The sequence below is a fragment of the Bufo gargarizans genome, chromosome 2 (genome assembly GCF_014858855.1).
Source record: "Bufo gargarizans isolate SCDJY-AF-19 chromosome 2, ASM1485885v1, whole genome shotgun sequence".
In the NCBI taxonomy this organism is placed as follows: Eukaryota; Metazoa; Chordata; class Amphibia; order Anura; family Bufonidae; genus Bufo; species Bufo gargarizans.
In genome coordinates, this window is record NC_058081.1 from 709,990,294 (window position 1) to 710,134,472 (window position 144,179).

General features: G+C 45.4%; 3 protein-coding genes across 4 annotated transcripts; 2 read left to right on the forward strand and 1 right to left on the reverse strand.

Moving 5' to 3' along the window:
• The first annotated feature begins 21,878 nt into the window (after window positions 1-21,878).
• Window positions 21,879-45,798, forward strand: FXYD3 (FXYD domain containing ion transport regulator 3). Of its 2 annotated transcripts, none has more exons than XM_044282571.1 (8): window positions 21,879-22,015; window positions 37,210-37,271; window positions 38,142-38,180; window positions 39,041-39,061; window positions 39,496-39,570; window positions 42,885-42,921; window positions 43,989-44,029; window positions 45,624-45,798. In XM_044282571.1, the coding sequence occupies exons 2-8, from the start codon at window positions 37,232-37,234 to the stop codon at window positions 45,641-45,643; spliced, it is 273 nt and encodes a 90-aa protein (XP_044138506.1). In that variant the 5' UTR covers window positions 21,879-22,015; window positions 37,210-37,231; the 3' UTR covers window positions 45,644-45,798. The 2 variants fall into 2 exon arrangements, with proteins under 2 accessions (XP_044138506.1, XP_044138507.1); XM_044282572.1 differs by having other exon boundaries at window positions 21,920-22,015; window positions 37,207-37,271.
• A 15,287-nt stretch (window positions 45,799-61,085) lies between these two features.
• Window positions 61,086-70,646, forward strand: LOC122927076 (sodium/potassium-transporting ATPase subunit gamma-like). The gene is made up of 6 exons (XM_044278648.1): window positions 61,086-61,211; window positions 67,206-67,251; window positions 68,699-68,731; window positions 68,970-69,044; window positions 69,874-69,917; window positions 70,039-70,646. Exons 1-6 carry the CDS (start codon window positions 61,200-61,202, stop codon window positions 70,060-70,062), a joined length of 234 nt encoding a protein of 77 aa, XP_044134583.1. The 5' UTR covers window positions 61,086-61,199; the 3' UTR covers window positions 70,063-70,646.
• A 986-nt stretch (window positions 70,647-71,632) lies between these two features.
• LOC122927077 (leucine-rich glioma-inactivated protein 1-like) lies at window positions 71,633-92,506 on the reverse strand. Its single transcript, XM_044278649.1, has 9 exons — window positions 92,274-92,506; window positions 84,369-84,796; window positions 80,785-80,857; window positions 77,826-77,897; window positions 76,874-76,945; window positions 76,635-76,706; window positions 75,257-75,435; window positions 74,450-74,614; window positions 71,633-72,569 (listed from the first exon to the last, which is right to left on the reverse strand). Exons 2-9 carry the CDS (start codon window positions 84,553-84,555, stop codon window positions 71,716-71,718), a joined length of 1,674 nt encoding a protein of 557 aa, XP_044134584.1. The 5' UTR covers window positions 84,556-84,796; window positions 92,274-92,506; the 3' UTR covers window positions 71,633-71,715.
• Between the last annotated feature and the right edge of the window lie 51,673 nt (window positions 92,507-144,179).

Sequence of the window (144,179 nt, forward strand, 5' to 3'; positions counted from 1 at the left end):
GTAGTATGGAATTTGTTGCCGTTGATTTACTGAAAATTGTGCTGACCAGTTTTTCACCTTGTTTGAAGTAAATTTGAGACCTATGTCGTTGATGTTTAAGACATTTATAAAGTCAGTAAATTCCCTCCTTCTCCCATTCCAGAGCACAAAAATGTCATCGATATATCTCGTCCAGAAGGCCACCTTCTCACTCCACCAAGTGGGCTGACCTGGGAAGACGATATTGTCCTCCCACCAGCCCAGGAAGAGATTGGCGTATGTGGGGACACAAGGGCATCCCATCGCCGTCCTCCTGAGCTGGTGGTAGAACCGCCCACTGAACAGAAAAAAGTTGTGCCTTAGAATGAAATTGAGTAGGGTTAGGATGAAACTATTGTGTTCCTGGAAATGGTTCCCTCTTGTGCCAAGATAGTAAGTGACCGCCAAGAGACCCTTGTCATGCGGTATGCTGCTGTACAAGGACTCAACGTCAATACTGGCTAATAGACAAGAAGGTTCAATCCCCAGAGACTCAGTTTTTTTCAGAAAATCCATGGTGTCCCTTGTATATGATGCAAGGGACACCACAAAATCTTTCAGTACCTGATCAAGATAAAGACCGCAGTTTTGTGTGATGGAATTTACGCCGGATACTATCGGTCGACCCTTTAGAGGGGTCGTCCCCTTATGGACTTTCGGGAGTCCATAAAAGGTTGCAATCTGCAGACACCTTGATAATAAAAAGTGGTATTCTGATTTTCCAATAACCCTCTGCTCCAATCCTGTATCAAGGATTTGTTGGAGTTCTGATAGATACATATCTGTCGGGTCACTGGCTAAAATCCGATAACCACTTTTGTCCCTCAGTAGATCCATACACATTTTCTGATACATATCATGATTCATGATCACCAGATTTCCCCCTTTATCAGAGGGCTTGATGACAATGGAGTTATCTTTTTCCAGTGTCCTCAAGGCCTCAAATTCACCTTTAGTCAGATTTCTGCCATGTGAACGAGGCATTTTTATTGTTTCCAGTTCTTTGGTGACCAATTGTTGGAAGATGTCGATATGTTTGTAATTAAGTGGTGGAGGCATTTTCCCACTTTTAGGGCGAAGTTTAGTAAAGGGACCATCTCCCATTTTTTTGGAACATTCCTCCCATAGATCCATTAGGATTGCAAGATCTGCCAAATCGCAGTCCTGTATCCCTAGTCTATCATGAGATTGTTGATTTGACACGTCAAAGTATTTTCTCCACCTGAGTTTTCTGCAAAATAGGTCAAGGTCTTTTATCCAAGTGAAGATCCTAAACTCAGTCGTTGGGACAAATGAAAGTCCCTTTTTCAATACTATGATCTCCGCGCTATTTAAGTCCCACGAGGACAAATTAATGATCTGTTGATCTTCACTATAAAGAACCATGCTGTCTATTTGGTTCTTTCCCGTAGTTGGTAGGGAGGTTGACCCTGTCCTAAAAAAGGAACCGCTGTAGATGTTGTGGAGACAGCGGGGGGAGGGGGAGGGGGTGCCGAAGCAGTCTCCAAGCCAGATGTCCCATAGGAGGATGATGCTACTGAGGGCAAGGTAGTCTCCCGGTAGCCTCCACCTCTTGGGTTGTTTGTTTCCCTTCCCCATTTTCTCCATTTGTTCCTTTGTTTCTTATTTTGTGATGCTGGTCCCTTTTTATTACCGCCCTTGTCTCCTTTCCCAGTGGACTCGTTCTCTGAGATATCAAAATCAGAGGAGAAGCCCTATTTTCACGAAAGTCGCTTAAATCTTTCACAAACTGTCTGTGTTTGCGTTCCTTGATAAGTTTTTGGAATCGTTCCACAGAGGTTTGAAGTGAAGATTCCCTTCTTTTAAAGTCTGGATCTGATTCAAACTTATGGACAGATTCCTTAAGGTTGCTCAGTTTCTCTGAGGTCCTATCAAAGAGGTCTTTCTCCTCCTCCAGAAGGATCTTCATAAGGTTCAGTGAACTTTTAGTTATTTCCTCTTCCCAGCGTATTTTTATGCTGGCGGAGAGGATACGTTCAGCTGGAGTGATTGTTATGCGCAGGCCCCTGGGGACTATCTTATGTACAGATAGCTTTCCAGGGACCTTATCTCCCACCACGACTTAATATTTTCCTTTAAAGCTGTGTAAAGGTCGTTGAAGGCTAATTTACAGGTAACGGACGATGAAAGGCCCGGAATCTCTCTCTCCGAAAAAATGTCTGCTGCCTCTTTGATTAATGCTTCCGTAAATACAGTCCCATTTAAAAAAAACTGGCCATATCTTATTAAGAAGTATCAAGAAAATTATTGTAGAATTAAATATACAGTTAGTATAAGTGTCCGTATAAGTGAATTTTAACCTGGAAGTGGACCCTTTTTAAAAGATCGCTTTTATTAATTTTAATCTAAAAAGCATAAATGTAAACACCCTTTGATAACCGGGTGTCCAAAATAATAATAGGACAAGATGTTGCCCAGCTACCACCGTGAATTGGTGAAGGAGGATAGATAACACAAGATAATAAAGGTATATATAAATTCCCAGGGCATTGGTAACTGTGTATTGAGGTTGGGAATTGGGTGGAGAGTGAGGCACACCTAACATGACTACAGGGGGACACCTAACATGTAAGTCATCAGCAATTGGAAATGTTTATAAGCAATTCCACTGTATAGTCAAAGTATCAACAGTGGGCTTGTGTATGATATTCTCTTTCCCCTAGGTGACATCCTCCTCTCTATAGGAGAAAACATTTGAACCTTCTGTTTCTCCCATATGACCTGCCCCATCATGGTATCGACCAGGACACAGTAAATATATATAATAAAATCTGGTATATTATCTGTTTTTGTCATCCACAGATCCCCATAACAGTGTCATCCACAGATCCCCCATAACAGTGTGTCATTCACAGATCCCCCATGACAGTGTCATCCACAGATCCCCCATAACAGTGTGTCATCCACAGATCCCCAATAACAGTGTCATCCACGGATCCCCATAACAGTGTCATCCACAGATCCCCCATAACAGTGTCATCCACAGATCCCCCATAACAGTGTCATCCACAGATCCCCATAACAGTGTCATCCACAGATCCTCCATAACAGTGTCATCCACAGATCTCCCATAACAGCGTGTCATCCACTGATCCCCCATAACAGTGTCATCCACAGATCCCCCATAACAATGTCATCCACAGATCCCCAATAACAGTGCCATCCACAGATCCCCATAACAGTGTCATCCACAGATCCCCGATAACAGTGTCATCCACAGATCCACCATAACAGTGCCATCCACAGATCCCCCATAACAGTGTCATCCACAGATCCCCATAACAGTGTGTCATCCACAGATCCCCCATAACATTGTGTCATCCACAGATCCCCCATAACAGTGTGTCATCCACAAATCCCCCATAACAGTGTGTCATCCACAGATCCCCCATAACAGTGTGTCATCCACAGATCCCCCATAACAGTGTGTCATCCACAGATCCTCCATAAGAGTGTCATCCACAGATCCCCCATAACAGTGTGTCATCCACAAATCCCCCATAACAGTGTCATCCACAGATCCCCCATAACAGTGTCATCTACAGATCCCCCATAACAGTGTCATCCACAGATCCCCCATAACAGTGTCATCCACAGATCCCCATAACAGTGTCATCCACAGATCCCCCATAACAGTGTCATCTACAGATCCCCCATAACAGTGTCATCCACAGATCCCCCAAAACAGTGTCATCCACAGATCTCCCATAACAGCGTGTCATCCACTGATCCCCCATAACAGTGTTAGACCTCATGCACACGACCGTTGTTTTATTCCGTGTCCGTTGCGACATTTTTCGTGATTTTCTGCGGACCCATTGATTTTCAATGGGTCCATTCAAAACTCGGCTAATGCACCGTTTGCCATCTGCGTCCGTGATCAGTGGTTCCAGGCCGTCAAAAAAATATAACCTGTCCTAATATTCTTGCGGAAAACGGTTTGTGGACCCATTCAAGTCAATGGGACCGCTAAAAAATGCGGAGGCACACAAGATTGTCACCCGCGTCCACGCGTCTGCGTCCGTCTTTTGCATGGCAAACCTGTCTTAGACTTTTTTTTACATTCCTTAATGTTTGGTGATCCTCCAAAAATAAAGGAAGAGACACGGAAATAAAAATGGAAACGGATCACGGAACAATGGAACCGCATTTTGCGGAACGGAACACAACAATGGTCATGTGCATGAGGCCTAATCCACAGATCCACCACAACAGTGTTTCCTCCACAGATACCCCATAACAGTGTGTCATCCACAGATCTCCCATAACAGTGAGTCATCCACAGATCCACCACAACAGTGTTTCCTCCACAGATCCCCCATAACAGTGTGTCATTCACAGATCCCCCTTAACAGTGTCATCCACAGATCTCCCATAACAGTGTCATCCACGGATCCCCATAACAGTGTCATCCACAGATCCTCATAACAGTATGTCATCCACTGATCCCCCATAACAGTGTGTCATTCACAGATCCCCCATAACAGTGTCATCCACAGATCCCCCATAACAGCGTGTCCTCCACAGATCCCCCACAACAGTGTGTCATCCACAGATCCCCATAACAGCGTGTCCTCCACAGATCCCCATAACAGTGTGTCATCCACAGATCCCCCACAACAGTGTGTCCTCCACAGATCCCCCATAACAGTGTCATACACAGATCCCCCATAACAGTGTGTCCTCCACAGATCCCCATAACAGTATCATCCACATACCCCCCATAACAGTGTTATCCACAGATCCCCCACAACAGTGTGTTCTCCACAGATCCCCCATAACAGTGTCATCCACAGATCTCCCATAACAGTGTGTCCTCCATAGATCCCCATAACAGTGTGTCATCTACAGATCCCCCATAACAGTGTGTCATCCACGGATCCCCATAACAGTGTCATCTACAGATCCCCCATAACAGTGTGTCATCCACAGATCCCTCATAGCAGTGTGTCATCCACAGATCCCCCATAGCAGTGTGTCCTTCACAGATCCCCCATGTCAGTGTCATCCACAGATCCCACATAACAGTGTCATCCACAGATCCCCCATAACAGTGTAATCCACAGATCCTCCATAACAGTGTCATCCACATATCCCCCATAACAGTGTCATCCACAGATCCACCATAACAGTGTCATCCAGAGATCCCCCATAACAGTGTCATCCACAGATCCCCCATAACAGTGTCATCCACAGATCCCCCATAACAGTGCCATCCACAGATCCCCCATAACAGTGCCATCCACAAATTCCCCATAACACTGTCATCCACAGATTTCCCATAACAGTGTCATCCACAGACCCCCCATAACAGTGCCATCCACAAATCGCTCATAACAGTCTCATTCACGGATCCCCCATAACAGGGTGTTATCCACAGATCCTCCATAAAAGTGTGTCATCCACAAATCCCCTATAACAGAGTGTCATCCACAGATCCCCCATAACAGTGCCATCCACAGATCCCCCATAACAGTGCCATCCACAAATTCCCCATATTAGTGTCCTCCACAGATCCCCCATAACAGTGTAATCTACAGATCCCCCATAACAGTGTCATCCACAGATCCCCCATAACAGTGTCATCCACAGATCCCCCATAACAGTGTCATCCACAGATCCCCCATAACAGTGCCATCCACAGATCCCCCATAACAGTGCCATCCACAAATTCCCCATAACAGTGTCATCCACAGATCCCCCATAACAGTGTCATCCACAGATCCCCCATAACAGTGTCATCCACAGATCCCACATAACAGTGTCATCCACAGATCCCCCATAACAGTGCCATCCACAAATCCCCCATAACAGTGTCATCCACAGATCCCCCATAACAGGATGTTATCCACAGATCCTCCATAACAGTGTGTCATCCACAAATCCCCCATAACAGTGTCATTAACAGATCCCCCATAACAGTGTCATCTACAGATCCCCCATAACAGTGTCATCCACAGATCCCCCATAACAGTGCCATCCACAAATCCCCCATAACAGTGTCATCCACAGATCCCCCATAACAGGATGTTATCCACAGATCCTCCATAACAGTGTGTCATCCACAAATCCCCCATAATAGTGTAATCTACAGATCCCCCATAACAGTGTCATCCACAGATCCCCCATAACAGGATGTTATCCACAGATCCTCCATAACAGTGTGTCATCCACAAATCCCCCATAACAGTGTCATTAACAGATCCCCCATAACAGTGCCATCCACAAATCCCCCATAACAGTGTCATCCACAGATCCCCCATAACAGGAAGTTATTCACAGATCCCCCATAACAGTGTGTCATCCACAAATCCCCCATAACAGTGTGTCATCCACAGATCCCCCATAACAGTGTCTTCCACAGATCCCCATAACAGTGTCATCCACAGATCCTCCATAACAGTGTCATCCACAGATCTCCCATAACAGCGTGTCATCCACTGATCCCCATAACAGTGTTAGGCCTCATGCACACGACCGTTGTTTTATTCCGTGTCTGTTGCGCCATTTTTCGCGTTTTTCTGGGGACCCATTGATTTTCAATGGGTCCATTCAAAACTCGGCTAATGCACCGTTTGCCATCTGCGTCCGTGATCAGTGGTTCCAGGCCGTCAAAAAAATATAACCTGTCCTATTATTCTTGCGGAAAACGGTTTGTGGACCCATTCAAGTCAATGGGACTGCTAAAAAATGCGGAGGCACACAAGATTGTCACCCGCGTCCACGCGTCTGCGTCCGTCTTTTGCATGGCAAACCTGTCTTAGACTTTTTTTTACATTCCTTAATGTTTGGTGATCCTTCAAAAATAAAGGAAGAGACACTGAAACAAAAATGGAAACGGATCACGGAACAACGGAACCGCATTTTGCGGAACGGAACACAACAATGGTCATGTGCATGAGGCCTAATCCACAGATCCACCACAGCAGTGTTTCCTCCACAGATACCCCATAACAGTGTGTCATCCACAGATCTCCCATAACAGTGAGTCATCCACAGATCCACCACAACAGTGTTTCCTCCACAGATCCCCCATAACAGTGTGTCATTCACAGATCCCCCTTAACAGTGTCATCCACAGATCTCCCATAACAGTGTCATCCACGGATCCCCATAACAGTGTCATCCACAGATCCTCATAACAGTATGTCATCCACTGATCCCCCATAACAGTGTGTCATTCACAGATCCCCCATAACAGTGTCATCCACAGATCCCCCATAACAGCGTGTCCTCCACAGATCCCCCACAACAGTGTGTCATCCACAGATCCCCATAACAGCGTGTCCTCCACAGATCCCCATAACAGTATCATCCACAGACCCCCCATAACAGTGTTATCCACAGATCCCCCACAACAGTGTGTTCTCCACAGATCCCCCATAACAGTGTCATCCACAGATCTCCCATAACAGTGTGTCCTCCATAGATCCCCATAACAGTGTGTCATCTACAGATCCCCCATAACAGTGTGTCATCCACGGATCCCCATAACAGTGTCATCTACAGATCCCCCATAACAGTGTGTCATCCACTGATCCCCCATAACAGTGTTATCCACAGATCCCCCACAACAGTGTGTCCTCCACAGATCCCCCATAACAGTGTCATACACAGATCCCCCATAACAGTGTGTCCTCCACAGATCCCCATAACAGTATCATCCACAGACCCCCCATAACAGTGTTATCCACAGATCCCCCACAACAGTGTGTTCTCCACAGATCCCCCATAACAGTGTCATCCACAGATCTCCCATAACAGTGTGTCCTCCATAGATCCCCATAACAGTGTGTCATCTACAGATCCCCCATAACAGTGTGTCATCCACGGATCCCCATAACAGTGTCATCTACAGATCCCCCATAACAGTGTGTCATCCACAGATCCCTCATAGCAGTGTGTCATCCACAGATCCCCCATAGCAGTGTGTCCTTCACAGATCCCCCATGTCAGTGTCATCCACAGATCCCACATAACAGCGTGTCCTCCACAGATCCCCCATAACAGTGTCATCCACAGATCCCCCATAACAGTGTCATCCACAGATCCTCCATAACAGTGTCATCCACATATCCACCATAACAGTGTCATCCACAGATCCACCATAACAGTGTCATCCAGAGATCCCCCATAACAGTGTCATCCACAGATCCCCCATAACAGTGTCATCCACAGATCCCCCATAACAGTGCCATCCACAGATCCCCCATAACAGTGCCATCCACAAATTCCCCATAACACTGTCATCCACAGATTTCCCATAACAGTGTCATCCACAGACCCCCCATAACAGTGCCATCCACAAATCGCTCATAACAGTCTCATTCACGGATCCCCCATAACAGGGTGTTATCCACAGATCCTCCATAAAAGTGTGTCATCCACAAATCCCCTATAACAGAGTGTCATCCACAGATCCCCCATAACTGTGCCATCCACAGATCCCCCATAACAGTGCCATCCACAAATTCCCCATATTAGTGTCCTCCACAGATCCCCCATAACAGTGTAATCTACAGATCCCCCATAACAGTGTCATCCACAGATCCCCCATAACAGTGTCATCCACAGATCCCCCATAACAGTGTCATCCACAGATCCCCCATAACAGTGCCATCCACAGATCCCCCATAACAGTGCCATCCACAAATTCCCCATAACAGTGTCATCCACAGATCCCCCATAACAGTGTCATCCACAGATCCCCCATAACAGTGTCATCCACAGATCCCACATAACAGTGTCATCCACAGATCCCCCATAACAGTGCCATCCACAAATCCCCCATAACAGTGTCATCCACAGATCCCCCATAACAGGATGTTATCCACAGATCCTCCATAACAGTGTGTCATCCACAAATCCCCCATAACAGTGTCATTAACAGATCCCCCATAACAGTGTCATCTACAGATCCCCCATAACAGTGTCATCCACAGATCCCCCATAACAGTGCCATCCACAAATCCCCCATAACAGTGTCATCCACAGATCCCCCATAACAGGATGTTATCCACAGATCCTCCATAACAGTGTGTCATCCACAAATCCCCCATAATAGTGTAATCTACAGATCCCCCATAACAGTGTCATCCACAGATCCCCCATAACAGGATGTTATCCACAGATCCTCCATAACAGTGTGTCATCCACAAATCCCCCATAACAGTGTCATTAACAGATCCCCCATAACAGTGCCATCCACAAATCCCCCATAACAGTGTCATCCACAGATCCCCCATAACAGGAAGTTATTCACAGATCCCCCATAACAGTGTGTCATCCACAAATCCCCCATAACAGTGTGTCATCCACAGATCCCCCATAACAGTGTCTTCCACAGATCCCCATAACAGTGTCATCCACAGATCCTCCATAACAGTGTCATCCACAGATCCCCCATAACAGCGTGTCATCCACTGATCCCCATAACAGTGTTAGGCCTCATGCACACGACCGTTGTTTATTCCGTGTCTGTTGCGCCATTTTTCGCGTTTTTCTGGGGACCCATTGATTTTCAATGGGTCCATTCAAAACTCGGCTAATGCACCGTTTGCCATCTGCGTCCGTGATCCGTGGTTCCAGGCCGTCAAAAAAATATAACCTGTCCTATTATTCTTGCGGAAAACGGTTTGTGGACCCATTCAAGTCAATGGGACTGCTAAAAAATGCGGAGGCACACAAGATTGTCACCCGCGTCCACGCGTCTGCGTCCGTCTTTTGCATGGCAAACCTGTCTTAGACTTTTTTTTACATTCCTTAATGTTTGGTGATCCTTCAAAAATAAAGGAAGAGACACTGAAACAAAAATGGAAACGGATCACGGAACAACGGAACCGCATTTTGCGGAACGGAACACAACAATGGTCATGTGCATGAGGCCTAATCCACAGATCCACCACAGCAGTGTTTCCTCCACAGATACCCCATAACAGTGTGTCATCCACAGATCTCCCATAACAGTGAGTCATCCACAGATCCACCACAACAGTGTTTCCTCCACAGATCCCCCATAACAGTGTGTCATTCACAGATCCCCCTTAACAGTGTCATCCACAGATCTCCCATAACAGTGTCATCCACGGATCCCCATAACAGTGTCATCCACAGATCCTCATAACAGTATGTCATCCACTGATCCCCCATAACAGTGTGTCATCCACTGATCCCCCATAACAGTGTGTCATTCACAGATCCCCCATAACAGCGTGTCCTCCACAGATCCCCCACAACAGTGTGTCATCCACAGATCCCCATAACAGCGTGTTCTCCACAGATGCCCATAACAGTGTGTCATCCACTGATCCCCCATAACAGTGTTATCCACAGATCCCCCACAACAGTGTGTCCTCCACAGATCCCCCATAACAGTGTCATCCACAGATCCCCCATAACAGTGTGTCCTCCACAGATCCCCATAACAGTATCATCCACAGATCCCCCATAACAGTGTTATCCACAGATCCCCCACAACAGTGTGTTCTCCACAGATCCCCCATAACAGTGTCATCCACAGATCTCCCATAACAGTGTGTCCTCCACAGATCCCCATAACAGTGTGTCATCTACAGATCCCCCATAACAGTGTGTCATCCACGGATCCCCATAACAGTGTCATCTACAGATCCCCCATAACAGTGTGTCATCCACAGATCCCTCATAGCAGTGTGTCATCCACAGATCCCCCATAGCAGTGTGTTCCTTCACAGATCCCCCATGACAGTGTTATCCACAGATCCCACATAACAGCGTGTCCTCCACAGATCCCCCATAACAGTGTCATCCACAGATCCCCCATAACAGTGTCATCCACAGATCCCCCATAACAGTGTCATCCACATATCCCCCATAACAGTGTCATCCACAGATCCCCCATAACAGTGTCATCCACAGATCCACCATAACAGTGTCATCCACAGACCGCCCATAATAGTGTCATCCACAGATCCCCCATAACAGTGTCATCCACAGACCCCCATAACAGTGCCATCCACAAATCGCTCATAACAGTGTCATCCACGGATCCCCCATAACAGGGTGTTATCCACAGATCCTCCATAAAAGTGTGTCATACACAAATCCCCCATAACAGTGCCATCCACAGATCCCCCATAACAGTGCCATCCACAAATCCCCCATATTAGTGTAATCCACAGATCCCCCATAACAGTGTCATCTACAGATCCCCCATAACAGTGTCATCCACAGATCCCCCATAACAGTGTCATCCACAGATCCCCCATAACAGTGTCATCCACAGATCCCCCATAACAGTGTCATCCACAGATCCCCATAACAGTGCCATCCACAGATCCCCCATAACAGTGTCATCCACAGATCCCCCATTACAGTGTCATCCACAGATCCCCCATAACAGTGTCATCCACAGATCCCCCATAACAGTGTCATCCACAGATCCCACATAACAGTGTCATCCACAGATCCCCCATAACAGTGCCATCCACAAATCCCCCATAACAGTATCATCCACAAATCCCCCATAACAGTGTCATTAACAGATCCCCCATAACAGTGTCATCTACAGATCCCCCATAACAGTGTCATCTACAGATCCCCCATAACAGTGTGTCATCCAAAGAAGTTCTAAATACCAAGAGCCCCTTTGCCCTATTAGAAGAGGGTGATGCACAGGGAAACCTCTTGAAAATGGACCAACTTTCACATTGATGTTCGCCACGTGGATGGTCATATGTCTGTCATGAAATAGATTGGCAATTCATGGAAAGTCCATACCCAGTGTTACCTGTATGTAAGGCTGGTTTCACATTAGCGATAGGGATCCGGCAGGCTACTGCGGCATTGCCAGAAGCTTGAATGTCTCTGTCCAGCCCCATTAACTCTAATGGGGACCGGTAGAGTTCCGGCCGCAATCCGCTAAACATGCGAGCAGTGGTTTTCTTCTGGCTGATTCTCTGCATATTTGCAGGTTGAGGCCGGATCTCCGCCGGTCACTATTGTAATAATGGGGCCAGACGGAGACTTCAAGTTTCCGTCAATACCGGAATACAGGGAGATCCAGCAGGCTGTTCCTTGCCGGAACAGCCTGCCGGATCCCCAGCGCTAATGTGTAACTAGCCTAACATGGGGGGTGCAGCATCCAACGGCAAATGATAAATGGTCATTTGTCATTCATAATATTTTTTAGCAGGACAGAAGGACAGAAAGATGGTTGAGAATGCTGGTGACTATATAGGAACCAAATTATTGTAAAGACCTTTTGTAAAGACCATTCACAAATTACTAAAACTTGGGTTGACTTGCTATATCACCGATCAGCACCCATTTATGGGCAGTTTAACGATGGATGCTGATCGGAGGGTCACCTGAGATTGTTTTCTTTCCTCCTTTAATCTCGTGATTGCCCCCAAACAATAGCAGAAGTTGCTCACAATACTCAGCCAGGGGTTGCATACAATCACCCCCCAGGACCATCAAAGGTAAGTACCCAGGAGGAGAGTAAACAAGACCTGAGTTAATACATGATAATGGCTTAGTTCGCAGAAGATTGCATCTGTTCTAAATGTTTCCATTGTTTGGCCGCTGTACACATTGGAGCAGACAATGCTCTTCAGGTTTCTCCGTTGTTTACCACGTCTCCTGTGAAAAGTGCTTCAGCTAAAGACTTTGTATGGACTGAATGAGGTGATACAAAGAGTTATAATCAGTGATGTAACATCCCCACCCCACCAACATACAAGAAATGGTTGCAGGAGACAGAATAGAGAAGTTATGCCCGTGCAGGTGCCACTCAGCAGTCATTAACAGCAGCATGCCCAGACTAGACTCATAGGGTGTGCCTCCATGTAAACTATATATATATATATATATATATACAGAAGAAGGCAGCTGTGGTGTATATATAATTATTTTTCATCATCAGGATAGTGTGCACAGAACAGTGCCACAGTGCCCCTCAAACAGTGCCAGTCATAGATGTCTATAGACGTTGTCATTCACAGTGCCCTATGAACACTGCCAGCCATACTAGTTTCCTACAAGCAGTGTGCATCATCGTATCCTACAAGTAGCGTGTACCATCGTACCCTACAAGTAGTGTGTACCATAGTACCTTACAAGTAGTGTGTACCTTAGTACCCTACAAGCAATGTCTACCATAGTTCGCTACAAGTAATGTCTACAATAGTACCCTACTACCATTGGTGATGGACGAACATCGGCCGGGACGTTTTGCAAACGCGAACCAAATACTTACTAGAACTGCACAAATAGTCCCACAACTTGGACAGTGACATTCCAGAGGGGGATCATTGGCAAAAATTCCCCCAAAAAATATGTATTATAATCAGGGGCCATTTTTATGCGTCTTAAAGGGAAACTCTCAAAAATGTGCCCTGCTGGAGCCTAGAAAAGTTTTATTTTAGGCCACAGGAGTACAGGCCCCCAAAATTAGGCATTCACCTGACAGAAAAGGTCTTTTATGCCGCTGAATATACATACGACAAGGACCGTTCTTTGTTCTGGGTGGTAGCGGATATGTGTGGGCTGGCATAAGGAAATTCAATTACAAGTGGTCATCACATGTGTAGAATTCCTCCGAGATCAATTTCTCATTCATTTTTAGAAATCTGAGGTAGTCTACACTGTCTTGAGCTAGGCGAGTGCGCTTATCGGTCACGATCCACCCTGCTGCGCTGTTCGTCCTTTCGGACAGGACACTGGACGAGGGGCAAGCCAGGAGTTCCATGGAAAATTGTGCCAGCTCTGGCCACAGGTCAAGCCTGCACACCCAGTAGACCAGGGGTTCCTCACTTCTCAGAACGTCCACATCGTTGTTAACCCAATGTAGTCAGACACCTGTCGGTCTAGGAGTTCCCTGAGGCTGGATGCGGAGGGCGGTTGTCGATGGGTTGGCTGAAAGAATGATCTCATATACGAAGTGACCAACAAATCTTCAAACCGCCCTCTTCTTGCAGGCACAGTAGGATTGGTACCCGCACCTGTTTTGCTGTGGGTGGAAATTCCTCTGCCAGCACCCGCAACAGCAGAATGCAACTCTCACAGCAAGGCCTGGAAATGCTGCATTCTGCCAGCCCTCTGTGATGCTGGTAACATGTCAGTCATTTTGTGTTTGTACCTGGGGTCTAAGTACGTTGCCACCCAGTACTGGTCCTTGCCCTCTATGCTTTTTATACGGGGGTCCCTCTTCAAAAACTGGAGCATAAAGGCCCCCATTTGCACTAAATTGGAAGCGGTGGAGCACCCTGGGACCCCTGGGAATTCATCCAGCATTGCGACTTCCTCATCTTCCAACTTCTGCTCCTCTATGGCTTGATCAATGACACAACGCAATGCACGCTCCAGAAAGAAGGCATAAGGTATGATGTCACTGATGGTGCCCTGGTGGAAGCAGGTATATCACACCCCTCAATAATTAGGAGGATGTCTGGATGTATCTTGGACTCCTATTACCTATGATATACAATAGACAACCACACAAAGGCTATATGCCAAAAGCAGTGTATGTGCAAGCCAACAATCTATCCATGAGACAGATAAAAGCCAGCATACCTTACAATGGCAGCCTTGTGCACTATGAGACCATCCAAACTAGCTCTCATCTGACTGAGAGCCAGTAAGTATCAAAGTTGCTTCATATCTGATGGATGGCTTGGGTCGACCTGCGCACCTAGATCAATATCATTGGGATGACAAATAAAATTCTGATTGTCCTAACATAATATTCAATAACCTTTCTTTACAGTTTTGTCATGTAAACTAATTTGCATAAACATGGCCATATGGGAAAGACATGCAAATGCCATCTATTGGTTTCATAGTCTTATGAAAAGACTATTAGTCTTGTCATAAGACTATGGAACCAATAGATGGCACTGTTCATGAGTATTGTAGATCGCGAATATTCTAATCGCAAATTTTTATCGCAAATTTTCCATGCAAATGGTTTTCCAGCTGGAAATCAAGGTAGATTCTGCTCATTTGCATGTCTTTCCCATATGCCCATGTTTATGCAAATGAGTTTACATGACAAAACTGTATAGAAAGGTTATTGAATATTATGTTAGGACAATTTGAAAACTTTTTGTCACCCTAATTATTTTGATCTAGGTGCGCAGGTCCACCCAAGCCATCCAACAGATATGAAGCAATTTTGAGGCTTATTGGCTCTTAGTCAGATGAGAACTGGTTTAGAATGTCTCATAGTGCACAAGGCTACCATTGTAAGGTATGCTGACTGTATCTGTCTCATGGATAGATTGTTGGCTTGCACATACCTGGCTTTTGGCATATAGCCTTCGTGTGGTTGTCTATTGTGTTTCATAGGTAATGGGAGTGCAAGATGCATTCAGCCATCCTCCTAATGCTGTTTCCAAACCATTTTGATGGGGTTTCCATAAATTTCTAACCTTTTTTGTGAACCAGACACCGTCTCTTCTTCAGAGCTCGGGCCTCCCATTTCATTGTGTTAAATTGTACTCGATCACACGCAGTATTCGGCCAAACACTGCGATGTGCCAAGCATAGCGATGCTCAAGCCAAACAGCAGTTCGGCCGAGCATGCTCACTCAACACTAGTGTCTACCATAGTGCCTTACAAGCAATGTCTATCATAGTATCCTACAAGTAATGTCTACCATAGCGCCCTGCCAGCAGTGTCTACCATGGTACCCTATAAGTAATGTCTACCATAGTGCCCTAAAAGTAATGTCTACCATAGTGCCCTGCAAGCAATTTCCACCTAAGTGTCCTGCAAGCTCTGTCTACCATAGTACTGTGCAAGTAATGTCTACCATAGTGCACTACAGGTGATGTCTAAGTAATGTGTACCATAGTATCCTGCAAGTAATGTCTATCAAGGTGCCCTACAAGTAATGTCTACCATAGTACTCTACAAGCAATATCTACCATAGTACCCTATGAGTAATGTTTACCATAGTGCCCTACAAGCAATACCTATCATATTACCCTACAAGCAGTTCCCAAACAATGTACCCTACAAGCAGTACCTATCATAGTACCCTACACAGAGTGCCCACCATTGTACTGCACAAGCAGTTTCTACCATAGCACTCTACCAGCATTGTCTATCATAGTACACTAAAAGCAATGTCTACCAAAGAACCTAAGTAGTGGTGCCCACCAGAACACCCTAAAGCAGTGCTTACCATGGCATTCTACCAATAGTGCCTATAAGAGTATTCTAGCAAAGCTAACCATAGTACCCTAGAAGTAGTGCCTACCATAGTATCCTACAAGCACTGCCTTCCACAGTACCCTAAGAGAAGTGCCTATCAAGCAGTGCCTGTCCCTTGGTTGGCCCCGTACACTTTTCAAGCTCTCTCGCTGCTTAACCCTCCTCTGTCTAAAGGCCTTATCCACATTTAAGAGCGGTCGGCCATTGCTCCTGACTCCCTCCCCCATACACATACAACCTCGTCACATAGGCCACCCATGTATGTGACTTCTATGGGGAAGTGCAGAGAAACCCGCTGTCAGACACATCTGGAGGTGGCTTATCTTCTAGGAGAACAAAAGTGTCATGCACAAATATTTCATTTTGCCTGATCCTTCTCAGGATCTCCCCACAAACATTAGACTGTCGGCCAAAACTGTTGTTCTCAATAGAATAACGTGTATGAGGGCCTTAAATTACACAGTGGCCAGTATAAGCAGTGGATCATACATGGATCACCTAACCCATGGATGTCAAACTCATGGCCCTCCAGATGTTGCAAAGCTTCAACTCCCAGCATTCCCTGATAGCTGTAGTATGCCCAGGCATGATGGGAGTTGTAGTTTTGCAACAGCTGGAGGGCCACGAGTCTAACCTGATCTTCCTTGAGGTTAGAGCACCCCTTGAAGGTGCCAATGAATGCTGTGATCATGAGACTGAAGAGTCCTGTAAACATTCAGTGGACCATGTATGGACGGTCATGTCAGAGCAGGGGGTCTGAATAGGGACACAATGGTAGTCATCCAGCTTTTCTAGGGTCCTGTACACACCCAGTTATGTCTCATTCACACTTCAGTGTTCGGTCAGTGATTTCCATCAGTGATTGTGAGCCAAAACCAGGATCGGAGCCTCCACAGACATGAGGTATAAGGGAGAGATCTGCACCTGTTCTGTGTTTAGAGCCGCACCTGGTTTTGGCTCAAAATCACTGATGGAGATCTCTGACCGAACACCGCAGTGTGAATGAGGCCTTAGGGTGGGTTCACGTACAGATCTTTGCTGGCGTTTTTCTGCACGCACTTTTATGTTTTTAGTGACTTTTTTGCTCGTATATTTTCGTGTGATTTTTTTGACATAAAATGCCTGCTCCAGACATTAGCCAAATATATGAAACACGTAAAAACGGTGTAGAAAAAAACTGCGAGTGGTTTATATGGTTTATTTTTTTGTAAACTAAAACCAGATAAAATCATGTGTCAGGAGTCATGTGGCGCGAGAATTCCGCGCGGGTGCAATGCGTGATGCGAACGCATTGCGCCCGCACGGAATCCAGACTCATTCATTTAAATGGGTCTGTGTACATGAGCGGTGGTTTTCACGCATCACTTTAGCGTTGTGTGAAAATCGCAGCATGTTCTATATTCTGCCATTTTCACTCAACGCTGCCCCCATAGAAGTGAATAGGGGCTGCGTGAAAATCGCATCGCAAGTGCGGATGCAATGCGATTTTCACGGATGGTTGCTAAGAGATAAGAGATGTTGTTTGTAAACATTCCGTTTTTTTATCACGCGCGTAAAAAACACAGTAAATCGCATTGAACCGCACGAATAAAAAACTGAACCCGATCGCAAGCAAAACTGAATGGCTTTGTATGCGAAATCCCGCAGTTTTCACTGAACACATCCGCAGTGCATCCGGACACGCTCATCTGCAAGGGGCCTAAGGCCACCTGCACATGGGTGCGGGCTGTCTAACCGAAGTTACACATAAATTTCTGCGCCAAAAACTGCATGCGTTATTTGTGGTTTTTGGTGCGGATTAGTTGCAGTTTTGCGTAGATCTCACCCCTCTGTTGAAAATGTCTTAATGTGAATCAGCCCCCAAAAAAAGGAGCGTAGTCCGCAATGTGTGCATGTTGGCCGGGAATATGTCACTGCATTGGTGGGTATTCACCGTTCAGGGCTCTAGAAAAGTTGGGTAATAATAACTAGTATCACATTATTTTTTTTTAAAGGTTTTACTGTTTTTATGTGCTTTTTTTTTGCAGAGTTTTTAGGTAAAAGATGCCAGCCACAGATGTTGCATGGAAGTCTATGGGAGGAACAAGCAGGAGTTTTTTAAGGTGTGAGGTATGCAGAAAAATGGCATTAAAAAAACGCCAGGTGTAAAAACACAGAGGGCACATTTATCAAACTCCCCTGATTTTGGCCATAAATTTAGACGGCCGAGTATTTCGGAAAAGTCGCACAGCAGTTGATAAATCAGATTCTGCATATTTTTATTAGGCTTTCTGCACACAAACGTTTATTTTATTCCGTTTCGTTTTTGAGGATTCCGTTTGCGTTCCGTATGTGGAACCATTCATTTTAATGGTTCTGCAAAAACAACGGAATGTACTCCGTATGCATTCCGTTTCTGTATTTCCATTCAAAGATAGAGCATGTCCCATGATTGCCCGCTCCATTCAAGTCAATCGTTCCGCAAAAAAAAAAAAAACTGAATGAAATGCATCCGTATGTCTTCCGTATCCGTTCCGTTTTTGCGGAACCATCTATTGAAAATTTTATGCCCAGCCCAATTTTTTTATGTACTTACTGTTTAAACATTATTGTATGCTTCTGTTTCCGTTTGTGATCCGCAAGCAACGGATCACAAATGGAAAAACGGAACAGCAAAACAGAAGCGAAACGGAAACACTTCAGAAACAAAAAAACCTGATCCGTTTAAAATAGACCGCAAAACCATACGGTCGTGTGAAAGAGGCTTTAGGCTGGGTTCACACGGGCGTCACTTTTGGCTCCGGACGCGTCCCGGGTGCATTGCGGCAAACCTGCGCGAGTAGGTACGCAATTTCAGTCAGTTTTGACTGCGATTGTGTTCCGTTGTTCAGTTTTTATCGCGTGGGTGCAATGCGTTTTGCATGCGTGTGATAAAAAACTGAATGTGGTTCCCAGACCTGAACTTCTTCACTGAAGTTCAGGTTTGTGCTAGTTGTAGTGTAGATTGTAATATTTCCCCTTTAACATGGTTATAAGGGAAAATAATAGCATTCTGAATACAGAATGCTTAGTAGAATGTCAATTGAGGGTTAAAAAACAAAAAAAATATTAACTCACCTCCAATTGATCGCGTAGCTGCCGGTCTCCTGTTCTTTCTTCAGGACCTGTCAAAGGACCTGTGGTGACGTCACTGAGCTCATCACATAGTCCAATCACATGGTCCATCACCACGGTGATGCACCATGTGAATGGACCATGTGATGTGACATCACCACAGGTCCTTTAGCCGGCAGCTCATGATTAAAGAAGTAAGAAGAGATCGGCAACTATGCGATCAAGAGGAGGTGAGTAAATTTTTTATTTTATTTTTTAACCCTCAATTGACCTTTTACTTTGCATTCTGTATTAAAGAATGCTATTATTTTCCCTTATAACCATGTTATAAGGGAAAATAATACAGTGAATAGACTGTCACCTAGCAACCATGCGTGAAAATCGCACCGCATTCGCACTTGCATGCGATTTTCATGCAGCCCCATTCATTTCTATGGGGCCTGCGTTGCGTGAAAAACGTACAGTATAGAGCATGCTGCGATTTTCACGCAACGCACAAGTGATGCGTGAAAATCATTGCTTATGTGCACAGCCCCATAGAAATGAATGGGTCCGTATTCAGTGCTGGTACAATGCGTTCACCTCACGCATTGCACCCGCGTGGAAAACTCGCCTGTGGGAACCCAGCCTTAGGCCTCATGCACACAACCGTATTTTGTTTCCGTGTCCATTCTAGGTTTTTTTGCGAATAGGATGCGGACCCATTCTTTTTAATGGGTCCGCAAAAAACCCAGACAGCACACCGTGTGCTGTCCGCATCAGTATGTCCGTTCCGTTGCTCCGCAAAAAAAATTGTGCATGTCCTGTTTTTTTCTAGTTTGCGGACAAGGATAGGCATTATTACAATGGATCCGCAAAAAAAACGGATGCCATATGGAACGTCATCTGTTTTTTTTTTGCGGATCCGAAATTTGTGGACCGCAAAACACATACGGTCGTGTGCATGAGGCGTTAGTCTGACCTCTGGTGGTTGTTTTTCAGTTAGACGGGTTCATATTCACTTAGACTGGACTCGTGTATTTGTGCTTGAAAAAAGGCGTATCTTTGCAGAGAAAAGTCGAACGTCTCTAGGAAAGTGCAACTTTTATTGCCCAAAAAAAAAGTCGCACTTCACCACTCAAAACAGAGAAAGAAAAGTGCGCCACCCCTTAGAAATTAGTCGTTTTTTGCGACAAATTCAGTCACAACAAAAAGGCTCACAAACTTAAATAGGTTGGAAAAAAAAACATTGTAAAAGTTAGAAAACCTCTGAATTAGGCCCCTTTCACACGAGCGTGACGGATTAGGTCCGGATGCATTCAGTGAAACTCGCACTATTTTGCAAGCAAGTTCAGTCAGTTTTGTCTGCGATTGCGTTTAGTTGTTCAGTTTTTTCCGCGCGGGTGCAATGCGTTTTGATGCGTTTTACAAACAACATCTCTTAGCAACCATCAGTGAAAAACGCATCGCACCCGCACTTGCCTGCGGATGCAATGCGTTTTTAACGCAGCCCTATTCACTTCTATGGGGCCAGGGCTGCCTCAAAAACGCAGAATATAGAGCATGCTGCGATTTTCACGCAACGCAGAACTGATGCATGAAAAACAACGCTCATGTGCACAGCCCCGTTGAAATGAATGGGTCAGGATTCAGTGCAGGTGCTATGCATTCTCGTCACACATTGCGCTCGCGTGAAAGGGACCTTAGGCTACATGTGTTTTGCAGTCTGCAAATTGCGGATTCGCAAAAAAAAAACGTATGCCATCTTTTTTTATTTTTTTGCGGATCCATTGTAAAAATGACTAAAACGGACAAGAATAGGACATGTTCTATGTTTTTTGCGAGGCTACGAAACGGACATACTGATGCGCACAGCACACGGTGTGCTGTCCTCATTTTTTGCAGACCCATTGAAATGAATGGGTCCTCATCCGATCCGCTAAAAAAAAAAGGCGCCATTTACTCCAAAATGATATCAATGAAAAATAAAATTCATCCCCCAAAAATCAAGCCCTCACACAACTCCATAGAACGAAAAAGAAAAAAAAGTTATGGCTCTTGGGAAGCGGCAATGCAAAAACATTTTTTTCTTTTAAAATAAAATTGGGTTTTATTGCAAAAAAGTATTAAAACGTAAAAAAAAACTATATGGATTTGGTATCGCTGCAATCGTAGTGACCCACAGAACAAAGATATTATATTATTTATACCGTAAAATCGATAACGTAAAAACGCAGTGGCGGTATTGCTGTTTTTTTTTTCTCATCTCCCTCCCAGAAAGAGTTACCGGTAATAAAAGTTAATCAGAAAGTTTGGCACCATTTAAAAACTACAACTTGTCCCGCCAAAAAAAAAAACAAGCTATGTCGACGAAAAAAAATCAAAAAGTTATAGCTCTTGGAACGCGACGATGAAAAAAAGGAAGAAGAAACGCTGGGTCAGTAAGGGGTTAATGCAAAAATTGCGATTGAATGCGGGCTATTCAGGCACCTCCAGAGACCCGGCCTGGCCATGCGAGTGTTAATGCTGCATCCTCACAGTGGGTGGAGGTGTCAGGCAGGGAGGGGGCGGCCTGTGGGGCTTGTTCTCACCTGCACAGGGAGGGACTGCTCTAGACTGGAGCTGGACTGCGCTGCTCTGGGCACTCACTTCTTCTGCCTCCTCCGGACTGAGCTCAGCTCTTCGTTATCCCTAAACTCATCCCAGGTCAGTGACCCTCGCAGGATCTGGCTGCAGCAGGATCTGCTTCGCTTGGTTGTTGCCTTTTGCAACATTTGTTTTCTTACTTTCCCTTCTCGCGCTGAGGAGGATGCTTTGATGTTAGAGCGTCAGCTCTTTTGCCAAAGGGCGATACTGAAAACGTAGTCGCTTTCTGGAGTCGCGAAGTAACGAAGGTGTTTGGCTCAAGGCGCGAGCGTGCTCTGTCCGGGAAACGTGCTCCATGTGTCGGTCGCATCTCCCAGACTAAACGTGGCTCCCGAACCGACTGCATAGCGGTGACTCCGGGGCTATTACAGCGAATGCACGCGATGACGTGAGCACTAGGGATGAGCGGACTTGTGTTTTAAGTTCGGCGTATCCAAGAATTCCATTATGGATTCCACGACCACGGACGGAATTCTTAGATACTCCGAACCTCGAAACACAAGTTCGCTCATCCCTAGTGCTCACAGTACCGTGGACCCGTGACCAGATAGAGACCGACTGTATCATAAACGGCTAGGGAAAGACACGGTCGGCGCGGGAGGTACAGCAAGGCACGGACTGCGTTTCCTGGTCCGATCGTGTGTGTGTGTGAGCCCTATGGGTAGTGTTGAGCGAACGTGTGTTTTAAGTTCGGCGTCTAAAGTTCAGGTTATCGAAGAATCGCGTTATGGATTCTAAATTTCGTTATGGTCCGTAGTAGCGGAATCCATAACGCGATTCTTCGATAACCCGAACTTTAGACGCCGAACTTAAAACACAAGTTCACTCAACACTGGTTATGGGAGGATGAGCTCAGGGGATGAAAGGGTTACACAGCAACTGCTTTTAATGTGTTGTGTTTTTTTTTTTTTTTTTTAGATGAGATTTGTGTCATAAGTAGGGATGAGCGAATCGACTTCGGATGAAACATCCGAAGTCGATTCGCATAAAACGTCGAGCTCCTGCTCCGTACAGTACTAGAATGTATTGGCTCCGATGAGCCGACCTAATTGCTTGGAACCGAACCCGAGTTCGGGATTTTTTTATATTTTTTCCAGTACAAATGAATTTATGAAGTTATTGTGCGAAGTCTCGCAAAGCAATAACTTCGCTCATCAGAGCCAATACATTCTAATACTGTACGGAGCTCCTGCTTTATGCGAATCGTCTTCGGATGTTTCATCTAAAGTCTCATCCTAGTCATAAGGTGCAAAAAAATGTTTTGCATAGATGCACCTGATGGGGTAAAATCTGCTTTGATCTTCTCTTGATATTGGTTATAACTGTGCGGCTCCTTTAAAAAAAATAAAAAAAAAATTAATGCATCTTATTGATGGTTATAGCAGAAATATAGGACAAATGTGACACAGAAGAGAATAGATGCAAAGTATCCAGCCCCGAATAGACCTCAGTTCAGAATAGATACAAAGTTGTGGCTGCAGCTGTTGTCATTTGAGATCTTGGTGTCTTGTAAGCCCCATGGTGTGACCGGCCGGGTCATAGGTTCCCCATAACTCTCCATCCCCGACCCTCCTCGCTCTTCCTTTGTCAGTTCTATACAAAAGTTTTATAGGCTGGTCAGGAAAGCCGGCTCCTTGTGCCTGAGACAATCCCTTTATCATGTAGAGAAGGCTAATACAAGCCACTTACTAATGTATTGTGATTGTCCATATTGCTTCCTTTGCTGGCTGGAGTCATTTTTTTCCTTAAAAATCTAAATAAGCAGCACTACATACCCCACATTAGGGAAAAGTCCAATTGAACTGGTACCAGCAATAATGGTCCAGACTTGGTGCTCGCAGGTCGAGATCCAGGCTAAGGGTCCCTTGGAATAATAATAATACTTGGAAAAATCCGCAGCACTCCTCCGGTTTGGTATCAAAATGGAGGAGTGCTGCGGATTTTTTTTCCATGGATTGATTTTTCCATCACATTATACGCTGTTTGTTTTCATGGTTATGACCACCCTGCAGATCCATCAGTGGTGGTCGTGCTTGCACAATATAGGAGAGAAAATTAAAAAAAAAAGCATCGGCCTCTCTGGTGGCCGGAATCTCAGGCATGCACGACCGCTCCCGTCCCGGCCACCTTGTATGTTCACTGCAGATGCCGTTTGCTGAAGTGAGACGACCCCTTTAAGGAGATTCTCCCAGAATTTGATATTGATGTCCATTGCTCAGGATAGGTCATGGATATAGGATTGGCAGGAATCCAACTCTGATCCCCATCCATCGGCTGTTCCAAGAGGCCGCAGCTCTCCATGAGGGCTTAGGCCAGTGACGTCATGTGGCCTAGTTGCAGCTCTGTCCTATTCAAGTGAGTGGGGCTGAGCTGCAATACCAAGCACAGCCACTACACAATGTAGGGCGCTGTGCTGGGAGACTACAGCCGAGCTCCAGCAAGTGCAGCCGAGCTCCAGCGACTGCAGCCGCCTTTTTATGTTCCATAAAATCCTTCACAGATTTATTTTATTTTTCCTCTGTGAAATCCACCATCAAAACGCCAACATTAGCTTTCCATAGAATTTTAATGGGAAAAAGCCCCCCTGCGCACACTTTTTTTTTTTTTTTTTTTTTTTTTCATCTGATATCGGCTTCTTCTCTCGCCTGCCGGAATGCGCTGGGGCCGGCAGACGTTCCATCCACATGCGGCAGTTAGTATCCGGCCGGATCTTCTCTCGCCTGCCGGAATGCGCTGGAGCCGGCAGACGTTCCATCCTCATGCGGCAGTTAGTATCCGGCCGGATCTTCTCTCGCCTGCCGGAATGCGCTGGAGCCGGCAGACGTTCCGTCCACATGCGGCAGTTAGTATCCGGCCGGATCTTCTCTCGCCTGCCGGAATGCGCTGGAGCCGGCAGACGTTCCGTCCACATGCGGCAGTTAGTATCCGGCCGGATCTTCTCTCGCCTGCCGGAATGCGCTGGGGCCGGTAGACGTTCCGTCCACCTGCGGCAGTTAGTATCCGGCCGGATCTTCTCTCGCCTGCCGGAATGCGCTGGAGCCGGCAGACGTTCCATCCACATGCGGCAGGCTGCTCTCTGACCGTAGAGGTGAAAGTAGCCTTAGCTCTCTGGTTTATTTCCTATTATTTTAGGCTGTCGTGCATTGTATTACTTTTTTTACGCATTTTTTTTCTGTGTGTATAAGAAGTTCTGTCTTGTGACCGTGTACACATCCACGAGCTATACCCGAAGCACATAAGGCCACGTCTTAACATAACCTGGAATAATGCGGAGATGGGACTGAAGGCCTCACGCACACTCACGCACACCGTTGTGTCCGTTTTTCAGTCCACAAATTGCGGAAATGTTTTAAAATTTCTTTGCGTACCCATTGACTTCCTATAGGTCTGCATTTTGCGGACCCGTTCGGCGGTGGTTAGCACATGGATGATCCGCGTGCTTTCCATATCCTTACGCAAAAAGATACGTGCTGGCTAAAGGCAGACCTCGGACCACTTGGAAGTCAAGGGGTCCATAAAAAATGCGGATGCAACACGGACGGGATTTGAAATTTGCAGAACACAGAATACAGGCCGCGGCGTGCGTGCGGTCAGAGTGGCGGTGTCGAGGTGTTACTGGGGAATAGTAATCATTTGGATAGATCGGGTGTTTTTCTATCAGTCCGGCCTCGCCCACACGTCGCCTGATCGTGGCAGTATGGAGACTACGTATATTGGCATGATGTGCGGTGTACAGTTAACCCTTCACAATACGGATCACGTAATATTGTACGATGGCGATGGAAGCGTGTGCCGTCATATATGTATCTGTGATGTTATATGTACGTGCGCCGGTTTGGAGCAGCATCTGGTCTTTGTGTTAGACAATCGTTTAGGTAACAATTCCCTCCGGATTTATCGCAGGATCCCAGTGTTTTACGGTCATGTACAGATCACGAGACGCCATTTATGATACCTCATTGTCCTTTCTTGAGCAATTGTCAGAACGTCCAAGCGCGATTTTTATCTGCTTTTAATAAATGAGTTACGGAAAAAATATGGTGGCGAAACGACTAAACCTAACCTTTGTCTGCTGAGTCACTGTATCTAATCCTATCCTGTGTGATACTGTCTGCTGAGCTGTGTATCTAATCCTATCCTGTGTGATACTGTCTGCTGAGCTGTGTATCTAATCCTATCCTGTGTGATACTGTCTGCTGAGCTGCTGTATCTAAGCCTATCATGTGTGATACTGTCTGCTGACCTGCTGTATCTAATCCTATCATGTGTGATACTGTCTGCTGAGCTGCTGTATCTAAGCCTATCATGTGTGATACTGCCTGCTGAGCTGTGTATCTAATCCTGTCCTGTGTGATACTGCCTGCTGAGCTGTGTATCTAATCCTGTCCTGTGTGATACTGTCTGCTGAGCTGCTGTGTATCTAATCCTATCCTGTGTGATACTGCCTGCTGAGCTGTGTATCTAATCCTGTCCTGTGTGATACTGTCTGCTGAGCTGTGTATCTAATCCTATCCTGTGTGATACTGCCTGCTGAGCTGTGTATCTAATCCTGTCCTGTGTGATACTGTCTGTTCAGCCTCTGCATCAAAGCCTAGGTTGTGGGATACTACCATATCTAAGTTGAACATATGTGACACTGTCTCAGAGCAGTACAACCCCCATCATGTACTGTGGCCCCTAGTGAGCACATCTGCAGGTCCTGGGGTCAGTTTTTTTGGCTCTTTTGATATCCCCTCTGGAGCCGGTTCATGGCTGCAGGACACGGAGGAGCCATCCGGGGTCGCGTCATCCATGAAGTGTCCTCACGCGCCATCTTTTCCTCCTCTGTTACGTTCTCCTGCTTTGGGCTGATAATGACACTATTGCTGATAAGCAGCAGAGATAAGAATGTGATGATCGGGCGCCGCTGATCTGACTGCAGCAGTGACATGGTGGCAATGTGTGTGCCCTGTATCGCTGAAGAATGAGAGAGGCTGCGCTACATGCCACCTGCACCCCGTGTTCCCCAACCTGGCCACAGCAAACCTCTCAAAATGCAAGTTCTTAGTATAAGGACTCATGCACACGGCCGTGTTTCGCGGCCGAGAGCGGACCGTGGAAACCCGGCCGGGATTCCTCCTGACAGAATGAGCGCACGGCGTCATTGGTTGATATGACGCCGTGCGCTTCATGCAGCCACTGCTGTACAGTAACACACAGCTCCGGGGATTGCGCACCCATTCAAGTGATCGGGCCCGCATCCGTGATGCGGGGAGCACATGGCAGCTGCTCGCATATTGTGGGCCTGTTGTATGCAGGACGCAATACTGCAACGGCCGTGTGCATGAGGCCTAACTCCATAATGGGCCTGGATCTGGTGCATCGACCGCGACGGGCCTGGATCTGGTGCATCGCCCGCGACGGGGCCTGGATCTGGCGCCTCGGCATCGCCCGCGACGGGGCCTGGATCTGGCGCCTCGGCATCGCCCGCGACGGGGCCTGGATCTGGCGCCTCGGCATCGCCCGCGACGGGGCCTGGATCTGGCGCCTCGGCATCGCCCGCGACGGGGCCTGGATCTGGCGCCTCGGCATCGCCCGCGACGGGGCCTGGATCTGGCGCCTCGGCATCGCCCGCGACGGGGCCTGGATCTGGCGCCTCGGCATCGCCAGCGACGGGGCCTGGATCTGGCGCCTCGGCATCGCCCGCGACGGGGCCTGGATCTGGCGCCTCGGCATCGCCCGCGACGGGGCCTGGATCTGGCGCCTACTCCTCAACCCTCCCAATGAGTTGAGGCACTCCAGGGTCCCCACACCGGGGGCGCTTCTACCCCTCTGGCTCATGGCTTTGATCTCGAGGTAACGCAGGTGACCACAGCCACCAGTCAACCTGCAGACACCTCGAAGCTTCCGCTCGGTGTGCGTTGTTCTTGCTCCATACCAGTTCGCACAGAGGCACTCCACTTGGCGGCGTTGCGATGCCTCCTCTGGGCACTTGTGACTGTTTCTGGCACAGACAACGCTCTATTCTCCTGTGCATTCCCTGCGGCTGCCGGATTATATTAGCTCATGTTGCGCTGGGTGTGTCCCTCCTGTCCCACCGCTGGAGACGAGTCTGCACATTGTTCTGTCATTTTTATATAGATTTCTTTTTTAACCCATTCAGCAACTGAAGTATAGCAGCTGCTGAATGCAGTGACCCACAATGGACAGGGAATTGCTTAAAAGGAAGATCCCAGATGTTTCCCTCTTACTGACTCCACATGCAGAATGGCTCTGCAGCTTTGGGATAACCCTATTGATGTCTATGGTCCCATAACTGACAAATCTCTAGGGAATGCAGGGTTTACCCCCCCACCCACCCACACGCCGTGTTTTTCCCATATCTTCTGCCTAGAACACTGGCTCCCTGTATCCATCTTGTCTGCACTTGCCGGAGGTGAGGTCTCTATGGCCGCCCATCTCGGGCTCAGGAATGCAAATGTTCCCATTTTGTAAAACTATCTAGGACAAGATATGCAAATGCCAAGTCCTGTGCCAAAATCCTGCCATGAATCTCCATGATGCCGCTCCAGGGTAACGAGCTGCAGAGCTGAACATTTCCAAAGGCACTTGGCATCGGAGAATAGATCTCTCTGTCCCTGGTGAATGGCCCGGCCTGTGTGCACTCCTGCTCCTTCCTTCCTCCAGAAGTGTCCTTAGATCACTTTCTTCTCTGAAGGTGTTTCAAGGGCCCCTCTTAGTGTCCTCATATTAAAGGTCACACTGCTGATCCTGAGTTACATCCTGTATTATACTCCAGAGCTGCACTCACTATTCTGCTGGTGCAGTCATTGTGTACATACATTACATTACTTATCCTGTACTGATCCTGAGTTACATCCTGTATTATACTCCAGAGCTGCACTCACTATTCTGCTGGTGCAGTCACTGTGTACATACATTACTTATCCTCTACTGATTCTGAGTTACATCCTGTATTATACTCCAGAGCTGCACTCACTATTCTGCTGGTGCAGTCACTGTGTGCATACATTACATTACTTATCCTGTACTGATCCTGAGTTACATCCTGTATTATACTCCAGAGCTGCACTCACTATTCTGCTGGTGCAGTCACTGTGTACATACATTACTTATCCTGTACTGATCCTGAGTTCCATCCTGTATTATACTCCAGAGCTGCACTCACTATTCTGCTGGTGGAGTCACTGTGTACATACATTACATTACTTATCCTGTACTGATCCTGAGTTACATCCTGTATTATACTCCAGAGCTGCACTCACTATTCTGCTGGTGCAGTCACTGTGTACATACATTACATTACTTATCCTGTACTGATCCTGAGTTCCATCCTGTATTATACTCCAGAGCTGCACTCACTATTCTGCTGGTGGAGTCACTATGTACATACATTACATTACTTATCCTGTACTGATCCTGAGTTACATCCTGTATTATACTCCAGAGCTGCACTCACTATTCTGTTGGTGCAGTCACTGTGTACATACATTACATTACTTATCCTGTACTGACCCTGAGTTACATCCTGTATTATACTCCAGAGCTGCACTCACTATTCTGCTGGTGGAGTCACTGTGTACATACATTACTTATCCTGTACTGACTGTAACTTCTGTCTTCGCTCTATTGAGAAAATTCTTGGCAAGGAATACAAACCTGTACCATGTTATGTCTGCATCTGTATGTCCCATCCGCAAATTATACAATGTGTCCTATATTTGGACTCCTGCACATGAACGTGGTCGCCCCGTGGCCATGCTGCAGCCCGCAAATTGCGACCGTGGGGCAGCCGCAGCAGATCGCGGACCCATTCACTACAATAGGTCCGCAATCCGCCCGTTCCGCAAAAAGATAGGACATGTTCTATCTTTTTGCGGAACGGAAGTACGGGACAAAACCCCACGGAAGCACTCCGTTGTGCTTTTGTGGGTTTCCGTTCCTTCCTTCCATTCCTCATCTCCAGATTTGCGGACCCGTTGAAGTGAATGGGTCCTCATCCCTAATGCAGAATGCCCACAGAACGGCGCCCGTGTATTGCGGATCCGCAAATGCAGTTCTCAATATGGCAACGGGCAGCACACATTTGTGTGCAGGAGACCTTTGGCTGCAAATTACGGATCTATTGAAGTCAATGGGAGGGGGGGGGGGTTCTATGGCGTTCTGCTTGTCCCTCTTGCCTGCTATTTGGTCAGGTGTATCCGCAGTGAATAGAATTCTATTACAAGGTAACAGTTTATTTTAAGGTGACGGGTGACTTGCTCCGATGCCTGCCGCGTTTCATGTCTGAGGCAGCCACACAGAACGTCTGAGTGTCCGGTTACTAGACGGAGATATCGCGTGTCTGCTGCTGGAGCACCAAGGGGTCAGGACAGGTGGAAAGGGAAACCTGTATGGGTAGCGCCCCCGGGTATGTGGAGGTCAGGGGCGTCACTGCGCCCACCGTGACCACAGTATATACTCACTCCTTTAAAGGGGGATTCCAGTTTCCATGAATAGGTCACTCAGTGCATAATAAAAACCTCCTCACTTTTGTTTTTTTTTCCTCCTATAGTATCAACCACTCATGCGTTTCAAGATCTCTGCTTGCTGTAATCAAACAGGAGTTTTCGTTTTTTTTCTCTGTCCTGGAGACACCGGTACTCGACTTACAAGACAGAGCTCGGATGTCTGCATCACCTGACCAGGAGAAACTTTTGAATCTACTGAATGACAGCAAGCAGAGATACTGAAAACGGAGGAATTGCAGAACTTTTCATCATGCAACACCTTCTGAACTATAAGATCGTGCTCTATGCACTGTTAAAATAAAAATACCGCGCAGTATGTGTTTTTGCGCTGGATTGGAACATGTCGCTGGGGCGTTTCCAATATAGTTGCAAAAACCTGTATGCTGAGTACAGTGCGCACAGCGCCCCCCGGTGGAAGCTCGTGCAATTCCACCCTCCTCGTAGACTAATCTCTGCTCCAGTTATATTGCATAGGACTCTTGTGGCTATAAAGCAGGGATGGCCAACCTGCGGCTCTCCAGCTGTTGCAAAACTACAACTCCCAGCATGCAAAGACTGCCTACAGCAGGGCATGGTGAGAATGGTAGTCTTACAACAGCTGGAGAGCCGCAGGTTGGGCATCCCTGCTATAAAGGTTTTGGACTCCGCTCTGTTAGATCCATAAAGGGGTGTTCCGGCTGTTAAGTTATCGCTTGCCAATAGGATGGGGGATAAATATTAGTGGTGGTGGTCCTACCGCTGAGACCCCCTCTGATCATAAGTGCTGTACTCCCTCCACCAATCGAATAGTTGTCCACTATCCTGGGCATAAAAACCAGAGTACGCCTTTAAAGGGTACAAGCCTATCCCTTACCCACAGGCTAGGATATGGATCTAGTTGGTGGTGGTCTGACTGCTGGGACCCCCACCAATTATGAGAACAGGCATCTGAGGGGGGTATCCCAACAACTGGACTGCAACCAGTCAGAAACTTATAAGGGCTCATGCACCCGTCGTTGCCCGACCATGCCCGTATTGCGGCCTGCAAACAGCGGGTTCACAATATACGGGCACCGGCCTGACGCACATCGATGCTTCTGTTGCAATGTTTCATTCACCCATGTACTAAACATTGCCTCCGACCATAACCAGTCAGCGCTGGCCCCAAATAAATTGCAACAATGTAGCAATAAAGTTACATTTACACAAGACGCGTCATTGTTGTCACAGCGCCGGAGCTCGTGTTTAATCCCGGATATAAACCTTGACCAAGTGACTGATGTCTGAAACCATAATGTATGAGAGAGGATGGCCCTCTCTGTTGGGCATGTGCCTGCTGGGAGTTGTAGGTTCAGGAATAGAATTCAAAACAGACAGTAAAAACTGCCTCTAACCCAATAAAGAGAAATTATTTCTGTGCCGTTCAGTGTCTGCAGAAAGCCTTGTGTTCTAAAGCTCAGTTCTAATCCATCCAGTTGGAGGGCGGCCACCTTCCGCTTTCCATCTAGACCTGCTTTTCCTTCATCCCTCTTTGTCCTCTGACCGAGTTGCCGTTTCCTTTTTTTTTTTTTCCCCCTTTGTCTTCCCCTGTAGATATTTTGGTAGCTCCCAGTGTTACCCCAGCAACCCTTCAGCGCCTCTAACCTCAGAGGGTTTGCATTATATTTAAGACCGCCATATGCTTAAAGGGATTGTCCAGGATTATTATTTTTTTTTTGCAACAGCACCCCTCTCGCTCATGGGCCATGACTGGTATTGCAGTTCAGCGGTATTCAATCGAGTAGGAAAAAAACTGCAATATTCCATTTGGCCTATATATGGCGGTGCTATTTTTGGAAAAAAAAAATATTATTTTTTTCCTCATCTTAAACAAGGGAGACTGCACCTGACTTGTAATGGATGAGTGTTTTCTAAATTATTCGGGCTCCCAACAACCTGTAAATCTTACTAGTCCAAGGGGTGACGGGCGGTTAGACATCTGATATAGGATATCTGTTGGCCGGGTATTTATTGCTGGGCAGCTGCTATGGAGCACGATGGCCACTAAGGGGAGCCATTTCCAGGTGTGGACTATGTTTGATGAAAGGGGGGTATGGGAAATGCAATGGAGCCCCATGGTTACCCTTGCCATGGGCATCATCCCTGTGCTGGAACATCAGACTGCCTGCATGTGATGTAATTGTGTGTGTTTAATACCCATATGATGTTACAGTGTGCATGCTGACCTCCCTTTTTTTTTTTTTTTTGTGTGCATTATGCCTGTGTTGTGACATCACTACATGCATTACTCATGTGCCGTAAAATAGTGCGCCCCGGCACTGACGCAGGCCTCGTCCCTAAATTGTGTTTGGTCAATCCCGCTAAATTCTGCAACATGAGATGAAGTATCCACCATCGCTTAAGTCGCCCATCAAAAGATTGCAAAAAAAACGTAATACTACAGCGCAATTTTGGTCTGCACCCGCACAGCAGAGCCCTCCTCGCCTCACTAATTACGCGCTTGTATCTCTGGCTCGTCTGCTTTTGGAACAGTGTAGCTATTGCTCCCTGGATGGCTGCCATTGACTGAGCCCTTTTATATAAGATAACCCTGAGTACAATGGGCCCGATGAGTCTGTATCTCCCTGAACTGCCCCTGACCCGCGATATAATCTGCTGGAACATGCTCGGCTCTGCTTCATTAGTTTTGCTTGCGTAAGTTTGTGCTGGTTCATATCTTGACCGTCCGCCAGGAATCTGTAAACTGTAGAGAAAATGGCAGCAACTGTTCCCAGGCCTTGGTAAATGGCCCCTTTTAACTATTAGGGAATTGCATTCTAAGCAATTCCCCAACAGAAAGCTATACACTGAGTCATTGGTCTGCGGATGGCGTTGACTTGGGACAATTGGTTTTCCGGTTTACAGATTGGCTGACGCTTGGTGTTGAGCGATTCTTTAGAATATTAGGGAATTGCTAAAAAAAAACAGGCAATTAACTAATATATCTACTTCTAGTTTTCTGTGTAGCAGATTTGACTGGTTCTGCTGGGTCATGGGGGTTGGTGATGCCTCATTGTGCCGATTTCTCCTCAGCTACCCCGGGCTTTATTACCATTGTACAACTGCTTAAATAGCAATTACTAATACTTGTATCACCACAACAGCGCACATGATGTGGAATGGTGGGGCTATATATCTTTTGTTGGGGCCTCCTCTATGGAAAATGGGGGCTCCATCCGTATAAAATGAATAGAAACACAGAGTGTTCCTTTAATTTTGTGAGTAAAGGGCAATTCCTACAGTAAAGCTACAGCTCCTAGTAATGAGGGCGGAGCTGTGACCACCTCATAGGAGACTGGTTGTCATAAATAACCGTTTATGAAACGGCCTAAAAGAAAATCTGACTTTGTTGCCTATAACGGAAATGACCAATCACAGCACAGCTTTAATTCTGTATTCTGCTGTTGAAAGATGAAAGCTGCTCTGTGATTGGTTGCTATGGACTACTATGTACATCTTCCCCATAGATTTTATTTATTGCCCATAGCGACCAATCCTGACGCAGCTTTCATTTTTCAACAGCAGAATACCAAAAATGAAAGCTGCTCTGTGAAAGCCCACAGCAGCCAATCACAGCGCAGATTTAATTTCGTATTCTGCTGTTGAAAAATGAAAGCTGCGTTGGGATTGGTTGCTATGGAGTAGTTCCTAGATCAGCAACTTTTGGCACTACAGCTGCTGTGAAACTAACTCCCATCATGCAAACATGCTTGGCTGCTCTTCTAACTCCTATAGCATTGAATGAAGCATTCTAGGAGTTGTAGTTTCTGAACAGCTGAGATGCCAGAGGTTGCTGATCCCTGGACTAGTTCATAAATCTTCTGCCATTGATTTCACACTCTGTTCATGGCAACCAATCACAGTGCAGCTTTCAATTTTCAACAGCAGACTACATGATGAAAGCTCCGCTGTGATTGGTTGCTATGACAGTTTTGTAAAACTTCCGCATAGATTTCAGTCTTTGTTGCCCATAGCAACCCATCACCGCGCAACTTCCATTTATCAACAGCAGAATACAAAATGAAAGCTGCGCCATGATGGGTTGCTATAGGCAACAAAGACAAGTTTCTGTTTTTGACAGTGTTCCTGTTGATTTTGGCTTCAGACACCCGGTCCTGCCGGCTATGTCCATGGCGTGGGGCGGTGCGGATCTTATACTGGATTGTAGCAGATGGCTGCGCTCAGAATGTGGTTCTTTCCACTGGGAACCAGTTTGGTTTAGATCAGCATCTCCAGAAGCAAAACAAACTGGTTCTGTGAGGGTGAGGCGGTGGAGGAGCAGCCAGATGTCAGCCGGGAAGAAGACGTCTTAAAGACAACCCTTCTGTTCGCCGCTGCTGAAGTCTATAGCTTAGAGGCGCTGTTCCCTCTCCTGACATGTCTTAGCGACTACTTGCATTTCCCCTGTAATCAATTCTGGAGCACCAATTCCTTGTCATTCCTCTATTATTCCTATTAGAAGTTTATGAATAAAATGCCATCTTGGTGTTACCAGTTGGGAGAGGGGGTGTCGCTGTACAGTCTGCTACAGCTAGCACTGATTGGACACAGTGCTGGGACCCCCCCAACTGGTAACATGCAGTTGGCGATTCGTTCATAAACTTCTAGTAGGAATAATAAAGGAATGGAACTAGAGTTACAGGAAAAGATGCAGATCCAGAATTGTTATTACATGGGGAATGAAAGTAGTGACTTGGGGTACTTTCACACTAGAGCGTTTTTCTTTTCCGGCATAGAGTTCCGTCCTAGGGGCTCAATACCGGAAAATAACTGATCAGTTTAATCCCCATGCATTCTGAATAGAGAGCAATCTGTTCAGGATGTGTTCAGTTCAGTCTTTTTGACTGATCAGGACAGAGATAAAACCGCAGCATTCTACGGTTTTATCTCCAGCCAAAAATACTGAAGACTTGCCTGAATGCCGAATCCGGCATTTTTTCCCATAGAAATGTGTCAGTGCTATCTCCCCCACAGATGAGCCAGAAGGGCGAGGGGGGCACGGAGCGATTTTAGTGGTTGCGTTTCGAGCCGTCCAGCTCAGTGGTGGAGATTGTAATGTAAATACTCATGTATGGAAGCCAGTATGATGGGCTTAGATACAGCCTGCATACAGTGTCCCACATAGAAGGCTTAGATACAATGACTGACATTGATGCATGGTAGGCTTGTATACAGCAGAGTAGAAGACAGTATCACACATAGGATTGGATAGAGCAACCTAGTAGTATCACACATGAGGGAATTAGATACACTAGATGAGCAGAACAGTATCGCAAATGTCAGGCTTAGGCCTCATGCACACGACCGTAGTTCTGGTCCGCATCCGAGCTGCAGTTTTGGCGGCTCAGGTGCCGACCCATTCGCTTCAATGGGGCCGCAAAAGATGCTCCGTTCTGTGGCCCCGCAAATAAAATATAAGATGTCCTATTCTTTTCCGTTTTGCCGACAAGAATAGGCATTTCTACAATAGGCCACCCGTTCCGTTCATTGCGGAAGGCACACGGGCGGCTTCTGTTTTTTGCGGATACGCAAAAAATGGAACAGTCGTGTGCATGTAGCCTTAGATGCATGGACTGGCGCTCAGTGCCAGCATGTGCACAGAGTTATTTGTTCAGTCGATTCTCTGCATATTTGCCGGATCTCCTCCAGACTCCGTTATAGTTAATGGGGCCAAATGTCGTTCCGTCCATGACTGATCCGAGGGGCTCTCCCCCCCCCCCCCCCCACTGGAACGGCCTGCCAGATCTGTAAATGCTGGTGGGAAACTAGCCTCAGCTTAGATACCGTATCACACATGCTAGGTTTACACTACTTCAGTAGACGGTATAGCACTTTATAAGCTTTGATACAGAAACATGGTGTGCTTAGATACACTATTGCACTTTGTAAGCTTAGATACTGCATCATGGTAGACTTGGGCTTCACTGCGCTTATAAGGGCTCATGCACAGAAATGTATTTTCTTTCCGTGTCCGTTCTGTTTATTTTTTATTTTTTTTGAGAACCGTATGCAGAATCATTCACTTCAATGGGTCCACAAAAAACAAATGTTTGCATTCTGTTTCCGTATGTCTGTATTTCCGGAGAAGGATAGTACTGTTCTATGATGGGCCAGCTGTTCCATTCCGCAAAATAATGAATGCACACGGCTGACATCCGTATTTTTTGCGAATCAGTTTTTTGTGGACCAAAAAATACATAAGGTCGTGTGCATGAGCCCTAATTCTAGCAGTGTGTTCTGACCGGAGGAACAGACTGCCGGCGTTTTCTGCATCTGGTGTACTTGCCGGATTTCAGCCGGAGGAAAAAAATACTACACCCGGCAATTTTTGTGCGGCCAGATCCCATTACAGTGAATTAGGATCCAGCGGTGTACAGTGATATCTGGCTGTTCTGGATACGGGTAACTCCGGCGGAGGAACAGTCTGCCAAAGTAAAAACCGCAAATGTGATGGTAGGCTTTGATACGCTAACTCAGTAGACAGTATCACACTCTGCAAGCTTAGATACAGGAATGTGGTAGGCTTAGATACACTAGTTCAGCAGATGTTATCACACTTGGATACACCAACTCAGTAGACAGTATCACACTTGATAGGCTTAGATACGCAGAGTTAATGTAAATTCCTCACTGTAAAGCGCGGTTTGGATCACAATTTTTTGTCTTCAGTCTTCGCTCCATATTTACGAGGTGCGTCTGTTTACTCTCGGCTTTTGCTCCCAGCAGGCTGCGATCCTCTGATCCGAAGATGCAGGACGTCTGTCTTACTTTGTTCCTGATGCTGGCATGTAAGTAAGAAACCGCGGAGACGCAAGGACATCGACCACGTGATCGCCACATATTATATTTCATACATGAGAGAATGGGACAAAGAACTTTGCTTAAAGGGGAACTCCATATATCACATAATCCTTCCAGATATCACGTAATCCTTGTCTATTGCTTTTCTGGATCCTTCCCAGTGTGGGGGGAGCATAGTGGTCACCAAACACAGCACCACTGGTTAAAGTGTGATTAATAATGGCACTAAGGGGGTGGAGCCTGACACCTGCTTGTTGGCATGGGGGAACGTATGTCATGGAGAGAACTGCTGTCGGGTAGAAACCATACTGTGACACTGAATACAATCTGATCAGTGGGGGTCGGACCCCCGGGACCCCCGTGGATCAGCTGCTTGTGAGCGCTGTGACCTTCTCTGTGCTCGCCAAGCACAGCGCCGTACATTATATAGCGGCCGTGCTTGGTATCGTGCTCATCCCCTCCCCCCCATTCACTTCTATGAAGCTGAGCTGCACGTCGGCCACGTGACCGATGACCGTGCCGTCGCTGGCCTAGTGAAAGCTATGAGAATTTTGCGGCACTACGGTCAGCGCCAGTGCCTTCTCAAACAGCTGATCGGTGGGGGTCACAGGTGTCCAACCCCCACCGATCAGATACTGATCACCTATCCTGAGGAAAACCCCTTTTAAACGTGCTTTCAGCTAAATATTTTTGGTAGGTGGATGTGCCCCTCCTCAATCTCTCCCCACCCCCACATCCTTCAAAAAAATTTTTTTTACTTTTTTTAAGGCTGCGGGTCGTCTTATCCTGTTTGACCAGATTCTGTGTGATCTCATAAGCTCTTATCTGGTCTCTCTCTCTTTTTTTCTCTGTTTCAGCCACGCCTCTTCTCCACGCCAGCGGGGGAGCACCACAAGGTCTGTCTCTAAATTCATCCCACCAAACCAGCTGCACAATGATCCACCCCCCCCAAAACATTTTTTTTTTTTAAAAATGAGTCTAGTATTTTTAAATTAACTGATGTTATATAACAAAATGATACAATGTAACAATCCAAAGTATGTTATATCTACTTTATCCACAAGGGTTAGAATTTTTAGAGGTAGGTTACCTGTGGCCCACCAGTGACAATGGGGGTTATTCATCAAAGGCTGGAATTTTAACACAGGTCTTTGATACCTCCTGCACTGCTGGAGGATGTGCCTAATTTGCCAGAAAATTGTCTGGTATTGTGGTGGGCCAGTCCGACCCTGAATATTTCTAGAAGCTCACAAAAAATGTTTTCATGTATAGGTAACCACCAAACGGAAACAAATATCTCTCGGCCCCAAAGGGCGCCAGCACTTTAAATGGCACGTCAACTATGGGGGAGGGGGCCACTGGTACAGGTTCTACATGGGGCTATGGAGGTATAAATTATTCCCGATTTTGGTAGTGAAGATCTTCACCAGTCTTTGTCCCAGCCCCTAGGGTTTTGCCCACTTTAGGGTCTCCCAAAAAATGCCTTGGGCAGTAATAATCTATGCTAGTAATTCACTGCTTGATCTGTAGAAACCTCAGTGGTTGCACATTTATTTTCACCTTGTCCAATTAGGACAGAGCTGGACCGCCCACGAGGAGCTCCCCAGATAATAGATCTTCAGTAATAACAAAGCAAAGGGGTGGATGATAATTTGTTAGGCCCATCTGTATGCATTAGTTATGTAGCAACCTTTTTAATTAGATTTTTTGTTATTTTGTAATTTTATTAATTTACTTCCTTTTTTTCCCGTTTTAGAGAGCGACCCTTTTGTATATGGTGAGTATTCATTCCTAATGACTTCATATATTTGACCTCCACTATAACGCTGGGTTCAGACCTGAGCGTTCTGAAAGGAGCGCTCTGTATGCGCGATTGTACCGGCGTTTACAATCGCGCATACAGAGACAAGCGAACGCCCATTGTTGCGCGTTCCCGAAAGTCTATGTACGGGAACGGGCGACAAGACGCCTCAAAGAAGCTCAAGAACTTTTTTGAGCGTAGGGCGTTTTTTCAGCGCGTTCAAACGCGCTGTAAAACGCTCAAGTGTGAACCAGGGCCATAGGGAAGCATTGGTTTTCATGTGTTGAGCGTTTTACAGCGCGTTTGAACGCGCTGTAAAACGCTCAGGTGTGAACCCAGCATCGGGGGAATGTAAAGCTGCTACTCGCCTGTTGATGAGTGGTGTAACTCCTGTGTTTTCTGCTGTTTAGATTACAAGACTCTGCAGATCGCTGGACTCAGTGTTGCCGCGGTGCTGTGCGTAATGGGGATCATCATTTTAATAAGTGAGTCGTTAAGCGTTCATTCTGAGAATGGTATCAGTGTGATCATTATATTGATGGACTGTTCAGGAATGCAAAAACATGGCTGCTTTCTGCCAGCAACAGCGCCACACCTTTCCACAGGTTGTGGGTGATATTGCAGCTCAGCCCCATTAGCTTCTGTGGACCTGAGCTGCAATACCTGACACAACCTATTGACAGATGTGGCGCTGTTGCTGGAAAACACAAGCGCATTTTTCTAATCTTGATAGTCTTTTTCTGATACAGAGCTCCAAATCCACTGCATAGTCAGTCATGCACCGCCATGCTCGAATTGTGGCCCGCAAACAGCGGGTCTGCAATATACATGCCCCAGCTGATAGAGATAGAGAATTATTTTATTTTTTTGGCGGTGCGTAAGGATCACGGACCCGTTCAAGTTGAATGGGTCTGCGACGGCCGCACGGACAGTGCTCGTGCATTGGGGACCACAACTTGCGGTCTCCAATGCACGCAACGCATGAGCCCTTAAAGGGATATCTTTCCATCTCCTAAAATGATGGCATGTCATTCGGATGTGTCAATACTTTGTGATTATTAAAGGTGCTGAGCAGAAAGGATCCACAGTTGTTAGAATTCAGCACTGCCACCCCTTTACTGTTGCATTGGTGCCCTGGCCACCCACTATAAAGCAGATCTGCAGCACATCTGTACTCAAACAGGACTGGCTGCAGTTCCCAGGAGTGCCACTATGCAGGGAAAACTTTAAAGTGGTCACATCAGAATGGTATGAGAATCCCCCCCCCAGGTGACATATCTTTGCACAATATCCTGTGGCATTACTAGTTGGGAATAATCCTTTAAATAATATAGTCTTGTAAATAATCCTTTTGTCTGCTGAAGCCATCACTAGATGGAGCTATTGAGCTTAGGGTTCATACCTTGAGCTTGGTAATAAATCGGTATGCAGTGAGCGCCCTCCAGTGGTGACTGCAGCCAACCACACAGTTTTCATCTAACTCTATGCAGAGAATGTAAAGCGCTGTATTGGAACAACTTAATACTGACCAAATGACCATCATAAGGAAAATAAATTTACTGGTGGGGATTTATTTTATGCTGATTGGCGGTCATCCTTTAAAGTATGTTTTGGACTTGAGTGTTTTCCGGGACCTAATAGGCCTTATAAACGAACCTTTGACACATCTGTAGAAGAAAGTTTGTAATATACTTGTGGTTCTAAAGTTACTTGGAATGGTCTCCTGGGAACCCGGTCACATGAAGCTCCTCTTCTGAAAATCCAACTTCCACCAACTTCACGTTTTTTCTAGCGCATGCGCAATCTCCTGAACACATCTCATCTGTGCATGCCCCAGGGAGAGGAATAGTTTTGGCCTAATCCACAGTGGAAGTGACATCCTGTTCTGAAACCAGGTGAAGTTGGTGAAAGCAGGTTTGTAAGAAGAGGAATGTCGCGTGACAGGGTTCCGGGAGGCTGATCCACACAAGTAAGGTAAGTATATTACAAAGTTTCTTCTACAGGTGTGTTATATGTAATTAAGGTGGGTTTATGGGACCTTCTGGGTTCTGGAACAAAAACCCTTGTAAGCCACCTCTGGCGGTGGCTTACCCCTCAAGAGAAGAAAAGGATCGGGTGTTGAAATTCGTCAGTAGTTCCCCACACACGTTAGATTATCCCACTAAATATCGCAGGTTTGGCCAGCAGTTGACTAACGTGTATAGCGGCCATTAGGCTGTATAGCATGATGCTGAGTGTCTCCTCCTATAGACCTCTGACTGCTGGATGGTAGTGTTGGGGTGTGAATATTCAAATTGCGAATTTTAATTCCGAAAATCGCCACTTCGAGAATTTGAAAATATTTAGAATATAGTGCTATATATCTCGAATATTCTAGAATTTTTTTTTTTTTTTTTTTCATCAGTAACCTCCCTTCTTGCTTGTGGGCCAATGAGAAGGCTGCAATGTCTTTGTCTGAGCTTAGCAACATCCCTAGCAACCAATAGGAAAGTTGCCGACCCCTTAGGCCTCATGCACACGACCGTTTTGTGCATCCGCGGCCGTTGTTCCGTTTTTTTCCTTTTTTTTTTCTGCGGACCCATTGACTTTCAATGGGTCCGTGGAAAAATCGGAAAATGCTCCGTTTGGCATCTGAGTCCGTGATCCGTGTTTCCAGTCCGTGAAAAAAATATGACCTGTCCTATTTTATTTTTTTTCACGGACAACGGTTCACGGACCCATTCAAGGCAATGGGTCCGTGAAAAATCACGGCTGCACACAACATTGTCGTCCGTGATCCGTGTCCGTTTTTTCCTATCATTTCAAAGGCAAACTTGACTTAGATTTTTTTTTCATTTTTCATGTCCGTGGATCCTCAAAAAATCAAGGAAGACCCACGGAAGAAAAAACGGATCACGGAACAACAAAAAACGTTTTTGTGGACCACCAAAAAAAATCGTCCGTGTGCATGAGGCCTTACTATATGGGAACCTCCCCAGCAGCCCTTGTATGCAGTATTTTAAAGATCTGAGAGGCAGCAGGGTTATTGCTGTGCTCTCTGCTTTCCTGTGTTATTACATTAACTACCGTGTGTGTGTGTGTGTAATAAATATATATATATATATATATATTTAATTTTTTTTTTTTTTTTTTTTTTTTTTTTACAGATAAATATTTACAGATAGATAGTCAGTGTAGGTTAGATTGATCTAGTGTAGCTGATCGGTTCCAGTGCAGGGTGTTAGGTAGTGTGACAATACTTAGTGCACCAATCGGTAATATGTAGTCAGACCTGCTAAAATATGCGCATCATTTAATTGCCAATTTGCACAATCGCAAATATATTGGAGCACTCTATCTGCATATAAAGCTATTGTAATGTTCTGCCGTGCCAACCATTTTCTCCAGTACCAGGAAACTTCTAGCAGCTTAAAAAATGTAGCAACAGTGACCCACGCCTGTATTGCGCGCAATGCGCGCATATTACATTTGACTATTTTCGCAATCAAGAAATTCGCAAATTCAAATATTGCCCCTGCCACACATCGCTAACTGGATGGCAGAATCTCACATTTCAAACAAGAATAACCAAAAGCCTTCTGCATAGCCTTAAATTCCTTACAGAGATCATGCAGCCGGTGCAGATGGTTTGTGTTACATGGAGGCCAATGGTCACCCCCTGGGAATATGTCATGAGAATAAACAATGGCCCTCACCTCCTACAGACTGCTGAGCGGAGGCTTCCTTATGGTCTTTGTTGTTTTCAGTTTCCTGTACAGATTCTTAGAAATTGACTCTTTATTTAATTTTTTTTCTCTAGGTGGAAAATGCAGATGTAAATTCAATCAGAAGAAGGAGTAAGTTGTATACGCCTTTGGTTTGTACGCTGCGGGTGGGGTCTGTCATTAGATTAGGGTCGTGCTGGTAACTGAGCTGCCTGCTGCGAACATGGCATCTAGATTCATGGCACTGTCATACCTGTGATGTTGCCACCAAAAGCAATGACAAAGCTACTGAACTTGAAGTTGCGGCAGGCACTTGGGGCATTAGGAAGTTTGAGGTAACCTATACATTGAGGGTGGGCTCTGTGGTTAGCTTTGAGGTAAACCTGTACTAGAGCCACTGCAACCAAACTCATGGAGGTTGCAACACTCCCACTAAGGACAACCTGGCACTGCTGAATTTGCCACTGCGGCGTGGCCACTGCCCCCAGTGTGATATCAGTTCCACCATATCTTTGAGATATGACAACCCCAGAACCCAACATAATCTTAAAGTGGCCATACACTTTCAATAGCTGACAGCTGAATGATCATTTGCCTGATAGCTTGGGAGGAATAGCTGTCTGTAGACATGCACACTTGGCAAGGCAGAGCATGCATGTGCTCTCAATGGGAATAGGGGAAGGCATACTTCCCGTACTACTGGTTTAGCTGCACAGAGACGCTTCCCAATTCTGTACTGTGTGGAGCAGTAGGAGTGCCCAGACTGCACTGCTATGCTGAGAGAGGCGCAACAGAGTTCCCCCATACACAACTCTGCTTTGGGCCCCAGAAATTCCAAATCTAGCCCTTCCTGTCGGGCAACTTTTAGAGGGAGATTATCTTCCATGAATACAAAGGATTGGGCATCTTGAAAACCAACTGCCTGATCCTCCTTTCCCTAGACATCCTCTGTAAGGGAAGAGTCTACTCACCCACCATTTACATACAGTTGGTTGACTTTGCACCGTCTATGGCCACCTTCTTAGCATTGCAACGAACGTAACTGTAAGTGGATGCAGATTCGGACGTGCTGCACATCGTGCATAGGTCGCCACGTTCTTTCCAGGCCTGGCCTAGACCATCTGCTGTTGGCCTTATGTTTGGTTCCTCCTCATGCCCTCCTTGGGCTTCTGACCGGACTGTTTTTTTTCTTTCTGCAGCACCAGGAGCAGGCCCCACGAACAGCAGCTGATTACTCCAGGTAATGATGACTACTAGTTATATGGTAGCTGATGCTATATTTATGTGGTAGTTAAGAGAGATGCTGGTTGGCTATGTCCACCCTTGAAAACCCTGTTTTCTTGAGTTAGAGCTTCAAATCCCTTACATAGACTTCAAGTTAGAGAGCATCTGTCATCATGGTCAACCTTATAAAAACCACCTATATTGCCTGGTAGGTAATCATGCAGAGTAAAATGAGATATATGTATTTTCTCTATAAAGTTAATAGTTGGTGAGATATTTATGTAAACTACCTATTTGGAGCACCAGAGAGCTGGCCACAGTGCTAGGAGCACTAATGGTGCAACGACCCTGTGCTCTCTGTACTCCCTCTTCCCCTTTGACTGACAGAGCTATGGTAGCTATCTTATTTAGCCTTGTGTTCTTTCGGCAGCACTGAGGCTCAGTGACTCGGCACTCGCGCAGTGGATCTGATGAGCTCGAAAAGCAGCGCTCCTCAGATTGACTGTATGGGCACTGAGTTGACTCTGCACTTGCGCAATGGATCTTCTACTGCATAAGAGCTGGGTCACTGAGCTTCGGCACTGCCACAAGAACACCGGGCTAGAAGAGATGTCACTCAAGGGGGAAGGGGTACAGGCAGGCATTGCGCTATTGGTGCTCCTAGTACTATGGCCAGCCCCTTGGTGCGCCAAATAGCAACCATTAACCGTATAGAGAAATATATTGTTTTACTCGGCATGATCAACCCTACCAGGCAATATGCTTGATCATGCTGACTGAGGCTCTTTAAATAACTCTGCAATTACCTGCAGCCACCACTAGAGGGATGCATGCCATTTTTTTATTATTGAATTCAATGTATATACTTTATGCAGTCAGAAGATGTTTTCATTCTTGTCTATAGATGAGATTTTAACCCTGTATTAGAAATGGATCCCCAACCTCATAGGACGTTTAGTAGGGAAGAAGACTTCCACCAGATCAACTTTGACAGGACATTGTACAGATGAGAACCTGTCCGTGTGTGGGGTTCCGATTTAAAGGGGTTGTCTGCTTTTTAAAAAAAAAAAAAATTATATTGATGACCTATCCTATCCTCAGGATATCAGATTGTTGGGGGTCTGACTCCCGGCACCACCGCCGGTCAGCTGTTTGAAGAAAAAGCTTGTCCTCGCTGCAGTTGTGACGGCGAGCAGGTGTAATTACAACTATGGCGCCCCCATTCACTTCAATGGGGCGGCTCCTTCCTGTTTGAGTAAGTACTACAGAGCCGTGCCATAGAGGTGAACGGGGACGCCATACTTGGAATTACACTGCTCACCACTGAGATTGCTGCAGCGAGCAGGTAAGCGGAGCAGAGAAGGCAGAGCTCGTACGGGGCGATATAAAATTCTTAATTACATGCAATTACAAAGTATTCAGATCCAGGTGCTGCTTTGGAAGACATGGAATGATGAACCTATGTATGGCTGGCGGCTAGACTCTGTGACCACGCCTCTCTGGGGAGGGGCTTCTGTCTGCTATGTGAGAGCTCTGCCCCCTTTAGGGCAATGTGTCCTATTGATCATTTGACAGTCTGATATCTGATCATTGTCGCATCTGTGTTTCAGGGAGCGCCAGTCACTGCTGAACCCCCCGCCCCGCCGTCCACACTGAGGACACAAACAATCCCAAGCTGTAACGTCTCGTTTGCCTCCTGCCGCCGCCTGTGACCTTTTTTGTTATATAAACTATTTTCTTTAATATTTTTGGCTGCTAATCCAATAAAGGTTTTGTTTTCTCACAGTTTGAGGCTTTCTTTTCATGTAGTCAGCGATATGATGGGGGGGGGGGGGGGGTTATTGTGCTGAAGGGATTGGGCTGAGCTCTCCGAAATGTGAGGAAGTAACAAACAAAGGGTAAAAAAAAAAGCCAAATTACTGGAATAAATGATTTTACTGATCGGTAATAAAGTATTTTCTTGATTTTAATATTTTGGAATTTGTTTTATTTATGACAAATGTAATACAAAGATTATGTTAATATAATAGTAATATATAACAAAAAAAATTAAAATATTTTTAGTTTATTTTTAATCATTTTATCTTTTTTTTTTTTTTTTTTTCTGTATAATATTGCCCATTATGTTTTGCTTGTTTAGCCAGGCTTTCTTCTACCTACAGATATCTCCTGCGTCAACATGCACATAGTTATACCATTCTTCTCAATGGAAATCTATACATGCGACAAAATCGAATCCCCCCCCCTTGCCTATGACCCTTGGATAGTATTCACCCCCTCCTCAGGACAGGAAACGGGAAACACAACCACTTGAAAAGTAGGTACCGACCCCCTTCATGCCAGTTCTGTTTCCTGTCCTAAGGGACAGGTCTTGGATTCACACCACACCACAAAGGAGAGCTGCGGGCACCCCTTGTGAGTAACTTAAGAGGAGGGCCTACCCGGCGGTGTAAGGTCTCTTTCACACGGGTGAGTATTCCACGCTGGTGCAATGCGTGAAGTGAACGCATTGCACCCGCACTGAATCCGGACCCATTCATTTCTATGGGGCTGTTCACATGAGCGGTGATTTTCACGCATCACTTGTGCGTTGTGTAAAAATCGCAGAATGCTCCTCTTTGTGCGTTTTTCACGCAATGTAGGCCCCAATAGAAGTGAATGGGGTTGCGTGAAAATCGGAAGCAAGTGCGGATGCGGTGCGATTTTCACGCATGGTTGCTAGGAGACGATCAGGATGGAGACCCGATCATTATTATTTTCCCTTATAACATGGTTATAAGGGAAAATAATAGCATTCTGAATACAGAATGCATAGTACAATAGGGCTGGAGGGGTTAAAAAATAATAAAAAATAATTTAACTCCCCTTAATCCACTTGCTCGCGCAGCCGGCATCTCTTTCTGTCTTGATCTTAGCTGTGTGCAGCAACAAGGACCTTTGGTGACATCAGTCATCACATGATCCATCACATGATCCTTTACCATGGTGATGGATCATGTGATGACCGGAGTGACGTCACCACAGGTCCTGTTGCTACACAAAGCTAAGATGAAGACAGAAGGAGATGCCGTATTCGCGATAAAGTGAACTAAGGTCAGTTAAATTATTTTTTATTTATTTTTAACCCCTCCAGCGCTATTGTACTATGCATTCTGTATTCAGAATGTATTATTTTCCCTTATAACATGGTTATAAGGGAAAATAATACAATCTACAGAACACCGATCCCAAGCCTGTACTTCTGTGAAGAAGTTCGGGTTTGGGTACCAAACGCGCACAATTTTTCTCACGCGAGTGTAATGCGTTTTGCACTGGCGCAGAAAATTTGCGGGTGTTCCCGCAACACACTCGCACATTTTCCCGCAACGCCCATCTGAAAGAGGCCTAAGTCTTCTTTAAGAAGCCGCTGCAGAAGTCTGGACCTCTGTCTCTTCCCCCTGCTCTGGTCCCTTCTCCGTCGGGAGGCTTGTTTCAGGTCTCCGGAGTGGTGAACCTCTGTGGCTGTGTTCCACATGTTCGGCTGCCAGCGTCTGACGTCACTTCCGGTTTTGGTGGTTGGCGCTGACGTCCCCAAAAGCAAACTGCCTTGGTTTCAGAAGTCTCTTCCCTTCTAGCAAAAAATGTTATGTCAGAAGTCCCAGTTCAGGAAAGAAAAAAAGGTTTTTATTAAAAAAAGCAAAAAAAAACGAATGGCTCCTACCGTACAATAATAAACCTAAAATTGCTGAACAAGTACCTAGTGTACGAGAAATTTCATATGTAAACCATTAAGTCTATGATACTAAATCTGTTTCCAGAGTGTTTCATGGCATCCCTAGATCTCAGGGATGCATACTACCATGTCCCCATACATCCCAATCATCAGAGATACCCGAGAGTAGCGGTTCAGTTGGAGGACAGAATACTTCACTTACAATTTCGGGCTCTTCGCTTTAGACTAGACTATCTCAAGCCCCCAGGGTATTCTCTAAAATTGTGGTGGAAATTATGGCCCACCTGAGAGAGAGGGATCTGGTGGTCATTCCATACCTAGACGACTTCCTCCTTATCTCTCAGACGTTGGAATAGCTAATGGGGCAGATTTCATGGTTCAGAGAGACATTAGACAGATTGGGTTGGGACCTGAACCTAGAGAAGTCCAATCTTGTGCCGAGTCAGTTGTGCACCTTTTTAGGGGTGACCCTAGACTCAAGGCAGCAGATTTGTTCTCTTCCCCTTCACAAGGCTCGCCTAATCATCCCAGGTTCAGGGACTTTCCATTCGACAGTCAGTATCCCTAAGGGTAAGGGAGGCCATGTCAGTCTTGGGTCTCATGACGGCGGCTATCCCAGGAGAAGAGTGGCCGCAATTCCATTTCAGGCCTCTCCAGCTACAAATTCTGGAAGTCTGGGACAAAGATCCCTTAGGCCTCGTTCACACTTCAGTGTTTGGTCAGTGATTTCCATCAGTGATTTGTGAGCCAAAACCAGAAGAGAAGCCTCCACAGACATAACGTATAAGGGAAAGATCTGCTCCTGTTCTGTGTTTAGAGCCAGACCTGGTTTTGGCTCACGAATCACTGATGGAAATCACTGACCGAACACTGACGTGTGAATGAGGCATTATCCCTAGACTCGATTATCCATCTATCACCTCATACCCTCTCCTCCATAGATTGGTGGACCAACCTGTCAAATCTTCAGGGAGGTGTCCCGTGGCAGAGACAGGAGGTCTTATTTCTCACCTCGGATGCAAGCCCCTTCGGTTGGGGGGGCTCATATAGTCTCTTCTGCTACAGGGTCAGTGGGATCGAAAGAGTCAGGATCAGTCTCACAATTTCAGAGGGGCCCCTCCTTTATCCAGAAGTGGAGAACCTGCATTTGACTGCTTGGATGTTGAAAGGCAGATTTTGAGGACTAAGGGGCTTTCAGAAGAAGTAGTTAATACCCTTTTAGTCAGCCGTAAAACAGTCACGTCAAAGATCTACTTACGAGTTTGGAAAGCCTTTTGTGCCTTTGCAAACAGACCGGTCAATGTATTTGAAACCCCTGACTTACCTTTTAATTTTAGATTTTCTACAAGAAGGGTGGAGAAAAAAAGCTTAGACCCAGTACTCTAAAGGTGCAGGTCTCTGCTTTGAGTGCTTTATTCGAGTTCAGGCTAGCCGACCATCCATGGATAACGAGGTTTATTACAGCAGTCTCTAAATTAGCCCAGTACAGAAAATTAAAATTCCTCCTTGGGATCTAAATCTTGTCCTGTCTGCCCTTACGTCAGATCCCTTTAAGCCTATTGAACAGATCTCCATAAAAGTCCTAACATTGAAGTTGGCCTTTTTATTGCTATTACATCGGCCAGGAGAGTTAGTGAGATCTCTGCCTTCTCTATGGAAAGACCATATTTGAATATTTTGGACGATAGAGTAATTATTTCACCGGACCCTTCCTTCCTTCCAAAAGTGTCCCCTTCCTTCCATCGCTCTCAGGAAGTCATCTTGCCTTCCTTTTGCGCCTCTCCAAAAAATAAAAAAGAATCCGAATTTCACTGTTTAGATGTGAGGAGGTGTCTTTTACAGTACTTAGAAGTCACCCAAGCTTGGAGAGCTTCCTTAAAAGCTCCTTATTTCCTTTCAGGGCAGGACGAAGGGGTTGGCTGCTTCCTCACAAACTATAGCTAGATGGATAAGACAGGCTATCCTTTTAGCCTATTCCTCTAAGGAGGCTCCCCCCACCCTCAGAATTTGGGGCCCACTCTACCAGAGCTCAGGGCCGGTTCTAGGTGAAAATGGGGCCCTGGGGCGAAAAACAATAAGGCACTTGCTGACTTTAACGTCCCGTATTGTAAACAAATGCAAGTGGCAAAGCAACATGTACAAGTAAACATTTCTTTAATATTTATTATTACAATAAAGCAACATATAAGGACCAAACAGAACCAGGGCGGGCTAGTACACTGGCACTGGGACGGGTGAGATTGTGCCTGGGATAGATCCGATCCAGTTTAATCAACCAACCTACCAGACTGGGATGGATCCCGATCCAGTTTAATCAACCAACCTACCAGAGTGGAAGGTTGGTTGATTAAACTGGATTGGGATCCATCCCAGGCACCATCTCGCCCGTCCCAGTGCCAGTGTACTACTAGCCCGCCCTAGTTCTGTTTGGACAGTTGGACTGGAGAAATGCACATTTCTCCAGTCCAACTGACTCCAAACAGAACCAGGGCCGCAGGGCGGGCTAGTACACTGGGACGGGTGAGATGGTGCCTGGGATGGATCCGATCTAGTTTAATCAACCAACCTACCAGTAACTGGCCCCCCCCCAAATGCACATTTCTCCAGTCCAACTGACTCCAAACAGAACCAGGGCAGCAGGGCGGGCTAGTACACTGGTGGACTAAGTGAGTGGGATTTGGGAAACTGGGAATGGATGGATCCGATCCATCCAGTTTAATTAACAATAAGTTTAACCAACCAACCTACCAGACAGTAACTGGTCTGTTCTCTCTGTAGACTGTACTTAGTTGGAAGTGGAACTTGGTTGGCTGCCTGCCTGTCTTCTGTGGGCGGCTGGCTGCGGGCCTTCCCTGGCAGAGTCAGACTGTGGGCGGCTGCCAATGGCGCTTGCTCCTTCTTCAAGTTCTCTGCTCTGGGGGGAGGAGCCTGTGGCAACGTCAGCCAGACACGAGACGTGCCTGCCTGTGCCGTGCGTGCCGCTCCAGTCGTCTCGAATCTCTTAAAGAGACAGGCAGCGCAGGTAGAGCGGCCGCCGGTGTCCGGCGGGGTGGCCCCTCCAGACAGTTTAATTACATTACTCCAGTCTGGACCGCCCGGGACTCCTGCGGGGTTATTACACAGAGTAGAATTATAGAATAGTAGTTGCGGGCCGGCGCTGGGGGCCCAGGGGCAATTGCCCCCTTGCCTCTATGGAAGCGCCGGCCCTGCCAGAGCTGTCTCTACCTCCTGGGCGGAGAGAGCCTCTGCCTCCATTGACCAAATATGTAGGGCAGCTACCTGGAGTTCCCCTCACACTTTTTTCAGGCATTACAAACCTCAGTTACCCTCTCTGGTATTTGGACTGGTAGGTTGGTTGATTAAACTAGATCGGATCCATCCCAGGCACCATCTCACCCGTCCCAGTGTACTAGCCCGCCCTGCGGCCCTGGTTCTGTTTGGAGTCAGTTGGACTGGAGAAATGTGCATTTCTCCAGTCCAACTGTCCAAACAGAACTAGGGCGGGCTAGTAGTACACTGGCACTGGGACGGGCGAGATGGTGCCTGGGATGGATCCCAATCCAGTTTAATCAACCAACCTTCCACTCTGGTAGGTTGGTTGATTAAACTGGATCGGATCTATCCCAGGCACAATCTCACCCGTCCCAGTGCCAGTGTACTAGCCCTCCCTGGTTCTGTTTGGTCCTTATATGTTGCTTTATTGTAATAATAAATATTAAAGAAATGTTTACTTGTACATGTTGCTTTGCCACTTGCATTTGTTTACAATACGGGACGTTAAAGTCAGCAAGTGCCTTATTGTTTTTCGCCCCAGGCAAAAATTTTGCTCAAGTGGTATTGAAAAAAAAACACTCAGTTTGCGACTTTTTCACGCCACAAAGGTAGCACAGATGATAAATCCGGCCCATGGAATTTTCCACCTCTCTTCTCTGATAACACTAGACCAGGGATACTCAACCTGCAGCCCTCCAGCTGTTGTAAAACTACAACTCCCACCATGCCCTGCTGTAGGCTGTCTGGGCATGCTGGGAGTTGTAGTTTTGCAACAGCTGGAGGGCCGCAGGTTGGGCATCCCTGTCCTAGATCTCCTACTAGACTAAGCTATGGGTGGAGCTAACTGTACACATCGTGGCTACCCTAGGAACCTTGCCAGAGTTGGTTAACTCCATCACTCCCATACATTACCATACTGGGGCTACAAAGTATAAAACAACATAACAAGCAAACAAATTTGAAAGTATCCCCTGCTCTGAGGTACTGTATATGCAGTCGGGCTCACGGCCTAGTCTGTCTGGTATGGTAAGTTATGTGGAGAGCAACTTTGAGGCTAAGTTCACACTACAAAGTCAGCGGCAGGAAAACCACTACCAGATCAGCAGCAGATTACTAACTGTAAACAGGCAGGTTTTGGTGGCAGATTTGTCTACTTCCCGATTGGCTTCTATGAAACCCACAATCAGATCTGCTTCCAGTAACCTGTCACTTCTACCTTCAACCTCCACAATTTTACCCTGGAGTTTTTAACGTTAAAGTTATTGGTATTATTGTTGGTGAGTCTTGAATGTGGATTCGGCCCGTTTTCCGCTGCTGAATCGGTGGCAGATTTTAGCCGTGTGAACATACTGAACCAGAGAGGGAGATTGAGGGTATCTGTGGAGGACGTATCTAATGCAAGCCTGTTGGGAAATGCTTGGAATCAGCCTTTTAGTCTACTCGGGTTGTCCTCCCTCTCCTGCTGATGGTTTGTTACAGGGGAAGTTGTCCTATACCAGTGGGATTACGCCAGACCACAGCCATGGTTGTCTCACGTTAAGTGTCATGGGCGTAACTATAGCCGTAGCCCTTGATATGGAGCTCAGAAGTTGGTGAGGCACAATCAGGTGTAAGAACATACTACCTATTTGTGGGGAATAACAATATGGTGGCTTTTTGCTGTAATGTGGTTTTTTCATATACGGTGCTATTATATATACCGCTATTATATATACCGTATTATTGTTACTTGGGCTGCAGTTTTAAATAGGTGGGGCCTATTTATTTATTTTTTAATTTATTTATTTTATGCTATGGGGCCCTATGAATTTTGGTTATGCCCTTATTGAGGGTTGTATCTGGTGCATCCGCCTTTAGAAAAGAAAGAAGAGGGACAAATTGTGCAGTGGCAAATTTTTTTCCTCACTAGGCCACGCCTTTAACATAACTAAATACCTAATCCCAACCAGTCCCCTAAATGCCCCCACATAGTAATTATTCCCCCTTTATACCCCCTCACAGTAATATACCCAGATATGTGCCCTCTCACAGTAATATACCCAGTAAAGTGCCCCCTTCACAAGCAGGATTTTGGGGGTCTTACTCAGGTCCTTGAACAGTTGCATTATTTAATCAGGGACTATAATTTACAGGGATGCTTTATATACATTTCTTACACCCCAGAATATTTCAGGGGGTCCCTAAAGCGTGGTACATACTTTTATGGGGCGGGCGCCATACTCTGCCCCATTGTACCGGCACCCCCTCTGCTGCAGCCAGGGCATCTTCAGTAACTTCACTTGCCAGGAGTCCAGGAGAGAAGTCCTCTGTCATCTGCGAAGCCTGGACCATAAGACTCATCTCTGCTGCCGGAGAGCCGTGTACACACATCCATCCAGTGTCCGGGGACACGGAGCACTAGAGCCCGGGAGCCGGGCAGGGCTGCTGGTGGCCGCCACCAGCAGCAGCAGGATACACAGAGCTCCCGGCGGGCCCCTGCCATGCCCCCTACCCAGACCTGCAGTGTGGAGCGCCAGCAGGGGGTAGGAATGATGAAGCAGAGAGCCCGTGGACGGCTCTCTGCTTCATCATTAGAGGCAGCTGTCTCTGCTTCCTATGGAAACAGGGACATCTGCCAAAAAGCGGGACATACCGCCCCAGTACCGGGACAGCCACTAAAATCCACGACTGTTCCCCCGGATCTGGGACGGTTGGGAGGTATGTCTTGTGTTCATCAAGGAGGTTGAAACCTTACTAAGGCCTCTTTCACACAAACTATACGGATTGGCTCAGGATGCGTTCAGTTCGCACCATTTTGACTTCAGTCAGTTTTGTCTGCGATTGCATCCAGTTGTTCAGTTTTTTCTGCGCAGGAGCAATCCGTTATAATGCGTTTTTCACGCGCATGAAAAAAACCTGAAGGTTTACAAACAACATTTCCTGGCAACCATCAGTGAAAAACGCATTGCATACGTTTTTCACTGAAGACCCATTCACTTCTTTGGGGTCAGGGGCTGCGTGAGAAACGCAGAATATAGAACGTGCTGCAATTCTCACGCGACGCTGAACTGACGCGTGAAAAAAAAACCGCTATGCGTTCACTTAATGCATCGCACCCACACGGAAAATTCACTCGTGTGAAAGGGGCCTGAGAACGTTGGAAAGAAGTCTCTCTCCTTATACACAGTGTCCGCTGTGCTGTAGGGGTTTGTTTGGTTTGCTGTGCTTGCCGCCATCTGCCTTGGCTACACGTTGCGCTCAGGGGCGGATTGGCCATAGACCTTACAGGGAAATTTCCCGGTGGGCCGATGCCCATGGGCCAGCCCAAGCCAGCTCTCTACCGCTGGCCAGGTACATAATGAGCCCTTAGTGGTAATTAACGCTGTGAGAATCAGAAACTCATGTACCCCACCAGTGACCACACATGCCCTCTGTATTTAACTGCTGTGGCCCACATCTCACCTTCTAAGCCCCCTGCTCCATATCTCATACAGAGACAACTGGAGGAGGAGAGAAAATGGTATCTATTAATGGCCACAGCTTTCGGGGCAATATATTGTGTTGCTCTGTGGTATATGGCATTGCTGACCCCACCAGGGGGCCACATTTAGTTTTTTTCCAGGGCCACTTTAAGTTCCCAGTCTGCCCCTGGCAGTGCTGCCCCCTTTACAGACCTGTTGATAGACAGCGTCCGGCGTAGGTGGAGCGGCTTGCTTAGTGTTACCTGTGCTCCAGCACCCCAAACAGCTGGGCCTGCCATCTCCGTCTGCCTGGTGTGAGCTGGTAAGGAGGACCACACTGGCAGTGCCCAGTTAGGCAGTATTTGTATGGGGTCAGAGCAGTCATAGTCAAGTATTTTATTAAAAAATTGATAAAATTTTTATTTTTTTGGGGGAAGGCCGTTTGAGGCTGCTTCCTGCTGGATCTCGGACCATCAGTAATTAAGGACAGTGAGGACCTACTGGACTGATTGTGGCCATCAGTAATTAATGGGGGACAGTGAGGGGCCGCTGGACTGAGTGACCTGGGTGACAGCATGTGTATGGCTGGTAACTCACCGAAACGTCGTATTTTGCTTGTGTGTGCACTCAAGGCTTCCAATAAAACACCGGACATGCTGCTGTGATCCTAGTTTTTTTCTAGCATGTGTGTGGCTGTCACTCACTATAGTCCAGATGTTGAAAGCCTAGCAGGGCCAGGTCCCTCACAGAACTCATTCAATGTTATTTGGAACCGTTTCCAGCTGATTTCTGCTGGTTATATGTAGGGATGAGCGAACTTGTGTTTTCAAGTTCAGCGTACAAGGTTTGGGTTATTTAAGAATTCTATTATGGATTCCGCTACCACGGACCATAAGTTATGGTTCTTAGAAAACCCCAACTTTATACGCCGATATTGAAAAAAAAACACGAGTTCGCTCAATCCTAGTTATATGGTTTCGTGTTGTGGCTCATGATGACCATCTCTCAGCTCTGAAGGTAAGAAATATTGGGGACCTCTAGGCAATGATCTAGGCAATGACTAAAGGGTCTTCTGTTGTTGGGAATTTCGATTCCTCAGCCTGTCTACTCTAGGCATTGACAATCCCTTCAGTTTAGGTCCTAAATTTAAATCTTTGGTGTACCTCAGGTGTGATGTTATGGAGACGACTGTCAAAATGTGCAATTACACTTACCAGTAATTGAGTTTCCTGGAAGTCTCCATGACGGCACCCATATTTTCTTGCCTATGTCTCACTTTTGGGTATGAATATTATTAGAATTTTGCATAACTCCTGCCTCAAAGGTTCTTGGTAAATCACTGATGGTGAAGAGTAGAGAGAGGCCTCTCTGTGTGCGTTTTTCCTGTCCGATCAGTGTGGGTGATCTCAGGTGTGCTGGCATGGAGACTTCCGGGAAACCAAATCACCAGTAAGTGTAATTGCACATTTCTGTCCCTTTAAGAACCGTTCGTGCCAGTGTACAGTTTGTAAGATTGTTGCATCCTGCTAAAGAGAAATTCGCAAACCTAATGTCAAAATTGTATCAACCAACTGTGTTTATTCTAAATCTTGTGCAGTGAAGAAAGAAAAGTTGCTGAACCGGTTGTGTCTCTTCTCGTTTTGCTGCTATTCCGCTGCCCAGCTATACAATAGTCTTATTGTCCTTCATACTTTGTATCAGTCTGAACCATCTTGGTTGCTCAGACCCTTGATTGAAGTTATAATGAGGATCTGGAACAGACAAGCTTCATGTGGTTATTGAACATATGGATTGTCATTGGTCACCTTCAGATGGAGTTAGGTATGCAGTTTCATAGCAGGAACATACTGATCATAGAGCTGGAAACAGCCAGCAATTATAGTACAGCTCATTTAATGGCATCCTGTGACACCACGGGCAGAGTACAGGCTGTCATAAATGGTGCCTACCTTCTGCTGATGGATTTCAGTTATGAGATATAGTATATCCTCCGCCCGGAAAAGCCTTAACGGGAGCATTCCCACAGGTGAAGGGAGAAATTTTAGGATTGATGTTGGATTGCTATCACTGGCGGATCCAGGGGGGGGGGGGGGGCAACGGGGCACAGAAGTGAGGGCCGCCGCCCCCGAGCTGCTCAGAAGTGGAGGGCGGCGGCGGTGGGGCACAGGGAGATCAGCGCCTCCATTGTGGAAGCGCTCATCTCCATAGTCAACTGTATCGCAGTCCTCAGGACAGCAATACAGATGGATGCTGTGGCAGGGGAAGGAGAGGCATGTCCCTTCCCTGTTCCTCTGATAGGCTGCCGGCACTAGGCCGGCAGCCTATCAGAGGCCGATGCAGGTGGCGCGATGACGTCATCGCACCGCATGAGCCGTACAGTGCGGGACATAGGCCGGAAGAGGCCTGCATCGCATCGCTGACATGGTATAAGTATAAGTGTTTATTTTTTAAATATATACAATAGTTTTACTGGCACATTAGGGGGGCTCTTGTTACTGGCACATTAGGGGGGCTCTTGTTACTGGCACATTGGGGGGGCTCTTGTTACTGGCACATTGGGGGGGCTCTTGTTACTGGCACATTGGGGGGGCTCTTGTTACTGGCACATTGGGGGAGGCTCTTGTTACTGGCACATTAGGGGGGCTCTTGTTACTGGCACATTGGGGGCTCTTGTTACTGGCACATTGGGGGGGCTCTTGTTACTGGCACATTGGGGGGGCTCTTGTTACTGGCACATTGGGGGAGGCTCTTGTTACTGGCACATTGGGGGAGGCTCTTGTTACTGGCACATTCGGGCGGCTCTTGTTACTGGCACATTGGGGGGGATCTTGTTACTGGCACATTGGGGGGCGCTATTGTTACTGGCACATTGGGGGGGCTCTTGTTACTGGCACATTGGGTCAGCTATTGTTACTGGCACATTGGAGGGGCTCTTGTTACTGGCACATGGGGGGGCTATTGTTACTGGCACATTGGAGGGGCTCTTATTACTTGCACATTGAGGGAGGCTCTTGTTACTGGCACATTGGGGGAGGCTCTTGTTACTGGCACATGATTGGTGGGCACTACAGGGGCATCTACTGAGGCCACAAAGAAGGGGTATTTTATATGGGGGGCTCTGTAGGGTAGCATTTTATACTGGGATACATTATGGTGGGTACTATGGGAAAGGGGGGAGAGGAGTACTATGGGGGCATTTACTGGGGGCACTATACAGGGGTATTTTATACTGGCACATTATGGAGGCACTATGGGAACATTAGCTCAACTGGGGGCATTACAAGGGGGTATTTTTTGTCACATCAAAAGGATAATTATTTCTATTGAGGGGGGGGGCATTATGGTGGGCTTTATTACTCCCCCTTGGTATGACCTCCTAGTAGCAGCACTAGCCTCTTCCTGCTCTGCTATCCCTCCGCCCCTTCTCCAATCCTTTGATGAAATCTTAATCATTAGGATAAAACACGATATCGGCTCCGCCGAGCCCCCGGCCAAAGTGTGGAAGTGGCGTCCGAGATCCCCAAGGGCCAAGCTAAGTAACTGTAAGTTTTCATGTGAAATATGTTTGTTATACACATATAGCCTACACTGTGCCCCACAATATACAGTATACCTCTACACCGTGCCCCACAATATACAGTATACCTCTACACGTGCCACACAATATACAGTATACCGCTATCACCGTGCCACACAATATACAGTATACCTCTACACTGTGCCACACAATATACAGTATACCTCTACACTGTGCCACACAATGTACAGTATACCTCTACACTGTGCCCCACAATATACAGTATACCTCTACACTGTGCCACACAATATACAGTATACCTCTACACTGTGCCCCACAATGTACAGTATACCGCTACACTGTGCCACACAATATACAGTATACCTCTACACTGTGCCACACAATATACAGTATACCTCTACACTGTGCCCCACAATATACAGTATACCGCTACACCGTGCCACACAATGTACAGTATACCTCTACACCGTGCCCCACAATATACAGTATACCTCTACACGTGCCACACAATATACAGTATACCTCTACACTGTGCCACACAATGTACAGTATACCTCTACACTGTGCCCCACAATATACAGTATACCTCTACACTGTGCCACACAATATACAGTATACCTCTACACTGTGCCCCACAATGTACAGTATACCGCTACACTGTGCCACACAATATACAGTATACCTCTACACTGTGCCACACAATATACAGTATACCTCTACACTGTGCCACACAATATACGGTATACCGCTACACTGTGCCACACAATATACGGTATACCTCTACACTGTGCCACACAATATACGGTATACCGCTACACTGTGCCACACAATATACAGTATACCGCTACACTGTGCCCCACAATATACAGTATACCTCTACACTGTGCCACACAATATACAGTATACCGCTACGCTGTGCCACACAATGTACAGTATACCTCTACGCTGTGCCACACAATATACAGTATACCGCTACACTGTGCCACACAATATACAGTATACCTCTACACTGTGCCACACAATATACAGTATACCGCTACGCTGTGCCACACAATGTACGGTATACCTCTACACTGCGCCACACAATATACAGTATACCGCTACACTGTGCCACACAATATACAGTATACCGCTACACTGTGCCACACAATATCCAGTATACCTCTACACTGTGCCACACAATATACAGTATACCGCTACACTGTGCCACACAATATACAGTATACCTCTACACTGTGCCCCACAATATACGGTATACCTCTACACTGTGCCCCACAATAAACAGTATACCTCTACACTGTGCCCCATAATATACAGTATACCTCTACACTGTGCCACACAATATACAGTATACCTCTACACTGTGCCACACAATATACAGTATAGGGCTACAGTGTGCCACACAATGTACAGTATACCTCTACACTGTGCCACACAATATACAGTATACCGCTACACTGTGCCCCACAATATACAGTATACAGCTACACTGTGCCACACAATATACAGTATACAGCTACACTGTGCCACACAATATACAGTATACCTCTACACTGTGCCACAAAATATACAGTATACCGCTACACTGTGTCACACAATATACAGTATACCTCTACACTGTGCCACACAATATACAGTATACCGCTACACTGTGCCACACAATATACAGTATACCGCTACACTGTGCCACACAATATACAGTACACCTCTACACTGTGCCCCACAATATACAGTATACCGCTACACTGTGCCCCACAATATACAGTATACCGCTACACTGTGCCCCACAATATACAGTATACCGCTACACTGTGCCCCACAATATACAGTATACCTCTACACTGTGCCCCACAATATACAGTATACCTCTACACTGTGCCCCACAATATACAGTATACCTCTACACTGTGCCACACAATATACAGTATACCTCTACACTGTGCCACACAATATACAGTATACCTCTACACTGTGACACACAATATACAGTATACCGCTACACTGTGCCACACAATATACAGTATACCTCTACACTGTGCCACACAATATACAGTATACCTCTACACTGTGCCACACAATGTACAGTATACCTCTACACTGTGCCCCACAATATACAGTATACCTCTACACTGTGCCCCACAATATACAGTATACCTCTACACTGTGCCACACAATATACAGTATACCGCTACACTGTGCCCCACAATATACAGTATACCGCTACACTGTGCCACACAATGTACAGTATACCTCTACACTGTGCCACACAATGTACAGTATACCTCTACACTGTGCCACACAATATACAGTATACCTCTACACTGTGCCACACAATGTACAGTATACCTCTACACTGTGCCCCACAATATACAGTATACCTCTACACTGTGCCCCACAATATACAGTATACCTCTACACTGTGCTACACAATATACAGTATACCTCTACACTGTGCCCCACAATATACAGTATACCTCTGCACTGTGCCACACAATATACAGTATACCTCTACACTGTGCCACACAATATACAGTATACCTCTACACTGTACCACATAATATACAGTATACCGCTACACTGTGCCACACAATATACAGTATACCTCTACACTGTGCCACACAATATACAGTATACCTCTACACTGTGCCCCACAATATACAGTATACCTCTACACTGTGACACACAATATACAGTATACCTCTACACTGTGACACACAATATACAGTATACCTCTACACTGTGCCACACAATATACAGTATACCTCTACACTGTGCCACACAATATACAGTATACCTCTACACTGTGCCACACAATATACAGTATACCTCTACACTGTGACACACAATATACAGTATACCTCTACACTGTGACACACAATATACAGTATACCGCTACACTGTGTAGTCTGTTCTATAAGCACCATTGTTTTGTGGCGGCGGACAGAAAATAATCTGGAAGTGCCCCTCCCGAGACCAGGCTCTGGATCCGCCACTGATTGCTATTAAGTTTTCCAGTATGACTGTAAGGACCCTCCAAGCTTTCCATATCTAATACAGACCATACGACTGGTGACTCCGCTGCTTGTTTTGCTCCTCTGGTCTCTGTTCTGTCTTGTTCCATCTTGTGTGATGTTTGGAGTCAAAACAGAGAAAATCTATAAAGGGTCCAAGGACAGACTGTTCAGAGGCTCATTCTGTGCGGTCACCGGCAGAAGTCTCCACCATGGCCTGCCAGGTAAGAGAATTACAGGATAATGACACTGACACTTGGGGTACAGGATAATGACGCTGACACTTGGGGTGCAGGATAATGACACTGACGCTTGGGGTGCAGGATAATGACACTGACACTTGGGGTACAGGATAATGACACTGACACTTGGGGTACGGGATAATGACACTGACACTTGGGGTACGGGATAATGACACTGACGCTTGGGGTGCAGGATGATGACACTGACACTTGGGGTACAGGATAATGACACTGACACTTGAGGAAAGAATAATGACACTGACACTTGGGGTACAGTATAATGACACACTGACACTTGGGGTACAGGATAATGACACTGACACTTGGGGTACAGGATAATGCCACACTGACACTTGGGGTACAGGATAATGACACTGACACTTGGGGTACAGGATAATGACATTGACACTTGAGGGACAGAATAATGACACTGACACTTGGGGTACAGGATGATGACACTGACACTTGGGGGACAGGATTATGACACTGACACTTGGGGTACAGGATAATGACACGCTGACACTTGGGGTACAGGATAATGACACTGACACTTGGGGTATAGGATAATGACACTGATACTTGGGGTACAGGATAATGCCACTGACACTTGGGGTACAGGATAATGACACTGACACTTGAGGGACAGTATAATGACACTGACACTTGGGGTACAGGATAATGACACTGACACTTGGGGTACAGGATAATGACACTTGGGGGACAGGATAATGACACTGACACTTGGGGTACAGGATAATGACACTGACACTTGGGGTATAGGATAATGACACTGATACTTGGGGTACAGGATAATGCCACTGACACTTGGGGTACAGGATAATGACACTGACACTTGGGGTACAGGATAATGACACTGACACTTGGGGTACAGGATAATGACACTGATACTTGGGGTACAGGATAATGACACTGACACTTGGGGTACAGGATAATGACACTGACACTTGGGGTACAGGATAATGACACGCTGACACTTGGGGTACAGGATAATGACACTGATACTTGGGGTACAGGATAATGCCACTGACACTTGGGGTACAGGATAATGCCACTGACACTTGGGGTACAGGATAATGACACTGACACTTGGGGTACAGGATAATGACACTGACACTTGGGGTACAGGATAATGACACTGACACTTGAGGGACAGGATAATGACACTGACACTTGGGGTACAGGATAATGACACTGACACTTGGGGTACAGGATGATGACACTGACACTTGGGGTACAGGATAATGACACGCTGACACTTGGGGTACAGGATAATGACAATAACACTTGGGGTACAGGATAATGACACTGACACTTGGGGTACAGGATAATGACACAGCTGCTTCTAAGGCCACCAGGGTATTGTCATGCATGGACTCGCGGGACAGGGATGTAATATTACCACTTTGCAAAGCGCTGGTGCGGCCTGATCTGCAATACGCAGTCTAGTTCTGGGCTCCAGCACATAGAGAGGATGCACTGCAGCTGGAGAGAGTACAGAGGAGAGCGACTAAACTGAGAAGGGGAATGGAGGGTCTGAGTTATGAAGAAAGATTAAAAGAATTTCATTTAATTAGTCTTGAGAAGAGACGTCTAAGGGGGGACATGATTAACCTGTACAAATATATAAATGGGCCATACAAAAAATATGGCAAAAAGCTGTTCCATGTAAAATGCCCCTTAAAAGACAAGGGGGCGCTGCCTCCGACTGAAGAAGAAGAAAAAGTTCAGTCTCCAGAAGCGTCAAAGCTTCTTTACTGTAAGAACTGTGAATCTGTGGAATAGACGTCCTCAGGACGTGGTCACAGCAGGAACAGTGGACAGTTTCAAAAAACGTTTAGATAAATTCTTAAAAGTAGAAAATATTAATGCTTATGAAAACGTGTAGACATCTGAGTCTCACTTCCTTCTGGAATTCACGTCCCCACCTTTCCCCTGGTTGAACTTGATGGACGTATGTCTTTTTTCAACCGTATCAACTATGTGTTTATTCTAGTAGCGCTCTTCACCCTCCTCGCTGTGAAGCTGGAGGATCGTAGCAGGACCGCAAGATGCCTGACACATAAAATAAACAATAAATAAAAGAATCTTGATACCGCGCTCTATCTGTCAGTTTTAGCTGCAATGTGAATAAGCCCCCCTCACACCCTCCGTACGGACTAAGCTGTGGGATGTCACAAATCTGAGTTACCTTTACTCTAGATGTTTTTCTCCCAAGTCCTAGGTCCTTTTGGGATGTGTTTGGAGCTTTTTTGCAGGCACAGGTCAGGAGTGTCTTGAACCTGGAGACTCGCCCCGGCCGGCAGCTCGGCTCCTTTAGTTCAATCTTGTGGTTCACGCTCGTACAGAGCAGGAGTGACGTCACTACTATGACTACGGGTAGTCACTGATGCCACTAAACCCCAGCGCGTTTCGGATAGAGTCGCTATCCTTCATCAGGAATGGTTCTGGTTTAATGGTATCTGTGACTATGTATTTATCTATGTCTCTGTTCAGGTGCCCTCCTGAATTCAGCCCTATCACCGTCTTCAGTTTGGTGACGGACTGGACAATTACAAAAAAAAAATAAAACATATAAAAACTGCAACTATCGTTCTGACTGTGTCTGATAAAGAAGGCCGCACGCCTTTGAAACATGTTAGGTTTTATTACTAGAGCTTACCTGGGCTGCTTCTTCACCGGTGGGCGATGACTCTTCTTCCATTTGCTTCTCAGAATTGTGCCCGAATAAGCACAACTCTGTTTGGAGAACACTGCCCTGTTCGTTGATTGTCCTCTACCCCAAGTGTCAATGCAAAAAGAAATTACAACAAGGGAGCGCCCCTTGTTGTAATTTCTTTTTACATTAACACTTGGGGTAGAGGACAATCAACGACCCTGGGGACCGTTATGGAGTCCGCACCCGACAAGGTGGAGCGAATGCTGGTGCCTAATGCTCTACTCTCTTCTGTCCTGGGAAGTTTCTCCTCTGTAGACTCAGCACCTCCAGCATAGGCCATTGGAGGAGTGACCCTCCCGATGATGACTCTGGAGGTGCCTCCATAAGTGAGTCCATTGCGGGAATCGTGCTCCATGTGAGAGTGATCCCCTGTTCTGGACCTGCAGGAACGGACAACGTTATACTGATTTATAATGCTGTGTGCCTCTGCTTGACCTTTACTGATGCAGAATCATACTGACAGCTCTATGTCAGTATGATTCTGTAGAAGTAAGGTGAAGCAGAGGCACACAGCATTATAAATCAGTACAATGCCGTGAGCTTCTACAGGTCCAGAGCGGAGGATCACACTCACACACGGAGCAAGATGACTAGAGATGAGCTAATCTTCCAAGATTCAGTTAGTTTCGGATTTGTCAAATTTTTCAAAAAGTTCAGTTCGGGTCTGAATCTATTCGTTCTGAACCAAAGTTGCTCCAGTTGCCCTGGGAATTGTTATATAACCCACTCTAGTCCTCTAAAACACAGGAGCTTTTCATAAAAAAAAAAATCTATCTCATTTCATCAATTTTGAACGATTTTTTTTAAATTTTTCCCCTCGCCCGTCCCATCGGTCTGATACAGCGTCAGGTGTAACTGTATCTACTTTTATTGTTGCCGCCACAAACTGCGGTTATTGCTTGGCCGCAACTGACTGCAATTACCTTCTGCCTGGTGCCGACTACCGATTCCTTATGCGCTGGGCGCCGTTTTACAAGATTTGTCCAAATCGAACCAGAAAAGATTCGGGTTCGATTCTGTGCCTAAAAAATTGGAGATTTGGAACGAATCTCCGAATAGATTCGCTCATCTCTAATTCCCACAATGGACTTGCTCTTGTGAAACAGCCCTAAGTGATGTTCTGTCGCAACCTTCGGCACAGCAGCTGCTATGAAACTACAACTCCCAGCCTGCAAGCATGCTCAGATGTTCTAACTCCTATAGTAGTGACTGGAGCCCTCTGGGAGTTGTAGTTTCAGAACACCTGGAGTGCCGAAGGTGGCTGATTCCTGTTCTGTCGAGAGATCTCTGTATATACCTGTTTGTCCAGTTTGTCCGTAAAGTTAGTAAAACCAGAAAGGCACAAAAACAACTAAACTGAACACATAATATAAAACACAGTATGACACAGAAACAGGTGATTTTTGGTCATGACTCATGAGCATCGAATTCAGGATAAATGAAAATGGCACAAAAATAGCTTCTTAGTAAAAGTTGATACAAATATGACACTTTGCGGCATACAGCGGCTTCTCTTTTTTGTTTTGGAGTCCATTCACGTGGGGTGGGAGTTTTGATGTTCCTTGGTACAAAAAAGCACGATAGAAAAGTCACCGCTGCCATTATACTGGATGGTTGAACACAGTTAAGCCGTGAGGGGGCTCAATGTGACTCTGTTTCTTAACGGACCTTGTAAAACTGTAGCTGGCCCTGCTCGGGGCAATAGGACAACGGCACAATGACACTTCCTCTTGCCTCTCATTGATGTGACACAGACTGGTCTCTAGACCCTTGTTGGCCAGTCATGTTTCCTGTCACCACATAGGAATAATAGTTTAAGGTTTTAATTCTGAAGGTAAATCTGTGAACTATAAAGCTATAATTGCAATGTATTGTCCATGAAAGGAGTTCGCTCCCTCTAGTGGTAGAAGACATGAAGTGCAGACAGGTAGTGAGGATGATGATTCAGCTGTCAGACAGTCCTCAGATACCAAGACGTCTCTATCCCCGGCCAGTTCTTGAGATCTTGTTCTATGAACCCTTGTTATTGTGGATCTTACTGAAACTTTCCCAATCAGAAATGCAACGTTGTCACCTCCAAGACATCAGCCTTCAGCATATTTCATTCCTTGTTCCTTAACACTCGTCTTACAGCTTTCTGTGGATGAGTTGTTCAGTTCACAGTCCTAAATTGTATGCAAGGTCACTCATTTAGAGCATATTCTTGTTACGCTTCATAGCACAAGAGCTGTGCTTCATCCGTCCATATTTGACTGCCTGTTGCTATCACTACGGGACAATCTGTATGAGGCCCTCCACCGATCAGATGTTTGAGAAGGCACCAGCGCTCTCAGTCGCCCCACCACCTCACATGGCCGAGGATCAGCTCAGCCCAGGTGAAGTGAATGGGCCAGAACTACGATACCAAGCATGGCCATTATAGAATGTACGGCGCTGTGCTTGGTGAGCAGAGAGAAGGCTGCTTCACTACCAATGCGGCCAGGTAAGGCGATCGACTCAGGCGGCACCAGGTAGGGGCAACAGGGGGGCAGCGGAGAGCCATGGGCAATGGGCGCTTTCATTGTGTCAAAGGGGTTAGGTTAAGAAATTGGCATGGGGGGGCGTCCTTTAGTTTTTGCCTATTGCAGCAGAAAGGCTAGGTGCACCCCTGCCGGGGCCTTCTGAGACAGCTGATTGACGGGGGTCCCAGATGTCAAACCCTGACTGATCAGAGTATATGTCATCAATAGAAAAGTCTCTGAAAACCTCTTTAATGCAAGAGATGTTGAACTACAGAGTATCTACCACTAGGTGGCACTAAAGAGAAGGCTTTGGTTCTGGAGGAGAGCTAATTTGCATATTTTCCCATGGGGCATTGCCTGTAAGATTTCATCTCCTCAATCAGAACCAGTACCCCCCAGAACATTGACGAAACTGAAGATTGAAGCTCTGATCTAAAGAAATGCAGCCCAGAAACCTGATCTGTTCTTAGACTGCTGTGTAATCTCAGGGTTTCGCAAGAGTTTGAGATGAGGCGGTTGTCAGGATTATGCCGGCATGAAATGTAAGAAGGGACAGGGGTAATATAAGTCCCTGTGCTACCACAGTGTCCCGATGCCTGCTATCAATCAGCTGTGAAAGAATATCCCAACCCCTCCCCCGCTGCGAATATCCATCATAGGTCTCATACCTGAGCTGTACAATCTATGAGTATTAATAATTATGACATACATTAATATCTCCTTTTTGCCTCTTTTCAGGGTGTCTGGTGCTGTCTGGTGATTCTCAGTGCATTTCTGTTTGCAGGTAGGAAAATGGCCATCTTCACATTTTACTATTTTAAAGTTTGCTTAGCGCCACCTAGTAGTCATCAGTGGAACAGCTGATTTTTTGTTCTTTCCTATTTGAGTTTGAAAGGGATTGTCCCCTTAGAAAAACGTATTCCTTATCCACAGGATAGGGAATAAGTGTCTGATCTGCGGGGCGGCGCGGGGCGGGGCGGTGGGGGTCTCCGAATGCTGGGGTCCATGCTGATGGCTTGAATGAAGTGACAGCCACGCATGCACACTGCCACTCCATCGGAGTTGTTGTACGTCCCTGGGATGGGACACCTCTCCTATCCTGTGGATAGATGATAAGTTGTCTCATTGCGATACCCGCTTTAAAACAGGATCCTCATTTCTTGACCAGAATGGGCATCACTGGAGGACCTGTCCCGTCCTGCATTACACAGACAGCTCATTGATGTGAATGGACTCTGTGTAATGCTTCATGTCTCCTGCGAAGGGGCTGCAGGGAAACTAAACACTTAGGGCTCATGCACACGACAGTATTTTGCGTTCAGTATACTGGCCTTTTTTTTAGTTCAGTATGCGGAACATATACTGAACCATTTATTTCAATGGTTCAGCAAAAAAAACAAGTGTCTCCGTGTGCATTCCGTTTCAGTATTTCCGTACTGTGAAAAGATAGAACATGTCCTATTCTTGTCCGCCAATCACGGTGCTTGGCTCCATTCAAGTCAATGGGTCCGCAAAAAAAAACGGAACACATACGGAAATGCATCCGTATGTCTTCTGTATCTGTTCCGTTTTTGCAGAACCATCTATTGAAAATGTTATGCCCTGCCCAATTTTTTCTATCTAATTACTGTTCAATGTATATGGCAGATGGAAAAACGGAAAGGAAACGGAAACAAAAAACAGAACAACAGGTCTGTAAAAAAAAGGGTCATAAAACACTGAAAAAGCCATACGTTCGTGTGCATGAGCCCTTACTGACAGGTTTCCCTACAGATCACAGCTGATTGCTGTGGGACCATTGGTGATCACCTTAGGGTCCATTCACACGTCTGCAATTTCGTTCGGTATTTTACGGAACGGAATTGCGGACCTATTCACTTCCCAGATGTTCTGCCCAGACATGGAATTGCGGACCCGCACTTCCCGGTCCGCAATTGCGTTCCCGAAAAAAATAGAACATGTCTTATTCTTGTCCGCAACTGCGGACAAGAATAGGCATATTCTATTAGTGCCGTTAATGTGCGGTCCGCAAAATGTGGAACACACATTGCCGCTGTCTATGTTTAGCGGATCCGCAAAACACGTTGCGGACGTGTGAATGGAGCCTTATTATGAAGGGTCCCTTTATCAAGCGGTGGATTGTCCAGTAGATAAATGACGGATGACTGTAAGCTCACGTTCTGTATAATCAATGGCCTGGCTAATTCTCTGACTCACTACCACCCCCACAGGTTGTGCAGCAGAACAAGATCGGTTTCACTATGGTGAGTCATTTTGCCATTAAACAGCTACTCTATCAACAACATCAGGTACCTACCACCAAAGTGTTCCTCCTCCCACTGTATCCGGTGGGCAGCTGGTCTGGGCGAATCTACTTACTATTTTGCCTTGGCCAGAATACACAGACTCAGAATACACTTCATAATTTGTGTCTGACAACCAAGTTGTCAATGGTCTGCATTTGCCTTCATGAGTAATAGATGGGTCCTGCTCTCTTCTCAGATTATATGAGGCTCCGGATGGGAGGTCTGATCTTTGCTGGTGTCATGCTGACCATTGGGGTTATTGTCCTGCTGAGTAAGTAGCATCAGCTATGTGGTAACTATATAGATATATTTACAGTACACACATCCATAGACATATGTACAGTAAATATATATACAGTACACACATCCATAGACATATGTACAGAAAATATATACACATACAGTATTGTGGTAAAGTGTATGGAAAAGTCTTGGAAGGGGTGTATATCTCACCCAGGTTTCTCTACTGGGTGAGCTAAGTAAAATCCAGAAAAGCTTGGTTTCAGCAATGTGTAGGCTGCTGACACAGTTTTGTTAAAAGTTCAAGGGCTGGATTTTATTTGGACTTGGAAGGTAGGTTTGGTAGTGGGACCTCCCCAGTCCGCCTCCATTCCAGGGCAGGTTTTCCTCTAGCGTGAGGGATCCCCAGGGGTAGCCAGCTGGGATCGTTGGGGGAAATAAAGCACAGCACATCCCAGGCTGTCAATATGGGAAAGTTATGCCTGGAAGAAATCTAGGAAGCTGGCTGTCCTTGCTGGCTAGGTGTGTGAACTGCACTCAATAGCTGAGCTAGAAACTAATCTGTATTAGTTAGAGCCCAGACGGGCAGGAGTTTATCTTGCTTGGCTTTTGTTTTGTGGTGCTGGGACTTCACCGTACCTAGTGAATTATAACTGGGTTTGCCTGTAAATTGCCGGAGTGTCATAAAATAAAGCATCAATTTGGACTTTAATCCAAACGAATCTGTCGCCGCCGCCCCCTGCTTGAGAGAGCAGCCCCTTACAGTATATATACAGTACATTATATATACGCATATATACAGTACATTACACATATACACACATACATACTATGCTCTTAATTTTCTGTTTGTTTTTCAGCTGATTTTAACCTATGCAAAAAGAAGAAAAAGGAGCCATGTAAAGTAAGTGATGCCCCCTCCCACCATCATCCATGGACTTCATATAAAATGTTACTTTCTCTTTTATTTAACACTCTCTCCCCCCCCCCCCTTCCTTTTTTTTTTCTTCTCCTTCTTGGAATAGCCTGCATTACAGGCAGAAATCTGAATGCAGCTTTGGATGTGAATGGAGTATAAAACACACAATATAAAGTCTTGAGGACTGACTGAAACCTGAGAACCTTCTAACAGATGTTCACAGCACCACTAGGCACTAAATTGTCCTTATCTGCAGGCGGCAAGAGAAAGTTAAAGACACACTCAGTGCTGGACTTGGATCACTTGCTCCTTGGATCCCTCACTTTTAAGTGTTTTGGAAGGAATGTGATGCCCAGGACTATAATATAATAAATTTTATATATATATATATATATATATACACACACACTCTATGTAATTATATTGGATGTACTGGGTATTTATATTGACTCTTGGCATGAGGTCTATTTCATAAGCTACATATACAGTAAATATTTGCAGAAATGTTTACACTGCTGAAGGCGTGAGAACTTTTGCACTTTTGCATACTGCTACAGAAAAAAAAATGAAATTGTGCAGTGGCACCTGGGGCTCATCAATGGTACTACTGCAAAAAACATATAAGTTTTGCCACCTAGTGGTCATTAGTGGTAGTGTTTCAAAGAAATGTCTAAAGCCACCTGTGCCATCTGGTGGCCTTTAGCATTATTTTGCTTGGAATCACCTTTCTGCTTTTGTGTTTTTTTGTGTTTTTTTTATTGGGGGGGGGGGGGGGGGTACACTTTAGGGGATATACAGGGCTTGATTGATGATTCCCATTTTGTGAATAAAATGCTTCTGATAATGTCACCCTTTTGTTGAGAGAACTACAGTAAATTCTTAGTTTATAAATGTGCCTATTCCTATTGTAAGACATGAGGACACTGCCCTCTGGTGGAAAAATTACTCCTATTGCAAAAGAGGTTGGGATACAAACTATTCAAACAGTGGTAGCGACTTCATATCATGTGACTAACCAAGAGCTACTTGACCAATAAGACTTGACATGGAACAGTTACCCCGTGTTTTTTTTAATTTTTTTATTGCTTAGTCCGTGTGACTGGATGTAATAAGCTGGATTCATGTACCTGGTTTACACTGGTTTCTTTTTCGGCTATGACAGGTTCTCCTCATTCACATATTACATTCACAGCTGATCATTTGTTACATTTACATTGGAATAGCGTGTTAACCTGTAAGGGAATAAGGAGATCTCATTTGTTCTGATGCCAGCCCTTATCACCATGTTCAAAGAAACCCTCCTGTCACCCTATAATGATACACTCCTGTTCCTCATGGGTGGAGCTTAGTTGTCACATGACTATGTGCAACTATCAACTGAAGGGAAAATAAGGTTGGAGCCTAACACCTAGTGGAAAATCATGTGTCAGGGACATAAGTCAAAAGCTTCTATCGTGTAGAAGCCATACTATGTCTGCAGAGTGCTCATGGTTTGCAATGTAGAGGTGAGAGGCTCATACAGTCATAGGGATGAGTTTACATTTTTGATCATAATTTTTTAGTTATTTTTTACCAATTATTGGAGCTCCAGTCCTGTCCTTAGACTTGAATCATAATCAGTGACATCATCGGTCTCCTATCACCACCTCTTAAATCAGGTTTTTTTACTCAGTTTTACCCTTTAAAACAAAAATATTGTAAAATAGTTTTTTTTTCCCCACCATTCATTGTTTCAGTTCTTTGGTCTAGCCCTAGAGGAGCATCTCCAGTTCCTTTGCATCCTTCACTTTTTCTCCACATACTCAAACACAACCGTGTCCCCTCCAAAACTGGCCACAAATATGAACTGCCGTCCCCGCACCCGGAGAGAGGTGAAGGCTCGAGCCTCGAGGACTTTGAGCTCCTGCAATGGCACCAAAGGTCCTATCGGCCCCTCCTTGTCATTGGACTCTTCAATCTCCCAATGTTTCCATTTCTCCAGCTGGTAGACCCATGTATAGCCAAAGTCATTTCCTAGAAGTGCATGCCATCTTTGGCCAAGCAACAGAGGCTGAAAGACATGAGATCCTCTGGAGGGTAACTGCTGGAGTTGTCGAAACATGGAGCCATCCCAGCGGACGAGGGACGAGTCACCCATATACCGAACCAAACAGGCGAAGATGCCATCCTCTGCATCAGTGAAGTGCTTGACTGCATAGACATCCCAAGCTTCTGGAATATCGGTCAGGCGTTGTAGATGCTTGTTCTCGAATCGATACACAAGAGGCCTCTGGGAACCACTGCTCATGATGAGGTGTGGAGAACCTGAGAGAATAAGAGGTTCAGCATCGGTGTCACGGTACCACCGCGGTAGCTGCTGTTGAGGGTAGAACCCACGGCCATCCCACCGATACAAGGTGCTGGCTCCAGACTTGGCACTATCGGCTATGATGAAGTAGTGCTCGCCTTCTGCTGAGGTGAAGCTTTCTATGTCGTTGGGTTTTCGGATATCTGAAAAGTGCTGGAAGCGATGGAAGGCAGATGGGCTCCCTGGTAAGGGGTCCCGGCGGTAGACTGAGGTGCCACCATACAGCTGAGCCACCACAACGAAGAGCTGCTTACCAATTACCAGCGGCAGGCAGGAGACCACAGAGATACCTGAGTGTTCAAAGCATGAAGACAAGTGAGGACCATAACCATATAATGTGGTCTATGTAGGTTTAAGGATCATAACCATATAATGTGGTCTGTGTAGATTTCCTCAGAAATGTTTATTTGATCTTGGGCACATATTCCTGTTTATGCCACCAGTTTTATTTGCCTTCTCACCCAAGGTCTTTCATCATCCTCATCTATATCGCAGACAAAGCCTGTGCTGGCCTATACTCTTGAGCAGTGTTGTCCATACCACCCAGCCATCTCAGTTTTTGTGGAATGGTCCAGTGGCAGGAAGCAAATGGGGGATGCTAATTATACAAATTAAACTACAAAGTTGGTGTTCCTGGCAGATCAGGTATAGAGCTTAAGATGGCCAACGAATGGAAGCCTTGGTGTCTACAGGGCAAATGTTCCCTCTGCTGGCTAGTGTGGGAGTTTTTCTATTCAGGGTGGCAAAGGACAAACCCTAGGGAGTCATGGCCCAACACAAGCTTCAGCTGAGCCCTAGGTAATCTGTTGAGGGTAAGTAAGCCTTTGGGGGCATCTACCGCTCCATAAATCAAAGTGAAAGTTCAGTTTTGAGTTTTTGGTCAAGGTTGCACTTTAAAATCTCATTTCTATTTGGAAGTTGCATTGTAAGCAGTTCTTCCACATAAAGTTCCTGCTGGAGTGAATACATTTACAAGCAGAAGTCATCCACCTGCTGGTCGTGTTTTCAGAATCTCCTTCGTATTGAGCAGGTGATATAATTAGTGCATCAGGACTTACCACAGGTATTTATTCTGAAATCATGGCCGCCAGGTGAGCCCTGAAGTTGAGGAAAACTGGTCTAGAGCAGGGATGGCCAACCTGCGGCTCTCCAGCTGTTGCAAAACTACAACTCCCAGCATGCCCAGTCTGCCTACAGCTATCAGCCTACAGCAGGGCATGGTGGGAGTGGAAGTTTTACAACAGCTGGAGAGCCGGAAGGTTGGCCAGCCCTGGTCTAGAGGATGGTAGGGCATTAAAGGGGTATTCCCACTAGAGGAAGTGATGACATACGACATCCTAATGGGTGGAGGGCACAGGTTCAGGATGAAGGGGCCGCAGCAATGGTTGAGTAATCTCTCGAGTGGATCTTTCCTGCACAGCGGCACCATGGCTATCCTCTCCCAGAGTTTGGACCCTCACTGATCAGAATATGCTAGAGACATGCCCTAAAAGCATAACATAAGAATACCCCTCTAAAGTACCCTGCGGAAGTCAGCAGATTCCAGTACAGATTTCTAATGGGTATCCCTACGGCATAGGTCTGCAACGTCCAGCTGTTGTGAAACTACAACTCCCAGCCTGCTCCATTCTCTTTCATGGGAGTCCCGAGAACAGTCAAGAAAGTATGCATGCTGGGATTGCAGTTTCACAACAGTTGGAGCGCTGGATAGTCACTGACCTACTTCCTGTGCAATGCACACACCACCTGAAATGTCTAGTGAGTACAACCTCTTACAGGGGATGTCCATTTTATGTTCTGCAACCCTAAATGGACTTTGTGTTTCACTTCTGCACTCTTTTCAATATCTCTGCTTTCTTTTTTTCATTCAGGTTACATCCAGAGGCTGAACATTTGCATAGATCCTAATACTTATCTCTGCTGAAGGTTTGCTACAGTTGCATCCAGTCTACAAAATCCTTACAAAATCCTTACAATGTATCAGTGCAGGTAACATGTATCAGTCTGGAGTGCAGAGGATTGTCTAGAATGGATACATTTGTAACAAACTTTCAGCTGTAGGAGATCTGACTAGACCGCTCAGCAAGCAGAGATCTTACTATTATTTTAGCAAATATTAATTACTTGTTCCACAGGGTTTGTCTAGTGACCCCCGGATGGAAGCGCTTACCTTTGATGCTGTCGTAGTATCTGAATTCATACGCCACATGGTCCCACTCCAAGAAGGTGCATCTGCCCTCGAACGGGTGCGTGATCACCACGTACTGCTCCGAGTTGTACTCAAAGGCCTTGACGGACAAGGATGGAAGCTTAAACATCCATCTCTGTACAATGCCTGGGGGGGGGGAGATGCTCGTTACACGCGTTTTAGGGTGGGTTCGCATCAGCGTTCGCAATTCCGTTATACTGTTCCGTTATAAGAGGGTTCTAACGGAATGCAACGGAATTTAAGGACGGAATGTAAAACGGAAGCCTTAACTTGGCATTCTGTTTTGATCCTTCATAATACAGGTCTATCGGCAAAAATAACGGATCCGCCTGGTTTCCGTTATCCAGGCCGGAAAAGAAAATCATACAAACGGAACCGTTATTTGTGCCCATATAACAGAATGCCTCTTAAAGGGTTCCGTCCTAGAATTCTGTTATAACGGAATTACAAACGCTGATGCAAACTCCCACTTACCCGTCCACCACCGGTCCAGAATAATAAATATCCCCAAAATATGAAATATCAATGGTGACGCAGCCGTATTAGAGTGGAGGGGTGAAGGAATTACAGCAAAGGCCTTCGCAAAGCAAACAGTTTCCTACTGCCCCCTGCTGGAGGGGAAACAATGTACATGAGCTCCAATTAGTAGAGAATTTGCCATTAAGGAGTCTGGGAAAGCTGGGTGATACCCGTAATGATGATCCTATTGGTTCTCACACAGCTTTCCCAGCCACACATGTCGCTTGCTGATAAGAGGGTCGCACTCACTGCTGCTCACACAGTAGAAGTCCGTGTCGGCGAGCTCGTGTAAGCCTTTGCCCTTGAACTTTGCTGGTTCCTCACAAGGTAACGGAGGCCACAACGCCACGTTCTTCCCCGCTCCATGGACCCACTGCACCAGCCACTTTATCTGACAGTCACAGTGTAAAGGATTCCCTCGCAGGTCTCTGCAAGAACAGTCAAAAGGTTAAAGACCCCCTCCCCAGCTCCATCATTTAAAACTCTTTGAGGGGCTTATTCTCCATCTACAGGACAGAGGATACCCGTCTGATTGGTGAGGAATCGAGGATATGACCGAGCACAAGAATTGGGGACCCTCATATAAAATGGGGTCCTGATCAAGCTTGTATATTGGCGCTCTAGTCCTCTCTAAAGAACTGCCGGATAAAGCGCTCAGCTGTCTCTGGCAGTCTCATACAGATCAATGGAGCTGCAGTGAGCATGCTCGACCAGCAGTAGTCGGACCCCCACCCATGGATAGGGGATATGTTTAAATCTTGAAACAACCTCTTTAATCACCTTACTATGAGAAGGTCTGCAGAGTTCTAATAAAAGTTCAGCTCCAAATAACTCAAAAGATCTCTGCTTGCTGTCAATGAGTGGGACAATATTGTTTATATGGCATGCAGCGAAAGCTGTGTCCAGTTTGGACAATCCTTCATGAGATCAACAGTCTGTTATATGTTTATCTGCACTGATGCATGTAACGAACTGTCAGAACAGGGGAGATATTTTTGTGCCTGAGGGCATTTTGATCTCACAGAGGATTGTCTAGACCAGATAAAGTGTTAGGTTTTTTTTGTCTTCTAAAGGTAAACACAATGAAACAACATTCACTGACAGCAAGCAGGGATATTGACATTAGTGACAAACAAACAAACACAGAACCTTTAAGGTTTATTTCCCCAAGCTGACAGCCCTGATCTTTGACATTACCGGTGTGGTAGAACTTCTTGATGGAGCAGAAGATGCTTCGTATCCCCCAGGTGGACATACTGTATTTGTAAGTAGGTAAGTGGCCTAAGAGACTACTACTTGTACTGCCGGGGTTAACATATAGGAGGTGCTCTACGAAGAGTTACTGAAGAGCAAGAAGCCCTCTGCTATATGTCCTCCACATATGTATACATTGATGTAGTCAACTTGGCCATCCTCCTCTGTCAAACTGGGATGGTCTAAGATGGTGCTCTCTATTTCTTGACTCCCCAGCTGTTGAAAACCCCCAATTCCCTTCATCCCCTCTCATTGTACAAAGAGTTGTAGTCTTTCAATGGATAGAAAAACAGAGGTTGGAGAAGATAAGCCTAAAACAGTATCACTAAGGACGGTGCCCTCCTGGTACTGCCACATTGAGTTCACCCCTTACATGTGTTTGATGGCTGTGAGTGTCCGAAACAATCCGCTGGGAAGAGATTCCAAGTGATTATTTGCCAGACTCCTATACGGGAAAGAAAAGCAGAAATTATTCACCAACCCTCATCTCGTCTTAAAGAGGTCACATCACCCAACATAACAGTCCTCACTATCAATAAGACTGGGCTCATAGTGTCATGATCTTCTCAAGAACCTCAGTCAAGATCATATCCCTCATAAGTTCATACTCACAGGTGTATCAGCGACCTCAGGCCTCTTAACGCGTTTCCAGAAATCTTCTTTATATTGTTGTTTTCAATGAACCTGAAGAAGTTAAATACACTTATTTAGACATAATCTATAGGAATGTAGAAATAAGGAGAGATGTTAATGGTAGGCGCTGGATTTTTGAAACTGTGATGGCCATGAAGGGACTTCAACAAGGTATTACAACCAGAACTCAAGGCATGTTGACTTGTTTTGACCCCTACCCTTCCAAGTCCACAGGACCCCCATGGTTCCCTTATTGGAGTGAAATCATAAATTGTTTGGAGATCTGGAGTCACTTGACAATTTACATCAGTGTTGTAGCCAAATGGTCTCCAAAATGATGGTTTAGATCAGCCATTTTGCTTCGGTGAGGATCAAGATGAGTCCTAATAGGGAGGCTCTCTTCAACAAGCTATTGGAAGTCAACCTAGATTGTGTATTGTATGGTGCACACAGAACAGCCCTTAGTAGTAGGGTGTAAAGGGTTATCCATGTCTGATATGTTTTTTAGTTCTTCTTTGGCCATCCTTTGTTGGCCAAGGTCAAAAACAGTCAAAAACCATGTCTTCTACCTCTGGATAATTACAGATTTGTCTACTAATGGAGTTTATGCATAGCAATAGATTTTTATACTGTATGTGCAATGATTTTTAGGGGAAAAGATCTACAAGAATCTGAAGAAAGCCCAAAATATTCATTTCCATAAAACTAGTGGCAACAGACTGGGTCAAATATATGGGTCTTCTTCCAAAGCTAACTTGGCACTTTTGTATGAAGGGTTTATGTGAGGACCTGAACATTCTTTCTAAAGTTGGATCAGATCACCACCAAGGAAAGTTATCTTCCGATAGCATCTGTTTGGCAGGAGATATAGTCCTCACAGGGACCATCATGCAGAAATGTGAGTGCACAGTCCTTCTCGTGCAGAACTTACAAGTATTCCAAGTGTTTCAGCTTCAGAAAGGCATTGTCAGAAATGTCATCAAAGGAACAAGATGTGAAGAGCCTAAAAAGACCAAAGTCAGTTTAGTGAATGCACCAAGAAGATGGGAGTAAAGACCATTCAACTCAAGACATTGGTCCAGATCTTTATGGTGCCTGTTGAATTGACCACACAGAGATATACTGTATGAGTAAATATACAATGTTCCCCTGCACAAGGGGCAATGGTAGAAAGTCAGACCAATTCCAACCCATATGAAAGTGACCAAACATTCTACATGAGCTACATAGTTGCTTAAAGCAAAAATCACTATTGGAGTTTGCAACTTTGTGGGTTCCTCATTCTGGTATATACAGTGGCGCTTGGAAGTTTGTGAACCCTTCAAAGTATTCTATATATTTCTGTTTAAACTTAACCTAAAACTACATCAGATTTTCACAGAAGTCCTAAAAGTAAATAAAGAACCAAATCAAACAAGTGAGTCAAACCTATTCGAAAATTATCCTATATCATCTGTCTGTTAGTGGTAAAAGTATGTGAACATTTAGGATTAGCAGATGTGAAGGTGGAATTAGAGTCAGGGGATTTCAATAGGATGACAATCAGGTGTGAGTGGGCGACCTGTTTTATGTAAAGAAAAGAGATCTATCAAAGACTGATCTTCACAACACATTTGTGGAAGTGTATCATGTCACAAAGGAGATTTCTGAGGATCTCAGAAGAAGAGTTGTTGATGCTCATCAGGCTGGAAAATATTATAAAACCTTCTCTAAAGACAGATTGTGTACAAATAGAGGAAATGCAAGACCATTAGTACCCTCCCCTGTTGTGTCCATGAGGTCACAAAGTAACCCAAGGTAACTTCTAAGCAACTAAAGGCTTTTCTCAAATTAGCAAATGTTTATGCTCATGAGTCCACCATCAGGAGTATAGAAGGTGTAGCAGCACTAAAGGATATACTGGCCTTAATGTGGTGGTGCACGCGGTGTTAAACGCCAGTCCGTAGCGTCTCTCCAAGCAGGCGACCAAAAATAGTGAAACCGCAGCACTCTCTTGTCTTTATTAATAATTAATAAGACAAGAGAGTGCTGCAGTTTCACTATTTTTGGTCGTCCACCATCAGGAGGACACTGAACAACAATGGTGTGCATGGCAGGATTGCAAGGAAAAAGTCAAAGCTTCCAAAATAGAACATTGCTTACCATCTGCAGTTTGGCTAAAGATCAATGGACAAGCTATAAGGGTATTGGCACAATGTTCTGTTGGTCGAATGCGACCAAAATATACTTTTTGGTTAACCTCTTATGGGCCTCTGCCATATATGTAGCAATCCGGTCTTTAAAGAGTGTGCCCGCTTGCAGGGGCTGCGGGCGCCATAACTGCCAGGTTTCTGCTAATATCTGTGATTGACGGTAGTGCCATTCGTGGACATTTAGCCCCTCAGATGCTATGGCATCTGGGTGCGCAAAACCAGGAACTGTGCTTTCCCGACCCGGGCTGCCTTCCCTGTGCTAGTAATAGCCCTAAGCCTGTAATAGGCCGATTACTAGTATATTCCAATGCAAGCCTGCAGGTGGCAGCACTTGCATTGGAATATACTGAATTCCATTTTCTCTAATGCACAGATATTCATTACAGAATACAACATGCAATCGAAACTCTTGATAATTATGATATTCTGGCTCAGTACTAAATCTGCCTATTAAAGAGGTTTTCTGGGAGTTCAATATTGATCGCCTATCCTCAAGCTAGGTCATCGATATGCTATCAGCGGTGGTCCAACTCCTGTGTGAAGAGGCTGTGGCACTCTGGTGAGTGCTGTGACTTTCTCACAGCATACCGAGCAAATCGCCGTCCATTGTATAGTGGCTGTGCTTGGTATTGTGGTCCACAGTATTGTATCCTGCAGGGAATATTTCTCATACACTGTAGCAATGGCAGCACAGGCTTCAGCTGCGGCCTAGTAGGAGACAGCTGGGGATCTCTGTAATGGCAGCATTCACGTGAATGAATATTCAGCTCCATAACTTGGCCAAAGTATTAATTTTTAGTCTTGCCTCGAGTGACCCTTAAATTGATTTGCATCACTTTTCTGGCATAAATAGGCCTATATGTCTGTCTGGTGAGCGCTGATGGCTCTTTCCATTCGCCCGACAGCTACTGAATGTGCGATGGCTGCCCTTTGGGTCTACTGTCTACTCCTGTGTGACCGGTGGTGATCTCTTCACCAGTGCATAAAGGGAAGCACTCATTGTATCTCGGCACCTACCATTTTACCACATCTTGGACAAAGGGCCTAGTTTTTTTATTTAGAATTTGTCCCCTCTTCCTGAAAGGCTCTCTAGATTGATGCCTACTCCTTGTTCTTGCATGATGTCTTCAAATATTAGGTTACCCAAATGTGTGGCATTGAGTTAAAGACCACCTGTAAGGACAATAACCCCTATTAAACCAGACATACTACCTGGTAGGGCTTATTCCTGAGAAATAAGACTTATTGTTTATGCAACTTAGGGCTTCAGTGCACCAAGCGGCTAGGCGCCACCCATCAGTGCACCCAAGCCCTTATATCCATAAAATGATAAAAGTCTTTTTCTTGGGAACGCCACAACTGATTTCCACAAAATAGGCATCATGTTAATAAGCAGGATCAGCCCTTCCAGGCAGGATGTCTGATTTATTGGGGTTGATCCTGCGGACAGGTGCTCTTTAAGGACATGTTCCTGGTTATATCCTCGAGCACAGGAAGTCCTTTCTACAAGCACTGCTCATTTGATTTTATCATCTTTCTTTTCAAAAATAGAAACACCAAATTTATTGAAATTAGACATCACCGCCGCTCATTTGTGGGATTATAGCGGCGCCTGCAGCGATTATACTAACGCAGAATGAAAGCAATGAGACAGTTCAGTTTTGTCACAAGCAATTAGAAGCTAATGGAAACACTTACAGGATTTGCAACGTCTGGGACTGGGCGAAGCTGTCGGAGGGGATAATATGGAAGCCACATCTGAGGAACGAGCTGTAAAATAATGAGGAGTATAGGTTATCAGCCAGGAAACCAAGGCAAGACCAAGGCTTTGAAGGACCTCACCTTTAACTTTCTAAAACTGGCCATGCACATGAGATTAAAGTTGGCTGAAATGGACAGTTTTGGCAATTAAGGCTGACCGTTGTTTGAAAAAGTCATGCGAACAATTGTTCCAGGTTGTAAAATTTTCATGGTTGATGGCTGAACCTACATGTGTTTGCATGATTGCCAAATTTGGCACATTGCTGGTGGGATTGTTCATACAACTGACCCACAGACAACTGATCAGACTCAAGGTGGCCATTCTCTCATGTGTATGGCAGGATGTAGACTGAAGGTGGCCATTTTTCAAGATTCAGAAGTATTCTTTGGATGTAGCTCATTAATCCACAAGGAGCTGTCAAAGATACAAGGGAATACAGAGTGAAATGTGCTCCATAGCAAATTTAACTGGGTGTTTTTGGTGATTTTACCAAATCTTTTAAAGGAGATAGATGTCACCTGCCCCTTAATCTACAAACCGGATTCCCAAAAAGTTGGGAACACTATACAAATCGTGAATAAATACTGAATGCAATGATGTGGAGGAGCCAACTTCTAATATTTTATTCAGAATAGAACATAAATCACGGAACAAAAGTTTAAACTGAGAAAATGTACCATTTTAAGGGAAAAATATGTTGAATCAGAATTTCATGGTGTCAACAAATCCCCAAAAAGTTGGGACAAGGCCATTTTCACCACTGTGTGGCATCTCCCCTTCTTCTTACAACACTCAAGCAGACGTCTGGGGACCGAGGAGACCAGTTTCTCAGGTTTAGAAATAGGAATGCTCTCCCATTCTTGTCTAATACAGGCCTCTAACTGTTCAATCGTCTTGGGCCTTCTTTGTTGCACCTTCCTCTTTATGATGCGCCAAATGTTCTCTATAGGTGAAAGATCTGGACTGCAGACTGGCCATTTCAGTACCCGGATCCTTCTCCTACGCAGCCATGATGTTGTGATTGATGCAGAATGTGGTCTCGGCATTATCTTGTTGAAAAATGCAGGGTCTTCCCTGAAAGAGATGACGTCTGGATGGGAGCAGATGTTGTTCTAGAACCTGAATATATTTTTCTGCATTGATGGTGCCTTTCCAGACATGCAAGCTGCCCATGCCACACGCACTCATGCAACCCCATACCTATCAGAGATGCAGGCTTCTGAACTGAGCGTTGATAACAACCTGGGTTGTCATTGTCCTCTTTGGTCCGGATGACATGGCGTCCCAGATTTCCAAAAAGAACTTTGAATCAGTGACTCGTCTGACCACAGAACAGTCTTCCATTTTGCCACACTCCATTTTAAATGATCCCTGGCCCAGTGAAAACGCCTGAGCTTGTGGATCTTGCTTAGAAATGGCTTCTTCTTTGCACTGTAGAGTTTCAGCTGGCAACGGCGGATGGCACGGTGGATTGTGCTCACTGACGATGGTTTCTGGAAGTATTCCTGAGCCCATTCTGTGATGTCCTTTACAGTAGCATTCCTGTTTGTGGTGCAGTGTCGTTTAAGGGCCCGGAGATCACGGGCATCCAGTACGGTTTTACGGCCTTGACCCTTACGCACAGAGATTGTTCCAGATTCTCTGAATCTTCGGATGATGTTATGCACAGTTGATGATGATAGATGCAAAGTCTTTGCAATTTTTCAGCTGGGTAACACCTTTCTGATATTGCTCCACTATCTTTCTGCGCAACATTGTGGGAATTGGTGATCCTCTACCCATCTTGGCTTCTGAGAGACACTGCCACTCTGAGAAGCTCTTTTTATACCCAATCATGTTGCCAATTGACCTAATTAGTGTTAATTGGTCTTCCAGCTATTCGTTATGCTCAAATTTACTTTTTTCAGCCTCTTATTGCTACTTGTCCCAACTTTTTGGGGATTTGTTGACACCGTGAAATTTTAAATCAACGTATTATTCCTTTAAAATGATACATTTACTCGGATTAAACGTTTGATCTGTCATCTACGTTCTATTACAAATAAAATATTGACATTTGCCATCTCCACATCATTGCATTCAGTTTTTATTCACGATTTGTTTAGTGTCCCAACTTTTTTGGAATCCGGTTTGTAATATAGGAGTTCTGTGGCTCCACTCTTTCTTTTGAAAACCCAAGCTCATGGTTACGTTGCCCAAATGTCACACAAAAAGTAAGTTGGCATGTGGCTCAGTGTAAACCCTAAACATGTTCTCACTCTCCAACCATCTGAGACAGGGTCAGGTAGCCTTCTCTTGCTTAGGTAGATGCTTTTCCCGTCTTTTCTAATGCCTTTTAAGAAAGAGTGTTGTGACCCTATGTTCAGTTCCACCCTTTTGATAAATGTTATTTTTTTTTATAGGGTGGATGGTTATGGTTAGTCCCAAAGTTCTCATGGCATAGTAGAATAGGGTAGATATGATATGCACTCTTTTTCAGATAGGTCCTGAATGGTCTGACTATGGTAAGTATGCGCTTGGAATACTTTGTGCTGTATGCCTATGTGTAGTCGGCAGGCTGCATTTTTATTAATCTTGGCCTAGCCTACAAAAATATCCATTTCATTTTAGTGAACAACATGTTAAAAATATAAATTAATGTCTATGCATAATAGCTGTCCTCTGATATTCTTAGAGGGCTCCAGCGGGATAATTACATTCGGAATTACTTCTCAGATGGGAATTTAATCAGCATAAGAACAAGGATATCTATAGTTTCTATGCTGCCCATTGACGTTAGAGTGTAGGTAGGCTTTTGATGAACCCACACTAATAAGACTGGAAGTTGTATTAATGTCCCTTCTAGAATATAATCTTATTGAAGTGTTCTGGTGGAAGAAACAACGTCATCCTCAACAAAGTGTACTCTTTTGGTCAATTTTTTGGCCAACCTTCTTAGAAATATGTTAAAGGGGTATTCCCATCACAGACAATGGGGGCATATTGCTAGGATATGCCTCCATTGTCTGATAGGTGTGGGTCCACCTCTGGGACTCGCACCTACAATGAGAATGGAGCGGGGAAATAAACGGAGGGCGCACTGCAAATGCTCAGCCGCCCTCCATTCATTTCTATAGGGCTGCCCAAATTAGCCGAGCACTGACTCGGCTCTTTCAGTCTGCCCCGTAGAAATGAATGGGAGCAGGGGCCTCGTGTGCACGGTGTGCTCCTATTCACTTCTATGGGAGCAGTGCTTGGTGGTGGACAGACACCGGGAAATCCCGGGTCCTCCAGCCATAGCTCTCCCCGCTCCGTTCTTGTTGTAGGTGCCAAGTCCATCCCTTGACAGATATGTCTAAAATAGCTTAGCCAAATTGGTGTTCATTAGACTTGGTGGCCAACAGTTAGCAAATGAGGATTTTGGGAAACATTTGTATGATACTTTTACTGTAATTAGTTTATGTCCGGCATTCAATATTGACTTCATAGAACCCTACTTTCAGTTAGACATTGAGTTTGGTGGATTTGGTTTTACTTACACAGGAGATTATATCCAAGGAATAGTTGCTGGGAATGTAGCTGGACCCATCACACAGGACATTATCAATAGTACAGTTACAAGATGTTGGACACTTCCATCTTTGGGGTCTCTTTGCCCTCATCAAACAAGAAGGAATGATTCCCAAAAAGAATATAACGGCAACAGACAGGCAGATTGATGGTCTCATTGTTGGTTGGATCTTCACTTCAGTTAATGTATCATGTTCATAGTTATATTATATCTTCTTATTTTACTTTATACACAGCGTTCTCAGTCATCTCTTCCATTCCACCTTAGGTCCCACCTACTATAGCATTGTACCTTCCATTGGTTCCCCTTATTTACGTTCACATTCCATGGTCTTTTGTTTATCTTCACGCGCTGCCTTGGTTAGGTTTCTGCCTTTTTGGAAAACAGAAATTTTCAGTCTACAATTAAAAATAAAGCATGAAGCGTATGGTTAAGCAAAAACTCATCAAAGACCCCATAGACGTGATGACCCTATAAATGTAAACATTCCATAGATGTAATGACCCCATAGATATAAAGACCCTATAGCCGTAATGACCCCTTAGATGTAAAAACCCTGCAGAAGTAATGACCCTATAGATGTAAAGACTCCATGAACGTAATGACTCCATAGATGTAATGATCCTATAGATGTACAGATCTCATAGATGTAATGACCCTATAGATATAAAGGCTCCATAGATGTCATGACCACACACATATGAAGACCTCGTAGGCATAATGACCCTGTAGATGTAAAAACCCTATTGACATAATGACCCCACAGACATATAGACTGCATAGACCAAATGTATTATCAAGTGTCCATATAACTGGCTGGGTCAGAGGGTCCCATAAGAAGACTTTATTTATTTTTTCTAGAGGCACTGCAGAGAAAAAAAATTGCTGACATTGACTCTCGGGTGATGGACCCCCATGATGAACACTTTTATGGGTGTTAGTTTTTTTTTACAGTAGACGATCATCTATGTATATACTGCTCAGAAGTCATTAAAACATTGTTGCCATTATACAATAATCAACAATGACATAATAAATAAATAAATAAAATCTAGAACATTTTGGGTTAGGGTTGACAGTGTAAGACTGCTATCTTTGGTGTCCTTTTGGGGACAAAGTGGTTTACATTGAAGAACTCCAGATTGAGTATAGAGACTTACTTGCAAGCAATGCTCCATGGGAAAAAAAAGCATGCAAAACAACAACTTTGGAGCCCTTTGAAACTCATCAAAAGGCATAAAAGAGCCTATCAGTCATTCCTGTATGGACACTTTAATGGTCCCAGGTGTCTTGTCCTTCAATATCTATACAGAGGTTGCACCTTTGACCCTGGTGTTATAAATATGTCATAGAATTCTACAAGTGCAAGAGGTCATCTAATGGCAGCAAGACCTTCCCTCCCTCATGACCTCTGAAATACATGATGATACTTTAAATAGTTGCACAATGTGATTTATCAATGTAGACTGTTTTGTTTTTGGAATAAATTGCAAACACATTTTATCCAAAAACATTTGTTACATAAATATAGAGAAAGAAGGAACCTGCAGGGTCAGAATGGTCAAGAGGTTCTGGAGATGAAGTCACTCCTGAAAAACTTCTAATTTTAGAACATAAATAATGAACCTTCTGCTTCTATTTACCACTGGGTAAGGCTGGGTCATAAATTTTGAAATTCTGAGGGCTGCTGTAGGACTTTTTAACACTATGAGCCACCAACAGATCGTGATATAGCTATAGGAGGTGCAATGGAGGGCATTTCACTGGGTTTCCTGGCCTGAGGGGGCCACAATAAAAGTCACAATCTTTTAAATATCACATGGTAGATGGGGGTGTTACAGATTTCTTCATTAAAACCATGGAGCCTCTGTCAACATCCAGTAGATGAAACTCCATGCACAGAAGAGACCTAGGTATTTAGGCCTAGGCTCCAGTGCTGGCACTATACAGTGAGGAACAGAAGTATTTGAACACCCTGTGATTTTGCACATTCTCCCACTTGGAAATCATGGAGGGGTCTGAAATTCACATTGTAGGTGCATTCCCACTCTGAGAGACAGAATAAAAAAATAAGATTGTATTATTTTTAAAGATTTTTTTTGTCTTGCACTGCTGAACATAAGTATTTGAACACCTGAGAAACATCAAGAATTCTGGCTCTCAAAGACCTGTTACTGTGCCTTTAAAAAGTCCACCTCTACTCCACTCATTAATCTAACTTAGCAGCACCTGTCTGAGCTCTTTAAAGACCCCTGTCGACCCCACAGTCAGTCAGTCGCCAACTACTACCATGGGCAAGACCAAAGAGCTGTCAAAAAACACCAGAGACAAAATTGTGGACCTCCACAAGGCTGGAAAGTGCAACGGGGCAATTGCCAAGCAGCTTGGTGAAAATAGATCAACTGTTAGAGCAATTGTTAGAAAATGGAAGAGGCTAAAGACGACTGTCAGTCTCCCTCAGACTGGGGCTCCATGCAAGATCTCACCTTGTGGGGAATCACTGATGATAAGAAAGGTGAGGAATCAGCCCAGAACTACAAGGGAAGAGCTGTCAATGACATGAAGAGAGCTGGGACCACAGTTTCAAAGGTCACTGTCGGTAGAACACTATGCTGTCAGGGTTTCATATCATGCATTGCACGGAAGGCTCCCCGGCTCAAGTCATCACATGTCCAGGCCCGTCTGAAGTTTGCCAATGACCATCTGGATGATCCAGAGGTGGCATGGGAGAAAGTCATGTGGTCAGATGAGACAAAAGTAGAACTTTTTAGTCTAAACTTCACTCGTCGTGTTAAGAGGAAAAAGAAGGATGAGTTGCATCCCAAGAACACCATCCCTACTGTGCAGCATGGTGGTGGTAACATCCTGCTTTAGGGGTGCTTTTCTGCGAAGGGGACAGGACGACTGCACTGTATTAAGGAGAGGATGAATGGGACCATTTATTGTGAGATTTTGAGCAGCAACCTCCTTCCCTCAGTCAGAGCATTGAAGATGGGTCGTGGCTGGGTCTTCCAACATGACAATGACCCAAAGCACACAGCTAGGATAACCAAGGAGCGGCTCCGTAAGAAGCATATCAAGGTTCTGGAGTGGCCTAGCCAGTCTCCAGACCTGAATCCAATAGAACATCTTTGGAGGGAGATGAAACTCTGTGTTCCTCAGCGACAGCCCCGAAACCTGACAGATCTAGAGGAGATCTATGCGGAGGAGTCGGCCAAAATCCCTGCTGCAGTGTGTGCAAACCTGGTCAAGAACTGCAGGAAACGTCTGACCTCTGTAATTGCAAACAAAAGGCTTCTGTACCAAATATTAACACTGATTTTCTCAGGTGTTCAAATCATTATGTTCAGCCGTGCAAGACAAATACATTTCTTTTTTTGCAGAGTGGGAATGCACCTACAATGTGAATTTCAGACCCCTCCATGATTTCTAAGTGGGAGAACTTGCAAAACCTCATGGTGCTCAAATACTTCTCCTCACTGTATATATAGTAATTAATGAGATTTATCATACTGTATATTGGTAGATTATATGTTTGCAAGCTCTACTAGCTTGCTAGAGACTAAGTTGTCTCTCCAGGGTATACTGGCTTTCTATAAAGTAAACAGCCTTTCCATGCTATACCGTAGACCTCCTCTTCATATTACACTGTGGAGTAGACTGCTACTCCATGCTATATTGACTTGCTATACAGTAAACAGCCTCTCACTACTATACAATAGACCAGTAGACTGCCTCTTCATGATATACTGGCTTGCTAAACAGTAGATCGCCTTTTCTGCTATACAGTAGATTGTCTCTCCATGTTATACTGACTTGCTATAGACTAGACTGCCTTCCCATGTTATACTGCTTGCTAAACAGTAGACTGCCTCTCCATGCTATATTGGCTTGCTATACAATAAATGGCCTCTCACTGCTATACTGTAGACTGCCTCTCCATGCTATACTGGCTTGCTATAGACTAGACTGCCTTTCCATGGTATACTGCTTGATATACAGTAGACTGTCTCTCCATGCTATATAGTAGACTGCATCTAAGGCTACTTTCACACCTGCGTTTAGGTGCGGATCCGTCTGGTATCTGCACAGACGGATCCGCACCTATAATGCAAACGCTTGTATCCGTTTTTTTTTTGTTCATGATAATGCAAACGGATCCGTTTTGACTTACATTGAAAGTCAATGGGAGGCGGATCAGTTTTCAATTGCACCATATTGTGTCAGTAAAAACGGATCCGTCCCCATTGACTTACATTGTAAGTCAGGACGGATCCGTTTGGCTCAGTTTCGTCAGACGGACATCAAAACGCTGCAAGCAGCCTCCAGAGCGGAATGGAAGCTGAACGGAGCCAAACTGATGCATTCTGAACGGATCCTTATCCGTTCAGAATGCATTGGGGCTGAACTGATCCGTTTTGGGCCGTTTGTTAGACCCAGAAACGGCAGTGTGAAAGTAGCCTTAAAGTTGTACTGATTCGTAGACTTCAAAAAGACTGCCTCTCTATGTTATACAATAGACTGTGCTGGCTTGCTATACACCCGACTGCCTCTCTATGTTATACAATAGACTGTCATGCAATGCTGGCTTGCTATACACTCGACTGCCTCTCAATGTTACATTGGCTTGTTTTAAAGTACACTTCCTCTCCAAATTATACTGGCTTGTAGACCGCCTGTCCATGCTAAACAAAAAACTAAATGGCTGCACACCGTTATATATACAAACAATAGAGCTAAGAAATGGGGGTCATTCTAGATAAAAGTTATACAATACCGAATATAAATGAGTAATGGAAGCTCTTAGCGCACATACGTAAAATTTTCTTGGGATATATTGAGGGTAGCGCCTCTTTTAGACTGAACAACGCCCATCTACCTGGGACTTCTGAGCAGAGTACGTTTGTAGCTGGTTCCTACACTGCCCTGAATATTGTAGGCTCAGGTAAGTGCAAGAGAAGCTGTATATATAGTGTTAGGGACCCATCTGCAGAAGCCACCTTGATGCCTGGTAGATGGGCCCGACACGTATGTGCGCTAAGAGCTTCCATTACTCATTTATAGTCGGTATTGCACCACTTTTATCTAGAATGACCCCCATTCCTTAGCTCTATTGTTTGTATATATAATGGTGTGAAGCCATTTTGTTTTTTGTAATTATGTTTGCTTCATGGATATGCACCTGTGATTCTGAAGGTTCTAGTCTAAATTTTCTTGCAATGTTCTTGCAATGTCCATGCTATACAGTAGGCTACCTCCCCATAATATATTGTAGACAACATATTCGGGCTTGTTGTCCAGTAAAATGCCACCCGATGCTACACAGAAGACTATCTCTCCATGCAAAATCCTTCACTCCTTCAACATACACCAGCAAAGTTTCGACCCATACAGGGCTCTTTCTCAAGCACCAATGTATGGGAAGAAACATCCTGAGGTTTTTTTTTTGCACGCCCCCCCATGCAATATTGGCTCGTTTGCAACATGGAAAAGGAGCACAAGATGCAAAAGAAGTGGGACCTAGAACTCATGTGGAGAGTGCTATCTGTGCTTGTTAACCCCTCCTTGGAGATGCGAGATACAGTGCCTTGTGTCAGCTCCGCATCTCACAGGATGCAATACAGCAGGACATGTTCAAAGCAGAGTTATTCCATCACCACCCTACAGTAATAAGTTACCCCTCACCCAAAATTCCCATGTATGGGGGCAATCCCCTTTAAGGAAGGAGGCAATGCATATAACCAGAGATGAGCAAATTATTAAAAAATTCGATTTGGTTTGATTCGATTAAAAATATTCACTTCGCAATGAATAACTTCCTCACAAAGCGCCTTTCTTTGTAAGTAGTGGGTGTAAAGACAGGGAGCGGCAATTGCGCCCGTTCCTCCGTCATTGTACCTCTCAGATACCGCGTTCGTACATGATCGCGGCATCTGATATAACAGAGTGTAATTTTTTTTTTTATGATACGAACTTGACCCATTTGCTCGCGAAGGGCCAGCCGCCAACTTGCTTGATCTGTTGCATATCTCATTGCATGTGCAGCCCGTGATGACGCCATCATGCCGGCCGGTGTGCTGACGTTATACGTCACCGCGCACAGGATTTCGTAGGAGATCTTCAAGAAAGATTGCGGCCACCGGCCCGTTACGAGCAAATGTTTTTTTGTTTTTTTACACAATTTTCAAGTTAAATTGATTTGCTACCACGAAGCACGAGGAAATTCGGTTTTGTGGACTTCGATTTACGCAACACTACATATAATGAATAACTTTCTTTCTGTTGCAGAATCCTCCTAAAGGAACAAGGCGATACATTAATGCAGATCCTGGGTGATGCCATTACAAATCACCCACCCGCCTGAGGCACAGAGCGGCACTGTAATTGACCATGAAGAAGAGAGGCAATTATGCTGCTAAATTTAACCAGAATGTATGAATTCCGAGCTGCTGGGGGGGATAAAGAGCGTTATTACTGAGGGTGGCGAATACGGAAAAGATAAGCCGTCCACTTCCTGCCTCTGCCTTCTGCAGCGTTATCACTTCAGTCTGATCTAATCTGAAGAGAGATTACAAAGTACAGTGGATTTAAAGGGGTATTGTCAGATTTTAATATTGACGAGTTAACCTCAGTATAGGTCATCAATATAGGATTGTCGGGGGTCCGACACCTTGCAGCCCCGACTCCAGCACTGGAGCAATAGCCATCAGTGAAATTTCCCCAACCGTTCTTTAAAAACTTTAGCAATAAAGGATTTCTATGAAGAATATTGTGTCCATCAACAGTGGATTGCAAAGGAGATATTCCTGTTAGGAAATTTGGAATTAATAGGGGGGGGGGGGGGAGATACTCCATCAGAACTGTAGGGTGTTGTCCAGACCACAGAGCAACTGAAAATAAGTATCTCATTCTGGAGGACCCAGCATGCCCATGTATCATATGAACAACTCGTTATTTTCAATAAGAACTCTGTAATACTTCATTTCACCTGCGGAGGAGCTGCAGGGAAACCAAACACTTTCTGCTGGGTTCTCCACTTCCTACAGATGAAGATCCCAGCAATAGGAGTACCTGTGGTTAGCTTTTGATCAGGGCACTCAGATTTATTTAATGATGTCATGTAACAGGGTGTGTAATGAGAACGGGTATATTGACAGAGACTATGACTGTAAAGATGGCGTCTAATATTAATCAAAACATAGTGGATCAAATTACACCTGGACTTTGCGCTAACTTTAGTCACAGGACAGACATCTCAATGGGTGTAGACTGGGAAGCACTTTGGGCAAGTAGTAGAAGTGCAGATGCAAAACAAGGTTTAATTAAAGAGACCAGAGTATGTTCCATCATATTTAGTACAAAAATTCTCAAAAAGGAAAAAAAAAAAACATTTTAAGCCTCCTATCAGACTTAAGTCAACCTGACAAATGGCCAAGGCCAGAAAACCCTCAAGGGGTGATAATGATGACTGACTGCTCAGCCATGGCTATAAATCTTATGGCGATAAGAGGGAGAGACAAGAGGAGCGCCTTGTTTTTATGGTTTAGATTGTAAGCACAAAGGGACAGTGCTGTCTTATTGTGTTCCATTTTTGCATCTGCCTCTTTTCTTTTATAAAGCGCCACTGAATACGAAGGTGCTGACTAAATAATTAGCATAAAAAGGAGCCGATTCCAAAATGAACCTGATGTAAAAAGCACAAACAATATCACATAGATGAGTGCTCCATAGATAGAAAACTCTTGGTTATTTACCAGGTTTAGCAATAACTACTCATGGAAATGTCCATCTAAGTTCTCCGACATCTTCAGTCATCTTCCAGAACCATGGTAAAAAGATCCAAAAATGTCTTCTCACGATAAAAATATCACTTACCACATAAAGCGTGCACGAGGACCAGTCTTGTCTTAAACTTTCTCCGTCTTTCTTGGCATCTCCATCATGTTTTATGATCCGATCTCTCTTGAGAAGTCTTCTAGTCCTGGCTCTTCCCCTCGCCCCCTCTCCTCCATATGTCTCCTGCCCCCCTCTTTTCTGGCCGTGCCCTTCCCTCTTTATATCTGTACTATTTTCGCACTTTTCCCCCTTGTCTATAGAGTGTTGGTGTCTTGCAGCCTCTGACACAATGTGTTGTTTGACAGACTCCTTCGGATGGCTCCGAGGGAAGGGCTGGATGATGTGTGTTTGGAACATGCTTGTGCCAAATTGCTCCTCCGTTTGTCAAAGCTTGTGGTTAAACTGTTGTTTTTAGTAACTGTTCAGCGCAAGCTCTTGTGACATTTTTGCAACTGCAATGAATTTTCTGCAGAAAAAGAAGAATTAAAAAAAGATAGTTACAATTTGTTTTGAGGACGTGGAACCAGCCACAACCAGGGGCAGCACAGCCTTGCAGAGCTTGGGTCTTGGGTTCGAATCCGACCAAGGACAACATCTGCATGGAAGTTTGTATGTTCTCCCCGTGTTTGTGCGAGTTTCCTCCAGATGAGCCCCATTGGGGAAAGCTTTATGCTAATGTCTGTAAAGCACTGCACATTATAGTAGCGCTATATAAGTGGATAAAATAAACCAGGGGCATACACAGAACAGTAAAACTTAGCATGGACCCCTGTTGGCCTCACCCAGTTATCCAGCATGCATGCCTCAACTACTTCCAGGCAACCCAGAACACAAAGAGTAATGCCCCAGATTAGAATTTTTTATTAAGTGGCAAAAAATATTAAAAGTTGCCCGCCACCTCATCCACTTTATCTAACATCTATGTCTATATTTCCCAATGTTTTCACACCAGACAACTGGCATAAATATGCTTGACCAATCTCCCCCATACAGGGGGAGCTCAGTGCACAAGAATTTGTACAGGTCCCATTGACTGCAGTGGAAGTTGTAAAAATCTTTTTGCACTAAGCTCCACCTAGTGGTGGCTGCTTGAAAATAAAGTGTTTTCATGTTGGGAACAGAAGAAGCAGTTCAGTGTTGGGATGGAAGGTATGCTATGGGCTACAACAAACCTTGAAATGCGGCAGTGAATTCCCCCTGGTAAATTTAACAATGGAGACAATTACTTTAATTTCAAAGAATAACTTTTGACTCCAAAAATGGTCTGAGGGATAAGGGAATATACTCATTAGACCAATGTTGGCTGAACCTGATTTTTGGAGAAATCGTCTGACTATCTACTGCCTCCCAACTCTCCTCTGATGACAAATGTTAGGGCAAAGAAGAGTTGGGCAAGTTGAATTTCAACATAAGTAATTATTTTGTTCTCAAGGGAGATAAGATGCCTCCAGGGCTGTCTCAATGAGGCCTTAGTGTATATCAGGAAAAAAAATTGTGGGTTTACCATCCTATACCCTCATTAAACGGGTTAGGGACCATCTTTCCTCAATTAGAAATAAAAAATCCTACGACCACTTGTCAAACTAAAGATCTTAAAGTGTGGTTCACGGAAGTCTGTAAAGCAGAGTTCACCATCTCCTAGTTCTCCAACTCTCCAGAAATACAACTTCTAGCATTCCCTCAAAGCCTACTTGGGAGTTGTACTTTTGAAGCAATCTTTGGAGGACTCTGATCAATCAAACAAAAACCCCAAAGTATGTTTGGGCCACCATTAAAATGCAAAAGGCACGGGTCACATGTGATCATTGCAGGTGTGTAGACTCTTGGTTAGGTCAAGCTTTGGACCGCATCTATAGGGTTGTGGAGGTATTTAGTGTAGCTCTTGGGGATGCAGATGTAACAGTAGTGCTTGGGGCATGATGAGTAAAGGTGCCGAAAGTCTCATCAGAATGACATGGAGATGCACATGGTACAACCTAGGAGCTTTAGGTTTCTTACCTGGATGTATTCATTTGCACCTGGGTACCGAGCAACTGAGTAACAACCTCTAAAACAAAGACTGGACGATACCACAAGATGAAGCCACAGAAGATGGCGAGGGGGCAAAGAGGTTATTTCCGACAAGCACGAAAAAACTGGAAACATCAAGCCCTCTAGAGTAAAAGCATAAAAAAACATCTATATGTCCGGAAGCTTCATATAAGAGACCACTGTGGTGGAAGATGACCTGGTGAAGACAATGAGAAGAAGGTCACTTGGAAAGGAAATAACACAACCTTATAGGGACTGCTGAATTAAATTACAACTTCAACAGAACAGAGTCCTTTTTTGAACTTTTAGTTTAAAAAAAAGTCAGCCAAACAATATAAAAAATTGTGAAAGTTAATAACGGGGAAAGAAAGGTGGAAAAACATCAAAAAGCAAGAAGTTTCAGAAATGTTGTTCTATTTGCAAAATATAACTATCCCTGGGAAATGTAAAAGTAGCCATAGGGTTAATATTCAGAGGCCCTGCCTCTTCCATTTCTCTCTATTCTTTAATCACATAAAGTGTCTCTTTGTTCCTGACCCATCTCTGCTCTGATAGGGTCAACCATGGCCTGGGGCCAAGCTACGCTTCATCTGACAGCCTTTTCTTGTGCCCACAACAAGTCGTCAGTGGAAGGGAAGCATACACTGGTCCTTGTGTGCCATGGGCTCTCCCAGCGAAGGAGTTAAAGATGCCAAGAGGACGGCATTGTAGGAACAAGGAGAGGGAGTAGCAGAGGCTTAGTGGTAAGGGATGCTGCCAGGACATTGGACCACCTGATGGGAGTATTGAATTATATTAATTAAACTTGCTATGAGAGTTAGAGGATTTGTCCATAGAATTTTACTGGTCATGTTCCACCATATTTTATGCCGCATTTACATTCTTCACTTTGAATATAATTTTTGGCTATCGGAAACATCACGGCAGCAGAAGAGGAGTGTGCTGATCTTGTGGGGTGAAAGTGATCTGCATACTCATGTGATGTTGCTAGTGAGGACAGGGCTGTATATGACAAGGATAACGTCAGGATGTAAGGAGGTAAACGGGGAAGTCACAAAGAAGGAAGAGCTGGGTCTCTAGCAGCACAGAGTATTTTAGAAGTGTGCTGATGTTGTGGGATGAAAGTGACCTGTCCACTCATGTGATGATCCTAGCGAACACAGGGCTGTATGTGACATGGACAATGTCAGGAGGCAAATAGGGGTGTCACAAAGCAGGAAGAGCTGGGTCTCCAGGAGCACAGAGTATTTTAGGATTGTGTTGATTTTGTGGGGTGAAAGTGACCTGTCCACTCATGTGAGGACAAAATGGCATTTTGAAACTGGGAGATTATAGTTACATCATAGAATGATCAGGGCCTCCCGCAGCACAGAGTATTTCGGATTTGTAGGGGTTGTCACTGAGCATTGCCAGGAACTGATATAGCTAAGAAACAGCTGCTGCCACTAGAGCTTTGTGAGGCTGCGTTAAGCTGTGCAGAGTGGCAGATCGCCAGCTATAGACATTGTGGTGTGCAGCCAGCAGGGGGAGCATGTTAAACAGAGCTAGCCAGCTGGAAGAACTGTACCCAGATGTGTAGTCCAGACTGCAGCGCTCTACGCGATTCCTGGGCGTGCCATTGCTTCCTTATTATACAACTTTCCTAGATTTCCAGTAAGCCTAGCTCTGCAGTTATAAGTAGAGATGAGCGAATTTCATATTTTTAAATTCGTTAACGCCTCGTTTGGTGGTAAAAACAGAATCGCATTATAAATTCCGTTACCACGGACCATAACGCAATTCTATGACGGAATGCCGTTATTCATTCCATCATAATAGAAGTCTTCGGCTTGCATAACGGATCCGTCCTGTTTCCGTTATGCAGGAGAGGACTCCCCTGTATAATGGAAACGGGTCAGATCCGTTTTGCAGCCCATAGACTTCTATTATGACGGGATGAATAACGGAATGCCTCTAAAGGAATACCGTCATAGAATTGCGTTATGGTCCGTGGTAACGGAATTTATAACGCAATTCTGCTTTTACCATTACTAGGGTGATTTTCCATTCAGAAACCTAGGAAAGCTGAGTGGAATCTTCTGTCAGCCATTATTTTCTTCTCCCAAGTTCCTGGTAACAGGAGGTCCCTTCTCCGCACACAATTTGCAGGGAATTTATCACTTTTTTTAGCCCTCATCCGATTACAATAAAAGGATTATAAATTTAAGCCCTTAAAAAATTTGCGTACGACGTGTTTCAAGGAGCTGCATAAAACGGCTCCAGTGTGACCCAATCCACTCGAGCTAAGGATTAAACGATGAAAAAAAAATGATACTGATAACCAAACAGATCATAAAGCAGCAGATTATAATAAGGGCGCGTGGAGCTCCGTCCCTTTAAATCCAGGATCACACCTTAGATAATGAGAGAACGTGTTGAGCTTCATGCTTTCAATTCAAATGTATGACAATACTTGTAAAAATACCGCACTGCAAAAGTATGCATGCCCCCTTCTAATCAGGGAGCTTTATAGATCGGCAGCCACCCCAGCCTGGGATTGCCATGCACAATGCCAGGTGTAGGCTGGAGTGATGTAAAGCCACTGCAGGAGTGGGAAGGTGTTATCAGTCTGGAGACAGGACTAGCTTTTTACAGGATAGGCCATCAATATAAAAATCCCAGAAAATGCCTTTAATAGTCGGGTACATAGACGATGTTCTAGACTAGTGAAGGAGTCAATTATATTACCTACTAGCAGAGGGACCTGGCCTCGCTCGGGTATATTTATTCTTTTTCATTTATTGTTTGTGTGTCGTTAAAAGTTATCAACACTGTCCACTATAACAGTGACCTCCACAGCCCCCCACCCCTTAGCACTGACCCCCCCACAATGCCCCGTACCTTAAAATTGGACCTCCACATGTCATGGAACCATGAACCAGACGTACAAGAGATAAGTGGAAAACAAGAAGGTTTTATTGAAGAGCAAGCCGTAAGCAAAGTCCGAACGGATGGCTAAACCGAAGCAGGGTCTTGCGGAGACAGAGGTCAGGAACCAGAAGGGTAGTCAGACGAAGCCAGGAACAGGAACCAACGGGGTAGTCAGACGAAGCCGGAATCAGGAACCAACGGGGTAGTCAGACGAAGCCGGAATCAGGAACCAACGGGGTAGTCAGACGAGGCCAGGATCAGGAACCAGAAGCAGCAGCAGTCTTGGAAGCATGTGAACACAGGAGGACCAAGCAAGGAACTGAAGCCACAGACCTCCTATATATATGAGCTGGGCATCCAGCTCCTCCCAGTGGGAAGGAGGAGCCGCAGAGTGGGAGGCTATAAGAAAACCCAGAAACCAAGATGGCCGCCAGCACATGTCAAACGAAGGGAACAGCAAGGAGGTAAGACCATGACAGTACCTCCCCCTCAAGGGCCCCTCCTCCGCGGAGTAAGGAACGGTTTCTGAGGGAAGCGTGCGTGGAAGGCTCGGAGCAAAGCAGGAGCATGGACATCTGCGGAGGGAACCCAGGAAAGCTCCTCTGGACCATAACCACGCCAATGGACCAAAAACTGCACCCGGCCGCGGACCAGGCGTGAGTCCAGGATATTGCTCACCTCATACTCCTCACGATTGCCCACTTGGACCGGACGAGGCCGAGGAATCGAGGAAGTGAAACGATTACACACCAGTGGCTTCAACAGGGAGACATGAAACACGTTGGAGATCCGCATGCCAGGAGGAAGCGCAAGGGCATAGGCTACCGGGTTTACCCTGCGAAGCACTCGGAAGGGACCAACAAAGCGAGGCGCCAGCTTGGGAGTGGGCACTCGAAGGTTGAGGTTGCGGGTGGACAACCATACGCGGTCTCCGACCTGGTAGGAAGGAGCAGGCGCTCGTCTGCGATCAGCCTGGAGTTTCTGGCGCTGCGCAGAGACCTCAAGGGACCTCTGGATCTGTACCCAAGAAGCACGTAGGACGGAAAGGTGATCCTCCACAGCCGGAATATCCTGGGGAGAGAATACCTCCGGTAACACGGCAGGTTGGAACCCATAATTGGCCATGAAGGGAGACGTCCCAGAGGAAGAGTTCACCGCCGTGTTCCTGGCAAACTCAGCCCAAGGCAGGAGGTCAACCCAATTGTCTTGGTGATCGGAGACATAGCAACGAAGGAATTGCTCCAAGGCCTGATTGGATCGTTCTGCGGCCCCATTGGACTGAGGGTGGTAGGCCGAGGAGAAAGAGAGATGAATCCCCAACTGGGAGCAAAAGGCGCGCCAGAACCTGGACACAAACTGACTCCCCCGATCCGACACAATCTCCTTGGGCAAACCGTGCAACCGGAAGACCTCCCTGGCAAAAATCGAGGCCAACTCTTGTGCAGAGGGTAACTTCTTGAGAGGAACACAGTGGCACATTTTGGAAAACCGATCCACAATCATGAGAATGACCGTATGGCCTCGGGATGCAGGGAGGTCCACAATGAAATCCATCCCCAGGTGTGACCATGGACGCTCCCCGGTGGCTATGGGTTGCAAAAGGCCCAACGGAAGGTGCCGAGGGGACTTACTCTGGGCACAAACGGAGCATGCCGCTACATATGCGGCGATGTCGGAACGTAGAGAAGGCCACCAGAACAGACGTGAAACCGCCCAGGACAGCTGATTCTTTCCAGGGTGCCCCGCGGCCTTGGAGTTATGGTAGGTTCGTAACAACCGAGTGCGCAACTCCTCAGGCACAAAACATCTGCCGTTGGGTCTCCCAGAGGGAGCACCAGATTGAGCCGCCAAAATCTGCTCACCCAGAGGAGAAGTCAGGCTGGTGCGAATAGCGGCCAGGATCTGATTCGGGGGTATGACCGTAGTCGGAATCGACTCCTCCCCGGACAGCTCGGAGTACTGCCGTGATAAGGCATCCGCTCTGATGTTCTTGGAGCCGGGTAGGTAGGAGACCACGTAATTAAAACGTGACAAGAACAGAGCCCATCTGGCCTGACGTGGTGTCAATCTCTTGGCCTCAGAGAGGTAGGTCAGATTCTTGTGGTCCGTCAGGATGAGAACCGGAACCACCGAGCCCTCGAGCAAGTGCCTCCATTCTTTAAGGGCCTGCACGATGGCCAATAACTCCCTGTCACCAATCTGATAGTTGCACTCCGCGGAAGACAGTTTCCGGGAGTAAAACCCACAAGGAAGCAGAGGACCCTCTGGTGTTCTACGCTGAGACAGGAGGGCGCCTACTCCCGTCTCAGACGCGTCCACCTCGAGGACAAAAGGCAACCCAGGGTTGGGATGCGACAGAATCGGAGCCGACACAAAGGCGGACTTTAGAGCCTCAAAAGCTCGGATGGCCTCGAGCGGCCAGACCTGAGGATTACTGCCCTTCCTGGTCAGATCCGTGAGAGGCTTGGCTAGCATGGAAAAGTCCCTGATGAACTTCCGATAATAATTGGCGAAGCCCAAAAAGCGCTGCAGGGCACGAAGCCCACTGGGCTGGGGCCACTGTAAGACAGCCGAAACCTTCTCAGGATCCATGGAGAACCCCTCAGCGGAAATGATGTAACCTAAGAAGGTTACCTGGGATCGGTGAAATTCGCATTTCTCAAGCTTACCGAACAGCTTGTTCTCTCGTAAGCGTTGCAACACTCGTCTGACATCCAGAATGTGGGCCTCCATGGATGCAGAATATACCAAGATGTCATCCAAATAGACCACCACACACTGCTGCAACAGGTCACGGAAAACATCGTTGATGAATTCCTGGAAGACTGCGGGCGCATTGCACAACCCAAAGGGCATAACCAAGGATTCATAATGACCGGTCCTGGTGTTAAACGCGGTCTTCCACTCATCGCCCGCCTTGATCCTTACCAGGTTATATGCCGCCCTCAGGTCGAGTTTGGTAAAGACCGTGGCCCCTTTGAGGCGATCGAACAGCTCGGAAATCAAGGGTATCGGGTAAGCGTTCTTGATCGTGATGCGATTGAGACCCCTGTAATCGATGCAAGGCCTCAACTCGCCGCCCTTCTTTTTCACAAAGAAAAATCCAGCCCCTGCCGGGGACGAGGATTTGCGAATGTGTCCGCGTGAAAGCGCCTCCCTCACGTACTCCTCCATGGCCTCATTCTCCGCTACCGACAGTGGATAGACTTTGCCACGAGGAGGAACGGCACCGGATTGTAACTCTATGGCACAATCGTATGGGCGGTGCGGAGGTAGGGCAACCGCGCGCACCTTATCGAATACATCCCGGTACTCTTCGTATTCAGGAGGCAACAGAGAGTCCGAGGAAGTACACAGCAACTTGACAGGCCCCTGGATGCAACTAGCCCCACACTGCGGTGACCACGAGAGGATCTCGACCGATCTCCAATCGAAAGTCGGATTATGCTTCTGGAGCCAGGGGTACCCCAAGACCACCGAGTAGTGTGGAGACGAAATAACCTGGAGACAGACCGACTCTCTGTGAACGGCACCAATGGCTATCCCCACTGGAAGGGTCTCATGAGTCACGTGTGGCGGCAGAAGGGGTCTGCCGTCTATCGCCTCAAGAGCCAGTGGGGAACCTCGAGGCTGCAGAGGAATGGAATTGGCGGCAACGAACACTCTATCAATGAACAAACCACCAGCACCAGAGTCCACCAACGCCTGGGTCGTCACCGAGCCCCCGACCCAGGAGAGGACAACCGTGATCAGTGGTTTGTCAACACGGGAAACCGGGGACGAGGAGACTCCACCCAAGATCTGCCCCCGACAGGACCTCAGGTGCGAGCGTTCTCCCGGACGGTTCGGACATGCCAACCGAAAATGCCCACCGAGACCACAGTACATGCATCGGCCCTCGCGTCTCCGGAGTACCCTCTCCCCCTCAGACAGGCGAGCAAACCCCCGCTGCATGGGTTCACCCCCAGACAAGTCATCCCCAGGAGGCGTGGGAGGAGAGGGAGGCACGGGTGGGACAGCAAACGTAGGTGCCAATCTGTTAGGAGACCTCCGCAGGCTCTCCTTAAAGGAAGGTCTCTCCCTGAGTCTGGTGTCAATCAAAATCAGGAAAGAAATAAGAGACTCGAGCTCCACTGGTAGGTCCTTAGCTGCAACCTCATCCTTCAAGGCATCCGAGAGACCATGAGAGAAAGCAGCGACCAGAGCCTCATTATTCCAGCCCACCTCTGCTGCCAGGGTACGAAACTCAATGGCGTATTCAGCTACGGATCGTGAACCCTGTCTGATGGACATAAGGAGCTTCGCAGCAGAGGCAGCACGAGCCGGCACATCGAATACCTTCCGAAGAGAAGCAACAAAACCGGAAAACTCGGCAACCACCGGATTGTTGTTCTCCCATAAAGGGCTGGCCCAGGCCAAGGCCTTGTCCGAGAGCAGCGAGATCAAGAAGCCCACCCTTGATCTCTCAGTAGGAAAGGCATGTGGCAGCAACTCGAAGTAAATGCCCACCTGGTTAAGGAAACCTCGGCACTGAGTTGGCTCTCCCCCAAAGCGCTGTGGAAGGGGGGCAGAACCGGTCATACCCTGAAACACCACAGGCGCAGCAACAGGTGTCAGGGTAGACTCTGGCGCAACAACCGGAGCGGCAGTAGGAGCGGGCCCAGGAGCGACAACCGACCCATCGGCAACGGAAGCTAAATGAGCCGTGCGTTCAAGCAGGGTTTGCAACGCCACAGCGAACCGACCCAACAGGTGATCCTGCTGATCAAGTCTGGCAACCAGCGTAGGTAGCGAGGGTGGCCCTGTACCGTCAGAATTCATGGCTTGGTCCTAATGTCATGGAACCATGAACCAGACGTACAAGAGATAAGTGGAAAACAAGAAGGTTTTATTGAAGAGCAAGCCGTAAGCAAAGTCCGAACGGATGGCTAAACCGAAGCAGGGTCTTGCGGAGACAGAGGTCAGGAACCAGAAGGGTAGTCAGACGAAGCCAGGAACAGGAACCAACGGGGTAGTCAGACGAAGCCGGAATCAGGAACCAACGGGGTAGTCAGACGAAGCCGGAATCAGGAACCAACGGGGTAGTCAGACGAGGCCAGGATCAGGAACCAGAAGCAGCAGCAGTCTTGGAAGCATGTGAACACAGGAGGACCAAGCAAGGAACTGAAGCCACAGACCTCCTATATATATGAGCTGGGCATCCAGCTCCTCCCAGTGGGAAGGAGGAGCCGCAGGGTGGGAGGCTATAAGAAAACCCAGAAACCAAGATGGCCGCCAGCACATGTCAAACGAAGGGAACAGCAAGGAGGTAAGACCATGACACCACAGCAGCCCATCCCCTTAACTTTGACCTTTACAGCAGCCTTCCCCTTTAACAGTGACTTTCACAGCATACCACCCCCTTGACAGTGACCTCCACAGGGGCCCGCCCTCTTAACAGTGGCCTTTACTGGATCGGGGGCGTGTCCTTTTGAACAGCTCACTCTAAGACAGCAGCACTGTACTGTCAGAGTGTGAGCTGCAGGGAGAAAGTCACCCTCCCTCCCACCTCTGCAGCTGACAGAAGTTGATTTTTACCTTCATTTTTTCCAATTCCTGTCGGCTGAGGTGTAAAGGGGGCATTGCCTAACCAGATTGGGGCGTGGCTTAGCGGGACCTAGAAGTTGATTTTTAACTTCACTTTTTCAATCTCAGTCAGCCAGGAGCGTAGATAAGGGGGGGGGGGGGAGATAGGGGGGTTCAAACCCCCCCCAGAGTGTAACTATGACACAAAGACACATACTGTGTAGACAGTGTATTCAGTCCACCCCCACTGCTCCTGTGCTCCGCCTCCGTGACTCCGTCTCCCGGTGGCCGGCCACGTAACGTCACTCACTCTGACGTCACGCGCCTGCTCCGCCTTTATTAATAAAGTGGGAGGAGCATGCGCCTGCGGCGTGACGTAGTGAGCGACGTCACGTTACGCTGCCGCCGGCCGCCTAGTTTTAGTGCTTGAAGAGCGGGAGCCAGCCTGCCTGCCCGCCCACTCGCCCAGTGCCCAACTGCCCATGCCCAGGCAGTGAATGGATGGTGAAAAACTGATGTAATTGTGATTGTGAATACTATCTGGAGTCCTGACAGTCCCAGTAAGTTAGTGATAGATTATTAGATAGTAGTAGTACATATACTTTGCACAAGTAGCTCACTTAGTCACTTCCACTCCAGACTGAGTCCACAGTCACATCATGTGGAATGGATGCTGCAGCATGTGTGACTGTGGAGTGACAGCTATGGCAGGCATGATGACACATCACATGCTAGCTTACTCTTGTAATTCATTTCCATTAGAAATTGCGTTTGTTTCTTTATTGTTGAGGAGAGAGTGTAAGAGACTAGAAAAATTAAATCAAAGCCCCCCAAAGGCTACAGTGTAAATTGAACTTCTATGAGGGAACTGTCCACCATGCTACACAATAAGTGATGTGGATGCATGTGTGACCGTGGAGTGACAGTCTATGGCATGCCCGCCTGCTCTTGGGATTTTTGCATATTGGTTTTTGAAGCATACATTCATAAAGCGCCGGTTTATCATCAGGCCTCATGACGACTCAGTGAGGTGTGCATTCACTTTAACCCATCAGAAAGCCGCTGTGATGGGGGCAGGTCATGGGCAATGAGGCATTTGCACACCTCACTAAGTCCATGAGGCCTGATTCAAAACCTCTTTATGAACGCAGCGTTTCAGAAACCAATATGCAAGAGAGCAAGCATGTGATGTCATCATGCCATATAGACTGTCACCACACATGCATCCATCACCTATGTTGCTAGCACTTTGTTAGCAAACTAGCTCTAGTTCTATGTCTGCCACCGAGTCTGATTTAGTAAGCACAGAGGAATGTAATGCGTCAACTAGTACTGCTTTATGTTTACCACTTCCATTGAAGAATGACGTAGATTGGTTTAGGAATGATATGGCTGGTATATTTTTTTAGAACCCTGGTGTGTCTGCTAGATAAAGTCTTATAATTTGAGAAAGCTGAACCCCCCCCCCTATCCCAGGAAAAAAATGTATCTACGGCCCTGCAGTCGGCTGAGGAGTGGGAGGGGGTGTGGCCTAACTGGATCGGGGGCATATCCTTTTGAACAGCTCACTCTAAGACAGCAGCACAGTGCTGTCTGAATGTGTAAGCTGCAGGGAGAAAGTCACCAATTTCCTTCAGGCAGCATGAAGACTATGTGCTGTGACAATAGTCTACTCTAAAATCAGTTAAAACTGGAGAAATCGCAGACTTTTGTGTCACTAGCCCTGCTTGCTGTGACTGAATTGACTTTTTCCTTGCATCCAAAATGGCCGCCGGAGGCCTTCTTCTTTAATCTACGGCGCCATCCTTGTGCAGAACGCCCTGCTCGGCGGGAAAAATGAAGTGCCACCCCTTTTTAAAGAGCGGGATAAGTTTTTCTGCTGCACCATCATCTCATTACCATGGATTACAATATGAGCGCCGCCTCCCCTATGCCAGAGAACCTAGGGGACGGGCAAGAGGAACGGTGGAGCCTGCGTGATCAATGGATCAGTCTGCGAGACGAGTTGCTGCTTTCAGACATGCAGAGAGATGTTGTGCCTGCAGTTATGTCAGCACAGTCTGGTTAGAGTGTGAGATGGGTGCACCGCCTGCCTACAAACCAGGCGAAGGACTGCTGACCTACACTTGTCCATGGCCGCGTGAAGGACCCTGGAACTACCGGATCACCAAGGCATCTATGAGCCTATTGCAAGAGAACCACCGTCACCATGACCGCAAGGAGGGTTCGCCCCACCTAACCCTTTATGCCTTTATGGCCTGCTCTTATGGCTGAAATTAGCGAAGCTGCGATAAAACAAATCGCACCAAGATATACTTTGAGGAGCTCACAAAAAGGTTAATTGAGCACCCAGAGGACAGCCAGCCCCGACTAGTGTGGAGTGCGCCCCGGAGAATCTAGTGAGGCCTCTGCCAACCGTGAGTACATGAACTATCGGCCCACTGTGAGCCTTACATGTTTTCCCCTGCGGTCCGGCACGCTGCACATTCCTGGTACTATGGGGTAGGGCAACATCCCTGGTGGTCTGAGGTAGAGAAGGAGTTCACTACTGTATACCTGGTGACCACAATTAACCCTCTTGAAAGAACTTCATAGCTCAGTCAAGACCTAAACCTCATTTAATATTTTTGGGACAGGACTACAGGTGAACAAATTTATTCTAAAGGAATTCAATTCGCTATGAACTTCCGAAATGTTCTAACGAAGCTGAAGTTTAGGCTATTTGATTTCGATGAATCGTACAAAACATCGTACAAAATTTCAGGACTAGAAAGATAGTTAAAGATACATAGAGAGATATATGAGATGGTCTAAAATTTGCTTACTCAAATTCATCTTTCCTTGAGTCCAAAGGCAGCACAACACAAAGGGTTAATGTCTTGCTCCTCCCATCTAGGACAGAAGATAAATCATTAGTAAATCAGACTAATCAAGGTTACTTTCACACTTGCGGCAGAGGAACTGCCGGCCGGATCCAGCAATCAGCATGCAAACGGACAGCATTTGTAGACGGATCCGAATGTTGATCCGTCTTAGAAATGCATTGCTAGAACGGAGCCGTCTTCCCGCATGTCACGGATTCGTTATATATTTTTTTTCACTTTTTTACCAGTCTGTGCATGCGCAGACCGGAAGGACGGATCCGGCACTAATACATTTCGATGTAAATTAGTGCCGGATCCGGCATTCCGGCAACTGATCCAGACGGAGAGAATACCGCAGCCGACCTGATGGAGGACCTTGGTTCTCCAATGACCAGTAGATGAAGCTTGTCTTGTTCAGCTGATTGAGGATTCTGACAGATGAATTTCCTAACTTACATTCATGTCAGATGAGAGCTTTAGTAGGATATAGGGCATCAAACTTAAAATCGAGTCTTTTTAATGTACTTTCAGATATGGCCCTTGCATAGTCTGATCCCTTCTTGGCTGATGCACATGTCACCAGAGATAAAACCTTCTAAGATACCAACCTTACTGGAGCTTCTGTAAGAGACGGAAATAGAGATTCAACCTTGAGGAGAACAGCCCGATCCCAGGCTGGAATAGGAGGCTTAAAGGGTTTCTACCACTTCGTTTTCACATAATTAGGTGTCAGACACTAGCGATCCGCTAGTGTCTGCTCTGCCAAACTATCCTAATATAATAGCTTTTGGGGCAGCCGTTTGGCTAAAAAAAGAACTTATATTGATATGCTAATGACCCTCTAGGTGCTATGGGGGCGTCTTTAGCACCTAGAGGATCGGTCTACCTTCACAAGATGCCGCCGCCCAGCGCGTCCCTCCAGCCCGCCCATCTCCTCCGGAATGCGATCAAGCGGACGACTTCTCGCGCATGCGCCGTGCGCGTCTGTATTCGGCGCATGCGCAGTGAATGTCCAACCGCTTCCCTGCTCAGACATCTCCACTGCGCCTGCGCGGATGGAGCACTATGACGTCATCGGCGCAGGCGCAGTGGAGATGTCTGAGCAGGGAAGCGGTCGGACATTCACTGCGCATGCGCCAAATACAGACGCGCACGGCGCATGCGCGAGAAGTCATCCGCTTGATCGCATTTCGGAGGAGATGGGCGGGCTGGAGGGACGCGCTGGGCGGCGGCATCTTGTGAAGGTAGACCGATCCTCTAGGTGCTAATGACGCCCCCATAGCACCTAGAGGGTCATTAGCATATCAATATAAGTTCTTTTTTTAGCGAAACGGCTGCCCCAAAAGCTATTATAGCAGGATAGTTTGGCAGAGCAGACACTAGCGGATCGCTAGTGTCTGACACCTAATTATGTGAAAACGAAGTGGTAGAAACCCTTTAACCGATTAAATTAAATTAAATAAAGAACTTGAAAAAAAAAGCATGAATGCACGAAAGCTCCACCTATGCAAGCAGAGGGGGTCATGAAATGCACTCTTAGGCCTCGTTCACACTTCAGTGTTTGGTCAGTGATTTCCATCAGTGATTTGTGAGCCAAAACCAGGTGCAACTCTAAACACAGAACAGGAGCAGATCTTTCCCTTCTACCTCATGTCTGTGGAGGCTCCACTTCTGGTTTTGGCTCACAAATCACTGATGGAAATCACTGACCAAACACTGAAGTGTGAACGAGGCCTTAGGGTCCATTCACATTCGCCGTGTGTGTTTTGCGGATCCACGGATTCGTGGATGCGCAAAACACGGACATCGGCGATGTGCGTTCCGCATTTTATTCCTTACTTGGGGGATTTTTTTTTTACATGTGAAACTTTTTATTAAATTTGTTTTTTAACACTTTATTTTTTTATTTTTTATTTTACACTTTCATTTAATACCTCTGGGGGACATTTACTTCACTTTTTTTTTTCACTGTTGATTTCTCCTGTAACTGGGGCTGACATAGTAGCCCCAGTTACAGAAGAAATGCACCCCCCAGAGAGGCTGTACAGCACAATAGGGCTGGGCTGATCGAGGTCTGTAGAAGACCTCACACACAGGAGTCTGTAAAAGAGTTGTAGATAAGCAAGGTCTTATAGATATATGGGCAGAAAAGACCAGAGAGTGAAAGATTCTGACCGCTGAGAAGTAAACCATTCCACAACCTCTGCACTATGTCTGAACTGGAGACCTTCAGCTGGGAGACAATGGTGCAGACATCTCCTACATCGTCCACAGTTGGTGATGACATTTCCTACATTGTCCACAGTTGGTGCAGACATCTTCTACATTGTTCACACTTGGTGCACACACTAACATTTATGGCTTTATGGGATTTTTTGCAGAGTTCTGAAATTGTAATATATTATATAATAATTCGCTCACACATACATACAAGCTACATATGAGCCGTTCCAGGACACAGGATCCTTAGAGCTGCTGTGATTCCCCTGCTGCAGTAATGATTTCACCCTGTGCAGAGCCACAGATGTAGCGGAGATAAAAACAACTCTGATAACACATGGCACAGAGTTATTTCATACCATTTTGACAAACTATTGAAATACATTGAAAGAGTTAGTTAACCTCTTGTGCCATTTTTTACTTAACATGTGCAACAACCGACAGCGACCAGGGGTCCCTTTTATAAGAAATATTTGTGATGCCAGTAGCAGTGAAGCAACAACGGGATGGAGTCCCTTTAAGAAATGGTGTTGGTGGTGGTACCCAGGTGTAGGAATGGCCAAGTAGTATAGGGTGGCCTATAATGTCCCTTAATGTTTTGTGCACGTGTCACGGTGCTCCTACCTGGATACACTGGACCCCAGGCGTTGTCTTCCACAGCAGAAAAAGGGGCTAAGTTAACTTGGGGATGAAGAATAAATTCAGTCCAGACCTTGTAATGAAGATGAAAAGCAGCTTTACTTTCAATAAACATTTCTCCAAACGATTTGCAGACTTTATCTTGGCTCCTAGCAGGCTTTAGCATGAACAAAATTGTGGCAGGCAAACTCCTCTTTGCTACATCTGTCACTCTCTAGCTCTGCTGACAGGCTTAAATAGAATCTATGCTTCTGCAGGATGCTGCAACTTCTCTCTGTAGTCTGACTCTAGCTTAATCCAGGGAACTTTCTTCCTGGCCTCTGAGGCTCCAAGCTGTGGCCTCTATATCCAGCAGAGCTGAAGGTGCTCCAGCTGGCTCGCTTTTCTTGGCTGGGAAACGTCCAGCAGGGAGGTGCGCCTGCTGCACAACCTTTCCTATACCTGCGGTTGTACTACACTGCTTCTAGAAACTAGTCCCCTCCTTAGAGGGAAGAGTTAAAATGGAAAGAAGGGTTATGTAATCCTTATTCTTTATTAAAATAGCGCAATCCTCTGTATTAGTACTTACTATCTAACTACGGTAGCAGGCAGACCGGCCATCAGCGTAACGTCACTTGCTCTGTCACGCTCCTCCCACTAATGAAGCAGGCGCATGACGGAGCGAGTGTCGTTATGCTGCCGGCTGGCCTGCCTGCCAACGTAGTTAGATAGTAAGTACTAATACAGAGGATTGCGCTAGTTTAATAAAGAATAAGCATTACATAACTACATTTTACTACTGTGCGCGGGGCCTGGTGTATTAGAGTACAGTGACTGCCCCGGGCCCCACCACGAGTGTTGCCAGACTCCAGCCCCTCCTCCCTCCCCGCTGATACATCGCAAGCCGCGCTGTGCAGCATCAAAAAATAAATACTCACCTCTCTTCATCGCCTCTTGTAGCCTTTGCTCGGGCGTCCTGGTGAAGGCGGTCAGGAACACATCACCGTGCCCTCCTGCGCCGTGCCATCACGTCATCTCGCGAGACCCAGCGCAGGAGGTCATGGTGATGTAATTGCGATCTCCAGCGCCATTCTACTGCTTCATAGGCTTCAGGCCTGGCCTGAAGCTTATGAGGCAGATTGGAAGGGATGGGAGCCATAGGCTTCTATCACCCTCATTAAACTACCTGTTGCTTGGCTCCCCCTACAATTTGGCACTTGGGGCAACAGCCTCCCTGCCCCCCCCCCCCCCCCATGCTATGCCACTGTCTGCAACTCCTGTAGCTCGACTAGGTTATTTACATGCACCATGCAGGGCAGGGAACATGTGTTATTTCCCCCAGGTTCAGGACGGCCACAATGTTGTGACCATTGTCGCTGTCCACCTTGCCCAGTTAGAGTTGGCAGGATGACAGCCAACGGGATGTTTGCTGCTTGATGTACTTTCAACTGCTCACCGGTGTGGCTACTGTCAGCCAGGCCAACCAGCTCCAATACAGCGTGGCAACGCTTGACTTGACAAGTGATAGGAAGGAGGGGGGAGTGAAGTGACATATGTGTGTAAAAGGAACACTTTAAACATCTGCCTATTTATCTAATGTATTTGCAATGTATGGTATTTCTTATTATCAGGCTGGCAATGTCATTACACCCATCTGCCCCTAGGTGGTGCTAGCGCCACTCATTTATATAGCTTGGGGTGTGTCTAGCTCAGGGCATTCTAATGTAATGTATTGTAGTGACTAGTGAGAGAGTAAAGCAAGTGTATGGAGGAGAGAAACAGGCCTTATCCACTATGTATCTACAATTTCTTTCCTCCGGGACCTGATCAATCCTGGAGAGGACAAACTAATAGAAAGGAAAAAGAAAGTTGCTCCTTACCCCTTATGAAGCCACATATGTGGCGAAACATGTCGGGGGGGGGGCTTTGATTTCTAAAAACTAAGACTTTGATGGGGATATGTGAGAGACGTACTGCAGGCGTTCTGTCACCGCCAGATATCTGAGAAGCTCTGACAGACGTTCTTCAGTACCTCTTGCTTGAGGATCTTTTGTTTTGCTTTCGTTTTGTCATCTCGTTTCCCTCTCTCAGCTGTCATCTAGTTGCACTGATTGCATTCCTTTATATCCCCTCCCGTACTGCATCACTTTGCGGTTTATACAACTTCCTGGATTGTGCTCATGCTAGATGCTGCAACTGCTTCCACAGATAAGTCTGCTCCTTTATTTGTGTTTTCCTGTTGGCTTGATCCTAGGTGACCCTGACTCCCTCCGTATTAAGTGTAGGGAGCCGGTGGTGGTGTCCCCTCACTATTATAGGGTGTTCAGGTGTCATACAGTTGAGGCACGAGGGCAAGCAATTATCTATCATAGAGATCTTTGCATGGCTGAGCAGTAAGGAAGAGCGATAGTGCTTTTACATGGCTCACCCTTATGTTCCTAAGTTTGGAATCAAGTCAGTCGGATCTTCATTTGTGTCTTCTAGTTTTCTGCAACACCATCCATGACATTATAAACTGCCAAAACCGTCTTAAGCATGGATCCGGTTTTACTCTTGACTGAACGCATGCAGGGTCTTTCACTGGAGGTAGCAGATCTCCGTAGAACTGTATCTCAGTTTTAGGTGACCGGTTCAGCTTGCGTTCATGGAGTTTGTTCTGAGCCTAAGATCTCGCTCCCGGATACGTTCTCCGGGGGTAGTGAGAATTTTGTTTGTTTTAGAGAGGCTTGCAAACTCCATTTTCGCCTACTTCCCCATTCCTCTGGTGATGAGAAGCAGAGGGTGGGGATCATCATCTCGCTGCTCAGGGATAACTCTCAGTCTTGGGCCTTTTCACTGCCAGTGGGAGCACGGCCCCTCCGATCCGTGGATGAATTTTTTGTAGCCCTGGGTCAGATATATGATGATCCGGATCGTATTGCTCTGGCTGAATCTAGACTGCGTCTTTTATGCCAGGGTAAACAGTCCGCAGAGATATACTGTTCAGAATTTTGGAGATGGGCAGCTGATTCTGGTTGGAATGATGCTGCAATCCGAAGTCAATTTTGCCATGGTCTTTCAGAGGGATTGAAAGATGCATTTGCCTTTCATGAGAGACCTGCCTCCTTGGAGTCTGCCATGTCTCACGCTGTTCGTATTGACAGGCGTCTTAGAGAGAGAGGAGAGATCACTCCTTCCTGTCATATTCAGTCCAAGGACAGTGGGGCTGTCTCATTCAGTGCACAGGGGTCTCAGTCTCTCTCAATCCCCTCTGAGGAGGAGCCCATGCAGCTGGGTTTGCTTGCCTCTAATAATAGAGGATTCAGTTGTGGAGGTATAAATCATTTGGCAAATGTTTGCCCCTCTAGGAGATTCAGGGAGAGTTTTGAGGGTAATAAAGAAGCAAAAAGAAAGAAATCCTCTAAAAACTTTCCATCTGTTACCATTGGCAAGGTTGATGCGGAAATTTAAGCTTTTCCGTTTGCTTGTAGTTCCCGTTTTGTCCTACCTTTTTGTGAGATTTTTGTAGATAGTGGAGCAGCTGTCAATCTCATTGATAGTCAATTTGCTATAACACATGGTTTCCAGGTATGCACTTTGGGAAAGGATATACCTGTTTTTGCTATCGATTCCGCTCCACTTTCTCAAAAATAGTTAAAGGGCATAGTTCACAATATCCGTTTGACTGTGGGTGATGCTCATGTTGAGGATGTGTCATGTTTCGTCCTAAGCGGATTACCTACTCCTCTAGTGTTGGAGCTACCCCGGCTCACTAAACATAACTCCACCATTGATTGGCAAGCAAGGCAAATAAATGGTTGGAGTGATTTTTGCGCAGAGAATTGCCTCACGGCATCTCTTTCAGTGGTCTCCACCAAGACTGTACCATCTTTTCTCTCTGAATTTTCAGATGTATTTTCAGAGAGTGGTGTCCAGGAGCTGCCCCCTCATCGGTAATAGGATTGTCCCATTAATCTCATCCCAGGCACCAAGCTGCCTAAGTCTCGTTTATACAATCTCTCCCATCCTGAAAGGGTCGCTATGCATACGTATATCTCTGAGAGCCTGAGAAAGGGACGCATCCGACCCTCAAAGTCACCTGTTGCCGCTGGGTTTTTTTTTTGTTAAGAAAAAAGATGGTTCAGGGAGCTGAACAGTATCACAATTTGGGACCTGTTTAACCAGATTGTTGGGGCTAAAAAAAAATCTAAGTTGGATTTAAGAGGGGCATACAACCTGGTCAGGGTCAGGGAAGGGGACGAATGGAAGACGGCCTTCAATACACCTGAGGGCCATTTCGAGAATTTGGTTATGCCTTTTGGTTTGATGAATGCTCCAGCCATCTTCCAACATTTTGTGAACAGCATTTTTTATCATGTAATGGGGAAATTTGTACTAGTGTATCTAGATGACATTTTGATTTTTTCTCCTGATTTCAAAACTCATAGGGACCACCTACATCAGGTCTTGCTCATTCTGCGGGAGAATAAATTGTACGCTAAATTGGAAAAAATGTGTGTTTGCGGTTCCAGAAATTCAATTTCTGGATTTTCTTCTCTCCGCTTCTGGTTTTTGCATGGACCCTGAGAAGGTCCGCGCTGTGCTTGATTGGGGGCTTCCTGAGAATCAGAAGGCGCTGATGTGTTTTTTTTGGGTTTTGCCAATTTTTACAGGAAGTTCATTTTGAATTATTCATCTGTTGTTAAGCCACTTACTGATATGACTAAAAAGGGCATAGATTTTTCCTCCTGGTCGGTAGATGCGCGTAAGGCTTTTTCTAGTATCAAAGAGTTTTGCTTATGCTCCAATCTTGGTACAACCTGATGTCTCTCTACCTTTCATTGTTGAGGTGGACGCTTCTGAGGTGGGTGTGGGTGCGGTCTTGTCTCAGGGTCCCTCTTCTGCCAAATGGCGACCGTGTGCCTTTTTCTCAAAGAAACTCTCCTCCGCAGAGAGAAATCACGATGTGGGAGATAGGGAATTGTTGGCCATCAAGTTGGCTTTTGAGGAATGGCGCCATTGGCTAGAGGGAGCCAGACACCCTATTACCATGTTTACCGACCATAAGAATCTGGCCTACTTGGAGTCAGCCAAGCGTCTGAACCCGAGACAGGCCAGATGGTCTTTATTCTTTTCCAGGTTTAATTTTGTGGTCATGTTACGCCCCGGGGTTAAAAATGTGAAGGCCAATGCCCTGTCACGTTGTTTTCCGGGAGGGGGGAACATTGAAGACCCGGGTCCCATTTTGGCTGAAGGGGTGGTCGTCTATGCTCTTTACCCTGATTTGGAGGCAGAGGTTCAGGCAGCCCAGGCAGAGGCTCCTGATCATTGTCCTTCTGGGAGGTTGTTTGTGCCTCTCGCTTTATGACATAAGGTTTTTAAGGAGCATTGCGATACTGTTCTTGCTGGGCACCCGGGGAGCAGAGCCACAGTGGATCTCATTGCTCGGAGATTCTGGTGGCCGGCTCTTCGTAAGACGGTTGAGGGTTTTGTGGCAGCCTGCGAGACCTGCGCTCGTGCCAAGGTCCCTCATTCACGGCCATCGGGCCCTCTCCTCCTGTTACCCATTCCTTCCCGTCCTTGGACGCATCTGTCCATGGACTTCATTACGGACCTGCCTCGTTCCTCGGGGAAGACTGTGATTTTGGTAGTAGTAGACCGTTTTAGCAAAATGGCGCATTTCATTCCTTTTCCTGGGTTACCCAATGCTAAAACGCTGGCACAGGCATTTGTTGATGACATTGTCAAACTGCATGGCATTCCTTCAGACATAGTCTCGGATAGGGGCACGCAGTTTGTTTCCAGATTCTGGAAGGCTTTCTGTTCTCGCTTGGGGGTTCGGTTGTCGTTCTCTTCTGCTTTTCACCCGCAGTCAAATGGCCAGACAGAACGCGTCAATCAGAATCTGGAGACATATCTGCGCTGTTTTGTGACTGAGAATCAGGAAGATTGGTGTTTTTTTTGTCCCTTGCTGAGTTTGCTTTAAATAACCGTCGCCAGGAGTCCTCGGATAAGTCACCATTTTTTGGTGCATATGGGTTTCATCCGCAGTTTGGGATATTCTCTGGAGAGGGGTCTTCTGTTTTACCTGATGAGGAGAGATTTTCTTCCTCTTTGTCATTTATTTGGCAAAAGATTCAGGGTAATCTGAAGAGGATGAGTGACAGATATAAGCGTGTGGCGGATAAGAGACGTGTGCCTGGTCCGGACCTGAATGTGGGTAATCTGGTGTGGTTGTCTACTAAGAATATCAAATTGAAGGTTCCCTCCTGGAAGTTGGGTCCTAGATTTATTGGGCCTTACAAGATCTTGTCTGTCATCAATCCCGTTTCCTTTCGTCTTGATCTTCCTCAGACTTGGAAGATCCATAATGTTTTTCACAAGTCCCTATTAAAACCTTATGTCCAACCCACTGTACCCTCCTCTTTGCCTCCTCCTCCGATTGTGGTTGATGGTAATCTTGAATTTCAGGTCTCTAGGATTGTGGATTCTCATATTGTCCGCGGTTCTCTCCAGTACCTCGTTCATTGGGAGGGTTATGGTCCTGAGGAGAGGATGTGGGTCCCAGTGACAGACATTAAGGCCACTTGTCTCATCAGGGCTTTCCATAGGTCCCATCCTGAGAAGGTGGGCTCTGAGTGTCCGGAGTCCACTTGTAGAAGGAGGGGTACTGTCACCGCCAGATATCTGAGAAGCTCTGACAGACGTTCTTCAGTACCTCTTGCTTGAGGTTCTTTTGTTTTGCTTTCGTTTTGTCATCTCATTTCCCTCTCACAGCGGTCATCTAGTTGCACTGTTTGCATCCCTTTATATCCCCTCCCATACTGCATCACTTTGCGGTTTATACAACTTCCTGGATTGTGCTCATGCTAGATGCTGCAACTGCTTCCACAGATAAGTATGTTCCTTTATTTGTATTTTCTTGTTGGCTTGATCCTAGGTGATCCTGACTCCCTCCGTATTAAGTGTAGGGAGACGGTGGTGGTGTCCCCTCACTATTATAGGGTGTTCAGGTATCATACAGTCGAGGCACGAGGGCATACAATTATCTATCATAGAGATCTTTGCATGGGCTGAGCAGTAAGGGAGAGCGATAGTGCTTTTACATAGCTCACCCTTATGTTCCTTAGTTTGGGATCAAGTCAGTCGGATCTTCATTTGTGTCTTCTAGTTTTCTGCAACACCATCTGTGACACGTTCTCTCTCATCCTAAGTGGCATATAATAGTACTAGTGATGATAGAGAGACTGTTATTAATCACTGATTGCAGGGTGAAAGAAAGTTATTATTTATATTTCAGACAGTGATATTACACTTCCTGTCCAAAAAAAAAGTCGCCACCTGGATTTAACTAAACAAATAGTTCTGAGCCTCCTATTGGATAATTACTGCATGGGCGATTGTCTTTCAGCTGGCAATAAGTTAATTAACCCCGACTGGTGCAATGAGTTGCTTCTCATTTCTGAAACAACCATGTCGAAAGACACATCTCGTGGTCGTGGAAAAGATGTTAGTCTGTTTGAGAAGGGTCAAATCATTGGCATGCATCAAGCAGAGAAAACATCTAAGGAGATTGCAGAAACTACTAAATTTGGGTAAAGAACTGTCCAACGCATTATTGAAAGGATAGTCGGGACCCATCGTATTAGAGGAAGAAATGTGGCCGGAAAAAACTTCCTGAATGATCGTGATCGGCGATCACTTAAACGTTTGGTGAAATCAAATCGAAGAGAAACAACAGTAGAACTCAGAGCTATGTTTAATAGTGAAAGTAAGAGCATTTCCACATGCACAATGCGAAGGGAACTCAAGGGATTAGGACTGAACAGCTATGTAGCCGTAACATTGGACTCTGGAGCAATGGAAGAAGGTGATGTGGTCTGATGAGTCCAGATTTACCCTGTTCCAGATGGGCGTATCAGGATAAGAAGAGAGGCAGATGAAGTGATGCCCCCATCATGCCTAGTGCCTACTGTACAAGCCTGTGGGGGCAGTGCTATGATCTGGGGTTGCTGCAGTTGGTCAGGTCTAGGTTCAGCAACAGTGTGTGCTCCAAGAATGAGGTCAGCCGACTACCTGAACATACTGAATGACCAGGTTATTCCATCAATGGATTTGTTCTTCCCTGATGGCACGGGCATATTCCAAGATGACAATGCCAGGATTAATCGGGCTCAAATTGTGTAAGAGTGGTTCAGGGAGCAGGAGCCATCATTGTCACACATGGATTGGCCACCACAGTGTCCAGACCTTAGCCCCATTGAGAATCTTTGGAATGTGCTGGAGAAGGCTTTGCACAGCAGTCAGACTCTACCATCATCAATGCAAGATCTTAGTGAAAAATTAATGCAACACTGGATGGAAATAAATCTTGTGACATTGCAGAAGCTTATCGAAACAATGCCACAGCTAAAGGCTTTTTTTTGGTGGCGACCCTTTTTTTGGACAGGCAGTGTATCTCATTAATGAGAAGGAGGGATGGTTACACACTGAAACCCTGAACAAATATATACTTCTCTACTCCTAGCCTTATAAGGCATTAACCTATCCTTGCAACAGTAGATATTTGGCTAAAAACTTAAGCCAAATGAAAAGGTGACAACAGTGGAGATAGTGTGAAATGAACACATCTCCCAGTCTGTAACCTGATACACCAGCTCTGTACAATAGATAACACTTGTCAGATAAATATATCAAAGCCTTTGCTTTTGCTATCTTGTGGAAACAAACCAAGAGTAGTTACAGCAGCTTAGCACTGGACAGAAAGTCTACGTCTAAATATAAAGCAAGCCTAGTGAAGGTTAGAGCTGCGTCTGGCCTATGTACTTCACAAGCACAAGTGACCACGAGTAACTTTCCAAGTTCCTGGACACCGCCGGATGACCAAGGCGCAAGTTGTCCTTATTCACTAGAAGCCTTCCGGGATATAGTGAACCTGAATCCTTCAGGAGAGCATCCTGCAAATAATGTGGCAGAGAGTTTGCCTGCCACGAAGGAGAAAACGCCCTTATTGGATAGCTCAAGATAAGTAGAAACAGTATATTTAGTACCTGAGTGCTATGGAAAGTTGACTTAAAGTAAATCTAATTATTCTTCGCCTGTAAAGCTAAAGTACTAGAGAACTCCTCAACTGACAATTGCCTAAACCTGATAAAAGGAATACAACTGAACCTACTTCTGACTCATCACTCATGCCATACAAATGAACTGTATCTGTACTGACTACCTGAAGACAATTGATTCAGTAAATGTTCAACTGTTTGATTACAACCAACTCTTTATCATTTCTACTACTGTTACACTCAACATTTGCACCTTACGGTGCTGGCATCACAAACACAGGGGCCCAGCCACGAAAGCACCTTAAACACCTATACCATCAACGACACCTCCACTTCCATATGGCTGGTGTTCCCTGCAATAGAGAGTGGCCCAGAGGATTTAGTGCTGTCTTCCCCATCACTGCACGCCAACCCAGGGAGGCTCTGTTAACCGTGAGTACAGACAACTACTACCCCTATCGGCCCACCGTAGCCTCATGTGTTTACCCCTGTGGTCCGGCTCGCTGCACGGTTCCCTTTTTCTGTTGGGGACGGGAGCGTGTTCTTGGAGCAGGAAGTGGAGGAGGCTGATATGTGCCTTGTGTGGGAGCCGGGCTGACACAATCGTGGAGGGAGGTCAAAGAGACCTGGCCTTTGTTACTGGGGTGCTGCTTCACCATTGTCGCAAAAAACATTGACCCAGTGGGCCGTGAAAAACATGTAACAGCTGCCCGTAACAACTGCTCCAGGTGTCCACCGTGTCGTACAGCGAGAATCCCAGGGAGCAGCCCATGTTGTCCACCACATGAGTGTACAAGGCAGAGATTGCCTTTTAGGAGAAATAATGCTCTTAAAGGCAGCAGACTCTATTAAATGGTACGGCAGCAACTGCACCACCAGCAACTTGGCCAAGTGGGAATTAAGCTGGCACACTAGCGGATTACTGTGTGTGTACAGTTGTTTGCTGTGGAGAACGAAGCCTGGCTGCTGCATAGTAAACGAGGTGAAGGAGGGAACTCTTGTTGCAGTAACTGGCTGCCACTTTGTTTGCACATGGGATGGGGTGATGGGGCTTCAGGTGCTTCAACAGAGCTGTGGTTCCTACATTTGCGTTTGGCTTCCCGTTGCTTATTTTTGCACAGGGCAATGCTTCTAACTTCCGGCAGAATTGAGAAAAAATTCCAAATGGGAGATACTTCTGCAGAGCTAGAGGCAGCCGAGCTTGGCTTAGCTGTGGCATATTTTAGGCCTAAACCACCCACAGTGTCAGCAGCATCGCCAGATCCCGAAGCAGACATGGCCCTGGCTGTTCTTTGCGATGTACTTGGCTTCTGCTCTTTATTGCAGCTGCTTCCACCACCCTCCTTCTCTGATGTTGCCTCCTCCTCAGCACCCATATCCGGCTCCCTGGTCCTGTCCAACACACAGTTGTCAGAGTGGTGGACACCTGACCATATTGGGAGGGTGTACAGGGACTGTGGGTCCCCCTTCCCCTTTTTCCTAGGTCCCCTATCCTTGTTATAGGGCCCCATTCGTTTGGGTTGAGGTTCTGGTGCGTTGGGGGTTAATGGTTGCATCCTGCCGGCAGGAAGGGGCGTGCTGCTGAGTGCCCCTTTATAAGGCTCTGCGTCCCCTCCCTCTTCCTCTTTGCAGAAGCGCTGTGTCCCTCCCTCCCTATTGTTTGGAAAAAAGGTTTATGTTGGTGGGTTTTTGGTCATGTAGGTCTTGTTAATTGGGGCATCCTATTAAGTCACAGCTGGCGGCTGGTAAAGAGAAGTTGGTTACTGAGCAGGTGAACTGGCGTAATCCGCCCGCTGGGAGTCCAGCGGCTGGCGGATCGCATGGGCTCAGCTATGGTTATGCCGTTTAAAGAATTAGCTGTGGCCGACTACCACCCAACAAAATTGTTAAATAAAAGTTATAAACGTGACAAGGTTGTCTGTGTCATTTGTGGAGGGAGGGCATGTTGGGGCCAAGGGTTAGATGGTTCCCTCACCCCTTTTCCTTTCCTGAAAGTGACTACCAACAGTCTCCTCACCCTCATTGCCACTTTTATCAGACTGTGAACTATCCTGGTGGGCTCCTTGGCCCCCTCCCCTGCTCTGCATTTGCCTAGACTACTACTGTTGCTGCCAGTCCACAATCTCATACACTTTCTCCTCAAAGATAATGTTGTGCCATTTCGAAGCCAGGGACAACTGCAGCTTTCTACTAGTACTGCTTCTGGCTGGATAACTGGTGCTGCTACTACCCAAATTCTGGCTCTGGAAGAACAAAGCCTAGCTCTGGGTCTTTTGTTTGGAACCCTTTCGTATTCCTGACATTTTTGGGCCTAAATGTACACAGTCCCACAAAGTATGAAATGGTTTGCAAATCTGTTTTCTGGAACTTAAAGATAGGGAGGCACAATAAAATGTAGTTCCCTTTCCACAAACACACAGAAGACACTACTGCTCACATTTGAATATGGAAATAATGCATCGGCGCCACTAACAGATTTGAGCCTAATGTCTTATGTGTGTTCAAATATGTAGATTCGGAAAAAAGATTTCTGTAGTGTAAAACACAAGTTGTCAACCAGATTATTTCCCCACCACCGCACCAATACTTCAACTGTCAGGAGATACACTTACACAGATTTCGGCCTTGTATTTTATGTTATCACTCACAGATATAAACCACTACCCTCTGTGTTGTAAGTCACATATATATGCCATTTTGCCTAACATAAACAAAAATAAATTTAAACTATATGGAGATGTACCGACATGGATTTTGGACTAATATTCCATGTTATCACTCAGAGATGTAAACCACTAAACCATGTATTGTAAGACACACGTATATTCTATTTTCCAACCCCCTCCCCCCAAAAAAAATAAAAACTTGAAGTGTCTGGAGATGCACCAACAAGAATTTTTGCCTACTAGTTCACAGTTTCACTCAAAGGTTTAAACCGCTACCCTCCATATTTTAACCCATTCGCTACCAGCGCCATACATGACTCCCGCTCGCCCGTGCAGCGGGCACCATGGCGAACAGATCTCTTCTGTTTCAAACAGCAGAGACCTGCAGCTAATTACCTTGACTGGCAATAATGCCGATCGCGGTAATAAAATGGTTTAGATGCCGTGACCAAGTGAGATCACGGCATCTAAATGCGCAAAAAACCGGTTCCCCGTGTGGCTAATTGGGGCATCGGAAGTTGCGCTGAACATTTTTAGCCTCGCTGACAAGGCTGAAAGTGTTCAAGCTGCAATTATTATTTTGGCCACCAGATGGCAGACCAGGATAAGAAATGAGCAATTTTGAGTTTAAATGGCATTTAAAAAATCCCTGATAGAACAAAATGAAAAATTTTAAAACATAATTTATAGGCTCATATATGAGCTACAAAATCATCACAAAAAATAAAAAAAAAATGTAAAAAAATATATAAATGTATAAAAAAATTAAAGTTTAAATCACCTCCTTTCCGTATAATTAAAAAATAAATACCTAAATAACAATAAATATAAACATCATGGGTATTACCATGACCGAAAATGCCTATACTGTTAAAATAGAAAAAAAAATTCCAATACCATAAATGGCGTAACGGAAAAAAGGGTCAAAATGGACGATTTGCCATTTTTTCATTGCTTCTCTTACCCAAAAAAAGTAATAAAATGTGATCAAAAAGTTATGCACACTCCAAAATGGTATCAATAAAAACTACAGATTATCCTACAAAAAATGAGCCCTTAAACAGCTCAGTAGACATAAGTATAAAAACAGGGGGTCAGAATATGGTGATGTACATTTAAAAAAAAATCTAAGTTAAAAATTTTGTTTACACTATTTCGACATTAAGAACCTATACATATGGGGTTTTGTTTTACTTGTAATGACCCAGAGAATGAAGGACATGGGCCAGTTTTGCCGTAAATGAAAAGCCGTGGGAACAAAACCCGTAAAACGGTGGAGGAATTAAGTTTTTTTTTCCAATTCCACCCCATTTGGAATTTTTTTACCGCTTCCCATTACATTTTATGTCATAATTAATGGTGGCATTAGAAAATGCAACGTGTCCCGCAAAAAATAGGACCACATACAGCTATGTGACCGGAAATATAAAAAAGTTATGGCTCAAGGAAAAAAGGGAAGAAAAATTTAAACGCAAAAATGAAAAAACCTTCGGTATCCTAAGGCTTAAGACACAAGTATATGCTGTTTTCACAAACCCAAAGAAAGAAAGAAAAACATTTAAACTGTCTGATACAGACTAGTATTTCACAGAGATTTGAAATTCTATCTATTCTATGGAAGACATGTGTTGTACAGTTTGGAGCTTATTATACCCACAAAAGAACACTGTATTTCTGTTAAAATGTGGGGGAAAAAGAAATATTCTTGCAGGTAGCTTCTTTTGAGGTTCTGCAGCAGCTGCAGTTTTGTTATAAGGTAGCAATTTATTGGGTTTCAGTGGGTAATCGGGAGTTACTGTAACGGTCACGTACACACACACACACACAGGGGGGAGGATAGTGACCACTGCGCTCCACCCTCACCCCTGGCCCTGCCTACTTGCCTCACGGGTCCTGATGACAGGGGACAACTGGACGGCAGTCCCTAACTTAGGATACGTGCAGGGAGGACAGACAAGACAAATAACGGATCGTGAACGGACCGGGTCAATACCAACAGAGCAGCGTAGCACAGACGGATAAGCAAAGAATAGTCAGGAGAAGCCGTGGTCAAATACCAGGAGAGTAGAGAAGTACAACAGGAGTCCGCAAAAAATAGTCAAGTGGAAGCCGAGGTCAGAATACCAGGAGGGATGCGCAGTACAAGAGGAGCAGGCAGAGGATCGTCAGGGAACAGGATCAGGTAAACATACTGGAATCAAACAATCGCCAGGAGCCTAAATTAACAGGCAACCTGTGGCCAGCAGGCTGCCTGTTAAATACTGGCTAGCTGGGGTCATGTGAGGTGGCCAGCACCACATGACCCACACTAGGAAGAACAGCTGAGCACCGAGTGCCCAGCTCGGTGCTCAGACCTCCCCTGGGGAAACTGGGGAAACTGAGGACACCGGCCACGTGGAGGAGACGTGCGCGGACGGTCCGTCCCGCCCCTTATCACCAAGGACACGAGGACGCTAATCGCGTCCTCGCTCTTGCACAGAAACGGGACACCGGCGGCGCTGAGGAGAGCGAGCGCCCTGGCGTCTCGTGACAGTTACCTAGTAAAGATGAAGAAAGTCACGGCACTCCTAAAGCTCGTTCAATGTTCTTTAATACACCAAAGGTTCAGCAGCAACGTTTCGACAACAGTCTTTATCAAGCTGTCTAAACGTTGTCGAAACGTTGCTGCTGAACCTTTGGTGTATTAAAGAACATTGAACGAGCTTTAGGAGTGCCGTGACTTTCTTCATCTTTACTGGTATTTTTGGGGTCTCTGAGGCCGAGACCTGACGTCACGAGCACCGCCGCAAAGTCCCTTGAGTGCATTCAAGTAAGTGGTGCTGTCCTACCATCCATTTTTGTTTGAGTTACCTAGTAAAAGGCGTCTTGTCCACTTAATATATCAAGTGGTGGCAGCTAAGGTACCTTAGATGTGGATGTCAGATAGCTAAAGGGTGAAGGGGTAGCGTAACCCTGTAGCTCAAAGTAGCACAGTGGAAGATTAACGTTAAAATCTGGGTTACCCTTTAAGCTCACATCCTAAGTCGTGATCCTGCCACAGACGAAATTTTGGAAAAATCGTAACAAACCCATTGTAAATGGTTCCCTCAATGGTTCATCTGTGGGCTAGTGATATTTTAAGTACCATAGTTGAACTAAATCCTGTGCAGTTGTGCCTTTTTTGCCCAAAAAACTATTAGAAATTTTCTAATGTTAATAAGCGCACAATAAACGTATTTTGCTGTTGTTACTCCCCCAGCTGCTCTACACAATGCCACTACTACTACCCTTACATCTACTGCCTTGTCTGTCAGATCCCATATTGTACTGCTGCTGGTACTCTTGCACATCCGTGCATCTCCTGTCTGTCAGGTTCAATACCATACTGATGCAGCTGTGGCTAATACTGCCACTACTACTACCCCTACACAGCAGCACATCTCCTGCCATATCTGTCAGGCTCCACATTGTACTGCTGCTGCTCTCCAAAATGGGAGAATTTTGGATCACTTGCCTAGAAGAAACCAATGCTTTTTCTTATATTACCGTGTGTGCATAAACACCGGCAGGCATCTGCTCCCCATTAAGGGAAAGTTTTGGAATAGTTTTAATTTTAAAAAGTGTGAATAATCCAGAATTATAAATAAATGTTATTATACAGGTTTGCATTAAGAAGCTTGAAGGAGAAGAGAGAGAGAAAGAACATTTACATAGTGCCATAAACAACTTTTTAGGAAAAAATGGAGTATTTTCTATTCAGGTTGAGTATATTTGTACCTAAATCAAATCTCTTGACTGATCCATTAAAATCGGATGCGAAAAGAGTTTGGCGTCCGAAACTTCGCCTGAAGAGCGCCTAGCATAATCTCCTCATAGGGCACCAATCCTCATAGCGAGAGAGACCAACTACACATAAACAACCATGGTTCTGGAATGAGAGGCCCAGTAAGCACTTTAGGGTGTGTGTCTGTATATCTTTGGCCATGTAATGTATTCATGCTTTATACAGATGCTACAACTGAAGAATAATCTGTAAAATCCAAGTGAAATCACTGCAGAGAGAAAATCTATCCAGTACCGTTTGTCAAACCCCACTCCTAACAATCTTCCTACAGTCATGTTGCCATGGTAACGGAGAATATTTGGAGTAAAAAATATATTACGCTTTGATACCCTTTTTTTTTCACTTAAAAAAACATTATCAGCCAAAGTTCGAAACGAGAAGGAAAAGAATGCATTCTTCAACTATCACAATGGAAATGTAATACAAACTGAACTTTAGAATGGAGGTCATGCAATAGTCAGTGATATAACTGAACAAACAGTTAACCTACGCCAGCAGATGGGGAACCGTACAATGCTTGTCATTTCTCACTTTCATTCAAACAATATACCCAAACCTAGTACACCAGCAATATTATAGTAGTTATATTATAATACCGGTCTCTGTGTACCAGGTAATAATTACTGTAATATTACAGACTATTATACTACCCTTCAATATACAAAAATAGAACTACAAAATTAGGGCCCTGTATAAACAAGAATATAACTACTATAATACTGCTCCTATGTACAAGAATATAACTACTATAATACTGCTCCTATGTACAAGAATATAAATACTATAATACTGCTCCTATGTACAAGAATATAACTACTATAATACTGCTCCTATGTACAGGAATATAACTACTATAATACTGCTCCTATGTACAAGAATATAACTACTATAATACTGCCTCCTATGTACAAGAATATAATTACTATAATACTGCTCATATGTACAAGAATATAACTACTATAATACTGCTCCTATGTACAAGAATATAACTACTATAATACTGCCTCCTATGTACAAGAATATAACTACTATAATACTGCTCCTATGTACAAGAATATAACTACTATAATACTGCTCCTATATACAAGAATATAACTACTATAATACTGCTCCTATGTACAAGAATATAAATACTATAATACTGCTCCTATGTACAAGAATATAACTACTATAATACTGCTCCTATGTACAGGAATATAACTACTATAATACTGCTCCTATGTACAAGAATATAACTACTATAATACTGCCTCCTATGTACAAGAATATAACTACTATAATACTGCTCCTATGTACAAGAATATAACTACTATAATACTGCTCCTATGTACAAGAATATAACTACTATAATACTGCTCCTATCCAGGGCCGTCTTTAATATTGATTGGACCCGGGGCAAAAATTTACTTGGGCCCCCTGGATCCCGCCTTCCCACACCTTAGCAGGCAATCACGCCCTCCACCATAACACACACACACAAAAAATCCACACATCTGGTAGAGTCCAGTGAATGACTGTAAATACTTCCAGTTCTGAAGACTCCAGCGGCTCAGGATCAGTGCTCTGGGCAGCTGGGCTCAGGCTGGAAGTGGGCACCGCTCTGCAGGAAGGAGACCAGGGCTCGGCTCACCCTAATGTTACAGTGCACCCCAGCACCCCACAGTATGCAGTATAGCACCCTATAGTATACAGCACCACACAGTATGCAGTTTAGCACCCCACACTATACAGTACCCCACAGTATATAGTAGAGCAGTATAGCAGCCCACAGTATACAACACCTCACAGTAAACAACACCTCACTGTATACAGCACCCCAAACTATACACAATACAGCCCCCCACACTATACAGTACAGCAGTATAGCACTTCACACTATACCGCGCCCACAGTATACAGTATACAGACCCCCACAGTATACAGTACAACAGTATAGCCCGCCACACTATACAGGCCCCCCACTATACAGCCCCCCCCCACTATACAGGCCCCCCACACTATACAGCCCCCCACACTATACAGGCCCCCCACACTATACAGCCCCCCTCACACTATACAGGCCCCCCACAGTATACAGCCCACCCCACAGTATACAGCCCACCACAGAGTATACAGCCCCAACACAGTGTACAGTTCCACACAGTATACAGCCCCACACAATATACAGCCCCACACAATATACAGCCCCCCACAGTATACAGCCCCCACACAGTATACAGCACCCCACTATACAGTAGTTTAAGGTATATTAACATAACAGCCCCTATCACCTTTTTCTGATGTAATCTTCACACAAAAAGCTCCACAGTTAACTTCTGCAATACTCCACAGGACCTGTGATGACCTCATAGCCATGTGACCAGTAATTGCTAGGTTACTGGTCACATGGTGATGATGTCATTAAGGTCCTAGATCAAAACTTTAACACAGTACAATCGTGATGCCTGGACTCAGTGCCAGCTTGACACCCGGGACAGTAGCTAGCAGGGCTTAAGAGGCAGCTGTCTTGGGCCCCCCAGGAGCAACTGGGCCCTGGGCAGCTGCCCCTTTTGCCCCTTGGTAAAGACGGCCCTGCTTCTATCTACAGGAATATAGCTACTATAATACTGCCTCCTGTGTACAAGAATATAGTTACTATAATACTGCTCCTATGTACAAGAATATAATTACTACAATACTGCCCCCTACGTACAGGAATATAAATATTATAATACTGCTCTTATGTACAAGAATATAACTACTATAATACTGCCTTCTATGTACAAGAATATAACTACTATAATACTGCCTCCTATGTACAAGAATATAACTACTATAATATTGCCTTTAATGCACCAGAATATAACTACTATAATACTGCTCTTATGTACAAGAATATAACTACTATAATACTGCTCCTATGTACAAGAATATAACTACTATAATACTGCTCCTATGTACAAGAATATAATTACTATAATATTGATCCTATATACAAGAATATAACTACTATAATACTGCTACAATGTACAAGAATATACTTAATATAATACTGCTCCTATGTACAAGAATATAACTACTATAATACTGCTCCTATGTACAAGTATATAACTACTATAATACTGCCTCCTATGTACAAGAATATAACTACTATAATACTGCTCCTATGTACAAGAATATAACTACTATAATACTGCTCCTATGTACAAGAATATAACTACTATAATACTGCTCCTATGTACAAGAATATAACTACTATAATACTGACTGCCCCCTACGTACAAGAATATAAATACTATAAAACTGCTCCTATGTACAAGAATATAACTACTATAATACTGCTCCTATGTACAAGAATATAACTACTATATTACTGCTCCTATGTACAAGAATATAACTACTATAATACTGCCTCCTATGTACAAAAATATAACTACTATAATACTGCTCCTATGTACAAGAATATAACTACTATAATACTGCCGCCTATGTACAAGAATATAACTACTATAATACTGTTCCTATGTACAAGAATATAACTACTATAATACTGCCTCCTATGTATAGGAATATAGCTACTATAATACTGCTCCCATGTACAAGAATATATTTACTATAATACTGCTCCTATGTACAAGAATATAACTACTATAATACTGCCCCCTACGTACAAGAATATAAATACTATAATACTGCCTCCTACTTACAAGAATATAAATTCTATAATACTGATCCTATGTACAAGAATATAACTACTATAATACTGCTCCTATGTACAAGAATATAACTTCTATAATACTGCCTTTTATGCACAAAAATTATAACTACTATAATACTGCTCCTATGTACAAGAATATAACTACTATAATACTGCTTCTATGTACAAGAATATAACTGCTATAATACTGCTCCTATGTACAAGAATATAACTACTATAATACTGCTTCTATGTACAAGAATATAACTACTATAATACTGCCTCCTATGTACAAGAATATAACTACTATAATACTGCCTCCTATGTACAAGAATATAACTACTATAATACTGCTCCTATGTACAAGAATATAACTACTTTAATACTGCCTCCTATGTACAAGAATATAACTACTATAATACTGCTCCTATGTACAAGAATATAACTACTATAAATACCTCTACTATGTATAAGAATATAACTACTATAATACAGCTCCTATGTACAAGAATATAACTACTATAATACTGCCTCCTATGTACAAGAATATAACTACTGTAATACTGCTCCTATGTACAAGAATATAACTCCTATAAATGCCTCTACTATGTATAAGAATAATACTACTATAATACTGCCTCCTATGCACAGTAATACAACTACTAAAATGCTTATTAATGTGAACGTAACTATTTGGTAGGTGTATATCTGTAGCTTGAGATGCTAGATTATATACTAGTTTGTATTATATTGGGTGCATTGTACATGTGCCAGGATTCTGTGATGTATTGTACAGATTACTATGAGGCTACATGCATATGACAGGTGACGTCATCACGCTGAGTGCAGGTCCTTTGGCAGGTCCTTTTTAATCAAGAAAGAAGTGGCTGCTGTTGTGCGTGCAAATGGATGAGGTGAATATTTTTTTTACCTCTAAAAGGCCATATATTTCTAGTGCACCTGGCCTGCATTATTCTGGTTTTGAGATCAAAAACGAAATTAAACAGATCCGTGCCTTTTAATACATCCGTATGCGTCAGTTTTGGCCGGATCCAGTTGTATTAAATCTAAACTGAAAAAAACGGATCCAGTATAAGAATCATTGTAAGTCAATGGGCACTGAATCTGTTTTTTTAGCTAACAAAAAAGCCAGATCGGGCGCCATCGACTTATATTAATTTTCATGCAGGAAACGGTTTGTTCAGTTTTGCGAACAGAAGGTATCCTGATCAGCTTTGTCCCTATTGACAATGAATGGGGACAAAACTGATCCTCTTCTGGATCTCAAAACCAGAAAGCCACAACACAAGTGTGAAACAGGCCTCAGACGGGTGATATTATTCAATTATTGGGATTATATGCCCTGAAGCTACATGGGGGATATAAATAGGGGACTATGTCACATTATCATTTACCTCCTGACGAAGCTGAGGCGAATTGCGCGACAAGGTTTTCAGCCTGTCCTGTGCCTGCTGTTTCTACCCTCCATCATGTCTTATGGCATGTTGTAATTTTTCATCAGGTGCCCATAGATGAGCTGTTTATAGCCTTTATTTAAAGGTCTGGTGTGTGGGGTCTTACCTATACAGTTGTGGCCAAAAGTTTTGAGAATGACACAAATATTAGTTTTCACAAAGTTTGCTGCTAAACTGCTTTTAGATCTTTGTTTCAGTTGTTTCTGTGATGTAGTGAAATATAATTACACGCACTTCATACGTTTCAAAGGCTTTTATCGACAATTACATGACATTTATGCAAAGAGTCAGTATTTGCAGTGTTGGCCCTTCTTTTTCAGGACCTCTGCAATTCGACTGGGCATGCTCTCAATCAACTTCTGGGCCAATTCCTGACTGATAGCAACCCATTCTTTCATAATCACTTCTTGGAGTTTGTCAGAATTAGTGGGTTTTTGTTTGTCCACCCGCCTCTTGAGGATTGACCACAAGTTCTCAATGGGATTAAGATCTGGGGAGTTTCCAGGCCATGGACCCAAAATGTCAACAGTTTTGGTCCCCGAGCCACTTAGTTATCACTTTTGCCTTATGGCACGGTGCTCCATCGTGCTGGAAAATGCATTGTTCTTCACCAAACTGTTGTTGGATTGTTGGAAGAAGTTGCTGTTGGAGGGTGTTTTGGTACCATTCTTTATTCATGGCTGTGTTTTGGGGCAAAATTGTGAGTGAGCCCACTCCCTTGGATGAGAAGCAACCCCACACATGAATGGTCTCAGGATGCTTTACTGTTGGCATGACACAGGACTGATGGTAGCGCTCACCTTTTCTTCTCCGGACAAGCCTTTTTCCTGATGCCCCAAACAATCGGAAAGAGGCTTCATCGGAGAATATGACTTTGCCCCAGTCCTCAGCAGTCCATTCACCATATTTTCTGCAGAAGATCAATCTGTCCCTGATGTTTTTTTGGAGAGAAGTGGCTTCTTTGCTGCCCTTCTTGACACCAGGCCATCTTCCAAAAGTCTTCGCCTCACTGTGCGTGCAGATGCGCTCACACCTGCCTGCTGCCATTCCTGAGCAAGCTCTGCACTGGTGGCACTCCGATCCCGCAGCTGAATCCTCTTTAGGAGACGATCCTGGCGCTTGCTGGACTTTCTTGGACGCCCTGAAGCCTTCTTAACAAGAATTGAACCTCTTTCCTTGAAGTTCTTGATGATCCTATAAATTGTTGATTGAGGTGCAATCTTAGTAGCCACAATATCCTTGCCTGTGAAGCCATTTTTATGCAACGCAATGATGGCTGCACGCGTTTCTTTGCAGGTCACCATGGTTAACAATGGAAGAACAATGATTTCAAGCATCACCCTCCTTTTAACAGGTCAAGTCTGCCATTTTAACCAAATCAGCCTGACATAATGATCTCCAGCCTTGTGCTCGTCAACATTCTCACCTGAGTTAACAAGACGATTACTGAAATGATCTCAGCAGGTCCTTTAATGACAGCAATGAAATGCAGTGGAAAGGTTTTTTTGGGATTTAGTTAATTTTTATGGCAAAGAAGGACTATGCAATTCATCTGATCACTCTTCATAGCATTCTGGAGTATATGCAAATTACTATTATAAAAACTTAAGCAGCAACTTTTCCAATTTCCAATATTTATGTAATTCTCAAAACTTTTGGCCACGACTGTACATAACCCCTCCTATTAGGATTCAGTGTTTGAGACTCATGCACTAGGGTGATGATCACAGTTATTATACTTGAGTGACTAGTATTGTATGCCACTTTCCTGTGAATCACCCTACTGCATAATATATACATACCTGACATGTGTTCCATCTTTTGGCGGTTTGCAGAGACACTGGCCAGGGGACTGCGGCATCCGTTTTTTTGCTGACTCTTCAAACTTTTTTGCTATTTCTAATATTTTAATAATCGTGATCTGTTTATTATTATGAAATAAAGTATATATTTTTGAATACATTGGGCATTCATTTGTTGTTTGTCTAACAACACTTTAGTTTTATATGGTTGTTTTTTCCTTTGCCCTATATTACGGCGTTATAGTGAGGCTTTCTTTGTTTGGTTCTAGGGTGATATCAATAGGGTCCGTCTGGCCGTGAAAACGGTCAAAAAAAGGACATGTCCTATTTTTTTGGACGGCCGCTATTCTCTGGCTGTTAAAAAACTGTCATGTGAATAGCCCCAGCCCCCATAGACTTTCATTGGTGCTGAAAATGGCCGAGTGACGGCCATTACTTAAACGACCGTCACACGGCCATTTTTAAGTGTCTTGTGCATGTAGCCTAAGATGTTATCTATAAGAGGTTCTTACGTCTGAGCAGCAGGTAGTGCGGAGGTTGAACAGTCATTGTGTGGGTGAGAAACACCTGACACAATCACATCATCTATATATAGACCTCGGCTACGTCTCTGGATCTTGACCAGATATCCAGGAAGGAAACTTTAGCCGAAGCCCGGTACATTAAAGGCACATGATCCTCACACCACCAACATGGAGGAATGGGTACAATGTGGTCAGTGTAGGAACACAGAACATAGCCCCTTAAACTCTAGCAGCTGAGATGCTCATCCTTCACAGTGCCTCAAGACTGCGTAATTTCTTGGTGCTCTAATCATTAAATTTCATTGGTTTATAATCCCGATCCTATCTTCAAACCCTGGTGATAATAACATCCCTTTAAGTATACCTTAATATTGAGTTATAAAGGTGATAAAGCTGCTGTCATTTTCCCAACCATCAAAAACATCCTTTGTGATTGGTAGCAGGCCTAAGTGTAGGAAAGGTGGCGCCTAAAAGCCCTGTGTGTAATAGAGGTGAGGCTAAAAGCAGGAGGCAGGTTCATGTTAATTTGAACTTTAGGCTTATAGTCTGTCTGAGGACAATCTCATGACCAACTCCATATCCTCAACTATCCCTCTGAACCCTGCGTATAGGAAAGGTGGGGCTAAAAGCCCTGTGTGTAGGAGAGGTGAGGCTAAAAGCAGGAGGCAGGTTCATATTAATTAGCACTTTAGGCTAATTTTCTGTCTGAGGACAATCTCATGACCAACTCCATATTCTCAACTATCCCTCTGAACCCTGCGTATAGGAAAAGTGGGGCTAAAAGCCCTGTGTGTAGGAGAGGTGAGGCTAAAAGCAGGAGGCATGTTCATATTAATTAGCATTTTAGGCTAATGGTCTGTCTGAGGAATATCTCATGACCAGGTCTGTATCCTCAACTGTCCCATTGAGTCCTGTGTGTAGAAGAGCTGGGGCTAAAAGCAGGAGGCAGGTTCATATTAATTAGCACTTTAGGCTAATGGTCTGTCTGAGGAAAATCTAACGACCAAGTCTGTATCCTCAACTACCCCTTTGAGCCTGTCTATGAATTGTCTTAATGGAGGTCAGCTGTAACATGTGGATGGTCCTTTAAAATTGAACTTCCCTTTAAGATATAATTTCATAGTATCTCCAATGTCAGAATGCTGGTCAGTACGTTTGCATGTTGGCTACTCAGGTGTAATGTCTTCAGTGATGATGACAATGTCTGTAGCAATGAATGAACTGAGTCTCCTTAATGTATGATAAACCTTTAATTATGATTTATCCTTCTTCTATATTACCGCCAATGTCACCACCGCTACTACAGGAGAAGCTGAATCATGGGAGGTAGGATGCTGCACATTGTCTTCTGGGAGTGAGAGGTGGAAGAACATTCTATATCATTCTCATTACCAGAAGAATACAGCACCGCATGTTACTTATTCTACATCTTCACATAAGAAAATGTGGCAATAAAATGTAACAGTCGCCTACACACAAAGAGACAGCCATGTAATATCACTAACTGACATCATGTACTTCTCATAAAGAAAAACTCAGGATAATAGACTGATGAGAACACAATGTTCTTGTTAGGAAACATTTCCTCATTATATTGTTCACAGATAGCAGTGTTTTCGTAATTATATAAAACTTATACATCGGGGGCAGTATTAGGCTACATTCACACGTCAGTATTTTCCTATATCCCGATTTTCGGTCCGTTTTTTGCGGATCCGTTGTTCCTGAAAATGTTTCCGTATGTCATCCGTATGTCATCCGTTTTTTGCGGATCCGCAAAAAACGGAAACATGTATAAATTTCAATAATCAAATAAAGTTGTTTGGATTTCTTTGAAAATTTTTTGAAAAAAACAAACAAAAAAAAAACATTTGTTATGTGTTTCCAGGAACGGATTCCGCATAAAACGGATGACATACGGAATGACATCCGAATGTCTTCCGTTTTTTGCGGATCCATTGACTTTGTATTGTACCAGGATCCGAATTTGCGGAAAAGAATAGGACATGTTTTATATTTAAACGGACATGCGGAACGGAACAACGGAAACGGACAGCACACATTGTGCTGTCCGATTTTTTCCAGGACCCATTGAAAATGAATGGGTCCAGATCTGGTCCTGATCTGTTCCGCAAAAAACGGAACAGATCAGGAAAGAAAAAACAGACGTGTGAATGGACCCTTATAGTTATATTCTGGTACATAGGAGCCGTATTATAGTAGTTATATTCTTGTACATAGGAGCAGTATTATAGTAGTTATATTCTTGTACATAGGAGCAGTATTATAGTAGTTATATTCTTGTACATAGGAGCAGTATTATAGTAGTTATATTCTTGTACATAGGAGCAGTATTATAGTAGTTATATTCTTGCACATAGGAGCAGTATTATAATAGTTATATTCTTGTACATAGAAGGCAGTATTATAGTAGTTATATTCTTGTACATAGGAGGCAGTATTATAGTAGTTATATTCTTGTACATAGGAGCAGTATTATAGTAGTTATATTCTTGTACATAGGAGTAGTATTATAGTAGTTATATTCTTGTACATAGGAGTAGTATTATAGTAGTTATATTCTTGTACATAGGAGGCAGTATTATAGTAGTTATATTCTTGCACATAGGAGCAGTATTATAGTAGTTATATTCTTGTACATAGGAGGCAGTATTATAGTAGTTATATTCTTGTACATAGGAGGCAGTATTATAGTAGTTATATTCTTGTACATAGGAGCAGTATTATAGTAGTTATATTCTTGTACATAGGAGTAGTATTATAGTAGTTATATTCTTGTACATAGGAGGCAGTATTATAGTAGTTATATTCTTGTACATAGGAGCAGTATTATAGTAGTTGTATTCTTGTACATAGGAGCAGTATTATAGTAGTTATATTCTTGTACATAGGAGCAGTATTATAGTAGTTATATTCTTGTACATAGGAGCAGTATTATAGTAGTTATATTCTTGTACCTAGTGAGCTAGTATATAGCTAGTTTATATCTCTTGTAACATAGGAATGCCAGTATTATAGTAGTTATATTCTGTACATAAGGCTGCAGCTAGTATCTATAGTAGTTATATTCTTGTACATAGGAGCAGTAAGTTAATCGTAGTTATATTTCTTTGTACATAGCGAGACAGTATTATAGTAGTTATATTCTTTGTACATCAGGAGCAGTAGTTATAGTAGTTATTATTCTTGTCACGATAGGGAGCAGTTTATTTATTATAGATATTTATATTCTTGCTACTGATAGGAGACCAGTTATTATAGTAGATATATTCTTGTACGATAGGAGCAGTATTATCGTAGGTTATATTCTTGTACATAGGAGCCAGTATTATAGTAGTTATATTCTTGTACATAGGAGCAGTATTATAGTAGTTATATTCTTGTACATAGGAGCAGTATTATAGTAGTTATATTCTTGTAGATAGGAGGCAGTATTATAGTAGTTATATCCTTGGTACATAGGAGCAGTATTATAGTAGTTATATTCCTTGTACATAGGAGCAGTATTATAGTAGTTATATTCTTGTACATAGGAGCAGTATTATAGTAGTTATATTCTTGTAGCATAGGAGGCAGTATTATAGTAGTTATATTCTTGTACATAGGAGCAGTATTATAGTAGTTATATTCTTGTAGATAGGAGGCAGTATTATAGTAGTTATATCCTTGTACATAGGAGCAGTATTATAGTAGTTATATTCCTGTACATAGGAGCAGTATTATAGTAGTTATATTCTTGTACATAGGAGCAGTATTATAGTAGTTATATTCTTGTACATAGGAGCAGTATTATAGCAGTTATATTCTTGTACATAGGAGCAGTATTATAGTAGTTATATTCTTGTGCATAGGAGCAGTATTATAGTAGTTATATTCTTGTACATAGGAGCAGTATTATAGTAGTTATATTCTTGTACATAGGAGCAGTATTATAGTAGTTATATTCTTGTACATAGGAGCAGTATTATAGTAGTTATATTCTTGTAGATAGGAGCAGTATTATAGTTGTTATATTCTTGTACACAGGAGCAGTATTATAGTAGTTATATTCTTGTACATAGGAGGCAGTATTATAGTAGTTATATTCTTGTACATAGGAGCAGTATTATAGTAGTTATATTCTTGTAGATAGGAGCAGTATTATAGTTGTTATATTCTTGTACATAGGAGCAGTATTATAGTAGTTATATTCTTGCACATAGGAGCAGTATTATAGTTGTTATATTCTTGTACATAGGAGGCAGTATTATAGTAGTTATATTCTTGTACATAGGAGCAGTATTATAGTAGTTATATTCCTGTACATAGGAGCAGTATTATAGTAGTTATATTCTTGTACATAGGAGGCAGTATTATAGTAGTTATATTCTTGTACATAGGAGCAGTATTATAGTAGTTATATTCTTGTACATAGGAGGCAGTATTATAGTAGTTATATTCTTGTAGATAGGAGCAGTATTATAGTAGTTATATTCTTGTACATAGGAGGCAGTATTATAGTAGTTATATTCTTGTAGATAGGAGCAGTATTATAGTAGTTATATTCTTGTACATAGGAGGCAGTATTATAGTAGTTATATTCTTGTAGATAGGAGGCAGTATTATAGTTGTTATATTCTTGTACACAGGAGCAGTATTATAATAGTTTTCTTGTACAAAGGAGCAGTATTATAGTAGCTATATTCTTGGACACCAATGAAAGTATTATAGTACTTATAATCTTGTACATAGGAGCAGTATTATAGTAGTTATAGTCTTGTACGCTGAGGACAGTATTATAGCAGATATAATATACTTCATGGATGTTTAAACCTGCCCTTTCTGAACTGTAGCACAAACACTTTTCAATCTACAGCTGTCCCTTTTGTCTCCACAACACTTAGTTGCACTGAGCATGTATGTGTTTTTAAAGGGGAGTGAGGGAGAAAACCACTTCCAGACGCCACTTGTCTAATGCATATGACCTTCATTTTTATTCCTATGACTCAGATACAGTTGTTGCACTTTTTGTGCTTTTATCACTTGTGAGCGGAGATAACCTTTTACTGTTGTGTGACCCTGATGGTGCAAGCATATAAAGGTCTTTGTACCCCAGGCACAGATATCGATTGGCGTTACTTGATTGCACATCCAGTCCAGCACAAAACGGGTTAATAATGCTGCTGGCGGCTCCCAGCACTCTCTAGTAGCTTCAGAACAAGTGAAGATGGCTCCATGCCTGCATTCAGCAGCTGAATTAAACTGGAGGTTCAGGAGGAGAGTCCAAGGTCGTCCAGTGCAAATATTGGCTGCACTTGATAGAACTTGGAGGTGTCACAAAGCCTTGGTCCTGCAGAGAGTCACATGCAGAAAAGCACCAGCCTCCTCTCATCTTGGTAGGTGTCAGTGGAGATCTGGAGTCCTTATTCTGTTTTTAAAACCGAGAGAAGGCCAAAAATATACAGATCAAACCTTTCATATGGACGATAGGAACATGTATAGGATGGAGATAAATTGTAACTGTCACCAAGAAGGAACTAGCAGTTCAAAACTTTACTTTTTTTTTTTTAAGGGGTTAGAGCTCTGTCCTCAAACTGCGCCATCTAGTGGCATTAGCAGGAAGCCAGATTTTTATCGCTCATACTTCATCCACACAGCAGATTTATGTGGGCAATACCTTATTATAACACGGGACATGTCATGATTTATTTTTTTCTAGTTTTGTTTAAATGTAAAAAACTTTGAATGACTCTGTACAGTATAAGATCAAAGACATATGAAGGTACAGTGTAAGACCCCATAGACATAGGCTTGCATGGAGCTGTCATACAACAGTGTGCATCACACCGATCTATGCTGGTCTGGCAGACAGTATCACGTAAGAAACTGTGACATACACCAGTTCTGCAGACACATCATCTTGGATGCACCCGAGCAGTATTACCCATGATAGGCTTAGATACATATGGATTGCATTTTACTGACTATCTCATGTATTATTTGCCTGCTGAGTGTGACCTGTGAGATTGTCTGGTTCACTCACTATTTCCCCCAGCAGTCGGGGCTTACAGACACATTCGGCTTTTCTATTCTGTCCTTTAGGCATGAAATGGAATTCGGTAACAAATATACAATGAAGCTTCCAGCTCGTCCCACTACAGGGGGTCGGGCGGCAAGAATTCTCCGGGTGATAACAGAGAGGGAGTGGTGGAATTCTGCAGCGTTCAGAGAACAAATGGGTCATTTAAGAATCACAGTGAAGTGGCTGCAAAACACATTAAGGCTGAAGAACATTTGCCAGGAATCTATTGTTTTTCTTCTTAATTTTTTTCATTCTCTGGTTCACAGCTGAGGATCATTTGGGGTTGGAGCTCAGCCTCAGTGTAGGAGAATCAAAGGGACAAGGAATAGTTGGGAGCGAAATAATTGACTTTGTCAAACATACTGATCCTGGGTTACATCCTGTATTATACTCCAGAGCTGCACTCACTGTTCTGCTGGTGGAGTCACTATGTACATACTTTACATTGCTTAGGGCTCTTTCACACTTGCGTTCTTTTCTTCCGGCACTGAGTTCCGTCGTCGGGGCTCTATGCCGGAAGAATCCTGATCAGTTTTATCCTAATGCATTCTGAATGGAGTGAAATCCGTTCAGGATGCATCAGGATGTCTTCAGTTCCGGACCGGAACGTTTTTTGGCCGGAGAAAATACCGCAGCATGCTGCACTTTTTGCTCCGGCCAAAAATCCTGAAGACTTGCCGTAAGGCCGGATCCGGAATTAATGCCCATTGAAAGGCATTGATCCGGATCCGGCCTTAAGCTAAACTTCGTTTCGGCGCATTGCCGGATCCGACGTTTAGCTTTTTTCTGAATGGTTACCATGGCTGCTGGGACGCTAAAGTCCTGGCAGCCATGGTAAAGTGTAGCGGGGAGCGGGTGAGCAGCATACTTACCGTCCGTGCGGCTCCTGGGGCGCTCCAGAGTGACGTCAGGGCGCCCCAAGCGCATGGATCACGTGATCACATGGCACGTCATCCATGCGCATGGGGCGCTCTGACGTCACTCTGGAGCGCCCCGGGAGCCGCACGGACTGTAAGTATACCGCTCCCCCGCTCCCCGCTCCTACTATGGCAACCAGGACTTTAATAGCGTCCTGGGTGCCATAGTAACACTGAACGCATTTTGAAGACGGATCCGTCTTCAAATGCTTTCAGTACACTTGCGTTTTTCCGGATCCGGCGTGTAATTCCGGCAAGTGGAGTACACGCCGGATCCGGACAACGCAAGTGTGAAAGAGGCCTTATCCTGTACTGATCCTGAGTTACATCCTGTATTATACTCCAGAGCTGCACTCACTATTCTGCTGGTGCAGTCACTGTGTACATACATTACTTATCCTGTATTGATCCTGAGTTACATCCTGTATTATACTCCAGAGCTGCACTCACTATTCTGCTGGTGCAGTCACTGTGTACATACATTACATTACTTATCCTGTACTGATCCTGAGTTACATCCTGTATTATACTCCAGAGCTGCACTCATTCTGCTGGTGCAGTCACTGTGTGCATACATTACATTACTTATCCTGTCCTGATCCTGAGTTACATCCTGTATTATACTCCAGAGCTGCACTCACTATTCTGCTGGTGAAGTCACTATGTACATACATTACATTACTTATCCTGTACTGATCCTGAGTTACATCCTGTATTATACTCCAGAGCTGCACTCACTATTCTGCTGGTGAAGTCACTATGTACATACATTACATTACTTATCCTATACTGATCCTGAGTTTTACAGCAAGACACGGAGGCTCCTATTGCTATCTCTTCCTTTACTGTCCACCAATAGCAGCAAAGAAATTTACATAAAGAACAATGTAACCATAGTAACCATCGTCCCTCCCCTGACAACCCCTATAACAGGCAGCTCCTCCTCTGGGTCTTCCTCTTTCTTTGCTGCTGCCACCAGATAAGTAACATCTGTAGACTGTCTCTAATAGGTGTTCCTACTGTATTGGCTTTATTTTGTTGTTTCCCCAATTTAAACCCCTGAGCTAATAGCCTATAGTTCAGGGGTTCTGTACGGTGCTCATTCCCTGCACCTTATATCAGTTGTACTGGCCTCGGCCTCCCTGCGACTTCCCGATTGCGGCTTTTCTGTTCCCATCTCCCTTGCTGCGACCACCGCCGCAGTCGCTCGCCCCTCCATTGCTGGGACCTCTCCTGCACGCCCTTTCGTGCCCCCCCCCCCCCCCGGCCTACTTAATTACCTCCTCGTCGCCTCCCGCGACTCGCGCACGGCTCTCCGGCGGTTGCGAGATCTTGGCGGCCATCTTTCGCCGCTCGTCGCGCCTAATCTTCCCCTGCATCGCGGTGCTGTTGCCGGATGCCCGGTCTCTCGCTCCTGCTACTCTGCTCGTCCTTGGGGTGATTAACCCCTCGCTTACCTCTCTTTTAGGCTATCTGACTCCAGGTAAAACAACCCTACCGCGCCTGCTCACCTGGGACCCCAAATCGTGTTTCTTGACCAGATTGCCAAATTCCTATATTTTACCACTATGTCTGCAGCAGACCAGCCACCCACAATGACCATTCCCCCCTCCTCCCCAGGGGATCCTAGGCCTTCTGATATGAGTGCCCACGCTTTAGACCTCCAGCGCTCAGTGTCCAGCGCCATTATGGAGGCAATGGGGTCTATATCCTCCATACTGTCTCAGACCATCTCACAGCCCTTGTCTGCCCATGCCCCTGGTCTTTCCCGACAGGCACCCCTACTACCTAGTCCGCAGCCTACCGATTTAGAACCTCCTGCCGTGCAGGAGAATATGATGAAAGCGTGCTTAGATCACACAAGAGAGACTTGCCGCGCCAGGAAATGTGCTAGAGCACAACATCCTAGCGATTCTGAGTCAGACTTTGGGTCTGAAACGGAGGCTTTTGCGGAGGCTAGTTGTCACTCAGAGGAGGATGTTCCTGATCTTGTGCCAGACCCTGTTTGCCCCACTTCTTCCACCTCTTTGGTTAAGGAATCCTCCTCCGCCGCCGCTGCCGCGGCTTCTTCTCTGGTGGACCCCTCGGGCGCACCTATGTTTGACCCTGATGCCCTCCACCACCCGAGGTCGGCGGAGTGGCTGCCAGCTGCTCATGTGAACAATTACCTCGAGCACTGGGTTCGCCGCCCCCTCAGCAAGGAGGCTCGTAGTAAGCTCAGGGCTGAATGCCCCAGACCCCTGGTCCCCAACAAAGTTTGTGAGACCCCAGTAGTTGACCCTAAAATGACGCAGTGTCTGTCAAAAAATGGGCTGGAATCCCCGTAAGAGGTTAGACTCTGCCTTACGGAGCTGCCAAGACAAGCTCCTTGATATATTTGGCCCCCTGGCCAAACTATTTGAGATGGCCGAGGTTGACAGAGTTGAGGGCTCTCCGATTAATCCGGAGGAGCTTACCGGCTGGGTCCAAAGAGCGATATGTATCGCGGGAAATACCAATTCGTCCCTGGCCATTGAACGGCGTAAAGCCATTCTTTTCACGATTGACCATAAATTGGCAAACCTGGCCCTTACCGAGGCAGGTAAGGATGCGCAAGGTCTTTTATTTGGTGATTCTTTCATCAAAGACCTCAGTCACTTTGTGGGGGCATTTACGGCCCTTGACAAGACCCAGTCCTCCATGCGCAGGGTCTTTCAGGGACGGGTCTCCACCAGGGCCGGCAGTAGCAGAGGCCGCCTGTCCAGCCGATCCAGCTTTCAAGCCCTCGGCGCGGGCAGAGGCTCCTTCACCCAGAGACCTCCCTTCCAGGAGCAGAGGAACCCTTCGCCTTTCTTCCCGGCCAGAAGTAGCCAATGGCGCTCAAGGTCCTTCAGAGGGAACCCTAATTTCCGGAAATCCTTCGGTAAGTCCGTCCCTGGTGGGGACTTCTTTGGTCCATTGTGTAGGGGCAGACTCCGTCACTTTTTCCATGCCTGGTCAAACATAACGTCAGACCCCTTGGTACTGACCACTGTCAGACGGTTCCACATATAACTCATGGACTCTCCGGGTCTCGTCCCTCCTTGCCCTCCGCTGACGCTGTCGCAACCAGACGTAGAGCTTGTAGACATCGAGCTCGTGTCCCTCTTTCACAAAAGGGCAATAGGAAGGGCTCCCCCTGCTCTCGGGGGAGTCCTCAGCAACATATTTCTTGTACAAAAGAAGGGCGGTCAAATGCGCCCGGTCATAAATCTCTGCGCTTTGAATGCAGTGGTGCACTATCGCCACTTCAAAATGGAGGGGATTTACCTGCTCCGAGATTTGCTGATCCTTGGGGACTGGATCGTGAAGTTGGATCTCAATGACGCTTACCGTTCCGATTGCCGTACCGTCCAGGGATCTTCTCTGTTTCCGGTGGAGAGGGGAGATCTGGTGATTCTCCTGTCTCCCGTTCGGCCTGTCCTCGGCGCCTTGGTGTTTCACCAAACTGTTGCGTCCAGTCATGTCCTGGCTGCGGAGTCGAGGAGTCCGTCTTGTTGTATATCTGGACGACATCCTCATCATGCACCAATCTCGGTTGGTCCTGTTGGAACATCTTCGCTGGACTTCGGATCTCCTGGCGGGACTTGGGTTTCTCCTGAACTTGGAAAAATCTTGCCTCACCCAGTCACAACGGATGGAGTTCCTGGGTTTTAGGGTGGACTCGATCTCGGAATCCCTCAGCTTACCGGCAGAGAAATTGCGTTCGATCCGCAGGGAACTGAGACGCGCTCTATCTGCTCCATGCCTGTCCCTGTGTCACCTGGCCCGCATCATCGGCCTGTTGGCCTCCTCGATACAGGCGGTGTTCCCAGCCCCTCTCCATTATCGCGCCCTCCAGTGGCTGAAGATCGCACACCTTTGGTCCGGTGCCACGTTTGCGGACACAGTGGTCCTAGATTTGGAAGCACAGGAGGAACTTCAGGAGGAACTTCTTTGGTGGATCGACAACCTGGAGGCATGGAATGGCAAGGCGATTTTCGGTTTTCAACCAGAATTCACAGTGGAATCGGACGCGAGCCTCCAGGGCTGGGGGGCTCACTGCGACGGAATTTCCACAGGGGGTCAGTGGTCGAAAGATGAAACCCGCCTCCACATCAACGCGCTGGAACTTCTGGTGGGTTCGTTTGCCATTCGGAGCTTTACCAACGGAGTCGCCCATGCGTGCATCAGGTTGCGCATGGACAACGTTTCGGCAGTCCGCTATGTCAATCGGTTGGGTGGAACCCATTCGGCAACCTTGGCGCGCTTGGCGAAGGAGTTCTGGTCCTACTGCCTATCCAAGGACATTATGGTGCAAGCGGAATACCTTCCGGGCTTACACAACTTTCGGGCGGATTAGAGCTCCCGATACTTCGCGGACGGCAGCGTTTGGAGGCTGGCACCGGAGGTGTTTTCTACAGTGTCGGACGTCTGGGGTCCTTTTGCCATAGACCTCTTTGCCTAGCAACTCAATGCTCAGCTTCCTCGGTTCTTCAGCTGCCGTCCGGACTCTGAGGCGGAGGCGGTTGATGCATTCCTTCAGGACTGGTCGAATGCTCTTCATTATGCGTTTCCACCTTTCGCTATGATTCCGAGGATGCTGTTACAGACTCGTCGTCAGGAGGCGGAATTGGTGGTGGTGGTCCCCTTTTGGGGGACTCAAGTCTGGTACCCAGTCCTCCTGGAACTTGTCGTGGACGTGCCTCTACTCCTTCCGAGTCAGACAAATCTTCTCCATGGACCTCAAGGCATACACCATCCTCTGCTGATCGACAGCTCGTTTCAATTACTGGCCTGCCGAATCTCTGGACGCCCGGAGAAGTCGAAGGCATTTCGGATGCAACTAGACGCCTCCTGGACAACGCTTGGGCTCCCGGCAGCCTGGGGAACTTGGGTTAGCTGGTGCTTGGAACGGGACCTGGATCCCATTTCGGCACCTGTGACTCAACTCTTACAGCTCCTTAGTTCCCTTTTTGAAGCGGGGAGAGCCTATAGGACTATCAACCTCTTCCGCTAGGCTATTTCCTCCACTCATCAGGGATTTGACGGTGTCCCTGCGGGCCAGCATCCTTCTGTTTCTCGTTTGTTGTGTGGCTCTCGTTTGGTCCTCTCCTTTCTCTCCTCTTGGCTGGATAATCCGGCTCTTTCCCTCCGTCAACTGTCGGCTAAATTATTGACGCTCTTTTGCCTCATCTCCTGTAAGAGAGTTTCTGATGTGCGGGCTCTTGATCATGACGCCAGGTCTTTCACTCCTGAGGGTGTCACGTTCAACATCTCCCGACGCACTAAGACTAACATCAGGTCGGTGTCTTATCCCTGTTTCCCGTCTATGCGGGCCCTTTGTCCAGTGGCCTGTTTGAAGGAGTATGAGTCTCGGACGAGGGCTCACCGGTCTTCTGAGGTACCGCAACTTTTTCTCTCCATTCGTCATCCTTTTGGACCGGTTTCCAGTCCAACGCTAGCGCAATGGATGAAATGGAATAGATACCTCTGTTTTTACTGCGCATTCGGCTAGAGGCGCGACGGACACTTCCCTGGCGATATCGGGGGCTCGGTTGGAGGACATCTTGCGTTTGGACGACTGGTCTAGAGTCACGACATTTAGAGAATTTTATTTTCGTCCTCCTCCTCATGTGTTCTCTTCTCTTATTGATCAGCTTTAAACTTGCAATAGGAGCCTCCATGTCTTGCTGTAAAACTGCATGATTTTCCTAGTCTACGACGTAAAGTC

Coding starts and splice junctions, on each gene's coding strand:
- FXYD3 (XM_044282571.1), top strand. CDS start 37,232: ATGCAGGACGTCTGTCTTACTTTGTTCCTGATGCTGGCAT. Junction 37,272..38,141: donor TTTGTTCCTGATGCTGGCAT/GTAAGTAAGAAA, acceptor TCTCTGTTTCAG/CCACGCCTCTTCTCCACGCC. Junction 44,030..45,623: donor ACAGCAGCTGATTACTCCAG/GTAATGATGACT, acceptor TCTGTGTTTCAG/GGAGCGCCAGTCACTGCTGA.
- LOC122927076 (XM_044278648.1), top strand. Junction 68,732..68,969: donor ACAAGATCGGTTTCACTATG/GTGAGTCATTTT, acceptor CTCTCTTCTCAG/ATTATATGAGGCTCCGGATG. Junction 69,045..69,873: donor TGGGGTTATTGTCCTGCTGA/GTAAGTAGCATC, acceptor TTTGTTTTTCAG/CTGATTTTAACCTATGCAAA.
- LOC122927077 (XM_044278649.1), bottom strand. CDS start 84,555: ATGAGACCATCAATCTGCCTGTCTGTTGCCGTTATATTCTTTTTGGGA. Junction 80,858..84,368: donor TTCCTTGGATATAATCTCCT/GTGTAAGTAAAA, acceptor CATTATTTTACA/GCTCGTTCCTCAGATGTGGC. Junction 76,946..77,825: donor CTGAAACACTTGGAATACTT/GTAAGTTCTGCA, acceptor TAACTTCTTCAG/GTTCATTGAAAACAACAATA.